General features: G+C 33.2%; 18 protein-coding genes across 45 annotated transcripts in view; 8 read left to right on the top strand and 10 right to left on the bottom strand.

Moving 5' to 3' along the window:
• The window catches only part of LOC107414286 (acid beta-fructofuranosidase 1, vacuolar), a 4,824-nt gene extending 2,162 nt beyond the window's left edge, over nt 1–2,662 (bottom strand). The window contains exons 1-3 of one of the 2 annotated variants that reach the window (XM_048469801.2): nt 2,063–2,662; nt 1,789–1,797; nt 1–359 (exon numbers count right to left, since the gene is read on the bottom strand). The exon at nt 1–359 is cut by the window's left edge and continues 498 nt beyond it. In XM_048469801.2, coding sequence (XP_048325758.2) covers nt 1–359; nt 1,789–1,797; nt 2,063–2,453 — 759 coding nt within the window. In that variant the 5' untranslated portion in view covers nt 2,454–2,662. The remainder of the gene's footprint in view (nt 360–1,788; nt 1,798–2,062) is intronic. The other variant, XM_060819956.1, reaches the window with a different exon arrangement.
• Nucleotides 2,663–8,879: 6,217 nt separating this feature from the next.
• Nucleotides 8,880–14,753, bottom strand: LOC112491050 (trehalose-phosphate phosphatase A). Of its 4 annotated transcripts, none has more exons than XM_048469802.2 (14): nt 14,622–14,753; nt 14,150–14,215; nt 11,975–12,021; nt 11,397–11,888; nt 11,152–11,292; nt 10,977–11,048; nt 10,753–10,878; nt 10,609–10,665; nt 10,402–10,503; nt 10,179–10,256; nt 10,017–10,086; nt 9,835–9,905; nt 9,651–9,743; nt 8,880–9,410 (listed from the first exon to the last, which is right to left on the bottom strand). In XM_048469802.2, the coding sequence occupies exons 4-14, from the start codon at nt 11,685–11,687 to the stop codon at nt 9,357–9,359; spliced, it is 1,155 nt and encodes a 384-aa protein (XP_048325759.2). In that variant the 5' UTR covers nt 11,688–11,888; nt 11,975–12,021; nt 14,150–14,215; nt 14,622–14,753; the 3' UTR covers nt 8,880–9,356. The 4 variants fall into 4 exon arrangements, with proteins under 4 accessions (XP_048325759.2, XP_048325760.2, XP_048325762.2 ...); XM_048469803.2 differs by having other exon boundaries at nt 14,150–14,289; nt 14,622–14,737; XM_048469805.2 differs by lacking the exon at nt 14,150–14,215 and having other exon boundaries at nt 14,622–14,730.
• Nucleotides 14,754–30,625: 15,872 nt separating this feature from the next.
• Nucleotides 30,626–33,281, bottom strand: LOC107414344 (BAG family molecular chaperone regulator 7). Its single transcript, XM_016022455.4, has 3 exons — nt 32,445–33,281; nt 31,686–31,976; nt 30,626–31,086 (listed from the first exon to the last, which is right to left on the bottom strand). The coding sequence occupies exons 1-3, from the start codon at nt 33,129–33,131 to the stop codon at nt 30,868–30,870; spliced, it is 1,197 nt and encodes a 398-aa protein (XP_015877941.1). The 5' UTR covers nt 33,132–33,281; the 3' UTR covers nt 30,626–30,867.
• A 3,463-nt stretch (nt 33,282–36,744) lies between these two features.
• LOC107414321 (uncharacterized) lies at nt 36,745–39,025 on the bottom strand. 2 transcript variants are annotated; one of them, XM_016022433.4, is made up of 4 exons: nt 38,597–39,025; nt 38,310–38,508; nt 37,696–37,769; nt 36,745–37,082 (listed from the first exon to the last, which is right to left on the bottom strand). In XM_016022433.4, the coding sequence occupies exons 1-4, from the start codon at nt 38,720–38,722 to the stop codon at nt 36,969–36,971; spliced, it is 513 nt and encodes a 170-aa protein (XP_015877919.2). In that variant the 5' UTR covers nt 38,723–39,025; the 3' UTR covers nt 36,745–36,968. The 2 variants fall into 2 exon arrangements, with proteins under 2 accessions (XP_015877919.2, XP_015877920.2); XM_016022434.4 differs by having other exon boundaries at nt 37,696–37,754; nt 38,597–39,021.
• A 2,064-nt stretch (nt 39,026–41,089) lies between these two features.
• Nucleotides 41,090–47,427, bottom strand: LOC107414340 (E3 ubiquitin protein ligase RIN2). Of its 2 annotated transcripts, none has more exons than XM_016022449.4 (13): nt 47,272–47,427; nt 46,374–46,810; nt 46,100–46,177; nt 44,927–45,013; nt 44,706–44,827; nt 44,279–44,375; nt 44,047–44,152; nt 43,774–43,934; nt 43,534–43,671; nt 43,391–43,458; nt 43,084–43,314; nt 41,815–42,196; nt 41,090–41,595 (listed from the first exon to the last, which is right to left on the bottom strand). In XM_016022449.4, the coding sequence occupies exons 2-13, from the start codon at nt 46,611–46,613 to the stop codon at nt 41,539–41,541; spliced, it is 1,767 nt and encodes a 588-aa protein (XP_015877935.2). In that variant the 5' UTR covers nt 46,614–46,810; nt 47,272–47,427; the 3' UTR covers nt 41,090–41,538. The 2 variants fall into 2 exon arrangements, with proteins under 2 accessions (XP_015877935.2, XP_015877936.2); XM_016022450.4 differs by having other exon boundaries at nt 43,774–43,931.
• A 1,247-nt stretch (nt 47,428–48,674) lies between these two features.
• Nucleotides 48,675–49,969, top strand: LOC107414318 (uncharacterized). Its single transcript, XM_048469466.2, has 2 exons — nt 48,675–49,089; nt 49,690–49,969. The coding sequence occupies exon 1, from the start codon at nt 48,881–48,883 to the stop codon at nt 49,052–49,054; it is 174 nt and encodes a 57-aa protein (XP_048325423.1). The 5' UTR covers nt 48,675–48,880; the 3' UTR covers nt 49,055–49,089; nt 49,690–49,969.
• Nucleotides 49,970–54,203: 4,234 nt separating this feature from the next.
• Nucleotides 54,204–57,889, bottom strand: LOC107414338 (putative glycerol-3-phosphate transporter 1). Its single transcript, XM_016022448.4, has 3 exons — nt 57,675–57,889; nt 55,588–56,636; nt 54,204–55,108 (listed from the first exon to the last, which is right to left on the bottom strand). Exons 2-3 carry the CDS (start codon nt 56,585–56,587, stop codon nt 54,558–54,560), a joined length of 1,551 nt encoding a protein of 516 aa, XP_015877934.1. The 5' UTR covers nt 56,588–56,636; nt 57,675–57,889; the 3' UTR covers nt 54,204–54,557.
• A 6,880-nt stretch (nt 57,890–64,769) lies between these two features.
• Nucleotides 64,770–73,959, top strand: LOC107414325 (uncharacterized). 7 transcript variants are annotated; one of them, XM_025071545.3, is made up of 6 exons: nt 64,770–64,912; nt 65,183–65,239; nt 65,472–65,532; nt 72,732–72,865; nt 73,188–73,350; nt 73,472–73,959. In XM_025071545.3, the coding sequence occupies exons 3-6, from the start codon at nt 65,521–65,523 to the stop codon at nt 73,862–73,864; spliced, it is 702 nt and encodes a 233-aa protein (XP_024927313.1). In that variant the 5' UTR covers nt 64,770–64,912; nt 65,183–65,239; nt 65,472–65,520; the 3' UTR covers nt 73,865–73,959. The 7 variants fall into 7 exon arrangements, with proteins under 7 accessions (XP_024927313.1, XP_024927314.1, XP_048325515.1 ...); XM_025071546.3 differs by having other exon boundaries at nt 65,419–65,532; XM_048469558.2 differs by having other exon boundaries at nt 65,183–65,295.
• A 5,468-nt stretch (nt 73,960–79,427) lies between these two features.
• Nucleotides 79,428–80,735, bottom strand: LOC107414306 (heat shock 22 kDa protein, mitochondrial). Of its 2 annotated transcripts, none has more exons than XM_016022419.4 (2): nt 80,347–80,735; nt 79,428–80,062 (listed from the first exon to the last, which is right to left on the bottom strand). In XM_016022419.4, exons 1-2 carry the CDS (start codon nt 80,585–80,587, stop codon nt 79,644–79,646), a joined length of 660 nt encoding a protein of 219 aa, XP_015877905.1. In that variant the 5' UTR covers nt 80,588–80,735; the 3' UTR covers nt 79,428–79,643. The 2 variants fall into 2 exon arrangements, with proteins under 2 accessions (XP_015877905.1, XP_015877906.1); XM_016022420.4 differs by having other exon boundaries at nt 80,350–80,723.
• Nucleotides 80,736–81,309: 574 nt separating this feature from the next.
• LOC107414342 (conserved oligomeric Golgi complex subunit 7) lies at nt 81,310–87,186 on the bottom strand. The gene is made up of 10 exons (XM_016022453.4): nt 86,739–87,186; nt 86,422–86,511; nt 86,182–86,301; nt 85,924–86,025; nt 85,544–85,824; nt 84,978–85,123; nt 83,843–84,041; nt 83,019–83,700; nt 82,351–82,683; nt 81,310–81,779 (listed from the first exon to the last, which is right to left on the bottom strand). The coding sequence occupies exons 1-10, from the start codon at nt 87,021–87,023 to the stop codon at nt 81,501–81,503; spliced, it is 2,517 nt and encodes an 838-aa protein (XP_015877939.1). The 5' UTR covers nt 87,024–87,186; the 3' UTR covers nt 81,310–81,500.
• Nucleotides 87,187–89,201: 2,015 nt separating this feature from the next.
• Nucleotides 89,202–94,478, bottom strand: LOC107414229 (uncharacterized). 11 transcript variants are annotated; one of them, XR_007239571.2, is made up of 10 exons: nt 94,189–94,478; nt 93,743–93,871; nt 93,377–93,416; nt 91,653–91,728; nt 91,369–91,569; nt 90,936–91,148; nt 90,451–90,855; nt 90,293–90,353; nt 89,690–89,753; nt 89,202–89,590 (listed from the first exon to the last, which is right to left on the bottom strand). XR_007239571.2 is itself a non-coding variant. In XM_016022337.4 (8 exons), the coding sequence occupies exons 1-7, from the start codon at nt 94,229–94,231 to the stop codon at nt 90,493–90,495; spliced, it is 1,065 nt and encodes a 354-aa protein (XP_015877823.1). In that variant the 5' UTR covers nt 94,232–94,478; the 3' UTR covers nt 90,229–90,353; nt 90,451–90,492. The 11 variants fall into 11 exon arrangements, 4 of the variants coding, with proteins under 4 accessions (XP_015877823.1, XP_015877822.1, XP_015877824.1 ...); XR_007239566.2 differs by having other exon boundaries at nt 89,685–89,753; nt 90,293–90,855; XR_007239567.2 differs by having other exon boundaries at nt 90,293–90,855.
• An 8,906-nt stretch (nt 94,479–103,384) lies between these two features.
• On the top strand, nt 103,385–104,407 carry LOC107414324 (peroxisomal membrane protein 11B). The gene has a single exon (XM_016022437.3). It carries the CDS (start codon nt 103,492–103,494, stop codon nt 104,188–104,190), a length of 699 nt encoding a protein of 232 aa, XP_015877923.2. The 5' UTR covers nt 103,385–103,491; the 3' UTR covers nt 104,191–104,407.
• Nucleotides 104,408–105,788: 1,381 nt separating this feature from the next.
• Nucleotides 105,789–109,532, top strand: LOC107414303 (cell number regulator 6). Of its 3 annotated transcripts, none has more exons than XM_048470668.2 (6): nt 105,789–106,120; nt 106,423–106,551; nt 108,041–108,155; nt 108,281–108,546; nt 108,809–108,832; nt 109,031–109,532. In XM_048470668.2, exons 2-6 carry the CDS (start codon nt 106,444–106,446, stop codon nt 109,259–109,261), a joined length of 744 nt encoding a protein of 247 aa, XP_048326625.1. In that variant the 5' UTR covers nt 105,789–106,120; nt 106,423–106,443; the 3' UTR covers nt 109,262–109,532. The 3 variants fall into 3 exon arrangements, with proteins under 3 accessions (XP_048326625.1, XP_048326624.1, XP_048326626.1); XM_048470667.2 differs by having other exon boundaries at nt 105,790–106,120; nt 106,426–106,551; XM_048470669.2 differs by lacking the exon at nt 108,809–108,832 and having other exon boundaries at nt 105,795–106,120; nt 106,426–106,551.
• An 883-nt stretch (nt 109,533–110,415) lies between these two features.
• Nucleotides 110,416–111,324, top strand: LOC107414313 (dynein light chain 1, cytoplasmic). Its single transcript, XM_016022427.4, has 2 exons — nt 110,416–110,800; nt 110,911–111,324. Exons 1-2 carry the CDS (start codon nt 110,495–110,497, stop codon nt 111,097–111,099), a joined length of 495 nt encoding a protein of 164 aa, XP_015877913.2. The 5' UTR covers nt 110,416–110,494; the 3' UTR covers nt 111,100–111,324.
• A 4,436-nt stretch (nt 111,325–115,760) lies between these two features.
• Nucleotides 115,761–118,362, bottom strand: LOC107414305 (GDP-mannose transporter GONST3). Its single transcript, XM_048470567.2, has 2 exons — nt 118,202–118,362; nt 115,761–117,510 (listed from the first exon to the last, which is right to left on the bottom strand). The coding sequence occupies exon 2, from the start codon at nt 117,508–117,510 to the stop codon at nt 116,383–116,385; it is 1,128 nt and encodes a 375-aa protein (XP_048326524.1). The 5' UTR covers nt 118,202–118,362; the 3' UTR covers nt 115,761–116,382.
• Nucleotides 118,363–118,713: 351 nt separating this feature from the next.
• LOC107414222 (probable aquaporin TIP5-1) lies at nt 118,714–120,257 on the top strand. The gene is made up of 3 exons (XM_016022328.4): nt 118,714–119,122; nt 119,433–119,683; nt 119,781–120,257. The coding sequence occupies exons 1-3, from the start codon at nt 118,975–118,977 to the stop codon at nt 120,162–120,164; spliced, it is 783 nt and encodes a 260-aa protein (XP_015877814.3). The 5' UTR covers nt 118,714–118,974; the 3' UTR covers nt 120,165–120,257.
• A 3,758-nt stretch (nt 120,258–124,015) lies between these two features.
• On the top strand, nt 124,016–128,826 carry LOC107408397 (NO-associated protein 1, chloroplastic/mitochondrial). 3 transcript variants are annotated; one of them, XM_048470575.2, is made up of 13 exons: nt 124,016–124,626; nt 125,006–125,188; nt 125,323–125,409; nt 125,489–125,568; nt 125,796–125,877; nt 126,097–126,117; nt 126,562–126,607; nt 127,057–127,175; nt 127,434–127,547; nt 127,617–127,724; nt 127,825–127,914; nt 128,128–128,237; nt 128,373–128,826. In XM_048470575.2, the coding sequence occupies exons 1-13, from the start codon at nt 124,201–124,203 to the stop codon at nt 128,620–128,622; spliced, it is 1,716 nt and encodes a 571-aa protein (XP_048326532.1). In that variant the 5' UTR covers nt 124,016–124,200; the 3' UTR covers nt 128,623–128,826. The 3 variants fall into 3 exon arrangements, with proteins under 3 accessions (XP_048326532.1, XP_015871269.2, XP_015871268.2); XM_016015783.4 differs by having other exon boundaries at nt 125,003–125,188; nt 127,626–127,724; XM_016015782.4 differs by having other exon boundaries at nt 124,018–124,626; nt 125,003–125,188.
• A 753-nt stretch (nt 128,827–129,579) lies between these two features.
• Nucleotides 129,580–137,755, top strand: LOC107414207 (structural maintenance of chromosomes protein 2-2). The gene is made up of 21 exons (XM_016022308.4): nt 129,580–130,156; nt 130,805–131,485; nt 131,628–131,771; nt 131,879–132,169; nt 132,257–132,442; nt 132,528–132,692; nt 132,784–132,843; nt 133,009–133,071; nt 133,364–133,455; nt 133,619–133,715; nt 134,103–134,219; nt 134,320–134,538; nt 134,735–134,875; nt 134,945–135,112; nt 135,185–135,369; nt 135,474–135,567; nt 135,644–135,732; nt 135,851–136,076; nt 136,402–136,476; nt 136,742–136,893; nt 137,528–137,755. Exons 1-20 carry the CDS (start codon nt 129,839–129,841, stop codon nt 136,856–136,858), a joined length of 3,528 nt encoding a protein of 1,175 aa, XP_015877794.3. The 5' UTR covers nt 129,580–129,838; the 3' UTR covers nt 136,859–136,893; nt 137,528–137,755.
• The last annotated feature ends 781 nt before the right edge of the window (nt 137,756–138,536 follow it).

Raw genomic sequence — 138,536 nt, 5'->3', positions numbered from 1 at the left:
GAAGTCTTTATAGCCAATACCGGGTGGGGGAACCAGGACCGGGTTACCGGAGTATTTGACCCAATCAAGGAGGAGGGGATCAGATAGGTTGGCAGGGTAGGCAAGGTTTTGAACCTGCACAGTTGTATTGGTGGATCCAGTATAGAGCATTACAATTTGGCCATCAGGGAGGATGGTGGCTGAGCCGGTCCATACGCCGTTGATATCATACCACCGATCAGGAACCATGGCGATCGGGAGGTAGAGCCAGTGGATCAGGTCCGTTGATACAGCGTGGCCCCATGTTATGTTGCCCCACACGGCTGAATCCGGATTGTACTGGTAGAACAGGTGATACCATCCCTTGTAAAACAATGGACCTAAAAAAGAAAAAAACCATGCAATATTTTGCCCCAATCAACAATCATTTTGTCACATTATAAAGAAAAATCAATGATTTTATAGGTCATTTTTTTTGGTAATGATCATTTTATTCTTTTTTTTTTTTTTTTTGGGTAAATAGATCATTTTATTCTATTAGTAGTATGCAGATTGGTATATTTGATTTTGGACATTAAAAAGATAGGTATTTCGGCAGGAATGCCAAACTAATATTTCACCTACTAGTCAGAGTCTCTCTTCTCTTATGCTTTCATTTAGCTAAAATAAAAGCAAAAGATATAAGATTTCAAAAGAATAAAGATTAAACATGCATTTTGATATGTTCATAAAATTATGCCAAAAAAGAAAAAAACGATTTTAAACCATACTAGAATTACTCCAAGAAAAGGCACTAAGTAAGGAAAAAAAAAATTCTAAATAAATAATTTTTCAATAGAAACTTTTTTTTTGGGGGGGGGGGGTAAAATTTTCAATGGGAACATACTAACCATAAACAGGAAAATTTTCTTATTCATGTGGACTTTTTTTTTTTTTTTTATTATGAAATCTCCACATTAAATTTATATCCCACTATAATACGATGAAACAAACCAACAATTAAATCATAAATTTAAGTAGATAGGAGAACTTTCTTTTGAATCACTCTTAGAGCCCCTTCCAGACTTCTACCTAATTGCACCATGTTTGGTTAGGTGGATCCAGGCGCTAGTAGATGGCAGTGTGCGTAGATGACTATATTTGTATAAAATGCCACATGGCTAAGTTTTATTGGCTATTATCTCTCAGGTCAAGGGTATAGGTGGGCCCTTTTGCTTCTGAGGCAGTTTCCTTCTCTGATTGGTCGACAACTCAGAAAGCAAAAAGCCATTCTACAAAGACCAATCGATTATGCACTAAATTATTGACACAAACAGAAAATTTTAGCGAACCAATTATTTGCAATCTTTTGGCACAAAGTCGCACAGACCCATGTCTTGTTATCTAGTCCAATTTTTCCGTCTTCCTAGCTATCCAAATTTATTTATTTTTTATTTTTTCAAAAAAGGGAAAAAATAAATATATAAACAAATAAATAAAACAAGGTATGTTATATATTAACATCCTAATACATAATTTACCCAAAAAAAATAAATTTTCCTAATGCATTGGTATATCTTCTTTCTTTTTAGACATAAAAGATAAACGAAAGAATATACTACATTGGAGAAACGGTACGAAACAAAAACATAACAAATTGGAGGAACTGTACTAAACTATTAACTTCGTAGTTAGTATTCACTTTTTGTATTATATATGTGAATTTTGTGTTTAATTAAGCATGCATCTTTTTAATTTTGTCTGAACAGATTCTGCTAATAAAAAAAGTTACCAAAAAAAAAAAGAAGGGATTTCGTAAGAATCACTTACCATCAGGATCTGAAGCAGAGCCAATCGGAATTCCCCCACCAGAGAAAAAAAGAAGTATGACAATGAAGTATGATTAAGCACCATTGAAACAAAAATAACAAACACAACAAGTTCTCAATATTTTGAAAGCAATAAAAGATTGATGTGGAATTCAGAAAGTACTCAATCATAAAGCAAAATCTTACCTACCATTAAAAGCAAAAAAAGAAAGAAAATAAAATTTAAGAGGCAGAAAACAGAGTTTTTTTTTTTTTTTTGGAGGGGTTAGACCTACCATTCATCCAATTCTTCTCTGGTTGAAAGTGGTAAGATGTTCTTTGCCAAGAAAACATAGCATTTGTCCAATTGTAAGAAAGTTCATCGGAAAGAGATGGGTTCGATTTCGCTGAGACACCTTGTGCAACCCCTCTAGGCTCTGAAAACGACGTAGTATTTGTAACCAATGGTACTGAACCGTCTTTTTCAACCGGTTTCTGGGAAAGTTCTTGGCTTTGGCTAAGAATCAATGCCACCAAAGACATGAGAAAAACGACCGAAGCAATTACCAAAGCACAACCCTTTAGGGTTCGCCTACGGGTCACCGGAGGTCCGGCGACGGAAGGGTATTCCGGCAAGAGAGTGTAATGTGCTTGTTGAGTATCACGGAGGGATTTTTGGGCATCCATATTTTAATGAGTGTGTATATGAGGAGTGAGTTGAAAAAAATAAAAAAAACAATGGTGGGTTTATAAAGAGAGAAAAATAGAGGAAGAAATCGGAGACCCCATTAGCTGCTTTCTGGGTTGTGGTTAGGGTGGGGGTGTTTTTGTTTTTATGGAGTTTTTTTTCACTGATTTGAGAATGGAATATTAGCGAGGATTGGTTGTTGTCCAATTTAACCGGAGAGAAATAGAAGGAAAGAGGGCAACTCATGTGGGTACACTGTATAGTGAATACGACAGGACACATGAAGCCTAAAGGAAAATAGCATGGCATTTGGGTTTTTTTTACACAAATTGATGTTTATTAGTTCAATTAGGAAATCAGTACGATTTCGGTTAAGATGTTGTAAGTATGCTTTTGGTCCTCTTGGGGTTAACCTTTACTATTTACTATTTAATTTTGGTTAGAAACTCTTTGCACGTCTCAAAAACTATTTAAATATTCTTAATTCAAGGGTTTTACTCTTCATGTATCTTTATGTATTATCACGTTCTTAGTATTTAGTACTTATCGCATAAGCATCTATAGAATTTATCGTATAAGCATTCATCTTAATTAATAAAATTAGGGATTTGTTCATTAGAAATTTTTCGTATATATATATATATATATTTTTTTTTTTGAAAAACAGTGGAGGGTTTAAATTACTTGTATGATGGCAAGAATTTGGTGTCTAATGCAGAACAGTCTTCGATAATCTTGACTGTTAAAAAGTCGACCGACCACTCAACTTTTTATGAAGTTGCTGTTGTGGTTAATTCATGGAATTTCAATTAAGAAAATTGAAAATTCCTTGGAAAGATTTGTACACTTAGAATTAATTTTCATTCACGTGTTTTTTTCCACCTATACTTCTTGAGATTTCCTAATCTTCTAGTCAACCTATTAAACTAATCCCTGTCACTAACAAATCAGATATGATGTGTGTTGAGAATATAATTCACTAGAGAAAAAAATTAATATGTATATAAATATATATATATATTTTGGAAGGAAACAAATTTCTATATTTTAAAAGACAACTTTTATTTGGTAATTTTTTTTTCAAACTTATCGTTGAAAAATAGAAAAAAAATTATGACAACTAATGTATTCTGAATATTAAGGTGGTTACCAAAAATTACGGTGAAGGACGTGAAATTTTCAAATTAATTATTCTACCATAAAAAGTGCTGGTCGATCTTTATATGGTAGCTCCTTTAAAAAAAAAAATCAATAAAAAAAAAAAATGATGGTAGCTTGGGTCAGTTTTCTAAATTTTTTTCCCCCTAATTTGGTAGGTATTTTTATCATATCAATTTATAATTATATCAATAATTATTTAATATAAATATTTTTACAAATTAGAGAATAAAATTTATAATTCAATACCGAAGATATTGGAACCTTTTTTTTTTTTTTTTTCTTTTTTGAACGAAAGATATTACGACTGAGTATTACTCTTTTGGTTTTGTAAATTTAACAAATACCTACTAGGAATTTTCCGGAAGCAGATCATACACAATGATTCTATGCAAAGCAAAATACCTGATTTCTGTGGGCATGGGATCATTGCTTATTAAACTTTCTTAACAATTTGTTAAATTTATAGGTTTGTTATGCCAATTGATTCTATAATAATTTTGAATTGGAATTCTCACATGATTAAAACGTTAAATAATAATATAATAATTACTTCTATGTGTTTTTTTTTTTTTTTTTTTGGGGTGAAAACATACTTTCTAATTCTTTTCTTTTTTTTTTTTTTTAAATAACAATATACCTTCTAGTAAAGCACTGAACATGCACAAACCTTTTTTATTCATTAATTCCAATAAGTTGGATCTTCCACTCGTCATCAAGATCATGTGATCACCATCCTACCATACCCCATGATCATCACGTGATGAAAATGAAAACTAAAGAGGGCCCCACATGCAAAGACGTGGCAGTCTTAGGATCACTGAATTTTTGGATAGGTCATCAATTGCTTTATTGTTGTTATTTTTTAATCATCGTCGTCAATTAAGTTGGGTGGTTGTATACTTGCCAAAGCCAATACAAAGAAATTTATCAAAATAATAATAATAACAATAATTATGAAAAAGAAAAACAATACAAAGAGAATATCACCAAAAAATAAAAACAAAAAGAGCCAATACAAAGAAAATGATGAATATTGAAAATGCAAATACCATATCATATAAATATTTTAATTATGTGGTGATTAAATTCGAAGCTGTAGCAGTCAAAGTTTGTGTTGCTATAATATAATATTCCAATATAAAGCCATAAATATGATGTTATCATTTTTGTCGCTTAATAATTATAATGGTAAGAGTATCTCTGCAGCCATCCCCTTTGTGGGGTCTAATTGTGATAGGAGTCATAAAAAATAGGTCTTGTTATTAGGAAATATATAAAGTTGCCTATCTTAGGGATTATTTTTCCGAAGTCCAATTATGCCACCACTGAGAGCAGATTATTTCTGATTTTTGTAAACTCAGTCAAAACAAAATATAATATTACTTACTTGGAATAGAATTATTTTTTATTTTTTTTTAAATTACAGATTGAATGAGTTAATAACCATGTCCAAACTTATACATTGAATTACTAATTTCTACGCCCAGATTTCTTCTATGATGTTGTAAATGTCGAAAATCTTTTTATAAAACTATTAATGACCCAACATATAACAATATTTTTATGCAGATTCCATATATTTTATTTTGTTGTTATTTGAAATTATACATAATTATAAATTATTAAATTTATATTACAAATAATAATTAAAAATGATACTACGCTATCTTCTCCACTTCTCCTATACGTAATATCTTAACCATGGTTTTGCTGTGTTCCACTCCATTTATGCACGAACGATGAGAAAAATATAATCGAAAATGATAGCATTTATTATGAGTTACGCTTCAATTAACTAATTTAAATATACAAATATATATATATATATACATTTTTTTTTGTTTAAAAAATATTTGTAATCTCTCGTGGAAATTATCCAAAAGGAAAGGAAAATGGATCACACCTCATTTCCATCAATCAAGTTTGAAAAAATAATATCGATGAAAATATCAAAAATTTCAAATATACAAATTTTTATGAAAATATCAAAAAATATAGAATATTAATAAAACATTATAAAAAATAATAAAAATTTATTTTATTTTAATCCTTTTAAAAACATAGAAATTTTTAAAAAATATCAAAAAATTTTGGAATATTTTAAACCATGTCATCAATTGCTACCAGTTTTCTAACTTTTTGGTCGTTTATAATTAGATTGGAAATTCACAAGATGGGGTAGATTCACTGTTTCAGAGGTTTTTTTTTTTTCCTTGAAAATATAATGTTTGAGTTAGTTACCATGCATATATGTGTCAAACAACATTAACTAAGGACACTCATAGTCCATGGTGCCCCGAAAAAAAAAAAAAAAAAACAATCATGGTGAAAGATCTATATATGTGTATAGTTCGAGTACAATTTTAAATCATATCAAATTTTTAGAATTAATAATAAGAAAAAGAGAGTGAGCTAATCAACACTGTATATACATCATGTCGATTAATGGTGTCTTAGACAATATGGATGGCTAAGCGTGACAGAGTGTTTTCGTGAAAAGATGGAATTTTGTCTTGTGAGTTGGCTTGGATATCCATTTTTTCCCTACAATAGATTCATCGAACATATACAATGCGAGCTAAAAAGAACCTGCAAGAGCTCTCACCATTTGCAAGTTGCCAACTATGCCTGAACATTGTTTTCTGTCAAATCAGCCATCCACATAGAAGACAAATAGTTTGCTAATTTAATTTATGTATATAATAAAATAGACATTAAAAAAAAAAGAAAAAGCATGTATAGGATAAATTAACGAAAATAGTGCCGAATCTAAGTTGTTGTTTGTTAACGTATTTAATTTTAATTTTTTATTTTGCTTTTTCTTTTAAATTTAATGTGTAATTTATTTATTTAAAGGGTTTGTTGATGACAATTAGATATTTTTATTAATTGTAAATGTAAATCTAAAAAGAAAAAAACATAAACAAAAAATGAAATACAACTTAAATTGTTTTTTACTTTTTTTAGTATTTATAATTAATTGATATATTTAATGAACTTTATCTATCTCTAATTAATATTAATAAATAATTAAAATAAACAAACTTAATACAATTTAAAAAATAATAAAATAATAAAAAATTGAACATATTAATAAACGGTACCTAATATTGTGCCTGTTATTAATTAATGAAGTAATTAATTACACTACATATTAAGCAATTGAATTTTATCATGTGGTTTACGTGTATCACTTTGGCCATTAAAGTGGGTTATAAATCTTGTTAATCAGCATGTTAACTGAAAGAAAATAGTTTTTCCTTTTTTTTTTTTTTTTTTTTTGGGTGAAAGGAAAGTTAATTTTTTGCTGAAGAGAAAATAGTTAAATAGTTAAGTTGTATTAATTAATAGACTCCAATATATAAACGAAGTATAATTAATATCGACCAATGCAAAATGGTGGGCCAGGGCCATAATAGGTTAGCTTCAAGCCTTCAACTTCTTTTAACTTTTTATTATAATTTTACCAAAAAAATAAATCTTTTTTATTATAATTTTTTATTTACATATTATGGCCGGGTATATGGGGTTGCCAATTGGGTACTGTGTGCAAGAAAAACACTCCGGCTATGTTGATAGTTTTTATTTTTTTATTATTCCTTTTGTTTGGTTGGTAATTAGCTTTGTTGATAGGTTATCGCCTAGGGAGGATTAGAAACATAAGAAAGTACAAATATTAACTTTCTATTGGATCTTAAACAGTTATTTTTATTTTATTTTATTTTATTTTCTGAAACTTAAATAATTTATTATTAGGCGGTAAAGATACACCGACACCATCTCATTAACGAAATTGAAGAAAATACAAATTCCAGCAGGTATAAATAATTATTTTGATACAATTCTGGAACGCCAGCTTACACCCCATAATTTAAATGAACCAAAAATGGCCAGAAAAGAGAACATGTGCATATGTCTGGCTTTAATTGGAAAATGGAAAGTGCATTATTATTAGTGTTCGTAAAGTTGTTAAATTCATATTTTATTTTTCGATTGGTAAGCTTTTGACCACAAACTGATTCAAAATGAGGCTAGTATAAGGAAATGGTAATAAACTTTGCCTTCACAAATGTCCACAGGGGAAAATAGAGTTTATTTTCATTATTTATCCAAGAAAAAGGGGGGAAAGATAGATTTGTTTGAATCTACCATCCACCAACAAACATTCACACTCAATTTAACTTTCTCTTTTTCCATCTTCACATTCTCAATTTCAATCCTATTGCAAGAGAATGGTTGGTGTATAATCCTCCCACATATTGGCAGTTAGATACCACCATCCGTTCCATCGTTTGAGAAAAAAAAAAAAAAAAATTATGCTTTCATACATTTACTATTTTCATATAGAAATGGATATGGATTGGATTGGTTTGGTTTTGGATCAAAATATAATCTAATCTATACTGTTCGGTTTACATAATATAAAATCCAATCAAATTATTTATGACCGGTTTAATTTATATTAGTTAATTGATTTGAAACTTATGAGTCTACAAATTTAGTGTAGATCGTATGGTGATGTCAAGTCTTGAAGAATAGAGAATGAACTTGGTGGTGGACCTGATGGTGGCAGCGACAAGCATGTTTAGGGCTTCATATTTTCATTTAGGAATTGGAAATATGTCACAAAAATATTAAAAATTAATATATAAAAATAAAAAAATATATAAGTTTTTAATTACATAATATATGATTTGGATATAATTGGATTTATATCCTCAATCTTAAACCAATCCAATTCAATCCAATTATATAAAAATTAAATCCAAACCACTAAAAATAAATTGAATTAAACGAGTTGATTGGATTTTGTCCATCTCTACTTTCTATACTTTCTCTATACTTTCTAGAAAGATCAAGCGAGATAAAATAAAACCATTATAAATGTACTTACCAATCAGAAGATGACCAAAAGTGCACCAAATAATGTAATACCTTTCTTGTGGTTTAAATAATTCATGATCGGACAGATCTATATCCATAACCTTTCCCTGCATGCTTCTCAAAAGGCCCTAAATAAAACTGCATTATAATAAAACAATCTCGTGCTTCATGCTATTCAATCTTTAATCATTATGACAAAAGACAGACAGCAATTATTTATATATAATTCTATAATATATATATATATATATTATTTATATAAAGATACTTGATGACAATGAATAGTTTCCCCATTGGTACTTTAACTATCTCTGTCATCCAAACAGAAAGAAATAATAAGAAAAACAGGGTGAATATAACTTACAGAACTAAAAGAAACATGTAAAAACGTGATCTTCTATACTTAAAAATAAATAGAAAAAATAAACAAATAATTTTCTCTGTAGGGCACCCCCAAATGGAGAAATACTAACCAAAATTATGAGAACGGAAAGAAATTAATGAATGATTAATACACTGGGCCAAGGAAAACCTGACTCAAAAAGTTATAAAAAAAAAAAAAAAAAAAAAAAAAAAAAAAAGAAGAAGAAGAAGAAGAAGAAGAAGAAGAAGATAATACATGTGGGAGGGCGTTCCTTGGGCCCAATATAGAAGTTAATTTGAAGCAAAAGGATTTACAATTAAGACAAGAAGCTTTTAGCGGAAACAACTGGGGACCAACTCCCTCCGTCTCTAACAAAAGGTCGTCAATGCAACTCTGCTTCCAAAGCTCCTTGGTATAGGTCTATAGAAAAAAACCAAAACAAGTAGTCTATTTTTGGCGTATGTGTATTTTCTCTTCTTTATCTTTTATGTATTTATAGAGCACTTGAATTCTTCCAGAACACCAATGACTTGAGAAACTCCATAACCTACATAAATCACAAACATAAAAAGGCCTTGCTTAAATTCATAAGAGTGCTAAACATGAAGTCTTCACTGGAATTATCACCATGAAAATATTCTAGGCAGTTTAAAATTTGAACTACTTTTTTACACAAATATGTATATATTGAGCTTTAAACATTATGGTGCATGACTTAAATTAATCAACATCCAGATCCCCCTTGTAGAAACAATGAAAGGGAGCCAAGAGTAGAGTAAAATTGTACCTCCGCTGGGTCCTTTAGAGAGTAGAATGCATTGCTTTCCTTGGGCACATTAGAGACTAAAATGCCATAACCTCGGTTTCCCTCTCTTAGAACCTATTTATGAGTTTGTCAAATTGACTTATAAGGTAAAAACAAAACGCAGAAGTCATCGAAATGCTTCATCATTGAAAAAGTAAGATCTTACCTTGAATGCATCTTCATCTGTCCGGTCATCTCCAACGTAGATAGGGAGAACATCATCACAATCATTGAGCCCTATGCATATAATTAAATGGATAATGTATATCAATTAATATGAAAAAATACTCAAAAAAAAAAAAAAAAAAGACAAACATTTTCAGAATTTATTTGGGGAAAGACATTTACCAAGTGATTCAAGCAAAAATGTGACAGCCTTCCCCTTATCCCAGTTTATCACAGGTCGGACCTCTAAAACCTAAATATGAGGTAATTAAAACATAAACAAGAAGAACAGAAATCAACATAGTGTGACAAGAAGATAGATACTGAGTTTTAGAAAATTAATACCTTCCGCCCATGAGTCAATCGCAAGCGTGGATAATCTTTAAGAATGTCATCCACACATTGTGCAACCATAGCCCAACTCTGACAATCAGAAAAAGGATCCCAAGAAGAAGTGTTTTTAGGTAATTATATTAAAAAAGTTTCACATATTAAGAGATGAAGAAGGATCACAAGCAGCTGAAAACTAGTTCAACTTTATATCTTACAAAAAGGAAAAGGAAAGTACCTTCTCATCTACATTACGGTAATGTACAGAAACACAGAACTTGTTATTCTCGACGTTAGCTCCTTCAATTGCTTTCGTACTTTCAACAAGAGATCTATAAACCTGTTCAATCATAGGCACAAAGCTATATTGTCACAGAGAACAAAATATTGGAAATCTTCCATTGTTCATGATACAATACATGATAGCAGATAAACATTTCCTAACCTTGTCAATCATAGGTAAAAACTCAGCTGCAGGCTGGAAAAGATTAACATCCTTGCCCTGTATTAACCTCCACAAATTAGAATAACCAAAAGAAACTCATATGTTTATGTATGAGAGTGAGAATCTAATATTGTTGCAAATTACCTCCTTGTCAGTAGAACTAAAACCATTTGCATGGTATTCTGAAATAGATTGTTTAACAGGGCCCATGATGTCCATCCCATGACTACCCGCATAATATAATTCTGTCAGTCCTACAAATTCATACACCTGAACAAACAGCCAACGGTCAAAAATAAAAATTGATAACCACCAAGAAACATGGTTATTATATAAACGACAGAGTCACAGTTGAATCCTTCAATTACCTTGTCACGGCTCCTTCCACTAATTATTGCAGTTGGGAAATATTTTGCCACTTTTTTCACGGTAGCACGCATCTGAAACAGTTAGAAAGTCTTGATGAACAAATCATGGAGAAAAAAGGGGAAAAAAAAATAATAATAATAATAAATGTCATATATTAGACAGGTAATGACATACAGCATCAGACATAAAGGCACAGTCAGGGTTATCTACAATTGGAGAAAGAGTTCCATCATAATCCAAAAACAATGCTATCCTCTTGCCTTTTGCAAAATTGGTTATTTGCTCAAAAGACTTAAGTGCTGATGGGAACTTAACCTGCAAAAATTGGAAAATGAAGACATACACAACATAAATAACTCATACAAATTGTCGATACAAAAAACTCTAAGGAAAATCATGTAGGGAGAAATAAATAATACCATCCAGATGCGATAAGCAACGTCAGCATCAGATGATGCATTCTCATTGTTAACATCCTTTGCTATCTTCCTGTGAGGAGGTGATGAAGATTTCATGGCATCCAGCCAAGAGCAAGCACGAACATCGTCAAGAATTCCACTCTTCTTCCTAGGGATTGTTAGGAACAGACCTGGAGAAAATACTGCTCCTGGAGGTGAGTATGTCAACAAACTGGTTACTCGAAGCCTTGACTGACTTGAGGGAGGAGGATCAGTGAGAACAGGAGAGGTATGATTTGATTTCAGGTCCATTGGATCCAGATTTGTAGCGCAATTAAAGATGTAGAAATAAGCAAACTTCGGTAACTGAACAGTCCAAATCAACGGTAAACAGTGTAGGAATAACAGATATCTTCTTCACCCAACCCTTTTATCGATAAAAAACCACCTCTTTAATGTTTTCTTGTCACAACTATTTGGAAAACAGTCCATTAAGCAGACAAATCCTGAAAACTAAGGATCAAAAAAATGTATAAGTAAAGAAGAACCAATGAAAATTGAACACCAGAATTTATGACGAGCTGAGTGAGAATTCATACTAATTATGGCCCCTCATCTCTCTATCAACCATGTAAATTAGAGTTATCTGCAACAATGAATTTCAGGAAAAAGGAAAAATGCTTTAGCTTTTCTAATTTTGGAGATAAACATCATAATATTGTGGTACCAAGAGAAAAGAACTGAAAGACAATGTAAAAATGCATCAATTGATACATTAATCAAACAGTGAAAAGAGAAAAAATAAGGATATGGTAATGATAAGAAAGTATGCATGAGCAAGATTTATCCCCTTCACAATAACTTTAAAAAATGTCTTACTTTAAAACCTGTTAAATTAAACAACAAACACCATCTTGGTTATTATCCAAAGTAGAACAATCTCTCCAGAATATAGATAAAATAGCTAATGAACCAAGGCGTCCGTTACCCTTAGTAATTAAAATTTTAAGAGTCAAAAAGAAAAAATTGGCAGTACCCTGCACTCATGAACTCTTTCTACTAATTTACCATATTAAAAAGTTAAATGTAATAAATAATCACTTTTTAGAAAAGGATTTTTATCATCGTTAGTTTATATATTATTGTAAAACTGAAAGTAGGTCTTCGAAAAGGGGAAATACAGATTGAAAGTTCCTATTTATGCAGCAAGGAATTTGCAAAAGAGATGTAAGAATCTTGAAGAAGCAAACAAGTTTCCAAAGGCTTAAAAATGACAATGATATAGATTAGTAATCCTGTAGGAGTAACTGAGTAGACAAGTAATACATATGTTAGATTAATGACCAGATATTTGCACTAAAACATCAGAGCAAAACTACATACAGAAGAACATGCATAATGGGTTACTAGCAAAATTGCTTTTTATGGTTTCCTTACAACTCCAAAGGAAAACTGGATTTGATGGCTATATTAAAGAAATAAAACACTATACCAGTAGTAAAAAGCAGAACTAAGCAAACCCAAAGCAGAAAAAAGTGTTGGAAACACTAAACTATACTATCATCTACATCTATAAAAATACAAATACAAAAGAAATTATAAATTCTATGATGGAGTGGCTAAGCTACTTGTGGAAGCATAGTTAGTTGGTATAGAGTAATAAAAAGCCTGACACACTACAAAGAGAAACAGTAACACATATTCAGCCATATAATAAAGGCCGATATTGAAGCGTAGGAATCTTTAAACCTATGGACCCAACGCATAAAGGATTGAGATATGCAACAAACTACACGGATGTGACATGAATTATTATTATTATGGTTTGGTCAATAGAAAGATAATAAAAATTCTGCAACCATCATACTACCGTAGTTACGTCAGCCAGGATAGCATATAAAAGATTACATTGTATTTCTTTCTTTTTCAAGCATATAAAATATGTTCGCACGGTACATACAGTTAATTTCTTGTTGTGACTGAAAACACCCAAAATTCCAACCCAACAGTAGAATCCATAGTTTCAAAGGTCAACAATACGCCTTAGAGAGAAAAGTTCTACAATATGACTTTTTTTTTTTTTCTTTTTTATCTTTTACTTTTTGTGATTTAGAATAGTTTACACGATTACGACACGACACGATGAGACATTGACCAATTATTTTGAGCTTTTAACGAATATAATTATACACATAATCACCAAGAAAAATAAAATAAAATTCAAAGATGCAAACAAAGATCAATATCACGTCAGCTTAATCACAAAACAGCTTTAAGGCAGACAATTCAGAATCAATGTCGAAACCATCCTCATGCGGTTGGAGAAAACTGAAAAAACTAAATTAACAAACCATACAACTATCGGTCAAAGAAAGAAAATACATATTAACAAGAAAATGAAACAAAAACCTAAACAAACCAAAAAATAATAATAATAATAATAATTTTTAAAAAAAAAGAAAGAAAAAAAGAAAAGACACAATCTAATTCAAACCAAAGAGAACCCAATTAATTAATATATACTTAATTATTAAAGCTATCTTAATTAAATTTTGTTAACGTAAAAGGCTTTCTTATTATTAATTAATTAAAACTCGGTAAACGCAATAGAAGTCTTTTTGCCAGTCATTTAATTCGTACCAAACACCACCGCCTTTTTGAAATTGAGTTTCTAAGCAGCATTTCGTGCCAGAATTAAACCATTTGAACGGGATATAACTCTATAAAATATAAAAATAGAGAAAGAGAGAGAGAGAGAGAGAGCGACGACATACTGAAGGGGAAGCCTCAATCCGAAACTCTGAGCAATCTTTAAAAATGCAAGCACAGAAATCCAAAACCTTCAAAAGTAAATCGAAATAAGCAAGCCGAAAACAATGGCGACGTGAAAGAAGAACTAGAATGCTCTGTTTGGCTGCCAAGGTAACAGAGGAAAATTAAAGGCAACGACGGAAAAGCCTAAAAAGCTAGTCAACCTCAGCTTCAGAAAAAAAAGCTTTTTCTTTCTCGGCGGCCAAACAGAGAGAAAGAAAATAAAAAATAAAAAGCAAAGAGACTCACACCCTCCCTCCCAAAGATAGTAATAATAATAATGACAATTAATCAAAAAAAACACCCAAACAGAAAAGATTAAAAATATCAAAGAAATAGAAGCCTGAAAAATTGCAGAGAACGAGAACGAGAACGAGAATCAAGCACCAAAATTATTTAAAAAAAAAAAAAAAAAAAACCAAACTGCCATATTACCGAATCGATGAAAAAGCCAATGAGCGAATGGAAGAAAGAGAGAGAAAATAAAGAAAGTCCTCAAAGATAGCGTTGTTGTATTTATAGAGTTTCGGGTTCTCAAAGAGAAGAACGTGATTTCTAAACAGCTAAAATCCCCAAACCCTATAAAAAGCAAACTATCATTGGCGCGTGTCAACTACGTCCTCATGAACGTGCGAGTGAGATCTTAGAGAGAGAAACGTGAGCGTAGGTTTCACCGGGTTTTTTTCGTGTTTACATTTTTTAATATTTTTTCCTTTTTTATTATTATTTTTAAATAGCAAATCTGTTTTGTTTATTTAACGGAAGCATCAAAAAGTATTTCTTTTTGCCCTTTTTCTTTTTCTATTTTTATTTTTTCTTATTAGTTAGGTGGATTAATTTTTAATAATAATTAAAAAAAAAGGGAAAATCAGGGGAAGTTAGAAGTGGGGCCAGCCGGGATATTGAGGACACGTGGCGGCATGACTTTGCGGGCAAAGCGCGTGAAGACACCTGTTATTAATGGTGCTGACGTGGCCACGTTCTGGAGCGGGGCCCTCAACGCAAGTGCTGGACTTGTGCGAACGTGTCGTCGCTTTCCTTAACAAGTGGGTGGTCGTCGGTGACGGTTGGTATGTCATCGTCTGAATGATACAGAAAACGAAGGAACACCACGTGGCATGAGATGGAAACATGTGGGCCCACTTTTAAGAAGTGGTGGCCACAGGATGGGAATACCTGGACGACAGTGGGGTCCTCTATAGGCCCCAAACGTGAACATCCCGTGAATAAGAGGCAGTGCGACGTTACACGTGGCGTAAGGATAGTGCTTTATCACTCACTTCAGGGGATTGGAAAATCACGACTACTAAGTTACAAACTATACAGAAAATCAAATTAATTAAATGGAATTATTTTTATGACATCAGCAATATAATAAAAAAAAATCCTCAGAAAAAATCAGCTGAAAATATCAAATGCAGTAAAAATTCAATGTCCGATACAAATTTTAAACATGATGCAACAATTAATTCAAGAAAAATGTATTAATTGCTAGGTTAGTGAGTTGTTATCTGAAAAACTACAAATTATCCGAAAATTAACATATATATATATTTTTTTATTATGGGATTTATAACATAGTTTGTCTATTTCAGTTTGGTTTGACATTGTTCTCATTCATTGGTTAGGCATTGCAATTTATTGAAGTTAATTGCTAAAAATTAATGATTGGTGTACATTATATTTTCATGTGAACGGGGGAGAATTAGGCAGTGGAATAATATATATATATTATATATATAATTAATATAGGCACCAATTTCCTCCGACAAGGAGACGTATGCTTGGAGTTGGGGCGCACGTGTGGGATTTGGTGGGACCGAGTCCGAGCTGGCGACACAGGTTTGTTTTTCCTTTTTTTACAAGGTCAAAGATGATGACAACTGAGAGATGTACAGAGCGAAGTAACCGGGAAGTTTGACCAAATAAATAAATAAATAAAAAGAAGGAAATTACCAGGAAGCTAATTACTTCAAAAAAATATAAAAAAGAAAAGAAAAATAATAATAAAAAAAGATAGATATTGAAAAAAGTGAGTTTTGGTGTTTCCGAGGGGAGGGGGGGAGAGAGAGAGAGTTATAAAATAATTAAAAAATAATAATGGAAAAGGCAAGAAGGTGGGGCCCACAAGCGATGGCGGTTGGGTAACCCCTTGGAAGTTGGAAACCACTCTGGGAATCTTCCGTTGCAATGCCGTGAGATGTGGTGGTAAAAGAGCATGACCCGGCTACATTTATTATTCCCATTTCATTATATTTCCGATGTTTGACATTTTGACTATACAACATTTGAGAAGTTTCTAACCGCTACCATATAGTTTTTTTCTGTACAAGGTCTCATGACAAGTCATCCCTTTTTTAGGCACAATAATTTTTGAATTCGTATTTGATTAATAAAAATAATATTTTAGAGTTCGTATCGTCGTATTGTCAATGATTAAAAAATAAAAAATAAAAAAAACAATGCTAATGCACGATGGGTTTTTAATGATTTTCTACCCCTCATATATATATATATATATATATATTGTTGCTCCTGGTAAATAATGTTTTTGTTTTGTTTTTAACTTTAAAAAACTCTTTTTTTTTTATATATATATCAAAAATTGTTTCTGAAAATATTCATTTCGAATGATTATTGGATTGGTTTAGCTTGATTAATATCAGTGGGCAGCACTTAATTCTTTTCTTTTTCCCCCCTTTTTTTTTGGTTAATCTTGCTAGATTTCTTGAAAGCATTCAATTATTCTTTTGTTTATTTTCATTTTCCAATGAGCGAGATCTTGGTATTTTGGGAGGATACGTATTTTACCATGGACTTTTCGTCAATTATTCGTTCGTTGTCACTCACGCGTCATACCTTTTATTTTTTATTTTTATTTTTATTTTTTAATAAGAAAATGAACTTGTCCATGCAATGTTAATATTAAAAGTGAATAGCTCGTATGAACACTACATGAGAGAGCTCAACTCAATAGTGTATTTTTCTTTGTTTTGTGGACAAAAAGAACGTTAAAAGGATTTTTTTTATCTCTCTAATTTGATGGAAGTGAAAAGGATATGTTGAAGTTTTGGTATTCCTAATTATTTGAAATGCTATAATGAGCTCATTTTTTTTTCCCTCTTAATAATGAGGTCATTTTTTTTTTCTTTGGCAATTGTTAATAATGAGCTCATGGTAGTGTACAAGTCCTAATATGGTAATGGGGCAAAATTATATATGCAAATGTATAAATGTAGGTTTTGTATTAAACTAATAAAATGTTACTTTCTTCAAGAATGTGCGTCAAAAGCTCCGCATGCACGCTAAAAGTTGATGCGATAAAATAACACCTATTACATACAGTACAGTTAAATACATACATAAAATTTCAACAAAATATTATTATTCTGAATGATTATTTACTTGAAAAAATAAATTATATGGTTTTTGTAAAAATTACTGATTTTAATATTTTAAATTTTAAATTATCTGGTTGTAATTAATGAAATATAACAAATTTTAAAATTTAAATTAACCAATTCTAATTAATGAAATATAACAATTCAGGGTTTCAGCTTGTAAATTTTGATGGAGACCTCATTGATGTCAAATATAGAATATTATATTTTTTATCACATGCCAATTACTTAACAGAGAAATCCATAAATTAATTGAATATGTTTCAATCATTTTCGGTAATGGGTAGTGAGCGTCTATGGATTAAAAATATGAATTTAATTGATCGTCATAGAACCCCTTTCACGTTTATTATTATTGTTATTATTTATTTATTTATTTTGGGGGTCCAAGACTACATTTTCCCTTTTTTTATTTTTTTTGGGCTTAAAGTCTTAAAGGCTACCTACCATAAAAAATTAGGTGATGAAAATGCATACCCAAATATCGAAAAAATGCATACCCAATTCGTCTACTGTCTCATGAAACTCCGATTTTCAAAACTGACCGCTGTATTATTCCTTCATCATTTATAGCCTCTTTAATTTCAGTCACTTTACAGCTAAACATGCCAGGTTTTAGAACGTATCTAACTTAAAAAAGGAAAAAATAAAAAAATAAAAAATAAAAACAAATTAAAAAAATAGTATTTCTTAGTACTTAAGCAATGGGGCCAGATTGACTAGGACATAGCTGTTTTATAGAATCTGAATTTTCCACATTGACGTTTAAAAATATATATTCAACGTTGGCAGTGACACAGCCTTTTTTTTTTTTTCCTGAAACAACGTTGGCAGTGACACAGCTTATGAAGTTACACTGGACCCAACTTAATTTAATAATATATATCTATTAAAAAAAGTTTTTAAGTATTTTGGTTTTGTCAAATAAAATTAAATAATTACTCTCCAAAAGAAATGAAATAGAATCATGGAACTTGTAAAGTTTCAGTATATATAGGAAAGGGGCATTCAAAGTTTGAACACAGTTTGCCTAACTTAGACCGAAATATTAATGGTACTATATTAAAAGAAAGATTCATACATTGAAAAAAAGAAAAAAGAAAAAAAAAACATTAAAGTTGAAAAGACAATGCTGGTAGGTTTTTGTGTAGTACTGTCTGAGAATCATTTAATATTCATAGAAGTGCTCAATCACCTAATGATCAACTACAAATGGAGTATTCAAGGAAAAAAAAAAAAAAAAAACAAAACAACTGTAGTAAAGGTTACACAACACAGTGCAAACCTACTCAGCATTTTTGTCTTTCTTCTTGTTGTTTTTCTACACTTTTACCTTTTGAAACGTTGATGTATCATTTCCAGATGGTTTTTTAGTGTTGAATCATCAATTATGGAGGTAGTTTCCTTTTCATATCGGTGTGTGTAAATCTTGGACTTTAAACAGTAAGTCAAGACATTGACTTTTATTACTTGGAGTGCACAAGGAGGCAAATTAAATAAATCAATAAATAACATGGTTATATTTTTCCTTTCAAATCTGTATAAATAAATAACATAGTTGTATCTTCCTTTCAAATCTGTATAGTGTTTTTATTTTATATTGGAGGGTATTCGAATTCTATTCTAGACCTTTCCCCAGATAAAATAGCAGTTTTTGCGGTTTTATTTATGTATTTTTTGTATTACATATAATATAGTTAAACACTATTAAGATGTTAAAATGGTACACGTCAAAATTTGGCTGTTCATACGTCTTCGCGGCTCACAAGTAATCTTTATTAATATTCTGGACGGCAGTCTTTGATAGTACGTGGACATTATACTTTGGAGTAAACTCAACCATAATTCATAAACTTAGGTTCTCTTTGGAAAGCATTAAAATTTTGAAGAAAACTAATTCTCAATGATCATTTTTTATAAATTAGTTTCTTAAGAATTTATTTTGTTTAGTGTTTGATTAGTAGTGAAAATTTTAACAGATACAAATAATTAAATTTATTTGTGTTAAAAAATGAGGATACATTTGTCTATATATATAAAGCAAGTTTTTCAAGAAATGTGAGTCTTAGTTTGATCATGTTTAGATTCTAAAAAAGTAAACGGTAGCTATGCTGAACAAAGAATTAGGTTTTGTTGTGCTAAAGAAAGAGTTAATAAAGTATTTGATAATTTATATTAACAAAAATATTGTAAGGTATAAAAGTTACAAATATGTGTTTGGTAACTTATTAAATAAAATTGCTATAAATTTTACAATTATCAAGATGGACATATTATATATTCATTTGGATATTAAATTAAATTGTAATATAATATATGTTATATTTATTTGGATATTAAAATGGTTGATTTATATTAGAGTTTTTATTTGAGTTTATATTTAGAAGAAAATTTTGATTTTAATATGCTTGTTTAATTGGATAAAAGATAAATATAATGTCCTATTTAATTGATTAATTAAGGGTACTTTAGTGATTTAAATTTATTTATCTTGATTGTAAAAGAATTATATTTTTAATATATTAATATTATCCCCACTACAAAATATGTTAACTGCACCACAATTTATACACATATTTTAAAATTTACTTTCGCGTGCTACATTAACAATTTATATCTATTTTATATTTAATGACTTAAAAATAAAAATACATGTATTATAATCCGTAATGTCCCTTTAGACATTTAAGCTTTATTTGGATGTTAGAAAGATAAAAGGAAAAAATAAATTAGAGGAAAAATGAGGGGAAAAAATATGAAAGGAAAAAAAATTATAATTTTTCTTATGTTTGTCTCAACAATTTGCAAGAGATGGAAAAAAAATAAAATAAAAATTTACATACAATATTTCACGGGCATGAGGGAGAGCGGAGGGAGAGAGTTATGGGGAGAGAAAGAGAAGAGAGAGAGAGGAAAGTTAAAGAGGAAAGAAAGAAGAGAGAAAAAAGAGTGAAAAGAGAGAGTAAATGAAAGCTATAGACAGATGAAGGAGAGAGAGAGATAAAACAGAGAGAGGAGAGGAAAACAATAGAGAGAAGAAAGGAGAGAACATTAGAAGAGAGATCCACAAGGGGAGAAATAAGGGACAAGTTAGAGAAGTAGGGGACAAGTTAGATAGTCGGTACTATCTAATAATTTTTTCTTAATACTTACGGCTATTTAAAATATTTTATTTGTGGGTATTGCTTAAATATTAAAAAATCATTAAAATTGTAGTGCAGCCAGTATAATATAATATGGATTAAATTGTCCATTTTAAAATTATAATTTTTTTATTTTAACAATTATTGTATCAATAACTGTTAAACTTCTCAAATAAGCAACTTTATTTTATTTTTATTAAATACGTCAAGCATCTCCAATAGTGAATATCATTTTGGCATTGCAATTTTTATGATTTAGCATTGGATGAGCTTCAATGGTAAATGTTAATGGCAATGCCAGATTTTCAATTTATACTCTAATAACAAATACTCAAAAATAGAAATGTCAAATTTTAAATTTTATTAAATAACAATAGGATCCACTTTTAACTATTTTTTACCAAATAAAAACAAAAATAATATTAATTAATTTATTAATACATGATATCCACATACTTTAAAAAAGTGGATCTAATGGCAAATTTTACCAATCGCAAATTTGGTGCTAAACTTGCCACAAAAAATGGTATTGGCAAAATTTGCCACTTGCCGTTGGAGAAGCAAAATGGCAAAATAACATCCTATTAAAGATGCTATTAGATGATCCAAAATTCTTTTATAATTAATTCTCAAGCTCTTAAATTTTTCCGTGATAATTTTATTTCCATAAAATCATATTTTTCCATTTTTAAAAACTTCCAAAATAATAGAAAGATTTATTTTTCCAAATAATCTCAAAATCCTACTAATTTTGATACAAACCAAAAGGGCATTAAAAGGAAAACAAATTTGTTAAAATATAAGAAAATTAAGAAGTCAAAGTCAAATTCCCATCCCCAACGTCAAGCATAAAGTGAAAATGAAAGAACGAAAAGGAGTCCTTTTCAATTTCCACTCCCACCTTGTTTTAAATGAAAAATTACTAAAATAACCTTGGCACTTTACCACACATCCAGCTGCATTCGCCAAATTCTCTCCCTCACTGCTCTACCAACCATGAGTCCTCTACTTTTTATCAAAAAAAAAAAAAAAACCATGAGTCCTCTCCTATTCAAATTTCCCAAAAAAAATAAAATAAAAAAGAAGAAGAAAATCCTAGAAATTTTATCAATGTTATTATCTTGAAGAGATTGGATTATTTCAACACTGGGGCTAAAATATTTGCACTCTATTTCTCTAGCACAACAGCTAAATAATCTATCACGAACCACTCCTACCACCTCAATTCTGTATGTCTTTTGTTGGGTAGCTCTCCATTTTCTTATTCATGTTCTTCTTGCCTTAACTGCACCCAATAATTACATATATATATATATATGTAATTGCCATTATTCATTTATAGAGAGAGGTTGTACGTACGAGCTGCCGGTTGTCTTCTTGTTGGCGAAGGCGGTTGGAGGTTTGTAAGTGATGAAACCAATAGAAAATAAAAATCCAAGGTTATTTTAGAACTTTTAACCACACATCTTCAACAGAAGCTGATAAGCCCATTGACCATTTAACAGGCCCATGTGTCATTGAATTTGGGTTTGTGGATCACCAATACCTGGCCTGTTACATATTTCATCTGGAGTTCAGCCCAGCTTGGCGATTTGTACCCTCCGGACTTAAGGCTTTGTTTGAGGTATTTGGCCCAATACCCACCAAAATTAGATGTTAAGGATATTTATCCTTCTTTCTCAGTTTTTTTTTATCTATCCTCTATTTCCTAAACTAATAAACTAAAAAATTCCTTTATTTTCCTTTCCTCCTTCTCGAAAGCCATGCCTGCACCTCTGTTTTTCCTTTTTTTCCTTCTTTCTTCCAGAAAATCCACACACAATCCTTTGAAAAGAAAAAATCCCTGCTCCACCTCTGCTTTCCTTTCCTCCGTGAAAAAGCATCCCATAACTCTCCATGAAAAAGCATTGAAAAAGCATTGCAAATCCTATCAAATTTCCACATAATTGAATTTTTATAGGAAAAATAAAAATACAACCATAGAAATCTAACAAACAAACAAACAAGAAAAAAAAACTAAAAAAAAAAAAAAGGAAAGAAAGGAAAAAAAAATAGTCTTCTAAGCTCACTTGGGGCCTGACGCTGCCATTGGCGAAAGGTCGTCGGACGTGGTGGTGCTGGCGGTAGGAGAGCTGAAAGGGTTGTCGGACGTGGTATTGAATTAAATTAATATTTGTGGATTTGGCATAATCAATTACTCACTTACAGGGCCTATTTATGCCATTAATGGGACTGGCTTATTTTATTATTTTGTAGTAGGGCCCTTGGTCACACACTCTCTATAAGACTCCAGTTGGCCTATTGGACTGGAGGACCAACTCTCTTTATAAGCCCATTGACTTATCCATATTTTTTCTAGTATAATTATATTATCAAATTATTATTATTTTATGTGTGTCAAAATTAATGGATAAGTATGACTTGCAAAGACTATTTAAAGGGTCTAGGGCAAGCAAACATGGGATATACCATACAGTATTTGGAAATTAGGGTTTTCAGAAATCTGAGAGTAGTTTGAGAGTAGTGTGTCCATAGGCACTACTTTACGTTGTTTCTATTTTGCAGGATTAAAGATTTAATTTATCAATGGCTGCGTTTGGAGGTTAGTAATTTATGATCTATGAAATTTATTATGTATATTTAAATCCATAAAATCTAACACGTGGTGGTGATGGCGGCAGGAGAGCTAAATAGTGATTTCGGTAGACTTTTTTTTCCAATTAATTTAGAAATCTGCCTTTAATCGGAGGGTAAAAATTTGGAAAATCTTTGTGCTCCGTTCAAGTTAGGGGAAAAATAGCAAACCCTTTCATTAATTTTTTTTTCTTTTTCTTTTGATATTTCATAAGGATAATTTGGGAATATTAGAAAATAAAATGGCAAAATAAAAAAAAAATTTAAAACGGGAGGGGTGAATATGCTTGGAACCCTTGAAAACAAGGGTATTGGACCAAATTCCCCGGCTTTGTTTTGATTTGGCGGAAGAGCGGAAAAAGAAAAAGAAAGGGAAGATGAAGAATGGAAAGTAGGAGGGTTACCTTCTCCATCCAAAATAATTCCTTCGTAAATGGAATATTAGTGGAAAAATAAACTATGCTAATGAATTAAATATTTACAATTATTTTTTTACCCTCTACTTATTGAAACTATTATTATTATCTTTTATTTTAATTTTAATTTTTCTATTTTTTTTTTCCAAGTTTGATGGGCTAATGTCCAAACATTATATTATGTGTTAACTTACAGTTAGTTTTTTTTTTTTTTTTAATAATACATGGAAGTTCTCTTTTTTTCTTATTAATATTGCTAAAAATGTTTTTCTAGTGTCTTTTAGCAAGTTAACACATGAAAATTTATGAAAATTACTAAAAAAAGATTTCCAAGTAAAAAAAAAAAAAAAAAGGGCAGGAATAAAAAAATTATAAAAATAATGTAAATAAAAAGACATTAGTGATTTTTTTTTCCCTTTAAATTCATCTTCTTGCAATTCTTTCTATAACTTGCTCAAGTTCTGTTTGATCTTTTTTAACTGATCAAGCAGTAAGTTATAAAAATCAAGCTTATAATGCCCAAAATAAAATAAAATATATACATATATAGATAAAGGAAAAAAAAGAAAATATTTATTTTATTTGGTTATTTTCATATTAATAATATTACTTAAAATGATATAACATTCATACATTACATTAAACAAAAAAACAAAAAAGAACTGGTTACAAATGAACCCTTAATTTTTCATTCTCGATCAGAACAAGATCAATGCTCTATATATATATATATATATATATGGAGAGATTCTATGGTCAGGTCCGACCTGACAAAAAATGGTGTAGTCAAAAAATGTAAAAAAATGATCAGCCATTAGATTTTAACTTATTTAATGAACGGCTCAAATACTTTCTTAACACACGTAAGAAAATTGTAACTTCAAAAAAATTTCCTTACACCTTCGTGCTTCCAAATATCATTTCCTTCCCGCTTACACTATTATTTCACACAAACTTTATAATTTCAAAATTCCCAAATAAAATCCACCATCTCTCACCGTTTTAAAATTCTCCAATAAAATCCACCATCTTCATCCTTCCAACCCCAGATATCCTTTTATTACTTTCATTGCCCGGGTCGTCTCCTTGATAATCCAAAATCCATTTAGAGTTTGGGTTAAAAGTTATTATTTTTGAGCCATTGGTTTTTTTTTTTTTTGAGAGCCTTTTTTTTTTTTTAATAAAATAAGTGTGAACAAAAAACCAAAAAAAAAAATGACACCGATAACCTGCAAAACGCCACCGGCTTATGTACCAAATAAGTGGGCATTTTCTTTTAGATTAAAAGCTGCTCTTTCTCAGTGGTCTAAAGTAGTCTCGACGTGGCCTAGAGCGAAGTTTCGGTGGTGACTGCATCACTGTCCTAAGTAGAAAGGGCGTTTATGGCCTTGATAATCGAGTCTCGTTTGGCGGGATTCTGTTGAGTCTTAAGGCCCCGATCTTGATCGAATATGAGGTTGAGGAGTTCCTTCTTGGAGAGTTTTGATTAAGCTGTGAGGGATGAGTAGGCGATCATAGAGGAGTTAGAGTGGTGGGGTTTCAGAGAACAAGAATTGAAATGGTGGTGTTGTGGGTTGAATTGAATCTTGGAAAGAAGGAGGTTTGAGAACGTCGAGTTCTGGAAATTTTGTTTTTTTTTTTTATATTTTTTCAAGTATCATTCAAAATAATAAAATTCAAACTTAACAAAAAAAATTTGAGAACAATTGAAAATTACAAAATTGAAAAGATAATAAAAAAAAAATATTGGGGGACCAAAGCCAATGCTATTACATCCCAGTAGCGTTGGCTTTGGTCTCTTAATTTTTTATTTTATTTTTTATTTCTTTTTTTAATTCCTTTATAATTTTTTTTATATTTTTGGAAGTATCATTCAAAATAACAAAATTCAAACTTAACAAAAAAATTGAGGACCAATTGAAAAGATAATAATAAAAAAAAAATTGGGGGACCAAATCCAACGCTATTACATCCCAGCAGCGTTGGCTTTGGTTCCCTAATTTTTAAAAATTTATTATTATTATTATTTTTTAATTCCTTTGTAATTTTTTTTTAATACTTTTACAAGTATCATTCAAAATAATAAAATTTAAACTTAACAAAAAAATTGAAGACTAATTGAAAATTATAAAATTGAAAAGATAATAAAAAAAAAAAAAATTGGGAGATCAATGCCAACGCTATTACATCCCAGTTGCGGCTTTGGTCCCCCAATTTCTTAAAATTTATTATTATTATTATTATTTTAATTCCATTCTATTTTTTTTATATTTTTGCAAGTATTATTCAAAATAATAAAATTCTAACTTAACAAAAAAAAATTTAGAATCAATTGAAAATTACAAAATTGAAAAAATAATAAAAAAAATTGGGGGACCAAAGCCAACACTATTACATCCCAGCAGTGTTGGCTTTGATCCCTTAATTTTTAAATTTTTTATATTATTTTTTTAAAATTTCTTTTGTAATTTTTTTATATTTTTGCAAGTATCATTCAAAATAATAAAATTCAAACATAATAAAAAAAATCGAGGACCAATTGGTAATTACAAAATTGAAAAGATAATTAAAAAAAAAATTTGGAGGACCAAAGCTAACGGTATTACATCCCAACAGCATTGGCTTTGGTCTCTCAATTTTTAAAATTTTTTTATTATTTTCTTTTTTTAATTACCTTATAATTTTTTTTATATTTTTGCAAGTATCATTCAAAATAATAAAATTTAAAGTTTACAAAAAAAAATTGAGAACCAATTTGAAAATTACAAAATTGAAAAGATAACAAGAAAATGTTGGGGAAAAATTAAAAGCATTGGCTTCTTAACAAAAAAATGTTGGGGAAAAAATTAAAAGCATTGGCTTTGGTCCTCCAGTTTTTAAAATTTTTTTATTATATTTTTAGTTCCTTTGTAAATTTTTTTATATTTTTACAAGTATCATTCAAAATAATAAAATTCAAACTTAACAAAAAAATTGAGAACCAATTGATAATTACAAAATCGAAAAGACAATAAAAAAATATTAGGGGACCAAAGCCAATGCTATTACATCCCAGCGGCGTTAGCTTTGGTCTCTCAATTTTTAAAATTTTTTTATTATTATTATTTTTTTAATTCCTTTGCAATTTCTTTTATATTTTTGCAAGCATCATTCAAAATAATAAAATTCAAACTTAACAAGAAAATTTGAGGACCAATTCAAAATTACAAAATTAAAAAAATAAGAAAAATAAAATTGAGAGACGCTTTGGTCTTCCAATTTTTTAAATTTTTTATTATTTTCTTTATTTTAATTTCTTTGATAAAAATATGATAATGAACAAAAAAAAAAAAAAAGAGGTTTGTGTTTAAAATTGGACAAAAATAAGAGAAAAAAAACTTTTGATGAAAATATGATATTGAACAAAAAAAAAAAAAAAAAAAAGAGGGTTTGTCCTCAAAATTGGACAAAAAAAAAAAGAGCAAATTTTTTTTTTTTGATAAAAATATGATAATGAAAAAAAGGGGGGGTTTGTGTTTAAAATTGGACTAGAAAAGAAGAAAAAATGGGAGAAAAAAAAACTGTCACAAATTGGAGCAAAGTCGACACTATTTTCTTAACAAGCGTCGGTTTTGTACAAAATTTAGCTATACTATTTTAAAATTGCGTCACTAAAAACTAAGTATATACTTGATTATTAAAATTTATATACATGGTTTTTAGTGACGCAATTTTAAAATAGAGTCGTTAAAATCTGTACAAAGCCGACGCTTATTAAGAAAATAGTATCGGCTTTGCTCCCTTTTGTGACAGTTTTTTTTTTGTCCATTTTTTCTTCATTTCTAGTCCAATTTTAAACACAAACTCTTTTTTTTTTTTTTTCATTATCATATTTTCATAAATAAAAAATTTTCTCTTTTTTTTGGTCCAATTTTAAAAAGAAGCCCTCTTTTTTTTTTTTGGGTTCATTATCCTATTTTATCAAAGTGTTTTCCTCTTTTTTTTGTCCACTTTTCATCAAAAGAATTAAAAAAAGAAATAAAAAATAAAAAAATAAAAAATTTTAAAAAATTGGAGGACCAAAGTCAAGGCTTTTAGGATGTAAAAGCATTGACTTTGGTTCCTAATTTTTTTTTTGTTATCTTTTCAATTTTGTAATTTTCAATTGATCCTCAATTTTTTTTGTTAATTTTGAATTTTATTATTTTGAATGATATTTATAAAAATATAAAAAAAAATTATAAAGGAATTAAAAAATAAATAATAAAATAATAAAAATTTTAAAAAATTGGGGAATCAAAGCCAATGCTGCTGGGATGTTATAACGTTGGCTTTGATCCCCCACTTTTGGTCCTCAATTTTTTTTGTTAAATTTGAATTTTATTATTTTGAATGATATTTGTAAAAATATAAAAAAATTACAAAGGAATTAAAAAAATAAAAATAAAAAAAATAGTAAAAACTTGGGAGACCCATCCTAGCAGCGTTGGCTTTGGTCCTTCAATTTTTTATTATTATCTTTTCAATTTTGTAATTTTCAATTGGTCTTCTATTTTTTTTGTTAAGTTTGAATTTTATTATTTTGAATGATACTTACAAAAATATAAAAGAATTAAAAAAAATAAAAAAATTTTAAAAATTAAGGGACCAAAGCCAACGCTGTTAGAATGTAATAGCGTTGGCGTTGATCCCCCAATTTGTTTATTTTATTTTATTATCTTTTCAATTTAGTAATTTTCAATTAGTCCTCAAAATTTTTTTTTGTTAAGTTTGAATTTTATTATTTTGAATGGTGCTTACAAAAATATAAAAAAATTATAAAGGAATTTTAAAAAAATAATAAAAAAATTTAAAAATTTAGGGACCAAAGCTAATGCTACGGGAATGTAATAGCGTTGGCTTTGGTCCCCCAAAATATTTTTTATTATATTTTCAATTTAGTAATTTTCAATTAGTTTTCAATTTTTTTTTGTTAAGTTTGAATTTTATTATTTTGAATGATACTTGCAAAAATATAAAAAAATTATAAAGGAACTAAAAAAAAAAATTCCAGAACTTTACGTTCTCAAATATCCTTCTTTCTAGTATTCAATTCAACTCACAACACCACCATTTTAGTTCTTGTTCTCTAAAACCCCACCATTCTAACTCCTCTATAATTGCCTGCTCATCTCTCACAGCTCAATCGAAACTTTCTAAGTAGGAACTCCTCGGCTTCATATCCAATCAAGATCGGGGCCTCAAGACTTAAGAGAACCCAATCAAACGAGACTCAATTATCAAGGCCATAGGTACCCTTTCTGCTTTAGGCAGCGATACAGTCACCACCGGAACTTTGCTCTCGGCCACGTCAAAACTACTCTGGACCACCAAGAAAGAGCAGCCCTTAATCTGGAGTAAAATGCCCACTTGTTTGGTACCTAAGCTGGTGATGTTTTGTAGGTCATCAATGTCATTGTTTTTTTTTTTTTTTTTTTTTTTTTTTGATTTTTTGTTCACACTTAAAAAACAAAAAAAAAAAAAAAAAACAATGGCTCACAAATACTAACCTTTAACCGAAACTCTAAATGGATTTTGGATTGTCGAGAAGAAGGTCTGGGCAGTGAAAGCAATAAAAAAATATCTAGGGCTGGAACAGTGAATTTTATTTGAGAATTTTGAAAGGTGAGAGATGGAGGATTTTATTTTGGAATTTTAAAATGGTAAAGTCTGTGTGAAACAGTGGTGCTAGCAGAAAAAAAAATAATATTTTGAAGCGGGAATGTTGAAGGAAATTTTTTTTAAGTTGCAATATTTTCACGTGTGACAAAGAAATATCTAAACCGTTCACTGGATAAGTTGAAATCTAATGGTTGGTCATTTTTTTTCACGTTTTTGGACTGCACTATTTTCGTCAGGTTGGTCCTGACCATAAAGTAAATAGTAAATATATATTACTGATACCTTTTTTTCTTTTTTGGGTTTAAATCAAGATTTTTCTTTGGTTTTTTTTTTTTTTGGGTGGATTTTGCATGAACTTTAAATAAATATTTATTGTCAATCAGACAGTATAGTATATGCCACTTGTGTCCTCTATCAATAAAAAAGAAAAAAAATATAGCTAAAAAAGAAAAAGGAAACGTAAGTCTAGGAAAAAAAATAAAAAATAAAAAGACATTGAGTACGAATATATATATTTTGCAAATCAACACATTTATATATAACAGAAAAAAAAAAGGAAATAATTTTTTATTTGGTTGTTTTTATATTAATAATATTGTTTTAAATAATATAAAATTATAATGTAATTACATAATAAAAGTTAAAATGGTCATTTGATATCTAAAATGTTTTATTTTCTTCTATTTTTCCTTTCTCTATAAAACAAAGAATGGAGATATACATTCTATCTTTCTTGTAATACCATCCTTCCTATTTTCCATCCCTTCTACCAAACGGAGGCTAAGGGATGTTGTTATATTGGGGCTACTAGAAAACTTGGCTTGGTCGAGTCTGCTTTATATTTTTTACCCACTTTTATAGCCCCGAAATTGGAATTAGAGAAGTTATTTTGCCTCTTTTTCTATTTGCAAATGAGATGTTAGTGCGTATTCATCGTTGGAGCTTTTTCTTTGATCGGTGTTAAGGTTCCTTTGGACTATTTAGCGGGCATGCCAAGAGTTTGTTGCCATCCAATAATCAAAAGGGCCTAGATTCTTTCATATACCCCATTTCATTTGAACCTAGCATTTGAAGGGGCACATGAAGATTCTAGGATCCAAAAGGTGGTATATACAGCTTATTGATCTTCCAGAAAGATTTCTTTTGGGGCCAAAAGCAAAGATGATGATTTATCTATGTTCTTGCAAATAGCTGAGATACAAAGATTTCTAGGCTTGAGAAAACTGATAAATAACAAACAACTGAAATGTCATACATATGCTCCATAAGCACAATGAGCAGTGCAACCGATTTATCGCAAGAAAACCAAACAGTTTTAAAAACCTATTGCCGATAGAAAACAAGTCCTGCAGATCTCAATTACATCTTTCTACCAACAAACTACAACACGAAAGAGCAACCCCAAATAGAGGCAATTTGTTACATTCCCAGTGCAATTCTCTCATGATCATGCACCAAAGTTCTCCTCGTTATTAAGCATTTGGACAACCTCCGCAACACCTGCAGCAATTTCCTCCTGAATGATACCATCAGGCATATCAAACGTTCTCCTTCTAAAGGAAAGTGATTTCCCAGGACCAGCAGGCTGGGGATCCACCACATCAAGCATTGCTTCCAGCTCATCCACTATCGACTTCTTTGCAGATCTCACCATTAGATCAGCTCCCTGATACATTGATATGAACCAAAATCCATATTGGACATTCAATATAAAGATATTCTCCATTGTTTAGCATTTATTCGGGAACAAAACCCAGAATGAAAAACCTGTTACTTCTCTACGTTGCTTAGCAATTGCTAATACATATGATAAGGTGATTTTTTTCAAGTGAAAGGAATCACAGATAGTACTTTCCTTGCTTATAAAATATACACTGACATAATCCAAAATGAAATTCTTTATCTAAAAGCAATTAACTCCAAATTAGTTGTCAATTTTTTTTTGTGTTTTGAACAGTTTGAACTCCTTTCATAGTAGACTAAAAAGCAAGCAACCTCTATGGAGTTGAAGCCATTTGCTAGAGAAGCAAAGTCCCAGAACTTAAAAAGATAAATACATCCTCCGACATACACAATATCCTTAAAAGTCAGTAGTACAATGATTGATCAGGCACATGTCAATCATGACACTAAGTAACCATCCAAACTATGAAATTTTTTATACATGATATCTTCTAAACGCAAGAGCTACGCATCAAACGGTTAAAATTCAATGATGGAAGCTACAAATGTTCACAATTGACAATCACTTAGAATAGATGTTACCTCAATAGCATCAACGGTGAGAAGCAGGACAATGATTTTCTCAGAGAACCTTTGACGCTCCTCCGCATCGTGGGCTACACGACGGCGGTAAGAAAAATTATTAAAAAATGCCCTTATCTCCTTTAACTTGGACTTAGCAACTGCCAAGTCTCTAAGGGCACGAAGAGCTTTTGATCTTCGAATTAGATAAGCTCTGAAACTCAACTGGATCATCAATGCTGCATCTTGAGGTGACAATTCCTTCTTCTTACCCTTGCCACTTCCACTAGCTCCAAATCTTTTTGCAAAAGCCTTCATGCACAGCAAAAATATAATACAAAGACCAGGGATATTAATTTGCAATTGAGTAAGCGAAGCAACACCAAATCATTTGTGATAAATTATAAGGAAAATTAATTTGGTACCCTTTTCACTCTAAATCCCATTAAACAGACTTTCTTTAAGACACATAATTTCCGAATTCCTAGTTCAATTCAGTAAAAATTTCACTTTTTTTTTTTTTTTTTTTTTTAAAGATATGTTGTGGACCCAAACTAGCTCCATTGGTTCTTTAAGTTCCGAGTATAACAAGAAAAGGATTTGCAATTGACAAAAACGTCGTTGTCACCTTAAAGAGAACAACAAAATCAAACCCCAAATATCATCAGAATAACAGATAAACGGCACAAGATGCAGGATCATAATAGGCTAAAGAAACCCAACAACACAGGATCAAACAAAACACTCAATCCCAGTGGTTAAAATGCAATTATCTCTTACCTGTCGCAGAACCACAGTGCCCTCATTATTCCCATTCTCTTCAATTTCCACCAAACGCACGCCCTTCTCGTCCTTATCCTTCTTCTTGTTCTTATCCTTCTTATGCTTATCTTTCTTCGACAATTCGGTACTCTCACCCGCATCACCACTCGATGCTTTGAATGTGTACGTTCGCGAAATCGGACCATCTTCTCCTTTCCCTTCAATCTCAGCCGTCCATTTGTACGTCTTCTTAATCCCTTCCTCCTTCTTCTTTTCCTCTTTGATCTCCGTTATCCACTGGTACTTCCTATCAACACCGTGCTTCGCAGGGCTCTTGATTTCAGCTGTCCATGTATACTTCCGATCGCGACCGCCATTGATCTTCAGCAGCCGATCAAAGCGGGACTCCAACTCACACACTCTGTCACTCAGGCTCTGAAATATGGCACTACCTCCGAGTCTCTCAAGTCGCTGAATTCGCCTGTAAGTCGAAATCGACGGCTTCTTTTCAATGCGGATCAGATCGGTGACGCTGTCGAAGAGCTCGAATGGGCTAGGGCTACAACGCACCAGGTCGAGTCCGAAGCCGAGGTCATACTCGTACTCGTACTCTTCCACTTGATCAACAACAAAAGAAGGAAAAGCTATAGTTCTGGGAGTGAAAATGGAGGGCTCGATGAGCTCGATTCTTCTGAGCAGACTCATGGTGAAACTGAGCGAGTAGGATAAAAGCTGACTGAGTCGAAATGGACGAGTTAGGGTTTTTCTCCTTCTTTTTTTTTTTTTTTTTTTGGGGTTTTTCACAGTAGGCAAGCCTGATTGTGATCCTTTTAGATGTTGAAAAGGCACTTTAAAACGAGCTAAAAGGAAGAGAAAGGAGACAAATTTGTGAGAGGAACGAGGAAAGGAAAGGTTGAAAAAATATAAAACCGAAAGGTAGAAGATTAGGGTAAAATTGGAATCCTATGTGTGAAATTGTTACTACATTTGGAATTTGCATTCTCGGATTGGAATTTGGATTGAAAGCAAAGATTCGCCGCATATCGAAGGATAATTACTAGACGGAAATGGCCTTATAAATGTGTGTGAATTTAAATTACAAGGACATGAGAATCTTTTAACTTTCAAGTGCGATTACAGCAAATTGCAGTGCATGTGAATATCTGTGATTTGTGACCCCACCTGACTCGTTTTGGAGCCTTTACAAAACAAAATAAAATAAAATAAAATAAAATAAAATAAATAAATGACACGTTTAGAGTACACCATATCCGGACTCGTTATCCTGGCCTGGCCTTTCTAAGATTCAGTTTGGGCCCAGCCCGACATTGTGGACCCACTGACTTTGTAATAAATGGGCCACGTTGAAGCTGTTAATCACTATCCAGTATAGTATGGAATCATCGCCAGTGGACAATCGGTTGGGATACAAATTAAAGTGAGCACTATTAGAGTTGATGCGCGATCAATTTATTGTATTTTCACCAACTATGAATTTGAAGATGGTAATCATATAACCCACAATGACTGCAAAACAAATGGTGAAAAATGTTCTTAATTTTATACGATAATCTGTACATCTGACTGAGTTTTTGGGTTTGGGCCAGAAAATAGAAAAAACTAAAAATTAAAAAAAGAAATAAATGAATAAATGAATAAAAATTAAAAAAATAAATAAATGAATAAATGAACACATAAAATGCTCGAAAACGTCGTTAGATATATGTGTGAAAAGTGAAACCTCCCAAACGCTACAACCGTCACCCCTCTATGAACACAATTCTCCAACTCACGTTTTAAGATGGAAAGAGTAACTGCAAAGTGCAAACCAACCACTGCCAAAAAACACAAAAGAAGAAGAAGAAGAAGAAGAAGAAGATGACAAAGAGGTATTCAATTCTGCAGAAGAAACTGAAAGAACTAGAATCCCAACTGGACAATATATGTTCTCTACCAGCAGACCCTCCAATATTCCATCAGCTTCTATCCGATGATTTCCACCAAAGATTGGCGTTTCTCAAAAGTCTCTTATCAGCGGAGATTGCTTCTCATCCCACAAAGCCACACTATTTGAACCACATTGCCCATAGACTTGACTACATTGACTCCACCTTCCGTGAATGGGACACTTCATCCTTACCCTCACCCTCGTCGGCGCTTCACCACGTGGATAGCGCCTCAACTTGTTCTTGCACCGACTCGTGCCTCAACGACGACGGCGAAGTCTCCGGTGATTACGAAGAAGACCCAGAAAGAGTTTCGGAAGGAGACAGCGGTGCGATGGTTGAGTACAGAGAAGGTTTGGTTGAAAGGAAGATAGCAGAAGTGCCAGTGCTGGAGTACTCCAACTGTTTGTTTGAAGAAGAAGACAAGGGAGAGGAAGAGAGAGTTGAAGAAGAGAAAGGACAGGATGAAGGGGATAGATTAATGGTTGTAATTGATGGGAAAGTTGCAAGAAAAGATAAAGCAGCAGGGGGTTTTTGGGTTGGCAGGTTGTGTGGGGCTGTTGCTTTTGGGGTAGTGCTTGGAATGGTTGCGATGGGTGGTTTTGGCATTGTAATGTTATATGGTGGTGGTTTTCTATTTGGGGTAGATGAAACTTCTCTTATTCCTACTTAGAACAGCATGGTTATAATGTACTTTCATCATATGGTTCAATATATATATGTTTTGTTATTTGTTGGCCTTATACATACATAAATATATATATACATATATATATGTATTAATATTCTTAAGTTTTTGAATTCCAAAATGATTTGCATATATATAATTATGTAAGAGGAATTAGGTACTTACCATGAATATAAGACAAATGTCTTTGCTTATGCAAATTGAATTGTAAGCTTAATTGGATCAAGTTGTATTTCCTTTACTTTCTGTTTTCCCAAAAAACTTCTCTTTTTTATCTACCAAAAATATTTGCGAGACGTCTCCTTTTATTATTCATATCGTATATCATATGTTAAGCTTGTCTGCTCTGCAGCAGTTACTTCCACATTCCAATCAAAAAACGAAGCTTTTCAAAGTAAAAAGCTCTACTTGGCCAAGTCAACAAACTTTATAATCATATGTGCATTAATTTTCAGAAGTAAATAAGAAAGTTAAAATTGTGCAGAGAGAAGTTGTAATTCGATCACAAACAATTTGATTCCATGTTTTTTTTTTTTTTTTTGAAATACAATTTGATTCCATATCTAGAAATGGTTAGTTACCATGCCTTTTCTGATAACTTTTCCAAAGAAATAACTTTCTATAATCTTTATCTTATCACTTGTATTGTGTATGCCTTTATGAAATTATAACAGAGTTTTGTATTCCGGAAGTTGTGAAGGTATGCATAGGGAAGATTGAGGGGATTTTATCTTTGAGATCACCTAAAATTTCATACATATAACGATTCCTACAACACCTCATGCTAGCTACAGGTTTATAACAAAAATGGTATTCACGATGTAGATAGGAACATATTTATCAAGTTTAACCTTGGGTGGACATTCTTCAAATTAATAAACTCCTTTTGTACATTTGAACGGAAAAAAAAATCGTTTGTCTTTTTTTCGTTTCAACACTTCATAATTCCAAGCCCTTAATTGTAATTGAAAATAACTAGAATTATCGTGATGAAGCTCAGATAAGAAATCCTAGTTATCGCTCCAATTTTATCAAAGGAAATCAAGCTATAAGCATTCTCAGAGAGATTAAAGTTTAAATGGTGAAAGTTACGGCTGAGGTTTAAGGAAGAAGACAAAGACTGAGGTCTAAGATGGTGCAAGGTCAATTTGAGTGTTTACAAGTAAAACGACGTAGCTTCGGTGAGTACTTAAGACACGTGGGCAACTCACACGCTTGTTACGTTAAAACACATACTAATGTGTAAAAGTCAATAGAAATTCAAACATGATGCCCAACATTCATGAAGTCAAAATGACAAAAAATAGTAATATCTTTTAACCTTGCTTCGTCAATAATTATTTAGAATTTAGAAAACCAAAATTCAAATAATAATAATTCTTAGTTAGGTACTGTTAGAGGACTGCCTCTATGCTATTGTTACCCAATAAGACCAGTTATTTTGATATTCTTATATCGTCCAAAGCAAGCGTAATAAAATTTGTCATACCACCAATTTAGCCGATGCTCGATATTTAAAATTAATTTGCAGCTTTTGGATCACAGACTATGATCGATAAGAGCTTTCCAAATGTCAATAATCTATTTGGTTTCGGATTATATATACATATATATAGATATATTTGTTGGATACTTAATTAAAAAATATTTGGCAAATGCTTGCATTAAGGGGAACATAACCCCATTAGCAAAATATATTAATGTTAAGTTCTAATTAATTAAAAGCATTCATACTAATACAGAAAATTAATTGCTGAGCAGTGCACTCTCATAGTCTAAATTCGCAGTTAATAAGAGCCCAAACCATCAAATTTTCACCAAAATCACTCTGCTAAAGTCCGTCGATCTCCAAAAGATAGCTAGATAGCTATTATTTTAACCATATATATATAAATATAAAGATCCATTTTAATTCTGTTTATTGTGAATGGGCGGTGTCTGATGTGGTGGATCATAATCATCATCTTGTACATTCTTAGTCTTGAAATCTACATCTTCTTTAAGCCCTCTCCTTCCCGGGTCCTACATACAACACAGGGAGAACTGTATTAATCCTCTCATCACCATACTTATTTCCCTTCCTCCAACACCCATGATTGATTAATTTACAAACAGATCAGGAGAATAATCAAAAAAGAGCATTTTCCAAAGGTCGGTGAAAATGATTGACAAATATTCTTCATAAGTTGAAAAAAAAAAAATATATATATATATATATATATACACGGAGCTTTCAAATATGAAATTTCTAATGTACTTCACAACGAGGGACAGAACCACGTGAAAATGACGAAATTCAAAATGCTTTTGAATGGTTTCTTAGTGCATGTCTCCCATGCATATATATCATATATATATATATATATATATACATAGCATACACCACATGTGTAGATATACATATATATATATATATATATTATAATGATGCAGTGGAAACGACTATAGATAATCTATACTGACTGATTTGTACCATATTGTGCCTTTATAAAAACAAAACATCACATATATAAATCCCAGACAGAATCTCCTGAATGAGAGAAAACATATATATGCATAGATATACAATTTCACTCATGCATGCATGTCTAACCGAATCAATGGAAAAAAGTAGAAAACAATTCTATAATTTTACCTTCATACGTGTTGCCTTAAGCAAACCCACATGACAAAAAGACTCAAAAATCTCACTTCCTGCATTGTTCCATCCTTATCAATAAACAATGATGATCAGGATGATGATAAAAACAGTAACAACAATAATTGAAGAAGAAATCATAATGACAATACAATTAATGACAGTAATATTACCAAGCTTCGTAATATATATAGATGGATCAGAAAGTGTTAAGTTGATAAATTGTTGGCATACAAAACTGGGTGAAAGAGAGCCAGGAATTATTTTACTGGAGTACTAATAAATTTACAGAGTCCTAAAATTCCTAGGCTCTCTTTTAATCATTTATAATTAGGTTCTTATATATAGAAGCTTGAGGAGCTAGGGAATGATAGACAGAGGTTGTAAATAGATCAAAATTTGTGACATATAGCCAAGTTGAAAATGAGAGTACTGAAGGAGAAGAGAGAGAGAGAGAAATCTAAATTAATTATGAGATGGAGGACGAGTTCTAGGTCGAGAATAATCAGAGAAAAGGCCAGGATGTTGATTGTGATGGTTGTTGTCATGGCTCTTGCTTGGTACACGCCAAGAAACATTACTAACAAGAGGCTTTTTTATCGAAACAACACCTGAAAATCCTCCTCCTCCTCCTCCATTTCTATATTTATTGTGCTCCGTTATAGAAATCCTCGAGTGGTCCTTCCTGTTTTCAGTACTCTTAGCAACAGCCTTAGCATTATCAGCATTAATGCTATCTGATATTCCCTTTGTTTTTTCTCCAATTGAATCTATTTCAAGTTTGACCTTTACCATACCCGGAAACAGACCCTGAACCAATTGGATAGCCAAATAAATATATAGTTGATGGGAAAAGAAATACAAAAATAAAAACTTAAAAAAAAAAGATATAATCAACCTTGTGAGGGTAATGGAATAGAGAAGCAAAACCATTGTTGCCAACTGCGAGATGACGAGCCTTGCAATATTCATGCATAGAGAAAAACAATAAGAGAGTGAAAAGGAAAGATATGAAAGACGACATTAATGATGATAAGAAGAGCTGGATATAAGTTTTTCAAGGAGAGTATTGGATTTGTTAAGGGAATAGAAGAAGAAGAAGAGTAATGAATGTGTCCAAGAGAACGTGCAAACGAATGTGTGATTAGACTGATGGAAAAGGAAAAAAAGTGAGTTGGGGTACGGTGGCCTTCTCTCTCTTGTCTTAAGTAAATAGGGGGACCAGAAATTTGACACACTGTCACCCTTAACTTGGCCTTGCAAAACTAAGGGATTGGGAGAGGAGAGAAATAATTTGAGAGCTTGTTCCAAATTTATATGCTTTTTAATCAACTTTAGAGACGAACAAAAACATATATTTATATATATATATATATATATAGAAAGAGAAAGAGAGAGGAATTTTTTATTTATATATACAGGATACATGATTCCTTTGGTTGCGGAAGAAAATTTTGACTTTTTTTTTTTTTTTAATCTACTTGTTCTGATCTTGAATTTACACAACATATATAGTGATTTGTGCCGAAACATGTTAAACATATAATTAGTTAACTACAACATTAATCCGACTTCTTGGACTTGATTTCTGGGGTTAAACCGTGACGATAATCAAAGATCAGAAGCATTTTTCTCGATGGGATACATTAAAGAAGTAACTTTAAGGGGGCATTTGGAAACACAAGGAGGTATGTAGTCAAAAAAAGGCTCTTAGGAAATGGGTTGAGAAAGAGAAAAAATATGTGTGCACTAAAAATTGAAATGTAGAAAATAGAAAAAAAAATAAATAAATAAAAGAATGTAAGATTACGAAGCTAGAGCTTTTGCCTACTTGTTTGTTTCTAACGAAAATTATTCAAATCTTGCTGTTGGATTACATGCTTGTGGCTCCGTGTTTGTTGCTCTTTACCACCTTCTCATCTCGACAAGAATTTACCAAACCCCATTATACTAATCAATCTTAACTAATACATTGATTAACAAAAACCGGTTTGCTCTTTATGCAAATATGAACAAATATAAATATATGTACATTATTCCCTCATCACTGATCTCAATGATCTCACAAGGGGTGATGATGCTGCAGGATATCAGTTTGTCATGCGTCCAGCACAACATTTCACAACAGTTTTGAGAAAAAAAGGACAGATTTTGAGCGTATTCATCACATAAAGAAGGGTACGCAACGATTCTAAATTTCTTAACCCAAATTTAAAAAAAAAAAAAAAAACAAAATCTTAATTTACTGCCTATAGATTTATAATTTTTTTAAAAAAAATAAATAATTATTTAAGTAAATAATCTGCTGCATGTCAACTTATTTTGGACCATTTTCTCTTTTTTTACCGGTGCAAAAATAATAGGTTTTTATTCATTCCAGTATGTAAAAGATCCATCATTTTGACATTAATGTTACTTGCACATCAAATTTATCTAACATTCTTTGAAACCAATTTAATAGAAATTAAAAAAGTAAGAAACATTCAATAAAATCAGAAAGTATATATTAACACATAGGACTTTAAAAAATTACGTAAAAATAAATTCCATATCGACCATGACGAATTACAATTCTCCAAGAAAATTAATTAATTACTTAATTAAAATATAATAAGAACCAAAAGAAAAGTCGGTCAGTGGGAAACAGATATTAGCTCAAAACCAGTAAAAAATTGACGCGTCCAAGGCCGTTAACTCTTACCGTGTGCCATCTATGATTTTCTAATTGCCTCGTCGACGGCTTCGAAAAGACGGCGCGACAAAAAAGCTTCGGAGCTCGTGCTTCACTATGAAACCGAGCTTCTGTCTCTTAACGCCCCGCACCGTTTGGTCGGCTACACGCCGTTGTCTTTTTTAACTTCAGCGTTTCCGGGTTTTGACCGGTTCAACCCGTTATCTTATTCTGTAACTCTTTTACTAAATTCCCATTTTCACACCAAATCACATAACCTTACACCTCTCTTACTTTAATAAGTTGGGTTTTGGTCAAACATATTTTTGATGACCAAAATATATATATCATATGTATATATATTATTTAAATTGTATAGCTCCATTCAACATATTACCAAGAAGAAAATATCATGCTCAATGAAATAATTTTCCAAAGCAAAAACAATTCGATCTAAATTCTAAAGTTTCGAATAAAATAGCTTCCTCTTGTAACTACATAAATCCATAGGATTATCCCAAAAAATTAAAAATAATAAAGTAAATGATCCTGATACCCTTAATTGGTATTATCCTCATACTAGTAATACATGGAAGAAATGTAACACTAAAGAAAGCAACAAACCTGCATTGTTATTTCGCTATGCAGGTGAACCATCCTGTCTATTTGCCATCCAATGCCAAACCCAACGGAATTTATATACATAATGGAAACAATCAATTAAATGAGAGAACCATAGGTAAGCTGCTGATATGGAAAATCAAACAAGGTGGCCAATCAGAACCCCATCGCAGAATTACAAACCTATACATGTGTAAATCATACATGGCAGATTTATTTTTGACATTGCTGGGGAAAGGGGAAGAGACACAGAAGAACTATGACTCTGCTTCTTCCCTTCTTCCGTTTAGTACAAGTTGTGCAAAACATGACTGTGCTTCTTTCCTTCTTCCGTTTAGTACAAGTTATTCAATGTGTTGCGTCTATATACAGTAACGACGCTTATGAATGTGAGGAGGTCAAACAGAAGAAGAGTCAAAAAAAAAAAAAAAAAAAAACAAAAAGGGAGATAATTGGAAGAGACAAGAGGCCTGCGATAATTAAACAACCTAAAGTAGTATTTGCCAACTTCTAAAACACATTACTAGCAGAAGAAAACAGATGCCTGATCACATTTGGAGAAGATTATTCACAGTAACTGTAACGGAATTTGTTCGCTGCAAATCCTGCAAAAATAAGATATATTGTGAATTTTATTTCCTTTTTTTCTTTTTTTCTTTTTTTCTTTTTTTCTTTTTTTCTTTTTTTCTTTTTTCCCCTCTTTAGTAAGAAAAAAAAGAAGAAAAAAGATGGCATATGAAACTAGTTAAGCAGTGGCAAAATGACTAAAGATCAAACCAGAAAATCCCTAAGACAAAAACATTGTGCTCTAATTTAAACAATACCTCAAAAATTAATTCATCTGGGACGTGAGGTAAAACCTCACGCACCGTTTCTGCCATGGCAAGTATGTTTGCCATGTTGTCATTTGCAGGGCGTGAGACAGTCCTCATATGTAAACCACCTGTTCCTCCAGGGTATCTTCCACCAGGAGCAGGAGGAATAGGTAGACCAGCCGTAGCATCCTGAGCGGCATTCATAGGCCATAGGCTCCAGGCAGTATCTTCAAGAGCAGTCTGAGCATACGTTTCACCTACAGATGCAAGATGCCTCATCATCATCTGAACTCTCCCCAGTCCAACTGATCTCATAGCTGTAGATGGACCAGCTCCATCAACTCCTTGGCTTGGCCAAGTATGCAACCAACTTGAATCTAATCCTGCACTCCTATGGGGCAAAAAATAGTGAAGGAAAAACATTAAAGAAAAAAGTAAGGAAAAAGAAACAAGAGATTCAATGTCTTGCATAAATACTCAGAGATTGCATTTTCTAATAGCAAGCAAGCAGCTTTTGAAACACCACTCCAGGTAAAAGTTGTTTGCCATTGACTTTGCAAATGAAAGTGTATTTGGAAGGTTTATATGACCAAAATGATAAAGATTTTAAGTATTACACCGCAGTTTACATAGGGATCATTATCCACTAAGCATTTCAGACACAACGCAAGGCCTTTTCTATGGATGCATTTTAAGTTGATGTGAATACTCCACACAACTAATTTTCACATGCCCATTAAAAACACCTGAAAAGAATGCTTCCTAACACTGGAATCCAGTGGAGAATGTCAGCTAATTTGATAGAATAGAGAAAAGGTTGATGCCATTCGTATACATCAACTCTTCCTAGGGTTTACAACACTTATTTAGCCTTACTAACAAGGCAATCTAAAGACGAGAAGAAAATTTTGAGGATCTTAAGCATATACCAAGTAAAATTTCAAGATGTTTTAACCATAAGCAGAAAAATTGTCACATTTAAAGGCAGGCAAGCAAAACAATACAGAGTAACAAAGTGAACCTCCAAGGACTGCCGTTTGTAGAAAGCTGTGTTTGGTTAGTTTGATGGAAAAGAGAAAAGGTCGATGCCTTACTTATATTCCCAGCATTTACAACACTTATTTAGCCTTACTAACAGGGCAATCTAAAGAAAAGAAAAGAAATTTTGATGATCTTAAGCATACACCAATTAAAATTTCAAAAATTTTCAACTATAAGCAGGAAGATTATCACATTTCAAGGCACGCAAGCAAAACTATACAGAGTAAGGAAGTAAACCTCCAAGGACTGCCCTCTGTAGATTGCTGTGTTTGGTTAGGGAATACTCCTGCAGGCAGGGTGTTTCCGAAAGTATTCTGCCGATCAAGTCCTGCACTTATTTGACGAGCAACTTGCTCATCACTCAAAACTTCTCCATCAGGTGGATTTGCCTCATTTTCAGTTCTACTTACAAAAAGTGGCTTTCGACAAGTTGGGCATGAATAAATCTCGTTTAAACCCTGATCCAACCTGCCATCGTTAAGTAATTTTCAGTATCACATGCAAAAATGTGATGGCTAATAAAAAGAAAGAACATGAATAGTACCAAGATCTCAAGCATGAAAGATGAAAAAGGTGGTTGCAATTGAGCCTCTTTGCTTTTGCCATAGGTTCCTATCATTTGCTCAATTCATTACTTTTAGGAATCAAGTGAAAAACAGAAGGAAAGCAACAAAATACCAAGCATACCCTACAAATGGCACATTCATCATCGTATGCTCTTAACTCTTCAGATGTTGCATCTGGAAGTGCTGCATGAAGAGCACCTAAAGCTTTTCTCAACTTCATATATCCTTTTACACGCTTAAATATTGCACTTAGTAAGGCCTGCACAATTGCATGAATCAACAAGATATCACATAACTAAAATACTGGATTCTGAAATATTCACAACAGAAAATAGAATAAAATATTTGCAGAAATAATTACACGTATGTTCAGGAAAAGGACAGCATCCACCAGATTGAATGCCATGCCATGTAGCCGCCATATGTGCACATAATGACCAAGTGCCATCAACATCGTTGCCATATCCAGGAAAAAACCCACATTCCTTGTAAGAATGCCTTTCCATTCCAACAATGAACCTGCTGTATCACACACATGAACCATATATTACCAAATTGAGAATTCTATCAATAATGAAATCAAACTCCATCAGTAAATTCATAACAAATTAAACCATAATAATATACTATAAACCTGCTGCTGATACATCAAAAAGTTTAAATCTTCCACAATTTGAGCTGCTCCATGCTGAATGATGGAACCAAATATCAAGCAACTGAAATCCATGCACCAAAATAGCCTACAATCACATTTAACACACCAGAAAAACCCTGTCAACTTAAGTTTGAAATCCAATAGAAACATGTTGTCAAGGGACAGACTAAATCAATCAATAATGAGAACTGCCAGGATGTGTTCCAATTACCTGGAGTGTCTCAAACATAATACTGAAAGGTTCATACAACAACAAAAGGAAGACAGGTACGCTCACCGCTTGGTATATTACCAGACACAACTGTATCCTGTAAGCACCCAAAAATACATAAGAGCCAGTCCCCAATTTTGCATGCTAGTTAGAAAGATAAACACAAAGAAACACTTCTATATGCAAGACAGAAAAAGAAAAAAACCCATCATTGCATCATGTGTAAAAAGGAAAATCCATTGATTATCTCATTATTGGTAGTAGCACTTTTTAAATTGATTAATGAACTACAAATTAAGTCATATCATCCAGCAATAGACATACTTACGTGCAATTAGCTTCTAAGTATATATTAAAACAGATATAACATACCAAAAAGCAATTTCTACAGTATTCCACCACAAAGATACCAAAATTAAGGCAATACCAGAGTATATCAACAAAGAAGACCAACAGCAATACTGAATAGACACGAAAATATGTCCATGGTGTAGCAGAAGGAGATGCATTAAGTCGTTCAAGTCGGTCTCTAGCCAAAGCTTGAAACATCTGTACAATATACGCAGGAATGCTAGAATAAGCTTCATGTTCCATTCAATATTAAAATACAGAACCAAAATGCCCTTCTTAGAATATCACATCACATACCTTTAAACAACAAAGAACAGTCAACCAAATTGACCACAGGCCTGCATGATATATTGTGGGTGGAACAACTAGTGGCAAAAATGTTCCCTGTAAAATATTCATTAAATTACAAACATAAGAAACCAGTAAAAATTAAAAATTTTATCAAGATTAGTGGAATCAAATAGTTGCAATAGAATATACAACACAAAATAGAAAAGTTATCATGGTTACTGGAATCAAATACATGAAATAAAATCTATAAAGCACCTCCTAAACTCAACCTACATCCAGAGATATTATATAGTCATGTCATTCACAATCCAATTGCCACTACACAAACTATACTTCTCCATCCACACTGTAACAATTATTAGATTGAAAAAAAAAAAAAAAAAAACAAAGAAGTTAAAGAGAAAGAAATTTCCGGGTAAAGCCCTTCTTTTTAGCACCACGGCTCAGAAACCAGAAGTTCCAGTATAAGCCAACAAGTTCCCAACAAATTACACAAAAAAGGGCAACTTTTTCCTTCTTAATGGCCATCTTTCCCATTCATTTAACTCAAGAACTCAAACCTTTTATTTTCAGGATTTTAAACCAATCTGCATCCTTTTTTATTTAATACATATAAACAACCGAAACCCTTACACCTTCATCCAAAATATAAAACTTTTAGATGGTTCCTCTCATAACCAAACCTCTTCTAAACATTTCCCAGCACATCCATTGTTGAAACCTCCAAGTTCTTCACCCTCACAGTACATCTACCTCAGAAAGCAATTATATGTTCAATTTTCCAAACTGTAACAAACTACTCTTTATAAGCCCTCTTTATTTAATGGCATTTCCGTTTAGCTCATATCCTAAAATGGACCATAAGTTTCCTCGAGGATTAACCATCTTGCATAAGCATAACCACTTAAATAGGCTCAAATTAAAATTAAAATTAAAAATTAAAATAGCATCTATAATGGTTTTGTAGCTTGCAAGAACTGCCAAAATGCTAAAAGACCCATTTAAAACACCAAGAATTACATTTCTTCATGGTCAATACATCCTTGACAAAACCAAATCTCAACCACAAGTGTATAAAATTGATTGATAGATATACACAAATACAAACCCAAATTTTTTTTTTCCCCTTTTTAGATTTAATTTTTTTTTAAGCAATCAATTGTTTGTGAAAAATTTTACCTTATATATAACATAATTGATAAGACGTTCCACCAACTTCCGAGTTTCAGAAGGATACAACTCCACAAAGAATATAGTCTGCAAGGTAAACAAAAAGTTGTAACAATTGAAACCAACATTAACGGATATGATCACATCAATATGATGATGGTTTGATAAACTTTTTATCAAACTAGAATAGTAACCAACCACAAGAGTAGACAGATAACAGCAATTTAGAAATGAGCCTCAGAAATCACACCTGCATATAATTCGGTCGCAATAACAAGCTTACCTTAAGAAAGAGAACGAGTAAAATGAATACATTGAGCACAAAATTTGCAATTAGTGCAACAGTCCCATAAGATCCCAGAAGCAAATCCACAACATGTCCAACATTCCCGGCATCGATAACAGCCTCACGAATTAATCCATCTGATTTTAGTTTAACTAACGAGGATTCTGTCCACAACTGGAGTCCTACGAAGCTTAATACCGTCCATACTGACGAGATTGCTATATACTTCAAACCCATTATCAACTGGTTCAACCTCTTAAGTCTAACCCAACTCCAAAGTGTTCATCAGAACTGAATTAGCATGACCCTTTTCCCATTACTCATAACCCAGGCATTGAACAACGTCAGAGAAGCACAGACTTCGACGTAGTTGAAGACCCACCAAATTTACAAATTCATTGGTAATGTTAGCTCAACAAAGTTGAAATCAAAGCCTGCCAAAATAATACATGATCAAAATTCACATCATCTTAAACCATACACAAAATAAAGAGTAAAAGAAAATGATAATGGCAATAAAGCGCCGTTTGGCTGCCAATAAAATGTTTAATGTAAAGAAAAAAAATTAAAAAAATAAGAAAGCCTTCATTTCTAATTCGATAACAAGATAAAAAGAAAAACACAGAATATTTCAAGAAAAGCATGATAAAAATGGAACTACCTGATAGGATCATAAAAAAAATAATTCGATCGGAAGCCGAACCAATTCTTTTAATTGTTGAAACTAACCAAATCATAAAATTAGAAATCCCTAAAAACTTGAAGTAAAAACGAATGGAGAATGGAAGATGAAGCAGATGATAAACGTAATTAAAGAACGAATCAGCGAAATCAGATAATAGTATTAGGGTAATCAAACAAATTAATACAAAGAACAAGTAAGCAAATCGCGAACCTGACTCGATCTTCAGACAATTCTGTGGTTTGCGTCGGTGGGGGTTTCTGCATTTGTCAGAAGCGTCTCACGTATGTGTACAAGACAGAGAGAGAGAGAGAGTATTTTTTTTCTTTTTTAATGAAACAAAATATTAAAATCAATTAAAATATTTTATTTTAGCCGGGTCAATATTTACGGGAAAAATAAAATTGCAAAAGCATTAAAGTAAGTCAAGAAAGGTAGTAGATACCAAATTTCTTCGTCCCAAAAATATTTAAAAAAATAATGCTTTTATTTTTCAATAAGTAAAATAATAAAGACAAATAATAACATATTTTCGGGTCTCTTTCCTGTTGTTGAAGTTTGAACAACACAGTATTCATATCGGGTTTGGTAAGCAGCAAATATTCCGCAGGTAAAAGGTTTGGTAAATTTACATCATAAATACTTATATATAAAGAAAATAATAAAAATAGGAGATAAAACATAAGGGAAAGGTAGTGAAAATTAAATTTGAAATAAAAAAACAAGTAAAAAATGAGAATGGACCTATAACAGCTTCTTTTTTTCTTTTTTCTTTTTTTTTTTCCTTGATAGAATATTCTTTTGGTTTTAGAACAAAAATACATCGCTTACATGACTTTTTTTTCACAACTAACAAGTAAGAAAATTGATGAAAAGAAACGAATCAAAGATACATATGAAAAGCATTCTAAAATAAGTTTGAAATTTTGGCGGTTTGTGATGTTCTCATGTTTGTTTGCCAAGATAACTTTAAGATAACTTTAAAATATATTTAAAGAGAAAAGGTGAGTTTAAAATATGAAGAACATGAATTTATATTTTTGCAATGTAAAATATGGTCTTTTATATTCAATTTAAAATATAGCTAGAATGGGGAGGTAAAGATAATTTGTTAGTCTTCTTCAGATATATATATATATATATTTTTTTAAAAAGGTAAATGGGTCTTCTTCAGTTATAAACATGCGTTTATCTTTATTCACCAAAAACACATATGTTTATGCTTTTGTGAATTTTCATTTGCAACTAAATAAAAAAATAATAATGTTATGAAAAAAGTTGTTAAAAGTTCATAAAATTAAAACAACAAAACTAAAAGATTTTTTTACGGCGAGAAATATTTGAAACAAGTACAATTATGATTTGAAAAATATTAATAAAATCAATTTTAAGTAAAAAAAAAAAAATGTTCATTAGTTTACCCCTTAAAAAATGTTGAGATATATTTAAAATTTCATTTGACAAATTGAATAAAAATGTAATAAAACTTTTTTGTTGAAATAAAATAAAACTAGATATTAATTTTTTATTTTGAAGAACTAGATATTATAACTTCTATCAATATTGTTCAAAATAATTCAACATTTGGAATTAAAATTGGAGCAGGAAATGTTATAATTCGCCACATGAATAAAAAACCGATCCCAGCCAAACAACCCAAAAAATGAAAAACCACACCGCCAAAGTTCAGAAGACGACCTAAGTGGGCAGTTGTTTGAAACCCTGAAGAAACTCTAAAAATCCAGATCCTTCCACAGAAAACCCAAAATCCACATCTTCAATTCCCAAAAGAGTCAGTGTTTAGAGGTCGTGGAGGATTTTGATGGGGATAATAAGGAGTTGTTTCTCCTTCATTGCTGGAACGGCTTGTGGGGTTTACATCGCGCAGAACTACAACGTTCCCAACATCAAGAAACTTGCGGACACTGCCCTTTTCATGGCCAAGCACGTCGAGGAGAAGTACCGCAAGCCCAAGAAGAGGGATGACGACGATTGATTTGTCCGATCGGAACGACGCCGTTTCAAACCCAGGTTCTGATTTTGGAATTTTCTCTGTGTTTGCCATTTTGATACGACAAGAACAAAGGAAAGGGAAAAATAATTGTAAACACATTATTAGTGGTAACACATTATTAGTGGTTTTGGGATCTCTTTCTCTTTTTTGCTCCTAATTGAAAAGTTTAGATTTTTTAATGTTAATAGAAGATAGTGAAAGATGAAGTTTTTAGATTTTAGTTGGAAAATTTTTGTCAAATTTGAAATCCTTAATGGGTCATTATGATTTTTTCTTTGCCGCATTCCGTTTTAGTTTAAACTGATTTTGAATGAAACTTAGCATGCTTGCATATAGATTTATGCGATAAAAGGGTTTAATTATTTGTACGTAGGCATTGCTCTTTTGTGTTCAATCAGATCCTTGGTGAAATTAAGTTGCTTGACTTGCTTTTTGAGGTTTTGTTTGAATCTCAAAGAAGCATAAGAGATGTGGGCTTGCAGTGTCCTGCAATTTAATCAAGTGCTAGAAACAAGAGTCAATTGTGAGCAACCCACATTCATAGTTCCTGCATGAACAGGACTTTAATAATAACCACCGATGAGGACCCTAAATTGTTGACTTATCTCTATTGGTAGGTTCACTAGAATGGTCAGGAGAATTCATCACCAGGGGCAAGTGCTGGTTCTAGCACACTCCTCGATAAGGTCTCTATGCTACTGTATCTAATAGATTTCCTTCTATCTTGAAACTTCCATTTCGTTTTCTTTAGTGATATTTACCATTGGCAAGGGGATTATATGCACATTGAAGTCTGCTTGTATACATTTTTCAATCACTTTAAATAGTGTGTCAGTGTCATATTAAAAGCCTGGGGGAACTTTGCAATCTGATTGCTATAGTTTTGATATAGCAACAGTTTTAGCAGCAATTTTTGGGGCATAACAAAATATTATGAGTTTTGACGTTCAACTTATGTTTGTGTCGTATATTCTCGTTTAACATGTTATCTTTATATAGAGTATGATAAGGATAAAATTAATGTGAGTCTGGTGTGGTGGTGCTGTGTGTGTATCGTGATGGAAGCACACTGTAAATTGTTTGATATGATGTCTGTCAAGTTTTATCCATGATAATTTTGATTGAGAGGGTGGATCTCTTTGTAGAAGAAGATAACTTTTCCTTGAAAATGAGTATGATACGCTTTGTTTCTTTCTAAACAAATATTTGCAAACCAACATATTTGTTGTTTTTCTTTTAAACAAAAGCTAATTGTTGATTTAAATGTGTGTATTTCTGCTAGCTGAATCATGGATAGATGAATTTCTAATGGGCAATCTTTGGGGCTTTATGTTATCTGAAAGAAGCTTGAGCTGTGGTTTAATTTTAAATTTTTTGGTGTGGAGTTTAGAACCGTGTGTTGTAATTAGATGTCTTTTGGCAGTCTCAATGATAGGAGAAGGCAACCTGATTATTTAGAATTTAGAATTAGTGATAGTCAATTAAGAAAAAGTGAGGATGAAGCTCCAACACCTGAATACATGAAAACCTCTGAAATTTGTCACCACCTTCTCTTTAAAACTTTCATGGACATGCCAAATGAAAGAACAAGTAGATGTTAACCATATTGATAAACATTTGGTCAGGAAACTTTGTTGCACAAGCACAAAATAACTTTTAAGTTGCTTGTTTTTCTTGGATAGCTCTAGCCTTTGCTTCTGCAAGATAATTTTGCACCTTGGCAAAAATATTATCGTTCCATTTTTGGAGCTTATCAAGTTTCAAAGGTGGACAATTCCTCGGTATAGCTTAGTGGCATGAGTCAGCTATTTCCTCGAATTCTCAAGGTCTACTTGAAGTCTTGGGTGCAGCAAAACCGAATATGGTGGTTGTTTGTGTTGGTTTTTATTTTTGTTTTATTTATCTACTTAATTATGTATAATTTGGTTATTTAAATGTTTCTTAGCAACATTAATGATAATTAAAATTTGTTAGGCATCTGTTTTAACTACAGAATTAAAGGGGGGAAAACGTAAATATATATATATATATATATAAACATCAAATTAGACACATTATGATGGTTATGGGTTTTTTTTTTTTTTTTCAAAATATATAATTATTTGAGATATCTAATAAATTTTAACTACTATTAACAACTTTTAAATAAAACAAATTATACATAGTTAGAAAGAGAAAATAAAAATTCTAAAACAAAATGTCAATATGTTACCACTTTAATTTTAATTTTAATTTTAATTTTTAATTTTTATTTTTTTAAATCAAGGCAATTTGTTCAAATTGGGCTTCAGGCTTTAGCGATTTAGAAGGCAAAAATATAAAAATTAAAAAAACAAAAGAGGAGGTTTTGGGTTGGGTTAGGTTGGATTGGATTGGGTTGTGTTTGCTTTTGTTGGTCAGGAGTCATACGATCGTTTTGAAGTCGTGTCACAAAAGTCAGTGTGCCCAAAACCTCTGTTTCCGCCAGTGGTTTCAAATTTTTTTATCAAATGGGTAATTTTCTAGACTAAATTAATAAAAGCAAAGGAGTGATTAAGCGCTGATAGATGGATATGGTGAAGGTGTACCTGTGCTCCTATTATTATACATAATTAATACAATCAGAATTGCAGGAATGTCAATGGAGGTCGGTAAACTTAATGTTTAAATAGATCAATATTTTATCATTTGGATAGTTAAACAATTTAGTGGTTCACACCCCAGTAAGCGTCTAATCTGTGGTGTGCAAAACAGAAAAGTATCTAATTTGTGGTACATATTAAAAGTAGTATCAAATTCTTGCTTTTGTTTATTACTCACTCATTTTTCATGCATCTTTTATCCAATTATTTAACGTTGCCATCCTACAATGCATCATTACGTCGACCGCGGGGCCACCATTAACAATTTTAAAATGTTGCGGTTTTGTCATATTTAATAGCTGGCCATATGATACATTGTTTTTTTTTTTTTTTTTTAATTTAAAACGTTACATGTCAGAATTTCAATATATAATTATGATCCAATTTCCAAATTATTTTTCAAATTTATTAATAAAAAATTCAAAAATTGAGAATATTAATAAATTTCCTCATTAATTAGTTAATCAATGTTTTTTTATTTTTTTTTTATAAATTGAGAAAAGTAACTAATTTTTTTAATTTTTAATCTTTCTGTTGATCAATTTAAAAACAGATTAATGTAAAATAATTTAAATCTTTTTAAATTCAAAGGTTTAATGTGTGCAATCTCATTAAAGTATAGGAAACTAAGAAATGCAATTAATAATTTTCTTTGTCCTTTTTAAGAATTGTCTTTCATGTTTACTAACTAATTATTATTATTTTGTGTTGTATTAATTGATAATTATTATTCTTTTTAAAGAGTTGAACAGAGCCTAGGAGTATTAACGCCTTCATACTCACATGCCATTAAAACATCCATGTTTACTGTTGTCAACATGCACTTGTTCATTTTCAAAATAAAATAGATTATTTGTTGCCAAAAGCAAACTCATGAAATGGCAATTGCCTCTTTTCGACATGAGATAAAAATAAAATTATATAAAATAAAATAAAAACGAAGAGATGTTTTTCGTTTTGGTTTGCATTTGGTCTGGTTTATTTTGATATGGAATTTTGTTTTATGTCAATTAGTTGCGACTCTGACTCATGAGTTTTCATGGTCGAGGTGGACCACTTTCATTTATTACACAACATAATGCATATAGAAGTGGATAGAGGGGCATATTTTTTCTTTGATAGGTTATTCGAATTCAAATTATTATTCCAAGAAAGCAATAGTTTTCACTAAATTTTTTTTTTCTTTTTTTTTTTTTCTGCAAAGTGGGGGCAAAGCCATGAGGTAAGAACATTTTTTTATTTTTATTTTATGATATAATCAACAAAATGTGGGGCCAAATGCAAAATGTCTATGCGCGTGGATCATACATATATTCTTTTCACTCAATTAGGGTCACATTGTTTTTTTTTTTTTTTTTTTTTTTGTGTTTTGGGGGGGGGGGGGTTGAATAATTAATGTCAAGACTGTTTGTAATAAATTTGACATATCATATATACAAGCAGATATAATCGAACTAATTAAAGCTCCACATTTTTTCTGAAAGATCACATTGAGTTTAGTTTCTTAGTCTTAAATAAAAATCTTAAAATAAACACCATATTAAGATATGCAAACGAAGAGGAGCAATAGATCAAATAGGAATGGTAAAACCAAGCAAAATATTTAATTCCTAAAACACCACTGGTATAATAGTAACATGCTTCTGGGATTTTTGATGTCGTTGGTCCAAAAAGAGCAATAGTTCCTAGTTTAGGACACCACCTTTTTCGGCCTTTTGTCTGACCCACTTAATTTAAATATCTTTCCATTCGCATGACGCTGATATGGCCCACTGTCTACCGACTCTACCATGCCTTTTTTCTTTTTTTTTACCGGCAACATTCCTCAAAATCATGATGCTCAGTAAACTACGAGCCAACTTATTTATTTATTTTAAATAAAGAATTATATAATATATTCTAAATTGAAAAAAATAAATAGATGTATTCTCAGTTTTTACTGAGTGAAACCCATCAACACCGATTCTATTATTCTGGTGGAGATCACTTGGCACCTTTTTATATTAATTTTCATTACCGTGCCCCCCAACAGTCATAATAGCTATTTTGTGGTCCATGCGGATGTTGCAAAAGAAAAGAAGTTTTTTCATGTATATGCAGCAAATGTTCCACGAGTCTCCCTCTCGGAATGCTCTCAAAACTTTTTCTTTTTTTTTTCTTTTTTTTTTTTTTTTAACCTTTTTCAGGGGCAAATTTGCCACTTCCATTCGGCTAAATATGATTCTTTGTCTTTACGTATGAGGACGCTTTTGCAAAAGAAACTTGGCTTTCGTGCAAGAAGTTTCGCAGATAGTGGACATTGTCCCACCAAGAACCATCGAAGCCATCCCAATTTAATTTAAGCACATTATTCCAAATGTGGCCCACTGATTTTGCTTAATGGTCTAACCCTTCTCTGCAATTTGCAATTGTTCTTGTCCATTATTCGATATGAAAGGACAAAGCATGAGAAAAAGGAATAAATTCGATTGCGGAATCCAACGGTTAAGCCTTAGGCTTGGAGAAAAAAGTAGTACAAAAATGAATAAGGTTTGAATTGATCTTTTCTTCCTTATCCTAGCTCTTTTTTTAATTAGATACAGCAGCCAAAAATGTACAAAAAGGCAACCCACCACAAAGACACCATTACATCCACCACATTCACTTTCTTTTAGTCCGAGCTTTTTCCCACCACTATGAAAGTAAAATCGCGGAGAAGGCTAAAAAACATCCTTCTATCCTTTCTTTATACTAACATCACCTTTTTTTCTTTTTTCTTTTTTTCTTTTTTTTCTTTTTTTCTTTTTTCTTTTTTTATTTTTATTTTTTAAACAATCAGCGGCTTTGAAGCAGACAATAGAGGATTCCCCATAATCCCATATGTCTCACACAAGAAGTTCTGCAGCTGAAGATCTTGAAGACCTTGATTCCTCAATTTTTTCACTCACCTCGGACACGATAAGCCTAGTCAATAGCAGCCCTGCAATTAGAGCTGCTCCCATAAGCATGGTGAAAACTGCACTCCAGCTCTTGGCGGAAATGTAACCTGTTAACAATGGTCCAACTGCAGCCCCAACAGAGCCCGTTCCGTCGATGATTGCTGTTACAGTTGCCAATGCCCGTGAGTTACCTCGCAATGAGCTATGAGTTCCCAGGTCGGTAGAGACAGCTGTTGTTATAAGAGCATATGGCCCATTCACAAACATGCCGGTTATGAACATAAGGGCTATGTTCAATATTAAGGAAACATGTCCATAGCTGCGGTAGAAGAAGAGAGCAGGAATGGCACAATACATGAAACTTGCTGCTGTTATTGCCCTTGCATTTAGGCGATCAGAAATGTGACCGGCTAGAATTCCTCCAAGTACCCCTCCAACATCAAACAATGTAGAAAAGTTCCCAGCTGTCTCACTGGATAAATACTTGCCATCTATAGCTGCAAAATATCACCACCTAACGTTAGTCGAGAACGATCTTTCCAAAATATGAAGAAGACATATATGCAAGAAGTTTTTTAAGTTGAAATATGAAGAGAGATATCTCATATCCCCATCCAAGAAAATTCCACACAAAAGACTAACATTTTTTCAATGATATAAAACTAACAAGTACATTGAATAAGGTTTTCACAAAACACATATCTATCTTTTTGCACATTTCTAGCTAACCATGTTTAAAAAAGGTTGGAGGATTTGCATAAATTGGCAGTCACAAATACTTCATGTAGAAAAGAAAAACAACAAAATGCCCTGTAATCTAAATCTAATTTTACTAGTCATTTATCAAAGATCCAGATATGTTTATCCATAAGTTGTTCAGTCGGGCAAGACAATAAGCCAACAGATACAGAGAGGCACAAAGACACTTTTAGAAACGGATGATTGAACACTCTATTGTTAAAGCAGGGTAAATTACCTGTGTGGCTAATGTAGAAGGGAAGCCAGTAGAGAAATGTATAAGCAACCAATTTGGCAAAGAAGAGGCAGAGTGCAAAAGATGCAACACCAGGAATTTTCCATGCTTCAATGAACCCTACCGGTGTATCCTTAATCTCCTTCTCTGATTCCACCAGGGGTTCTGTTAGTCCCTCTCCACTTTTCTTTGGCGAATGCAATTCATCTTCTTCGCCATCAGCCCCGACATATTCAGGACTGACAGGCAAAAAAAGAAAAACGACTATACCAACAAAAGCGATAATGATACCGGGCACAACAAAGGACCAGCCCCATCCATACGTCAATAGTGCTGAAGCAACCAAAGAACCTGTAATGTTCCCGACAGAAGTGTGAGCATTCCATATACCCATAATTAGTCCTCTCTTCTTCTTCCCGAACCAGTTTCCGACCACTGCAACAACCGAAGGCCATCCGGTCGATTGGAACAGACCAGCAATCATTTGAACAATGAGGAAGTAGTAAAAACTATGAACATTTCCCCAATATCCAACACCAAAAAGTGAAGTGAACACACCAGTACCCACCATTCCCACTGTCAAGAGGATCCTCAAGTCCATCCTATCACCCAAATGTCCAGAAAAATACATTCCAAATGCATATACTGCGAGGAAAGCCACGTCGAGCTCACCGAGAAGGGATGTCCCATCTGATGAATTAAATGGGGCCCAACCATTTCCAAGCACCGGTGGAAGCTTTCTGCTTTCAGGTGGTTCAAGATGGTAAGTTATCCTCCATGGCAAATGCTTCAACCCCAACTCAGAGGATTGAGGATCAAGGGTACTTTTAACAATACTTGTGGTTTTCCTAGTAGCATGGTAGCTAGCATATGCAACGAAAGTTAAAATAAGAACAATAGCTTGGTGGGTTTTGAAGGAAACTGGGGATTTCTTTATGTGCTCCACAAAGCGCACTCCAGGAGGCTTGCTGGAATTTACCTCAGGTTCCGATAATGAACCCATGTATTGAAAAAGAGCTTCTATTCCCTCTTATAGATCCCAAATCTTCAAGCTGAAAAGGAAAAACAAGCACGACAATAAGGTTAAAAGAAGTTTTTCACCAATTCATAAACCATTGTTGTAAAGTGATATGGTTGAATTTTAACATAGATTAAAATTAATAATCTGAGATTTCCATAAACTTTGCAGGTAACATGTTCCAAAATATTGACCACTTTAAGGATATTAAAAAAAAAAAGTCGAAACTTTCTAGAAAATACAAGCGCCGACAATCCCCTGATTCCCAACATCCAAACATGTATGCAAGAAATGATCGATGGCTAAATTAGTTTCAGGGAAAGTCAGTGGCTACAAGATCTTCGAGACCATAAGAGAAATTGAAGAATTCACAAGGAAAATTCCCTCCGCTTTTCCTGGAATAGTTTTTCCCTGTGTCAACTTTACTTTTTGCCAACTACTGTACGCATTAAACGTACTTCAATCATCCCAAAAAAATAGATATTTAATTATACATCAACAAGAATAAAAAAAGACTGTAACCGGCCAGAAAAGAAAAAGTTATAATCTCAATCAGATAACATTCAGAAATTCTATAATACCAAGTAAAATCAATCTCTGAGATCATATTTATCAAAATGTAAAAGAAAGAGAAAATTTTAAAAAAGACAACTTTAACTGGGAAAAGAACAGGAACTTTGCAGCAATCAAAATCAAATGGGAATTCTATCACCAACGGAACCAAAATAAAAACGAAAACATATCTGAAAAGAACCCATTAATCAGACTTTGCTTTTTCCATAGATCATCCTTAATGAAATTAATCAACCCTCTCGCACGACTAGACCGGAAATAAAATGAAAAACTTTAAAGGAAAAAAAAAAAAAAAGAAAATCAGAAATGTAACGGACCAAAGAAAAAAAAAACTTCAGAAATCAAATTTCCTTTTCAGATAAAGGAGAATACTCAAACATAAAAGAAAAAGAAATCAAAGAGAAAAAACATGGCGGTTGAAAAATATTGAAAACAGAAAAACCGAACTCTGCAATTATATATATATATATATATATATACACGGGTAAAAAATATATACCTGTAGCTTTAGCTGAGAAGCAGTGTATATATTCTCTCTCTTAGGCTTTGTCTCTCTCTAAAATCTAAGACTGTGTTTGTTTCTCTGGAAATCTGTATTTCAGTTTTGAGTAACGAATAAGAAAAAACAAGCACACGCAGCGAAACTCTTATTCAAGCTTTTTTTCGCAAGCGAAAGTCTGAACCCAAAGCAAGGAACGTGAGGATTCTTAAGCTCGACGGTAATAATATTTTAAAGTCTGAAATTCCACAAATGCCCCATCGAACATTTTTGATTCCCGCTGAGTTCTTAAAGTCTTTTAACCTATTGCGAATGAACGAGCTGACGATAATGCCCTTGGTGAGACAATTGTTCGGTGTGGAGCTCTCTATTTGGGGAACACCGTAGGGGTCGACGAGTCCCAATTGAAAAACAGCAGAAGTAAAATAATAATAATAATAAAAAAAAAATGAAAATACTTGTATGTAATCCGCTTATATCAAATACTTGGTAATGCTAGTCAGTTAGAATATGTTACTAATTAAGTAGAAAAAATTAATGTGTTACCAAACTATACCTTATTATTATATTTTGCAAATAGGGGGAAAAAAAAAAAAAAAAAACTTGCAAAAGATGCTAACAACGTTAACAATATGAATTTGCTGTATATTTTGTGTTTACTAAACGTGTATATATGTTAATCTCCAAGTTGAAAACAATTTACAAATTAATTTCTCTCTTCCTTTATAGAAAAATGGGAAATACGTAAAGATAATGCAAATACTTATTCAATGTATTGGGAAATTCTTGTTATCTTAGAGAATTATCAAAAAAAAAATTTCCCTTGTTATTTTCACTGAAGTTCAGATCTAGCTACTAATAATTTTGCAAATGATATTGCGCAAACGTAAGAAATAGATATAGATATATATATATATATATATACATGTTAATTTTTTTTATTGGTTAACTTTTCATCCCTAATATTTATAATTTGTCTATTGAAGGGATATTTCAAGGTTTTAGTATTCTGTCTTTTGAAAGGATATCATAATTCTCTCTTGTTACTTTAGTAAAAAAAGGTACATTTTGATTAAAATACACATTTGTTTTGTTTAACAAGTTTAACCAAGTGTTTAACTCCTTGTAGTACTAATGTGTAGCTCACTCCTTGGCTGCTTTGCTCTGAATTGTAATCAGTTGTGTATTTGGTTAGAAGAGGCCAAATTGGCTTATGAATCAAATAAAAATAAAACTATATGTTTCGTTCACCACCTAAATAATGAATAAGTTAAACGTGAAAATAAATATAATTTAACATGGAACAGCTTTAAACTCCGTCTATGAAGGGTGGAAAAATAAAAAATAAAAATAAAAAAATGCGAATGCTGGCTTGATCCATGACTTTAAAATCATCTGCAGCCATAAAAAATAAATAAAATAAAATGAAATCATCTACTGCAACTGCTAACGTAAGGCAATATTATTTTTCCACCGCATGCATGCCACGTGGTGCACTCACCTTTCAATGGTCTTGTGTGCGAAAAGCCTTTTTATGTGTGCTGGTGTAAAAGGGGTCTAGAGCCTTTTTTTTTTTCTTTTTTTTTTTTTTCGGGAGGCACACTATTTAAAAATATTGACTAATAAATAAAATAGATTAAGTGGAAAAATAAAATAAAATTATTACCTACATTTTAAAATGAAGTGAAAATTTTCATTAATCCAATAGAGATGAAAACAGAAAATCCTCATATATTTATATATATATATATATAAATGTATATGTAACTACAAAATAATATATATAAATGCATTGAAATTACATCGCATTTCATACCGCCTTAGATGACATTCCACCTTAAAATAATATTTTCAATTGCCCTCGTCTGAGCAGAGAAATTTAGGGAGTGATTTAATAGCTGTTGTCTAAGCGACTACGACCTTCTTGATTACTTGACTTAGATAACATCCTTCTCTTCATACCTCAAAATAATTTATTACTGGTATACTTTCTGCAATTTAATAAAGTTAAGATATTTTATTTGATCAAATTTATTATATATAATATGTGATTTTATTTTATTAGGCCATATGAATAATTATTCAAATAAAATACCTATGAACCACATGTAATAAAAGATCATCTACTAAATAATTTAAGATCTTTAATATCATCCAATAAAATATTATTGTACATTATATATATATAAAACTTGTTTCAAATAAGATATATATATATATATATATATATATATATATAAATAGATTTAGATAACTTGCAGTTTACGTTCTTAATGTGATAAAATCTAGTTAATATAATTATTGAATTCTATAAAATTTTAAGATCTAACCCAATTATATAGAACTTAATAACCATGATAGATGGACTTTTTTAGAATTTAACTTATATATATATATATATATATATATATATGAGTTTGGTATAACGATTGATTTACAGAAAGGATTGCATAGACCACAAACACACTCCCTTATAAATCGTTCTCCAGAAGTTCCTAGTTGTATCAGAATTGTATATATATATACCCACCATCAAATATTTTTATATCTAATTATATATTTACATGTTAAGGATTAAGATGGAAGCATTGTTGTCTTCATCTACCTGAAGAGCTATCTCAACCTCTTCCTCCTTTTTCTTATCCTCTGTTCTCTCTTGTTCTTTTCTCTTCTCTTCCCTTCTCGTTTTCCATCCTCAATCATTATTTCTTTTGTATTTTACTCTTTTTTATTTTTGATTCTTTTGACCTTTTTTTTTTTTTAATTTTTGGTTCCAATCAAGAAAACGCATATTGTTTTTGAAGAGAAAATTGGACCAAATGCATATTTAATATAGCATGACGACAAAAATTCTTTGAGAATTACAAGAAAAAAAAAAATTTGAAAACTTAATGTCAGCCACACACATATATCATATATAGCTCAATATTATTTTCGGATTGTTGTATATATGTAATGCAAATCGCAGAGCAAGGAAAACAGCTGAAAAATGTTAGACCCATATAATTTGTTGGAGAAAACAAACTATCTTCCTCGTATCTGTGAAGGGATACCCTGAAAGAATTGGTAAAAATTGAAAAGGATGTTTAGTTAACTGTACACCCCTAATATTGTAAAAGGTATTGGAGTTAATTAATTGATGCATATCGCCGTCATTGATTACAACTGAGAACTGCATTCCCTCCTAGCAAAATGCTTTATTTATTTATTTATTTTTTTATCTCCAATAAATATAATTTTGAAATTTATTGCTACCAAGTGAAAATGAATGCCTATATACAAGTTATTACTCATGCATTAATAGCTTTCTGTTTTTTAGCTACGAAACAATACAATTTATTGGCAAAAACCAAAACGTCTCTCTGTTTTCTTTGTTATATATCCATGTCTCTCTTTGACGGCCCTTAAACAATTGCATAAGATTTGCATTTTGCGGTGAGCATTTTTGGGGCTGTCCAATTATACAACACAAACAAATATCGTGTATTTTTATGTAAAAATATTGTAAAATAGTATTGGTAATAGAGACTTTGGAAGGGCCTTTAGGTATGCATAATTGCAACATTCGTTTTCTCTTGTGTGCGTGTAAAAAACGCATCGACTAAAAATTGCGGTGGGCAAAAATATGAGAATATTAATATTGTAACACTTATATATATATATATATATATAATAATGATCGTTATAATCCATTTTATTTTGAAAATAAAACAAGAAAAAAGGAGAAAAAGATTTTGTTAGAAGAGTAAAGGAAGAAAGTAAAAGGGATAGACTTGAAGAAAAAGGACGAATATATGATAATGTTCTTTTGTAGCTTAGGATCTCTTCCATTTCCATTTTCTAAATCGGATAAAATGGTTGTTCAACGTTGCAAATGATAGAGACCCATATGAATTTTACCCAAAACAAACAAAAATTCAGCTTCAATTCGATTCCCCTATGAATCAACTATGAAATCTCCACCTCGAAATCCATCATAGATATATATATATATATATATATATATATATCCAACCGCATCGTTTAGTCAAGCTCAAGCCCAACTTGCTAAAGCGGCCGGGTTATAACTGGCAGTTTGGTTAAAAATAAATGCTTATGCACCAAATTCCAAAAGCGTTCTAAAACCGTAGTTTCAACAATCATGCAGGGGTATAAACGCCTTTCCACAGGCCAGCTCAAATAATTAATAAGGCGCCGGAGGCTCAGCATCTATTAGAATATTCGAATATCCGAACGGAATAATCCCATTCATGCAGCGGATATCCTTCCAAGTTCCACCGCATAGGACCCACAATGCCACGCGGGCCGACTTTGTTGATGACGTGGGATTATTAACGGATGATGTTTAGGACCCTAATCAAGCAATAAGCGTACGACACGTGTCGCTGGCAAGCTTGGCTCCCTATCGAATGCTTGTCCAAATCAGGACAATTAAAAAACAACGAGTATGAAAATGCGAAGGCACGCAGAAATTTCTCGTTGTTCCCGTTGTTTCGGACTCTTATTAATTCAGGGGGCTTAATAAGCATCATTGTATCATTGCATTTTATTGATAAGCCGTACCCCACTATTAGTGTTTTGGCAATTTGTATGTTATTATTGTTTTCCTCTTTTTTATTATTCTTTTTTTATTTTTGTGTTTTGGCAATTTGTATGTTGTATTTTATTTTAAAATTTTATTTTTATCTAATTTTAAATCTAAAAATATTTAATTTTTTTGAAATTTTAATTTAAATAAAATATAATTAAATACAATATTTTAAATAATAAAACCATAAACATAAAACAGAAAAATAAAAACTTTATTTTTTTATTTTTTAAAATTAGTAAAAACAAATTATGATATTAGTATAATGTCGTATTAACGTAGTTGGCGTTATCAAATCCAGATGAGATTAGAGTCATAGCCTATGCGAACCTTACCAGAGCTTTTGTACATTTTCAGTTTACCTATGAGAGATCCAGTTTCAAAAGCTTATTTGATAGACTTTTTCGGTATAATCACCTAAAAAAGAGCTTAAAGAAAGGCTTGGACCACTTAATTTAAGAAAATTAGCCGGTAGACCGGAGAGGTGTCGCTTAAGGGCACAGAGAGACTTCGAATGCTAGGTATTTTTAAGCTTTATTATCGAGACTTGTAACTGGATCCTAGTGCCTCTCTCATTAAGAGAACTTTATTTGATGGTAAAATTAATATGTTAGTGAATTAAACTAAAATTTTAAAACTTCAAAGTTTAATTCAAACAATTTCAAATTTAATATTTTATATTATTAATCAGCAATTAATCTCTTTTTTTTTTTTTTTCTTTTTTGCTAACAATCTGCTGAACACTATTATTATCTCTTTATTCTTCCCATAAATTTAAATTCCACGTGCTTTTGCAATTGTGGGCAATTGAGTTTTTTTATGGCTATTTTGATTACAAACAATCGAATTTTTAAATTATTGATATCTTTTAATCATGAGTATGATTAAATATCAAATTTAATAAAAACTAATTTCATATGCAATCATACATTTCTTATTAATATAGCTGTTACATTTCTTTGATAAGCACGTGTAATTTATTTATTTTTTTTGGATCCCGTTTATTCGTAGTGTTATTGATTTCTCGTTGCCGTATTTTATCCACTTTTAATCCATTTAAAACAGTTTAATTGACAATAAACTATAGTGATAGGTAATTTGCAGATCTAATAATAAAATATTTTCTTGAATTCATTTAAAAAAAAAAAACTTATTCACTCTTAAAATTTTGAGAATTTTTAAGAGGATTAATTAGTAAATTTCCTAGTAAGTTTTTTTTTTTTTTTTTCTAATTTAAAACAAATCTGATTAGTCAGGTTTAAAAATTAATGTTGAAAACGGATGCTTAACGCGGATGCTGAAAGCTGTCGAGATAATTAGTTGAACAAATTGCGTGCTTTTTTTCTTTTTGGCTGAAACTGGGAACAAATTGCGTGTTGATGGAAGGTCGGTTATGTGGAATTATTTGCACACAGCCAATTCCCCGCATCAACAATTTGGACCTTCATTGATTAAAAATAAAATAAAATTGTTGGTCCTTGGATGCGGTGAAGCGCCAGATGGGCTTGGTTTTCCATTGACGAAACAACAAAAATATGAGATATGTCACATCATCCTTTGAAGTGACTATATAAATATTTTTATTTTTTATTTTTTTACTTTTTAAATGGATTTTTGAAGTCATATATCAATATTTTATTAATTATTTATCAAATTTTCTCTCGCCTAATAATAGAATGATGTACATATTTATTAAAATTGTTCTACATGTATCATTGGACAGATAACAACTAAGAGATTCTAAGAAGATTGAGATTGGGAAATTAAAAACCATAGCCCTCATTGGTATATTATATATTCTTATTCTTCTGCTCTGTTTTGCTTTGCATTTTTCGGTTTTATTTTTTCATTTTTTTAATCAAAAAAAATATTGTGTTAGTTCAGTTAAAACTTATTTGCTACAGTCAAAGCCAAAATAGACTTTTTCTTGCTACAGGCAAGCCAAAACAGACTTTTTCTTTTTTTTCTTTCCATTTTTTTTAAAAAAATAATGAGCCAACAAAGACTTTTGCTTTTTAAGCAAGCCAATACAAACTTGAATGCTACGAAAATGTTTAATTATTGTTAATTTGATGACAGACCTATTGCAAATAAAAATATTATTTGGTAACATAGGCCTAATGAATGGAGTTTGCTTGGCTGATTGGACTGGGTCAGAACATAAATGCTTTGTCAATTTTTGCAGGCCCAATATGGCCATCAAACATTTTTTTCTGCTTCTTTTTATCTCTCATCCATTTGGTTCGTTTTCCTACTCACTCACCCAAAAAAAAAATAATAATAATAATTAATTTTCCCACAATCACGCTTAATTGCAATTTTTGATCTTTCTTTTTCTTCCGTTTTCACGGTGATATATAAGAATTGAATAAATTTTTAGCACTAGTTTGTATCATTGTTACTAATGGTGATAGCTATTTTTCAATTTTATTCTGTATTTTTTAAAAAAAAAAATCGGTTTCAAAGATAGAACTCTCAATGTATAAATAATTAGGAAATTATGTAACTAAAAATATACATTACGACTTTCATAGGGTTGTGGCAACAATTTGTTCTATGGAAATCTTTGGTGTTCTGAAATTGCTGGTAGGAGAATGCATTTCAGCCTCTGGGTAGGCATGCAATAGCGGTGTCTATATTTGGAGCAAAAGTATGATGTTCCCAAACATTTTTCTTTAACATGAAAATTAAGAAAAGAAAATCAAATTTGACATTTTGTATTATTACTTAGTTCCAGATCAGTTTCATTATTTGAAGAAAATCAGAGTTCCTCTTTTAGCTGTGTGAATGTTGTTCTTTCTTTCTTTTTATTTATTTATTTATAATTTGTTCATTCTTTCTTTTTATTTATTTATTTATAATTTTCCTTTTATTTTATTATTTTTTTATGAATTTATAATTCTCCTCTTGGATGTTCAAGTCTCCAGGCTTCTTTTGTCGCCTACCTCATCGATCATTTCTTCAATACCAAGTTAAGGTACAAGCAAGGGCCAACATCTACTATCAACCTTACGTTTGGCCTCAAAGTCCATTGTAATAATATTGTATACATAATATAACATCTATGTTAATAGAAATGTTATAGTGTGCTACCTCATCCATTTTAGAAAAATTATCTATGTTAATGCTTGTTCATTACTTTTTTGTGGTTTATAGAGATTAACGAATTTGAAGCTAATGTTATGTTGGTTTGGTTAATATTGGGTTAGCCGGTGGAAGATAAACAAGGAAACATCTTTCTTCTCGTATAACAAGTGCATGGAAGAAGCGGTAAGTTTATCTTGCTACCTCAACCTTAGTTTCTTTTCCATAAATATAAAAACCATATTATATATTAACTAATCTAACAAAACAACTCAACTACTTATTAAGATATTAACTAATCTAACAAAACAACTCAACTACTTATTAAGGTTTTTTTTTTTTTTTTTTTTTTTTTTTTTTTTTTTTTCTTTTTAAGTTGATTGTACTTTATCATCCTATATTTTGGTCCTATATTTTGGTGTGATTGCACATTAAAAGCTTAGAGTTAAACCATTCTATATTAGACTTTAGTTTACAATATTTTTTTTTCCGATTTTTTGCATTAGTCCAGTTCATTAATTGGTTAACAAAAATATTAAAAATTAAAAAAAAAATTAACTATTTTTCTCAATTTGCAAGCAAAATTAGAAAAAAAATTTGATTAATTAATTAATGACAAAACTAATCAATTTTTATATTTGATGTTAGTCAATTTGAAATTTAATTTAGAAACTAGATTAATATAAAACAAATTACGAATTAAAAGGCCCAGTGTCAAACATTTTAGATTCGAGATTTCATTTTACAATCTAGCCAAATATAGTTACTAAAATCTAATTATCCTTTATTTTTTTTGAAAAAAAATAATTTGTTTTCTGTTTGATATATATTTTATATGCGCATACACAGATTGGGCTATTCCCTAATGTTGGTCAGCCTAATCAGGCCCCTTTCCAGTATAACTAATGTCTGATCCAGTAAATGAACTAGTTATTATAGTCTAGTTTAATTTCGGAATTTGGTACTCTAAGAATTGAACAAAGTTTCTATTTTTCAATAAATGCATTAAATTATAAACCCGTCATAACGAAAATAAGCAGGCAAAATATATAATGTGGGTCTGGAGGGTTCTATCTGGTTACTGTTGTGGTTCTCTGACCACTTTAGAGAAGAAATATGAGAAGAAAATAAAAGAATTCTATTAATCTCTTAAAAATAGAATACAAAAATAAAAACTTCTCTCATGGAGGATTCTCTCTTGGAACCTCTCTCTGCACTCTCCAATTCTCTCTGGAATTGCTCACTCTTCTCTCAAGTTCTCTCTGGAACTTAAACAACTCTCTCTCTTGGAGTTTTCTCTTGCTCTCTTGGCTTGATTTTCATGGAACGGGAAGGAGCCTATTTATAGGCAAGCATGGCCACAATCTTCAACAACTTAGCCCACAATTGTTGATCGGTGCAGCATGTCAACAATGGTGGCTGTGGTTGGTGCGGTTGGTGTGGTTGGTGAGGTTGTGGGTTGGTGCGGCTGGACTTCACAATTCTCCCCCTCCAGCCGCATTTAAAACTGATGGTCATCTGCCATCTATTCCAGCTATGTCTCTGCATAGCTTCAGCTTCTCTTGAGCAACAACTTTTGTTAGCATATCTGCTGGATTCTCTTTTGTGTGGATCTTCATCAGTTTCAGCAACTGTTGATCTATTACTTCGCGTATCCAATGATAGCGGATGTCAATGTGCTTTGTACGGGAATGATACATTGAGTTTTTGCTCAAATCCATGGCACTTTGGTTATCACAATGTATCTTGTAGTCTTCTTGCTTGATGCCCAATTCTGTGAGAAAACGCTTTAACCACAACATTTCCTTACCCGCTTCCGCTGCGGCAATGTACTCTGCTTCAGTAGTGGATAAAGCAACACACTTCTGCAATCTTGACTGCCATGACACAGCTCCCCCTGCAAAAGTGTAGAGATAACCTGATGTAGACTTTCTATTATCAGGGTCTCCGGCCATATCTGCATCTGTATAGCCTTCTAAGATTGGATCACCTCCCCCGTAGCACAAGCACAGCTTCGATGTACCTTTAAGATACCTGAGAATCCATTTGACTGCTTCCCAGTGTTTCTTTCCAGGATTTGAAAGAAATCTGCTCACAACACCTACTGCATGAGCAATGTCTGGTCTGGTACATACCATTGCATACATCAGACTTCCTACCGCTGAAGAATATGGTACTGAAACCATCTCCTCTATCTCTTCTTTGGATGAGGGGCACATTCTCTTACTCAACTTAAAATGATTTGCAAGTGGAATGCTGACCGGTTTGGCTTTATCCATGTTGAATCTCTTTATCACCCGTTCAACATACTTCTCTTGAGATAGCCATAACCTTCTATTCTTCCTGTCTCGGATTATTTGCATTCCCAAAATTTGTTGAGCTGGTCCTAAGTCTTTCATATCAAAAGACTTAGACAATTCTTTCTTCAGCTGACTAATCTTCATTGCATCTTGTCCAACGATCAACATGTCGTCCACATATAGCAAAAGTGCAATGAAGTTTCCACCTGAAAATTTTTTAATATAAACACACTGGTCTGCTGCAGTCCTTTTATAGCCTTGACTCACCATAAACGAGTCAAACTTCTTGTACCATTGTCTTGGTGCTTGCTTGAGGCCATACAAGCTCTTCTTTAGCTTGCATACGAGGTTTTCTTTCCCTGAAACCTCAAATCCTTCTGGCTGCTCCATGTAGATTTCTTCATGTAAATCACCGTGAAGAAATGCTGTCTTCACATCCATCTGCTCAAGCTCTAGGTTTAGACTTGCTACTAAACCAAAAATGACTCGAATTGAAGTCATTTTTACCACTGGTGAAAAAATCTCATCAAAGTCAATTCCTTTCTTCTGAAGAAATCCTTTGACCACCAATCGGGCTTTGTGTTTCACCACCCTTCCGCTGCCATCTTTCTTGAGCTTGAACACCCATTTATTCTTTAGTGCCTTCTTTCCTGTTGGAAGCTCAACCAACTCATAAGTATGATTTTTCTGCAAGGATTCCATCTCATCTTGCATTGCTTGCAGCCACTTTTCCTTCTCTTGATGAGAAACAGCTTCCTGGAAACTCTCTGGCTCCCCTTCTTCAGTAAGCAGAATATACTCAGATTCTGAAAATCTCTTTGATGGAATTCGGCCTCGCTCAGATCTCCGAACTTGTAAACCACTGGTTTCAGGAGGTGTACCATCATCTGACCGCTGTGATGGCCCTGCAGCTGCTTGAGAGGATTGAGTCTCCCCCTGCTCATTATCCCCTTCTTCCTCCTGGTCTGCTTCTGGTATATCTTCATGCACCTCATTATCCTCTGTGGCTATTTGTGCTGGTGCTGGATTAGGACAAGAATTCTCGGCACTAGAACTATAATTAGGAGACATTCTGGGCTTTTCAATGTCTTCCATTTTCTGGTTTTCTTGGAATACTACATCCCTGCTTCTAATAACCTTCTTGGTTTTCGGGTCCCAAAACCTGTATCCGAATTCTTCGTCTCCATATCCTATAAAGATGCATGGAGTAGATCTTGCATCGAGCTTCTGTCTGAGCTCCTTGGATACATGTACATAAGCTATACAACCAAATACTCTTAAATGAGAGTAGGAGGGAATCTTACCCGACCACATTTTCTCCGGAATATCAAAATTCAACGGTACTGACGGTGATCTGTTGATTAAGTAGCAGGCGGCACGAACAGCTTCTCCCCAGAATGGCTTTGGCAGCTTAGCCATACTGAGCATACTTCTGACCTTTTCCATAATGGTTCGGTTCATTCTTTCGGCTATTCCATTATGTTGTGGGGTGCGAGGGACCGTCTTCTCATGTCGAATGCCGTGTCTTCTGCAGTAGGCATCGAACTCCTTGGAAGTATACTCGCCTCCATTATCTGAGCGGAGACATTTCAGCTTCTTTCCTGTTTCACGCTCTACCATGGTATGAAACAGTTTGAAGTAATCCAATACCTGGTCCTTTGTCTTCAAGAAATATATCCACACCTTCCGTGAAGCATCATCAATGAAGGTCAGGAAATACTTGTTGCCACCTAATGATTCCACCTCCATGGGACCACAAACATCAGAGTGCACCAGACTAAGCAACTCTGATCTTCTTAATGCAGAGGAACTGAAAGAGACTCTATGTTGCTTACCAAACAAGCAGTGATTACAAGGATCTAGCACAGCATCCTTGCAAACAGTGATAAGCTTCTTCCTTGCCAAAGTGGACAATCCTTTTTCACTCATGTGACCGAGTCTCTGGTGCCACAGATTTTGAGACGCCTCTCCTTCTGCAATATTGAGGCTGTCTGCACATATCTTCACATGAGTCTTGTACAACGTTCCACAAATATGTCCTCGGGCGACAACTATGGCACCTTTCGTCATTTTCCATGTGCCTTTGCTGAAGTAGTTGTCATAGCCTTGCTTGTCTAAGGCTGCTCCCGAAAGTAGATTAAGCCGAAGGTTTGGAACATGACGGACATCCTTCAAAGTGATTGTACAACCAATATTCGTTTTTATCTGAATATCACCAGTTCCCATAATCTTTGCGAAACTGGAATTTCCCATCTTTACCGTACCAAAGTCTCCTGCTTTGTACGTTTTAAAGAAATCTCTGTGTGGAGTGACATGGTAGGATGCTGCAGTATCGACTACCCACTCAACATCTTGGGTTGATATATGAAGGCATGTCTCTTCTTCGGTGGAGCAGAGCGCCACTTCTCCTGTACAAGTGACTAGTGTCTCTCCATCCTTCTTCGGCTGATTACCTTGGAGTCTCTGCTCTCTCAACAACTTTCTGCAGTTCTTCTTCATGTGACCCTCCAGGCCACAATGATAGCACTTATACGATGATTTTCTGCCGTCTGTAGATCTGCCTCTGCTCTTGCTCCTGCCTCTCCCCCTATCTCGACCACCTCTTTGCTGTCTTCCTCTCTCTGTGACGAGGGCATGTGACTGATCCATGCCAATGTCCTTTCTCCTGGCCTCTTCATTAAATAGGGCATCCTTAACCATAGACAGAGTAAGTTTGCCATTCGGGGCCGAATTGCTGAGAGAGACTACCAATATCTCCCAACTGTCTGGAAGAGAGCTTAGAAGTAGGAGGGCCTGATCCTCATCCCCTAGTTGGTAATCCACAGCAGATAGTTGATTTACCAAGCTCTGGAACTCACTGGTATGCTCGGCTACAGAAGTTCCACTCTGTAATGTTAGATGTACCAATCGCTTAAGCAACAGGGCTTTGTTCCGAGCAGTCTTGGCCTGGTACATGTCCTCCAATTTTGTCCAGAGGGCATATGCATCCGTTTCCTTCGCTACATGATGGAAGACACTGTGGTCGATCCATTGCCTGATCTGACCGATCGTTTTCTTGTTTAATTTCTTCCATTCTGCTACTTTGCTGGGATCGGGGTTTACGCCTTTAGCTTCTATAGGATCAAACAGATCCTTACAATTGAGGAGATCTTCCATCCGAGGTCTCCAAAGTGTATAATTTGTGGCAGTGAGCTTAACCATAGCTCCCGAAGATGATTCTTCCATTGACATTATGGCTTGACCAAAATTGGAGCTGAATTTGGCAAAACGGAGTTAACCGTTGCGTCCGGAACGGCCGAAAATGGTGGACTTGACTCTTCCGGGGTCAAAATATAATTACCAGAAATTTTAGGGCAAAACTGTAATTTCACAAAATTTCTGGGTCAACCTGCAAATACAGAAACTTCAGGGGTCAATCTGTAATTTCCAATAGTTCAGGGGCTTCACCGTAATTTCAGAAAACTACAGGGGTCACTCTGTAATTTCCAATAATTCAGGGCTGTTCCGTAATTTCCGAAACTTCAGGGGCTGTTCCGTAATTTCAGAAAATATTGCTGACGTGGCAGATGGTGCTGACGTGGCACCACGTGGCAGATGACGTGGCGACACGTGGCAGATGACGTGTCGGCTGGCGTGGCAGATGACGTGGCAGGTGTGCTGACGTGGCTGCTGACGTGGTCGTCTTCAACCTCCAGACGGCGCGTGCGGCGCGTGGGCGCGTGAACAGTTGCAGAAAAATTTCAGTCGGCGCGTGCGGGCGCGTGAGACGTCCGTTTTCTTTCCGGCGAGCTTCGTTGTTCTCCTCTCGTCGGGTACTTTCACCTGGAATTGTCAAATTAATTATTTGAGCAACTTTCCGAAACACCAACTTGAAGAACAGTAGCTTTGTTTCTTCAAATTTTGGACCCAAGCTCTCGACCTGGAGCTCTGATACCACTTGTTGTGGTTCTCTGACCACTTTAGAGAAGAAATATGAGAAGAAAATAAAAGAATTCTATTAATCTCTTAAAAATAGAATACAAAAATAAAAACTTCTCTCATGGAGGATTCTCTCTTGGAACCTCTCTCTGCACTCTCCAATTCTCTCTGGAATTGCTCACTCTTCTCTCAAGTTCTCTCTGGAACTTAAACAACTCTCTCTCTTGGAGTTTTCTCTTGCTCTCTCGGCTTGATTTTCATGGAACGGGAAGGAGCCTATTTATAGGCAAGCATGGCCACAATCTTCAACAACTTAGCCCACAATTGTTGATCGGTGCAGCATGTCAACAATGGTGGCTGTCAACAATGATGGCTGTGGTTGGTGCGGTTGGTGTGGTTGGTGAGGTTGTGGGTTGGTGCGGCTGGACTTCACAGTTACCGGGTTTGATTTTGAAGTACAGCTGTTAGTATATATTATTCCTGTTCTATGTCTAGGTAACGCATGCGATACATGTGTCTATGTGAAGCATACTATATATGATTCTCAATTTTAAGTAGTAATTCTTAAGCTTATTTAGATGTCAGAAACCGAAAGGGCCAAAAAAAAAAGAGGGAGAGAAGAGAAATATATGTGTATATATATATATATATATATATGAAACTCTCTTTTGTGTCTCCTTGTAATTTTTTTTTTTCCATCCGAATTTTTCTTTTAGCCAAACACTACTAGAAATTATTCTTTTTTCTAGTTTCCTCACTAAAATCCCACCTCCAAACATATAGAATAAATCATTATGTACCAAATTAGAAAAATGCAGAATCGGTGGCTACCAGGAGGCGATCTTTTTTTTTTTTTTTCCTTTTTTTTTTTTTTTTTTTTGTTTGTTTTTGTGGGTAAATTCCAATTCCACTTGTTGTGATAGTACAAAATTATTATAAAACCGCCATGTGTAAACTCGTCAAGTTTATCACTTTATTCCTTTTAGCATTCCATTTATTATAATTTGAAGGTTTCCTATTCTCTTTTAGATGAGTTTCCTTTTTTCTTTTCCTAATCAATTTCAATTTTCACTTTTTCTTTGTCACGTATTATTTTGATCTATCTTTTACTTGGGCATGCGTTCTTCTATTGCTTCTCCATTCATCAACTCGATCACAATGATTAAGAGAAAACGTACATATGAAGAGGCTATGGAATTGGAACCTCCAGCTTTCTCACACCTTCCAAACGAGTTGACCACTGAAATCTTGGCTCGGGTTGCTTCCTCTTCTCAAATTGATTACTTCAATACCAAAATATGGTACGCAAGAATTAATTTTAATTAATTTGTCTACGTTGCTCTCTATCTTGTCTTTATTAACGTGTGTTTATTAAATTATATACAAGAAAAACCAACAATTTTTTTTAATGTTTTCAAAAAAAAAAAAAAAAATCTCCAAGAAAGTATTGACAACTAATAACCTAAGTAATTTTAGTATTTGATTTAAGGTACCGAAAGTAAACAGCTCTTGATTAGTTAAGTTTTGTGATAAAAGGACTGCGTGTGTATTTGCATCGTTTTTGGTTTTAATCTACCATTTTTCATTTTTCATTTTTTTTTTTTTTTTTTTGGTTTTTTGCAGCTGTAAATTTTTTAATAAGGTTGGTGAAGATGACTATGTTTATCGGCATATGTCGCTAGGCAAATTGAAGCATATTGCATGGGAGAGACGGAATGAAGCAAAAATCTTTTATAACACCTGCAAGAAAAGTGGACATCCAGAAGTATTGTATGAAGAAGGAGTGGTATGTATATCATAACTTGATAATTTTGTCAAATTTTTTTTTTAACATATATATATATATATATATATATAAAATTGAAATTTTAATATTTATTTTCTAATATTAAGTATAAAATTTTCAGATGGAATATTTCAATGTTAAGTCAAAAACAGCAAATTCAGGACTAGATCTTCTAAAAAGAGCTGCAAATTTAGGACACCAAGGAGCTTCTTACATATTGGGGATCATCCTTATTTGCAGTGGAGAAGAACGCAAGGGAATAAAATTGCTTTCCAGTATTAAAACAAAAAGTGAATTGAAAGAATGCCGAAGCAAATTATGTGAAGTATTAAGTACAATGTGGATTCACAAACGACGTAGATTTGTTCTACAACCTGTCCTACTTTATTGTCCGATCCAACATATAACAAAGAAAAATACAGGATGGACAAGTGAATGGTGCGAAGAAGATGAACATGAAAGTTGTAACAGATGCATATGGAATCAAGAAATCATTTACGTATGCAATCTGTAATGTTTTGTCTTGCTATATTAAAGCAATAGTAAGTTAGAAAGACTCCTAATATTTAGTATATTTTTATAAAATGTCAAATATTATTTTTATATTTATACAGAGTTATGTATGTTATTTGTCCTTTCACGCACGGGTTTTGCCTGTAACATGTGCCTTGTTCTTTAATATGAAAAGTTTTAAAAATAAAATAAAATAACAGATCAAATTTTAATTAGGTTTGGGTATGAAGAAAACTAGAGTTCCTCTTTTAGCTGTCTGATTTTTGCTCTTTCTTTTCTTTTTCTTATTTATTTAATTATTTATGGTTCTCCTTTTTTTTTGGGATACATGAATTTATAATTCTGCTATTGGATGCTCAAGTCTCTAGCTTTTTTTGCTGCCTCTTCATCGATTTATCATTTCTTCAATGCCAAGTTAAAGTACAAGCCACGGCCGACGTCTACTAGTGCCTGTAGCATGACTATGCATTTATTTATGTAAAGTTTGTGTTAATACTTATTCATCTCAATTTATCTGGTAGTAATTAACGAATGATGCATAGGATTGACTAAATTTTGGATCAGCACACGGGATATAAAACGTGCATGGAAGAGGTGGTAATTTTATCTTGCCATCTCAATCTTACGTTCCTTTTTCCATGTATGTATATATATATATATATATAAACCATGACTATATGTTAATTAATGTAAAAAAACAACTCCATTAATTTCAAAAAGTTCCCTTAGAAAATTTCAATTGGTGATAATCCAAATCCGAGTTTAAGATCTGTTGCATAATTTCCCCTCCTCAATTTATCAATAAATAAAACTTATTTTAAAAAAATACTTACTAAATTTTTCTCTCACATATATGTATTTATATTGGATGAGACTACGGTGCGAACTGTTCGTATACGGATTGCTTTAAAATCGACATATGTTAAAAAAAAACATCAATTTTGCTGTTACATATACAGAATAAAATCGATATATATATTTTTTAAAACATTCATTTTAATGCAGATTCACATATTTTAATGCAGATTCACATACGGACAGAGCACACTATAGAACTATCATATATATATATATATATATATATATATATATGTTTTTGCCATGCGTGTGTGTAGATTTATTTGTGGGGTATATAACTACTCTGAGTCTCCATATTGGGCTATTGCATAGCTTTGGTTGGCTTAATCAGGCCATTTTTAAAACAACTAATGTTTGATCCAGCATATTAACTAGCTGTTATGGTTGCTTAATTTCCTTTGGCTATTTGTGTGTGTGTGTGTGTATATATATATATATTAAGCAATTTTTATATTTATTTGTACATACAAATAAAATAAAAATCTTTTTTTTTTAAAAAAAAATTCATTAATTATAAGCCATCAAAATATAAACAAGGAAAATTTGTATACTACGTAATTCTTAATTTTAAGTATAACTGTAAAGCTTACAAAAGTGCATTCAATCAATATTTTAATATATTTTTGTGGCATTAAAAAGTCAAGCAAAATTATAAGATATTTAATCTGAAATTTTACCCTTTTTAAAAGTCACACATGTGCAATTTAGATTTTAAAAAAAATTTAAAAAGTCAAAAAAAATCATAAAATATTCAATCTGTTTAAATTTTTTAACAAGATTTATAGAAGTATTTAAAATATCAAATGACTCTTATAAGACTTCTTTAAAGTCAAGGATTTTAGTTGGCAAATAAAAATCTAAATATTTGCTTAGAGATTGTCTTCTAATCTACCCCAAAAAGCCTATGATAAAGTGAATTGGTTTGTGTTACTTCAAATTCTGCAAAAATCTGGGTTCTCAAAAACAGTGGCGTTCCTTGTTCAGCACTGTGTATCCTCTGTTTCTATGAGTTTACCGTTGAATGGGAGCATTTTTGGTGATATTCCCATGGAAAGAGGAATCAAACAGGGGATCCCTTGTCTCCCTTTCTGCTTGTCCTCTTTGCAGAACTTTTATCTAGAATGTTATATAAGATGAAAACCGAGAGAAGCATTAATAGGGATAAGATTGGCAGGGGAGGACCTGTTTTGCAGGGCCAACAGTGCATAAGTGAACAAGGTTGTTAAACAGTATTTGTAGATGGACAGATCAAATCTTTTAAGACTTCCAAATCTGGTTGTTTCTTCTTCAAAAATGTGCAACCAGCTCGAAGAGCTGAGATAAAGGGGGATATTTAGCACGAAGAAGCTCAGCAAAGATTCAAAGTATCTTGGGAACAATCTTTTCGTAGGAAGTTACAAGGTTGCTGGTTGCTGCCTTCGATGATTTAAATAAGAAAATTGAAAGAAGATTGCAAGGGTGGAAGTCCAAACTTCTCTCTCAAGCTGGAAAGGTGACTCTGGTTAATCATTCTGTGTCTTTAATCCCAATTTATGCGATGTCTTTTCTTTAGAATGGGATTCAGGACGGCAGGGAGAGATAAAGTTTGTCTCCCGAAAAAAAAGTGGTGGGCTCAGGTTTAGAAAAAATTTTGAAATGAATAAGGCGATGCTTTGCAAATTGCAATGGTTTCTGGCGTTGGACACAGATAACTTTTGGGTAAGAACCTTGAAAGCCAAAGTATTTCCCCTTTTTTCTCCTTCTTGAATTGCGGGAAAATGACAAATTGTTCCTGGCTTTGATCTGGTCTCTTGAGTATTAGATGTTAGCTCTCTAAGGGGCTCTGCTTTAAAGTTGGAAGAGGCAACAACATCAACATTTGTGAAGACCCTTGAAACGCAGACAATCCAAATTTTAAACCTGTCGCTAATCCCATTTGTGATAATCTTTTGTTTGGAATGGTTTGAGTCTTTGCTGCGTGAGGATGGTAGCTGGAATTTTCATCTGTTGGAACATCTTTTTTGACCAGCAGACAATCCACAACATTAATGTTTTAGGTCAAGTTGAAAGGGGAGGATAAATTGATCTGGGTTGGAAACAAGTCTGGGTACTTAATTCTATGTTAAATCCTGGTATTGGCTTAATAATTGGAAGAATGTGGAGATTTCTAAATGGTGGAGGTTCATGTGGTAAAGTAATAACATATGCAAGAACTAAATTCTTTATCTGGAAGTTGGCCAATTCGGATCTGCGAACTTGCTGCAACCTAGCAAAGAGAGAGGAGTTTCTGTGGAGAACATGGATTACCAAAACAGTGATGTCCACTTGTTTTTTGAATGCCACATTGCTAAGCTGCTTTGGTTTGCATCGCCGTAGAACATTAGATGGAGTGGGGTGCAAGGCAACAATGTGATGTCCTATCTTAGCATCATCGTTGATTCGGGAAATACTCTTCCGGTTTTGAAAGATGATGAAACGATTATTTTTCTCTTCAGCGTTCTCATTCTTGAGCATATTTGGTTTCTTCGAAACAAGATTGTTCATATGGAGCAGATTAATAAGGATGTAGAGTTTATTCAAAGCTTAACAAACCATAGGTCTTACTCTTTGCATTGGTCAGCGGAGGACCTTTGCATGCTATAAGAGTTGTGTAATTATTTTCTTTGCATTTCTTTTTCGTGGTGTCCCCAAAAACTCGAATAGGCTTGTCCATATCCTTGGTTAAATGGGCAAACCAGCCAAGCCGTAACGGGATCGTTTTGACTATACCTGACAATTCGGGTTAATGGGTCGTGTTCGTGTCAACCCGTTTAATAATCGTGTCAAAAATGCCTAACCCGAACACGACCCATTTATTAATCGTGTCAGGTACTTAAAACACTAACCCGACCTGTTTATAAACAGGTCAACACGACACGACCCGTTTAACACGATTATTTTAACGGATCGTGTTGACCTATTAACCCGTTAACCTGAAATTGACCTATTAACCCGAAAACTAACCTATTAACCCGTTAACCCGAAAATTAACCTATTAACCCGAAAATTTTTTTATTTTTTTTTTATTTTTATGTTTTTGTTTTATTAAAGATGTATTTTTTGTTTTTAAAAAATTAGTAATAGAAAATTATTTTTATAAAATTTTTAATTTATAATATTTTTTAGTTATTAAATATTATATTAGTGATAAAATATTAATTTAAAATTAAATTTAAATGGGTTGTAATAGGTATATAATCGTGTCGGGTTGAAACTGACACGTTTAATAAATGGGTCGTAACGGGTCAATTTCGAGTTAAACAGGTCAACCCGAAAATGACACGATTAATAATCGTGTTAAACGGGTTGACCCGATTATGACCCAAACCCATTTATAATAAACCCAAACCTATTTATTCCGTGTCGTTTTCGAGTCATGTCGCCGTGTCATGATCCAAATTGCCAGGTCTAGTTTTGACCCTTATCATATTTTCAGGGACTAGTTTTTGTATGAATCAGTAGAAGGTCATTGAGCCTATTTCCTGACTCTCGGCGTTTCTTTTGCTTGCCCCCTTTGGTTTTAATGAACTCCTGATTTCATTAAAAATAAATAAATAAAATGTCACACATTATACATATAAGTGTGCTATATTTCTTTTTCAATTTTTAATTTTTGCTTTAATAAAACCTGATCATGCAAATTAAAAAGTATTTTTTGTCATTTCAATAATAAAAATAATATATGTAGAATATTAATAATAAATAAATATGGTTAATTTGTGACAATTATTTTTAAGCATTGTTTTATATCCTCTTTATTTTATACCTTTTAATTTCAATATAATTCTATTTATTAGTACGAAAGAAGAATAAACAGAAACTTTTATTTTTGTTTTTCCTATAAGAGAGTAACGTGAATTTTATTGATCATAACAAATGCTTATTCCTTTTTTATAATAATTAGAAGATCTATTTCAATCCACCATTTTTCTTTTGTATATTCATGGGCCTATTTGAAAAATATTTTTTTTTCATGGAAGTCTAAAAATTATACAAATTACAGATTTAAAAGTCTTTAGAAAAACAAAGAAAATCATCAAGTCTATAAAAATCCATCAGAAGTAAACCATTCAAAAAGTCAATAACAAAATCCATATTAGAAGAATTGCTTTTGAGTATTAAAACAAATACGAAATTAGAAGAATATCAAAACATATTAGACAAAAAATCGAGAAATCATTTATGCATGCAACATACAATGCACGATTCCATTATACCTAGAAAAAAACTCCCAAAAATATTTTTCATACTGCTTTTGTAGTTGAATTTTCTTTCACAAATTCATCTTCCCTTTGTAAACCTTCTTAAGGTGATTTTTTATAATGACAAACTACCATTAATATAGAGTTAAAAAAAAAAAATCAATGAAATTTTTATAATTGTAAATTAAATTAAGATATACGAATAAACAAATTCAGAAATTACTTTGTCAAAAGTTTGCACTTCATTTTACAAATATATTTACTTATAAAATAACTCATAAGAATAATGTTTAATATAAATTGAGGCAAGTTGGTCTAATTCATCTTCTATCATATTTATACAGAATTACTATACGACACAACTTCTGTAATAATTTATCATATATATATGGCTGTTGTCCTTCCGGATGTTCTGTTTCTGTCCATGTCATTACTACGCATATATATATATATATATATATATATAATCCAAATTTAATCCCATACTTAAAACAAACCCACTCTGATTAATGTATTATTATGAAACTAAACATAGAGTTAACACTTATCTTTGTTAGCAAACTCGGACCGAATGAAAAACCGACCAACAGAATTTAAAAGCTTTACATTAAGTCCAAAAACCATTCAGATAATCCACGTACTATTTTGCTAGAAAGACACTGCAAAAAGGTTAAACCAAAAATAGACACATTACAGCCAATTTTACTCAACATTAATGTGGAGCACATCGGACCTTTCGTCTTCCTTGACCTTAGGCACCAGAACCTTCAGCACACCGTTCTTCATCTCAGCTTTGATCTGATCGGTCCTGTACAGCTTCTCTGGCAAATCAATCCTGCTTGTGTACCTTCTTCCACTTTCTTCCTCACCTTCTTCTTTTCCACCTTCGCCTTTGATGATCAGAGTGTTCTGCTCCACTGATACCCTCACATCCTCTTTTCCAAGTCCAGGCATGTCGACTCGGAGATGCAGAGCATCATCTGTCTCCTTCGCATCCCAGCCGCGGCGTAGTCCTCCACCGACGCCGCGAGAAGCAGAGACGAAAGGATTTTCCATGAATTGGTCCATTAGATTCAGGACCTGGCTCAGACTCCTTGTCGGTGAGAATGGATCAAAAACATCTGCTCAATTGATAAAACAAGAAATTCAGATCACAATTTACTGAACATAATTCACCACTGAAAAATCCAGTACATAATACATAAAATCGAAATCAAAATCTTTCCCTTCAAAGAATCGATTCGAGAAAACAAATATTAACATAACTAGCTAAGTAAATATTAACAGAACTAGCTACGAAACAGAGTATAAAGGGAACAGAATTGTGCAGAATTTCGAAATTTTCTTATTAGGGAAACAAAAACCAAAAAAGCTTGGAAGAGATGGCATCGAACGAGAAGACGACTACCTGAGAGGAAATCGTCGCGACTGCCACGACCGCTATAAGGAGAACGACCGGGGCTGCGATCGACGTCGATGCGACGCTCGACATCAACAGCGTCATCGTCGTAGTTGCGCACAGCATTGGTGTTGAAGTATCTGGAAGCATCCGATCGGATTGAAGCAATAGGGCGGATCGGAGCGAAAAGAGATTTAGGGAGGAGATTGGAGGAGACGAGGCGCTTGAGAGCAAGTGAGGACGCCATTGAAAATGATCTTAGTAGCTTGACGCGCACGCAAAAAGAAGATTGGGAACAGTAGAGATTGAGATTTCTTGATTTTTTCTGTAATCTGCCGCCTTACGCCGAATATAGAGAAGGGTTTAGGGTGCTTTTATAGTGCAGAGTGGTGACTGGAAGGGTGTGGAAGATCCGAGAGAGAAACATTGAGGGAAGATTCTAGAAGTCGAAATTCGTTATGGATAATTCTCGATTGACACTTCAGCAAATCCAAGAGATATTTTGACAAAAAAAATAACATTACTTTTTCCTTTATTTTTTTCATTATGAAACTAATACTTTTGATTTTTTGGGGACCCACTGTCGTGGTTGGTACTCTCCGTGTTTGATTTTATGGGACATGCCTATTTCTGGGTGAACCACGAGACATGCGTACTGTTAATTTCTGTAGGTTGCCGTATAAATATATAAATTTATAACACCTTCTAGTAATTAATTAAATATTTTTAACAGTATACAAATTTATTTTATATATATATATATATGCTAAGCTAAGCAGCTTCTTTTTTTCTTTTTTCTTTTTCTGGGGTAAATATACGCTGAGCAGCTTAGGAAAGAGCAATATTTTAGATATTAGTTTATTTTTGACATCTCTAACGCCGTTCATTTTTCATGTTTAAACTGCATATCAAGAATATGACGTCGACAAAAGATACTACCGAGTCCATACAACCATGATAGCATCAGAATGAATCAACACATTTCAAGCTGCCCTTTTCATTGTATATTATTATTATTATTTATCTGGGCATATAAAAATAATATGTTATCCGCAAAAAGAATGTCACGTAAACTAGCATCAGTTTTTTTACCGCATAGTCTATCTAGCAATTGTGAATTTGGTTTGAAACATAGGCTATATATTCACTGAAGAGGATCATTAATCTAGATTCACACGACGCATTTTACAGACAAGGTTTGCAGTCGGGAAATCAAGCTGATTTCCTGATTCTGACCTCAAAAGATCTTTCAGCTGATCTCTTGGGGTGGAAAGGCAAGTGTGGAATGTGGCAAGTACTGGAGGTATCGGCATTGATAGAGCAGAGAGCACATTACTCAGATACTCGATATCGACCGACAGCTGTTGTGCTCCACGATCCGTTATGTACTGTATCCCCCTCAACTGCTCCATGTAAAGAGCAGTGGCTCCCTCTGCAACCTGCATTTCATAGAAACGGGATTGAAACCAAAGTTCTCTTTTCTCTTTTAACCTAAAGACATGATGCAAGAATTTATAGCAGTAGAACTTTCTAAGGACCATCTAGATTCTAGGCATGTTAAACATCGGAGTAAAAACACTTGGACTGTCAAAAAGCCGATCATCACAAACATGTTATGAATTGAATAACCACTTTGCAAAGCTCATTAAGAGAATCAGGCTGAGCAACCAAAAGGCAATTCAGATCTAATATTTGCGAGAAACCTATAAACTTGACAACAGTAGTTGCTAAATGCCAAGCAATTTGATGCCTAACCACCAGATATAAACGGAAGTCCGACTTTAACAAATGGAGGGCCAGGATTATTAAAAGACTGTAAAAATCCTTGGCCAACAAAAGTTATTTTAATAAATTGTACGCTTAAATTCCTGAAATTTTCTTTTTTCTAGTTATTTCAGACCCACAAGGCTCCTAATTACCATCAATAGTACAAACTCTTATGTGACAGACATAAAGAGAACAAAACACAACCTAGTCTTCCAGATTAAGGATTATATTATAGGTTGGTACCTTGAACATCCATTCCGTTGCAAAGAACTGGGCTTCATCATTGTTGGCATCATTGTTAGAAATACCCTCAGCAAGGGGATCCAACTGTTGGGGTAAAGTAAGAAGATATTCACCAACACTGGAGATATAGCTCTGAGGATACGCACTGAAGCTTGGTAGAGGAAAAGCACTATGTTCCTCAACTGCAGACCATATTGGCAAGCGAGAAACATCACTGAGGCGTTGTCGTACTTTAGAAATGAGGACATCATATACAAGTTCATTTACTGTGTCAGAAAATGCAGCAACTCTCTGAGATGCAAGTGGAAGCGCATGAAACCGGGGATCTTTAGACTGCAAAATCAGAAAAGTAGAACATTATACTATGGCATAAGAATCAAAAGAAAGAGTTTATTACATACATATAATAATATATCATAGAAAAATCACAGCTAATGTTGAGACATGGATCACAACAACAATCCAAGTTGCACCTCTTAATTATTCAGGCCATTGGTTTGGAATTAGAAACTCTGACATTATTGCTTTTACTAGTTCTCAAAAGCTTATGGGGTAAAATTTCAAAAATAGAAATGATTAATACAAGCATAAAAATTTTGTAAGCACCATGCCAAAATCTTGACCCCATGTTCTCACCAGGGGATGGTAAACCTATTAGTTTCCTCTACCTGATTTAAAAGATTAAAGAGTTTTCGAGCCTTCTCACGAACATCAAGAAGCCGCACTGTTGCCATATCCAAGGCAGCCCTTCCACCCAATGATAGTTCCTCATTTCCATCTTCACCAGCAACATGTGACTGCTTTTGGTCCACGCTCGAACCAAATACTGAAACAGACAGATTTGTGCTTAATCTAGCAAGAGTAGCTCGCAAGGAAGCTTCAAAAACAGAGGACCTGCTAGTTAAACAATCTGAAACTGTAAGTATCTGCAAAGCGCCTTGGACAATGGACCATTCCTCCTCATTTGAAATCAAGTCAACTTTTCGAGCGGTGCTTCCATCTTTTTTGTCTGATCCAATTTCCTTCTTTAGACCAACAGAATCACTAGCATGATCCACTCCACAGACAGTTCTTAATGACTTCAAGGTCTCTTGCAAGGTAGAAATATATTGTAACATTACGTCATCAAGTGCAAGAACTAACTCATCTGCCTCAGAACCACCAGTAAAGCTGATGCATCTCTCAACAGCTGCTTCAAGAAGTACAATAACTTGGGGGATGGACTCCTCCATTCTGCGAACAGTTTCACTGAGTTCAATTCCCTGGGCTCCCACACCGCGAGTAACAGCTCCCCTTAGATCCACCCCAGCAATCTCAGAGAAAAGAATAGCACGCTCCATTTGTCCATACCTAAAACACAATGCTCAATCATTAGTCAACAAATGAAAACAGGATACAAAATCCAGCATGAAACCATGAAAGAATCACCTAGAATAGATTCCTTATAAAATTCTTCAAGAACTCGAAAGTTAATAAGTTTACAATTTCTTACCTTTGTTTATATGATTCATAGGGAAAATACACTGCCTTCAACGTATCCATTAAAACCCGGAGATCAGAATCTGAAAATAAGTGCTGAATATTTCTTGCAAAGGTCTGAGTCAAATTGTGTAATTCAATCAAGGCTTCCACATGTTTGCTCTGAATCTTGATTCCCTTTGGCATATCACCAGACAAAATATCTAGTATACCTGAAAAGTTATGAGGAATAAATAGACAAGATAATAAGGAGCTGCTTCTAAGATGAAATCATATAGCTGAAATTTTTAATTTGTGCAATAAACTAAAATAACCAAAAACACAAAAATAAACACATCAGGCTCTTAAAAGACTCAAAAGAAAAGCATCTCCTCTTTCTTGTTGTATAATGCACAACTATTCTCAGATTAGTTAAGAGGCAAACTTAAAATTTCTAGAGCCATCAGTATGAATGGTCATGTGCCGGCACCTTGGGATATTGGACTTGACTCAAAACTCATTTTCACAACCTAGACTATTCTCTTCCTCCTAAAAACCTAAACTTGCCATTACTTTTCCTGCTTCAGAAAAGTAAGTTAACATCATCATAAACTATTTTAGTACAAGTCTCGTCATTTTTCAGCAACTATTTATTATTTGGGGAGCAAACGTAGCTGACTGCTAGCATATAGAGGAGAAAATCCAGTGGTTATGCTTTGTTGACAAGACTCTACAGTGGTGGGCAGGGGCATATTTGGCCATAATACTGCAACATGATAGTAGAATAGATGTTTCAAATGGTCCAAATTAGTATGAGATATAAGAAAACCAAACATGTTAATGGGAAGAACAAGACTGACATTTCAGTTCCGAATTTCCAATTCCCATAAACATCAAGATTAACTACAACTTGAGGACAAAAATAATTTACCATCTCATGCTTCATAGCCTGGCAACATTTTTTAGAAGCCATGTATTTTTAGTACAAAAAGGTTTTTGTTTTCAAGAACTATATCAAAAGTCACTTAAAAAGCCAAATCATGAAGTAATGGCACATACATATATCTATAATATATAAAGAGCAGAACTCTCTGTTATCAGGTCATGGATTTAACACTATCAGAAAATATATTACTTCTACAGAGTAGCCATAAAGAAGCCAACACAACCTTTTGCCAATGCTTTTGTTTCAGGAACAGCATCTCCAGTTGCAAGGTTGATACGTGAAACAAAACTCGCTCCAATAGCTGCCATTGTCTCAATCAGCAGCTTCGGTACAAGAGTTTTATAATCCTCTGGGAAAGCAGCCATGCACCTGCAAGCAACAGTTTTAGCTAAATCTCTTAATTCCACAAATGAAAACAATTACATATACTAGCAACAATAATGCATGCACTCTCAATGCCATTCCCTTTCATGTAACAGTAATATAAGAGTAAAATATGTTATTGTGAACACGATGAGTAAACATTATCAAGAACATAAAACAGACTGAGAGATTAACATATTTACTTCTTAAATAAATAAACCATTAGAATCACTGACCTAACTTATTAATATAATTATACCATTGTAAACCCGCACATTCTCAGCATGGTTGGTTTAGATTTTACTGCAGCCTAAGTCATAAGTAAAAGGCATGAAATTTTGAACTCAGGGACCTATAATCAAAGGTTCAAACATCTATATGAATAATGTGAAAAACTTTTATGGAATCAAAAAGTATGAAGAGTACCATTTCCATTCTTGTTCAAGATAAAGTAGCAGCTCATCATAGAAGCTTGGCAACCAACTGGTGAATGATATTGTTGAAGAAGTTGATTGAAAATCATTACTACTTGAATGTCTTTCAAATTCACTCCTATCATTTGCGTGCCTATTAGTGCGCTGTTTCAATTCAAAATCTTCCCAAAGCTGCTTTATGGGCTTTAGGTGAACTTTTGTATAATGTAGCTCTAGTGACTTGAATCTTCCAATTCGAATGAGAATTCCCCTCAAATTTTGAGCAACATCAATCTGCACAAAAGACACTAAAACTACTAAGCAATCTATAAAAATGTTTACTGAAACAAGGAGCTGAGGATCAATAAGCCAAATTCATGAGAACTTCCAGACCTTGCGACTAGCTAATGCATCTGTTAAACGTGGCTGCACCATTCCATCTAGCCTATCCTCTAGCACCTCAAGTTGCTTCCTCACATTGGCGAATTCAGCAACCTGAAATGCAAACGGTTGGAAATTAGATGATAGAGATAGAAATAAGTAAAAACATATGGGGAAAAAAAAAAAAAAAAAAGAACCAAACAAATAAATCAAACCATAAAACCTAAAAATCTGAAGCATAATGTGAAGGTGACCAAGGAAAAACATTACCTCTCCAACGGCAGACAAGCAATGTCTCATGTTGGCCAAGGTTTCTGCAGCTCGCGGAAGATCACCGCTGGCGAAGACATCTTCCACAGTAGAACTTAATTGAGTTAACCCAGCAGCATCCTGTTGTGAAATTTAAACACAACCATATCAAAAGGAATACAAACTCTTTTCTAAAATTAATTGATATGAGCTCCACGATCCACATATAAAAGAAACTAGAATAACCATTAATCTCTCTACCTGCAATGTCTCATATGCAGCTTCCATTCTCTGCTTGACCGTATCAACTTTAGCAAGCGCAGCAATTGATTCTGCTGATGATCCTTCCGCCTACAGATTGGAACAAAAAAAAGCATCACATAAAACGTTGATAGCCATATAAACAACCTCAAAATGCCGAAATTCTTGTTTCTTTCAAATCTCGAATATTTGGTAATTCAACAATCTCAATTGCTCCAAGTACTTTAAATCCAACACTGCCAACCTAAAATTTTCTTCAATTTCCAAGCACATTCAGCAATTAAGTCCATAGCAAGACGGAGACACATAAGGCGTACCTTCTTGAGCTGCTGGAGGATGCCGGAGACGGCGGAGCGGAGTGAAACGGCGTCGTCGCGGAGTCGGATGACATCACGGGTGGCGCGTGGGACTCGGAGGAGAGCTGCGGCGCTCTGCTCCTCGAGGGAGGCGGAGATCTCCTCCGAGACCATCTGGAGTTTCAATTCCAGATCGACCAGGTGGTTGTCCACCGAGTCCTGAGGATGCCGAGCCTGACACACCGAGTTCACCCACTTCTTCGGGTCGAAGTTCTCGCCCGAGAATGGGCCTAGATCCAGCATCATTGCTGGCTGGGAAACTGAGTCACCCTTCGAATCGGCTTGACTGAGGAATCTCAGAGAAATTAATGGCAGGGAGGGAGGGAGTTTTCAGTTTTGTTATTTTCTTTGCAGTTGAGAATTGAAGTTTTTACAAGTTGCTGTGAATGAAAGGGGCCGAAATGTGATATCTGAAAGATTTGGGGTGGAATTGTAAAAACGGAATGTGGTCTGCTTGGCTATAAGGAATTTTTTTTTTTTTTTCCCCTCACTGTTTTTATGATTATTGGAAAGACCGGCAAGAGTTTGAGGGCCAGATGCCTACAAAAATAACATTTGTAGATCTGGCAATTTGGGTCATGATACGGCGGTACGATTTAAAAACGATACAGAATAAATGGATTTGGATTTATTATAAATATGTTCGGATCATAATCGAATCAACCCGTTTAACAGGAATATTAATCGTGTCATGACCTGTTTAATTCGAAATTGATCTATTACGACCCATTTATTAAACGTGTCAGTTTCAATCCGACACGATTATACACCTATTACAACCCATTTAAATTTAATTTTAAATTAATATTTTGTCACTAATATAATATTTAATAACTAAAAAATATTATAAATTAAAAATTTTATAAAAATAATTTTCTATTACTAATTTTTTAAAAACAAAAAATACATCTTTAATAAAACAAAAACATAAAAATAAAAAAAATAAAAAATTTGGGTTAATAGATTAATTTTTGGGTTAACAGGTTAATAGATTAGTTTTCAGGTTAATAGGTCAATTTCAGGTTAACAGGTTAATAGGTCAACACGATCCGTTAAAATAATCATGTTAAACAGATTGTGTCGTGTTGACTTGTTTATAAACAGGTCGGGTTAGTGTTTTAGGTACCTGACACGATTAATAAATGGATCATGTTCGGATTAGATATTTTTGACACGATTATTAAACGGATTGACACGAACACGACCCACGAACACGAATTGACAATTCTATTGTAAGCCCAATTCTCAACTTGTCAGGTGTGGTGTGGTGTCGTATCATTTTGGTTTTTGGTTTTTAGTTTTTAATTTTTTTCTGTTTAAATATTTACTAATACTAATTAAGATTAACTAAACATATCAAATAACTATAAACATTGAGTATATAAATAAAAATTTCAAAAAAAAAAAAAAAACAGTAGCATTTATTTTCTTCCTCCTTTAATTTTATAATTAATTGATATACCTCATAAACTTTAATTACTACTCACAAATATTTTTAAAAATAAAGAAAAATAAATATCCAACAGTCGTTACTAAACCATTTGGCAAACACATGGATTTTTACTTTTTGGTTTTGGATTTTTTTTCTAATTATGTATAATTTGCTTATCTTAATTTTTTTTTTTTGGTGAAATACTTAAAAATTTTGTTAGTATTTAATTAATTAATAGTTAAAATTTGTTAAACATTTTAAATAACTATAAACATAAAAAATAAAATAATATATTTATTATTATTTTTTTTTTTGTGATTCTGAAGATAATTGAGACATGTAATAAACTTTGATTAAGCTTAATTAATTGAAGTAAGCAAGTTACATAGGATTAGATACTAAAGAACACAAAATTATCCAAATACAACCCAATCAACTGCCGCCAGCCATATCAATTTTGTTCAAACATCAAAAAGACAATTGGGATCTCAACTTGCAAACACTGAAGAATAATCGTCCAAGCTATAAATATTTAACTCAGCATCATCTCCAAAGCATTAAATATCTAACAACACCTCTAATAGCTTCTTCTGTTGCCACTGTCACAGCCACATGAGAGAAAACTGGTAACAAAAACAGCTTTTTAAGGACCATCCTCCTACCATAGACAATGAATTTGCAGAAAATGTTGGAATCCTATTCATCCTCCATTTGTTTTTTTATTACCCTTTATTTAGACAGCTGAACTTTCATCCATCGTATGTAAACTCAACATGAGCCGTACATTGCTTAGCTACAAGTCATATTTAGCAAACACAACAAAATCGGGTGAAAGAACACACAAAAACAAGACGGTCGTCAATTTGAATTAACTTCGCAATATGGTAAATCAGGGTCAATTGAAGCAGTTTTACAAACCCCAAAAAAGAGAGCATTGGAAGTCATTTACCAAAGACTACTTTCATAAATAAAATTAAAAAAAATAACAAATGTTGAAAACATAAAAAGGCAAGGCCGACAATAATATTATAATTGTCAATCATACAAAGTTTTCTGCAATGAATACAAAATTGTCTCCAGTCAATTTCAATTGCATTTGGTTTCTCATTTTCCATATGGTTCAGCAAAGTGGAAAGGTAAAAATTAGTTCCCCTGCACAAACAAGCCCTTATTGAGAGACTCTCGTTTGTCAACTACTCATAAAGACGGACCATCAAGTTTTTGCAAAGTTACCTGCCATTCAAAATTAAGAGAAGTACTCTTCTACTTAGCAGATTCTAACCTTCAGTTACTTCCTGTCACCCACAACTGCATATCTAACACATGCAATAAGGAATGACCTCAAATTCCAGAAAATTCCATGCAGAATCCGACGTAATTTCTGCCAGAAAGTCATTCCAATACGACAAAGACCAAATAATTACCAATAACTTCCTGAGCCATCCTGATTTTGAAATTGCTACTTAAGAATTTACCTTACTTTCGAATGACATGATTCCACTGGTCTATCATCCCAGTTCTCATGTTCATTGGCCTTCCTATTACTGCTTAAATCACAAAACATTAAAACAAGTATGAAATTCTATACCAACTACTTATAAGCTTTCGTGGAGAACATCCATTGACCATCCAAATTCTCTAATCGGCATCTCCTGGTTCCTCCAGGGCTAAACATTTGCCAAATAACCAGGCACTGTACAGAATGGTTTATACTGAAAACCGTATCTTCCGTTATTATTGTTAATATTATTTTTTGAGCATAGATGAGGTTATAATCCATGGTAAGAAAAAATGATCAAGGAGGTTACGACAGGATAAATGAGATTTGCATGTTACCTCATTAAATGAAAAAATCAATATCTCTCCAGCATCTGTCTCGGGTATTCATATAATTTGAAGTCTGATTTGTAAAATATGTGAGGACAAAAAACAAAGAGCCAAACGATTCCCCAAATAAGGGATACGAGACTCTGAAAATCAATGTTTCAGAGAAAATGCATAACATAGCCCGTAAATAGATTATTTTGATAAAAGCCTGTAAATAGATTATGAAAGAGAGTTACAACAATAAAATTATACCTACCTCCAACCCTTTTCTCCATTAACAATATTGATGAAAGGGAGATGATATAGTCTCAACAAAGCTGTGATAAGGACAAAAAAGTTTCACCCATGATGACAAGTTAACTCAAGGCTCCAAAAGCACATGTTCATAAAACTTTTGAGATGTAAAAGATCTACCTCATTAAATTTCAAAGCTCAGACAACTATCTACAAATTTCACTAATACGGGCGAACTGGACTTCTAGATGACCTCCTGCGACCATGCCTAACAGGGGAGCGTGACCTGCTCCTGTCACGGTTCCTATCCCTGCCTCCTTCTCTTCCATTCCTAGACTTCCAATCCCCGCCTCTTCCTCCATCCCGACTACCTCTACCATTCCACTCTCTAGATCTTTCACGATCATAATCTCGTTCTCGATATCTGTCCCGTTCCCTATCTCGATCTCTGTCATGATGCCTGTCCCTTTCACCCGAATCACCCCTTCTCCTACTCTCATATTCCTTCTCCCTCCGCTTCCTCCGCTCTTCTGCTTCTTTTTCCCTAGCTAATCTTTCTTCCTCTCTTGCTTTCTCCTTGGCCGCCTGAAAAATAAACATCTTATTTCTTATTCTTGAGAAAAGAACAAATTTTATTAGTAATTTACTCATTAAAGTAGAATCACCTTGAACTCACTGATGAAATCCCGAACCATGCCATAACCAATATGCTGCTTTCCTGTAACATGAGATTGTGTCCTCTCTACAGCATCATTGGCTACAAGAAAGGAACCACAGATCTCACAGAGGGCCATCTTCTTCTCCTGTGCCAGCATCAACACTTTATCATTCTGGGGCAGTTGAGTCAAAGCTGTCTTCTCAGCATTAAGAACATCCACCTGTAATAGTCAAAATTTCAAATTAATATTTAACATGAATTGATTTCATCATCTTAATAGAGATTGCCATGGTTAATCACTCAATCTTTCATCATTGGTAACCCAATGAAGTTAACCAGACAGAAGCATATTCTGGAAAAATGCGAGTATTTTGGAACCAAACAAGTAGACACATACACAAATGAACCGCAAAACAAAAATTAGGCAGCATTTCTCGAACCTTTCTCATGAGTGCTTCAGCTTCATCCACTTTTCCAGCTTCACCAAGAGTTTCCACTTGTTCCAGCAAGTTCTTTATCTTTTCCTCCAGCACCGATAATTGTTCAGACTTTTCAGCTGTCAAGGGAGTTGCTGGTGCCGGTTCTACTTCTTGAGCAAGGCGTTCCCGACCACGCCTCACCCTTCTGTCCAAGTCCATCACCTGAAAGTGGACATAAATATTGTAAAGAAATAGTACTGATAAGTTACAAATTTCAGATGTTGAAGAAAAGATTTGAAACCCACCAATTTCTCACAGAACTGAGCTAGGTCAGCTTCAAATTTGGGCACATAGGCATCATGCCTAGGGGACTTCTCAAAACTAGAATCACAAGCATATCAAAGAGATGTTAAAACTGGAATAAAATTTATTGGTATCATATCAAGAGAAAATAAAAATAAAAATTTGGTGCAGGTTTTGAGCTGGAGACTCATCAAAGAAGTTCCACAAAACAACGATAAATGAATTATAGTGTAAGATATTCAAAATGTAGTACTTTTTGAACTACAATTTTAATTTACATTTATCAAACTACAAAAGCACACAATTGACAATGGTATGCAAGGCTTTTAACAGATTTGATTTTTGGGACAGTGAAAAACTTTAACTTTCTAGTGATTATACAGAAGCCGTATCAGCAGCAAGATACTCAACGATAAGAAAAACATACAGAGCAATATAATCAGCAATCAGGTTACTTAAAACTTGCCAATGACATTCCTTAACAGCATCAAAGTCAATATGAAACAGTAAAAGGAATTTGTTCTACCAACAGAACAATTAGATATAACCCAACCTAAGTTCAGTACGAGTGTCCCTCTTAACACATTTGTTTTAGAATATGAAACATTAAAACCCAAATTGTAACCCACAACAATAACAACAAAGCAATGATATAGCTTTAAATGTTACAGTTTGCATACATATATCAAATAGATTCCCATACCATACATGCATGAATGGGAGTTGAAGGACATAAAACGGGAATGAAACATAAATTATAGAACCCTGCTCTGAAATTCAATTCAAAGATGGCAAGATATTTACTTCAATTCATTTACCAGTTTAAAGTTACCTTGCTTTTCCTAAATATGAGTAAGACCAAATATATTTCCATATTTGTTGCAAGCTGCCTTATAAGCGCTTTCTACTTTATTACCAATTATAGCAACAAAACAAAGCTTATAAAGAGTTCGATAGCCACAAGGAGCAGGGATATAAACCTATATGAAAGAAACAGGCCAGTAAATCATGACGCTAAACCAATTACTTTAAGCCAGTCACTTACCATACAAGTGTGTGAAAAACTATTTTCAAAATAAATTAAGCCAACAGCTGTTAGCTTCCTTATGCTCAAATGGGTTTCTCCACCGAAATAACAGTTGTCATGAAATTGAAGTCTCAAGTAATTTAAATATTGGAAAACATGATCGAAATATGGCGCCACATAATTTTTTCATGGACCATTCATGCAGCAAAGAGATATTTATTCGTCATATTACAACACAACCAAGTAATCATCCCACTGAACAATTTTCTGAATAATAAAGGATAAATTCTTCTTCACTTCTCACAAGGATCCGACCAAAATGCTTAGATCAGTTACCTCAAAAAGAAAAACCAGCAACAGCTAAGCACACCACGTGTGTAAGGCATATTAAAGTTCCATCCTACACCACACATATGAAGCAGCTAACTTATATACATATAAATAAGAAAATTTACATTTTCAGAACAGAAAGAGAGCACCCAAATAAAAGCTTGTGAATCTCAAGAAGTGCTTTACCATCATAGAACGAATTGAAGCATTACATATCATGTTAAAAACAATTGACAAACATAAAAACATCATTACTCTTGAATTGCATGCAAGCCAGGTGCATACCCAAAAAAAAAAAAAAAAAAAAAAAAAAAAAAAATCATAATCCTGTATCAAAATCTTATACAGCGGGTGCAGTTATTTAATCACCTTTCTTTCAACTTCTGATCATGAATCCTAGGGCATGGTCCTGGGGCATTAGAAAAAGTTAACTGTTAGCGAAACCATAACCATACACTCTTTGAAACACTAAAATTAATGCTACGTTTGATTGCAAAGAAAATGCAGGAAATATAATAAACAAGGCTTTCAATTTCCAAAACCAAAAATAACAAAAGCCACATGTTTATAAGAAAACTGACAATCCTCCTCATTCCCCATGTATTATGATAAACTTTCTCGTCATGAGCGGTAACTCAATAATTGGATTATTTTTCTTTCCTTGGTTTTCTTGGAAAACCGCATAGAATGTTGAACAAAGTACAAAATGGATAAGAATTCTACCACAAAACTCACCTAAATCACTCCGCGTATTGACAAAAAGATCGTGCGGACAAAAACGAACCATGTAGGCACCACAAACCTCCTTATCATCCCACGTAACTTCCCTGTACCCCTTTCTCTCTTCCTCAGTCAGATCACGAGCTGGAATTCGCAAAATCAAACAGACAAAAACAAAACATTGCACTAACATCAAAACCAAACAGAGCCCCCAAAAAAAAAAAAAGTAATTCAAACAGATACTAAATGATGGAAACCATTAGACCCATTATCTAACACCCAACAGATAATCAAATCGAACTGATGAAAACAATAACCATACTTCAAATTTTTCAAAATATCATACCCAATTGCAAGTTGAACAAACGCACAAAACCAAAGCAAAATTGTATAATACATGGATGTGCTTGTTTGTGCGGATTAGTGAGACAAACAATGAATTGGAATTCGACGGGAAATACCTGCACCCATGAGTTCGTCTAGCAGAGCTCTCTGAGCGTCCATGGCTACGGTGAGGATTCAAAATTGGCAGAGAAAATAAAAAGAAGCTTATTAATTTGGTGAGGGAGCGAAAATCGGGAATGGGTTTAGAGTGAGAGTGGTGAATTGCAGAGCAGTTGGAACAATTTGGCGATTGAGGATTAGGCCCTCTAGGGTTTGGTCCGAATTAGCAAACTTAGCTCGAGACAGGAGATAACCAGCGAAGGAAGCAAGTGCTCGCTAACTTGGAAGCGGAGGTGCGGTGAAATTACGAAAAGCAACATATAAATTTATATATAGAATATCTTTAACAAAATATATAATTAAATATATATATATATATATATATATAATATTTCTTTTTTCATTTTTACATGATAAAAGATATGCTAGTACAGTTACATATCAAATTATTTATGATTATGTGGGTAAAATTAAGAGCAGTTATACTAATATAAGCTACATGAATTCAATTAAAAAATGCTGGTGCAATTATTGAATTTAAAAATTCTCCTGCTTATAATACATTAGAATATTAATGTGAAATCCTATAATTTTAATATTTTAAGAAAGTTATGAATAATAGGATTTTTTATTTTATTTTTTTTTGGCTGAGGGATTTGCATTTCAAATTATAGTTAGAAAACAATAATTTTGTTATTAAATTGTCTATGGATTGACAATTATGCTATAATATTTGAAGTTACAAATTTGGGATAAATAGTAATTTAAATAATGAAATTGGTATTAAGGTAATGGCTTAGAGACGCTCAACTTCCCACTTGAGTATAACAAAGCCACTTTGTCATGGTTTGTTAAATTTTGAAAGATATACTTTAACCACATTTTTAACAATATATGACTTTGTCATTAAAAAAGAAAAAAAAAAAGGAAAAAAATACAATATATGATTTTTGTATATTGTGCCCCCATTGTAGCTGGCGTGTTGGTAATCAATCAACCTATGAACAGTTTTAGGATATCAATGCGCATCATCACATGGCCTATTGGTGAAAATAGGATAAATTGCCCATCATGACGTGACTTATTATTGAAATGCAATATGGTTCGTCGGATTTATAGTACAATTTATTACAATTTAGGTTTTGTTTATATGGTTTATTACATTTACCATTCATATTTCAATTCGAGACAAAACTAATGTTTGTCTTACGTATGAATATATTATTGTTTTGATATATTGGCAATTTAATTCTCACTTTTCAATGGATACTTGGTAATGTGGTAAGCTTTAAAAATAATTGTTAGGCTTAATAGGATTTTAATTAATTCATCAATTGAGACGACACATTAAGTATTTAAAATGTTAACAAGTTCCCCTTTTATATTAGAAATATATACTTAATAAATTATCACTCAGTATTTAGAGATATGTATATATATATATATATATATATATATAAGTTTGTATTTTAATTAAACTAGTTAATATATTATACATCACTTGCAATACATTTATATATAAGCCTGTTGTGATGGGCATGCATTCACATCTATACCATAGTGGGCATCTATATCCTAAGGTTGCCAATGGTTTGACAAATTATATGTAGTGCTAAATTGGAAACGGCATTTCATATCTTTAAGGAAGGCCATTTTACGAGAAGGCTTGCATTTGCAAGTAATTGAGAATGTTTAATTGATAATTAGACAGTGTCGAATATTGAAGAGCTTATGGACTTTTGCATCAACGTGAAACTTGAATTTTGCATTGATAACCTGAAAACCAAAGAGTTTACTATCTTTATTTTGTTTGGAAGTGTAGAAATGAAATATTTTTTTAGGGAACCGATCATCCACGTGAAGAGATTGCTCACTTCAATCGTTTGGTGGAAGATTTTATAGAGGAATCTAAAGACGCAAAAGATGCTATTTCTTTCTCTAAGGACTATTGGAAACCTCCCTTGAAGGACACTGGTGGAAGATTAACTCTGATGCTACTTACTCCAATGGCAAAGTTGACCTCGCTTTTGCTGTTAGGGACTGGAGAGGAAACCTTCTGCACACCTTGCTTCTAAATGCAGGTCTTGTTCATCCCCTCTAGAAGCGGAGCTCAAAGTGATTTTGTGGGTGGCCAGAGAAGCAACCGATCGGAATTAGGACAATCTTGAATGGTCAACTGATTCTGCTCTAATGGTTGAAAATTTTTCCAGCTTAGAAGATCCTTCTGGTTAGGATACTAGATATGATTTCTTGTTTCTGCGATCTTTGTTTTCTAAGTTTAACTGGGTTTTAAGTTGGGATTCCAGGACTACTAATAATTTGGCAGATCGCACAACCAAATTAGCTTTTAGTGATGAGCTTTTCAAAATGCTGTTCAGGCGGCTCTTCTCTTTTATTTTTTTAAAATTCCTTTGATAAGGTTGCTCGTCAGGATAGCAGCTCAGTTGCTACTACCTGACATGAAGTCTTCTGTTGTATTCATGCCTCTTTTTTGGTTAATATAACATCCTTTTTAGCTAAAAAAAAAAAAAAAAAGATGAGCTTTTTTTTTTTTTAGGTGGACACCCTTCGTTTTGACTCCCTTCCTAGGAGAATTATTGATGTTTTCACCTTTGATTTGTTTAGTGACATGTGCTCTGCTCCAAATATGGTAAAACAGAGTAGAATAGAGGAGAGAAAGGAAGAAATAAAGAAAGAAAGGGAAAGGAAAAGAACGTAGATTTCTCATTCATAATCCCTATATTTACATTTTTGGAACTCATATATGCTTTGCTAACATCTACAACAACTGCTCCTAACTTGCTATGATTATTGTTCACTTCAATTGCTAAGGACACATCAAAACCTATGCAGGTTGCATGGGTCATGCATGGAAATGTGGGAACGTGTCTGGGGAAGAGAAGAAGGTGCATGGAAATAGGACCCGATCCTATCATTCCCTCCCCCTGAGTGTATCCTTGTCCGCAAGGATAAAATTTGGATAAAGTTTCGCAAACCTCCGGGCATTTTCCCAAGTAGCATCCGCAACTATAGTACCCTACCACTGAACTAAAATCTCTGTTTTTGGACTATATTTTCCCTGTTGAGTAACTCGGCTGTCCAATATAGCTTGAGGTTGAGGTAAAATTGTTGCTTCATCAGTTGTCGATGGTAGTAAAGGAGATGAGTTTGGCAATTGTCCAACTTGTTTTTTTAGCAAGCTAACGTGAAAAACATCATTAATAGTAGCTATTGGGGATAGCTCTAAACGATAGGCCACTGGTCCAATGCGTTCCAATATCCAGTAAGACCGAAAAAATCTTGGTGATAGTTTGAGAGATCGACAAAACACAACTGACCTCTATCGATACGATTGTAATTTCAAATAGACATAATTGCCAATGTCAAAAATTACCTCCCTATGATTTTTATTTGCTTTTGTTTTCAACCAGTCCCGAGCAATTATTAAATTCTGGTGCAACTCCTTCAAAATTTGCACTCTATCTTGAAGTATTTCATCCACAGCATGTACTTTAGTGGTGCCTGGCACATAAAAGAGTAGTGTTGGGGGTGCAACACCATCTACTGCTTCAAAAGGAGAAATCTTAGTTGTTGTATGGGTAGAGGTATTATAACTGTATTCAGCCCATGGAAGCCAATCAATCCACTTCATGGCTATTCTCCAACAAAGCAACGAAGATATTGCTCTAAAGTGTGATTCACAACTTCGTTCTGTCCGTCTGTCTGGGGATGGTAACTGGAACTCATTTGAAGAGTTGTCCCCTGCAACTGGAACTATGTCTTCTAAAAGAGGCTCATGAAGACCCTGTCTCTGTCACTAACAATAGAAGAAGGAATACCATGCAGTTTCACAATATTTTCAATAAACGCTTTTGCTATTGTCGTGGCTATGTAGGGGTGTTTCAAGGGAACAAAATGAGCACACTTTGTTAAGCGGTCAACCACCACCATTACCATAGAATAGCCTCGAGATAAAGGCAATCCTTAATAAAATCCATAGAGACTTCGGTCCAAATCTTGGCTGGAATAGGAAGTGGTTGCAAAAGATCAGCAGCTTTAACACATTCGACTTTACATTGTTGACAAATTGGACATTCCTTAATGTATTCTTTGATCATGGCTCGCATCTTTGGCCAAATAAAGTCATTTTTGACTGTGTTGAGAGTTTTGTGATACCCGAAATGGCCACCTATAGAAGTAAAATGGGCTTTTGTCAAGATTTTAGGTATTAAATGCGAAGTTTGACTCAAACAGACCCTATCTTTATGGACTCAAACTCCATCTCGAAATAGATAAGGTTGAGTTGGAGTAGAATTGTGAAGCTCTTTGTATTACGGGTCTTGTTGGACTTCTTGCTGAAGGTCTTTTCACCAATCAGGATTCAGCAAGAAGATGGCTTGACAACAAATTTGTCCTATACGTGACAATGCATCGGCCCCTTGATTTTCTTGCCCTTGTTTGTATTTGATAAATAGTCGTAACCCATGATTTTAGGCAACCATCATGTTTATGCTGGAGTAGTGATACATTGTTCCATCAAATACTTTAGACTTCGTTGATCTGTCCGTACCGCAAAGGGCTTCCCCAACAAATATGGCCGCCACTTCCGGATTGCTTTCACGATTGCAAACATTTCTTTCTCATATGTGGATAGAGACAAGGCAGATCCCTTAAGTGCTTCACTGAAAAAGGCTATTGACTAATTATTTTTTGTCAATATTGCTCCAAGTCCAACTCCAGATGCATCACTCTCTACCACAAAAGATTGAGAGAAATCTGGAAGCTATAACACCGGTGCAGTGGTAAGAGCTTCTTTTAATTTCTCAAATGATTCTGCCGCTTCATCCGTCCAATGGAATCCTTCTTTTGTAAGGAGTTTTGTTAATGGTGCGGCTATACCTCCAAAATCCTTTACAAACTTTTGATAATAACCAGCCACAAAAATCCTCGCACATCTCTAGCAGTGGTGGGAGTCGACCACTTCTTGATGACTTTTGTCTTTGACGGGTCCACACTAACTCCTTGAGTAATTATATGTCCCAAATATTCTGCCCGTGGGACTCCAAATTGACAATTGGATGCCTTGGCATATAGGTGGTTGTTAGATAAAATTCCTAGTACACATCGTAAGTGTTCAAAATGCTCCTTCCAACTTCTGCTATAGACCAAGATGTCATCAAAAAATACCAAAATAAAATGACGCAAGTAGGGATGGAATATATAATTCATCAAACTTTGGAATGTGACAGGGGCATTTGTCAACCCGAACGGCATCACCACGAATTCATAGTGGCCTTCATGAGTCTTAAAAGCAGTCTTGTGGACATCCTCCTCTCGCACCCGTATTTGATGATATCCTGATCGCAAGTCCAATTTTGAGAAACATTGTGCACCATTAAGTTCATCCAACAACTCATCTATCACTGGTATCGAATACTTATCTTTGATAGTAATATCATTGAGAACCCGATAATCAACATAGAATCTCCAACTTTTGTCCGCCTTCTTCACAAGCAGTACCGGCGATGAATATGGACTACAACTGGGCCTAATGATTCCGGAGTCAAGAAATTCTTTAACTTGGCGTTCAATCTCTGATTTGTGGTAGTACGGGTAACGGTATGGCCTTACACTGACGGGTGGTTTATCTGGAAGCAATGGAATTCCATGGTCATGACTATGCTGTGGTGGTAGTCCACAGGGTGTTGAAAACACCTGTGAGAATTCTTCTAGTAAGGATTGTAGATCCTTCGGGTGTTTAGGATCAGGAGTTCCTTCTTTCACGAGCAGAATTTGCAAAAGAAATCCAATGCCATCCAAAAGGTGTAACCCCTTTGCACTCAATTCTTTAAGTCCTTCGGGTTTGTTGCCTTGGAACTGGTAGACCGTTCCATCTTTTGTAAGTTTAATAGTAAGTGCTTTATAATCCATTTCCACTGGTCCCAAAGTAACTAGCCATTGTACTCCAAGCACAGCATGGCAAGCAGCAACTGGTAGGACATAAAAGTCTGCCTGTACTAGGTATCCTTGTATATTAAGTTTAAGATATTTTCACCTTCCTGAACAATTCACTTTCTTACCATTTGCAACCATGACATGCAAGTCTCAGCCCTTTTCCACTGGTAGTCCCAACCTTGTAACAATGCTTGAATCAATAAAATTGTGGGTACTGGCTCCATCTATCAACACAGAGATGCCATGATTTTGTAATTTCCTGGGTACTCGAACGGTTTGAGGTTGGGCAACTCCTGTGATAGCATATAAAGAAATTTCTAGCAAAGGCATAGTCTCTTGATCTTGTCGTACAAGTTCCCATTCTTCCTCCAAAACAATTTCTGGGTCATCGATCATAAAAAGTTGAGGTTGGATGCAACAGTGTCCGGGTAAAAATTTCTCATCACAGTAATAGTAGAGGCCCTTCGCACGACGTTCCCGTGCCTTCTGTCCCGTAATTTTTTCAAAAGGAGCTTGAAGTTGGGTATTTGGTTTCACCATGGAGGGGGGTGGCCCAAGAACTCCCACAGTTGTCTCTATCACCAGGCGGGTGAAACTCTGTCATGAATTTTCGGGACTCTTTTTCTGCAAATGATTACGCTCCTCAATTAATCATGCAACCCCAATGGCTTCCGACGGTGAACGCGGTTGCTTGATTTTTACCTCCAAGCGGACCTCGTCCCTCAATCCAGCAACTAAGCAACCAACAGGTTAGTTTTAGGCAGTCCATCAATGCATTGAGACAACCGTTCATACTCCGACTGGTATTGGGAAACAGATGTGGTTTGTTTCAGTCGAGTGAGAGCTTTAGACGGATCTTCATACTCAATGGGTCCAAATCGTTGAAGTATTGCTCATATAAACTCCTTCCAAGTGAGTGGTCCTTTAAACTTATTCATCCAACGAAACCACTGAAGCGCCATTCCTTCTAAATGGAAGGAAGCCAGTTGAACTTCTTGTTGCGGCTCTATTCCTAGAAACTCAAAATATTGTTCACACCTAAAGATCCATCCGTTTGGATCTTCTCCATCAAACTTTGGAAAGTACAACTTGAGGGAGGTTTGATGGACTTCCATTTGTCCAGAAGACCGGGTACCCCCAAATTGGGTAGTAGATTGGTTCCATGAGGATTCCCCTAGAGCAAATGGGTTTGTCTCCTTTTCCACCAAATTTTGTCCCTGTTGAAGTCAGAAAGCCTACAATTCTGTCAACACTGTTTGCATGGTGGCGTTCAATTGGTCAAAATTTGCTCCATACCTTTGAAGGGTCTCTTGGACCTCATTTCGGAACTCTGCATTTGTCTTCCCACGAGTGTCCATGGATGAAGTGTGCTTTGATACCAAAAATGATATGTGCTCTACTCCAAGTATGGTAAAACAGAGTAGAACAGAGGAGAGAAAGGAAGAAATAAAGAAAGAAAGGGAAAAGAAAAGAACGTAGATTTCTCATTCATAATCCCCATATTTACATTTTTGGAACTCATATATGCTTTGCTAACATCTACAACAACTTCTCCAAACTTGCTACGGTTATCATTCACTTCAACTGCTAAGGACACGTCAAAACCCATGCAGGTTGTATGGGTCATGCATGGAAACGTGGGAACATGTATGGGGAAGAAAAGAAGGTGCATGGAAATAGGACCCGATCCTATCATTTAGCCTCAGTTTAAGTTTGTAATCCCCTCTCTGAAGGTGTGCTTTTTGTGTTTTTCTTTGGAATGAATTGTCTTTTATCAAGAAAAAAAATAATTATATGTAATATAATGGGAATGCCCACTACAATGTAGGCAATGAATGCAAAAATTATATTTATATATGTATAGTTTTAATTTGTTAGGAATAACAATTGCTAGGTGTTACATTTTTCTAATTTAATTTTAATATTTAAATAATTAATTGATGCAACATTTTTAATATTTAACATGTCAATATATTCATATTTTAAATGATAATATGTTTTCAATAAACCAATATGTTTCTGCATTGTATTGAAAACATGTTTTCAATAAATCATTATTATACATATGCATATATAAAATTTTGGTGTCATGAGTGTCGACACTCACATTATATATGATACTGGTTATTCATTGAAAAAAAAAAAAAAAAAAAGAGAATGGTAGGCATCAAATTATATTTAATTTATGAAATAAATACTTAAAGTCCTGTATAAATTATATAAATTACATGTAAACGAATGGTAACTATACAGTAACATAATCATCAATGCCAATGGAAATAGGACTATATATATAATTTTTTTTTTTTTTTTTGGTGAAGATATACTTTAGTATATACACTTTGAAACGAGAAATGAGAGATGTGCAATATTTATGTTCTGGCTTAAAAAAGTAATAACTACGTTTTCACACTTGTATGCTGAACCCAATAATAAAGAAAATGTCTTATCTTTTTTTTCTTTTTCTTTTTTTTTTTGAAAAAAGAAAGTGTCTTTTAAAATTTTAATAATAAAAAATATAGTGAAAATAAAAAATAAATGAAATTGTTTTTATTTGGCTTGGCTAAGTATAAAGTTAATTAGAATTCAATTTCATATGAAATGTATAAATTGTTGTTCATTGTCAAATTGTAAGCCACATCACCAACGATGCAATCATGTAATTTTATTACCCACGTGATTGTGATTTTTTAGTATTTTAGATTAAAAGTTTTATAAAGTTTTTAGAATAAATAGGATTCAATAATTTTAATATTGTATAAAAAAAAATAATATATAACTAATAATAAAAATAAATACCATTTAATATGTATAATCTAAAAAGTTACAGATGTATGAATCACATTGGAAATAATGATACTTCATCCTTATAGGTCTCGTCAATCAACACATTTGGTTATTGGACAGCTTCTTGTCACCCACTACCCATCAAGCCAAAGTGTGCAACATGGGTTCTTTTTGTTTTCATTATTTGCCAAATGCAGAAAATAAAAACACTACTAAAATTACAACTTCCCTTTATATATTAAAGTTTCTTGCAGATAGTATGTGGCAGTGGGTGCTAGAATCCGCAAAAGACAAACAAAGCATACCGTTGAGACTAGATAAAAAAAAAAAATATACACCTATATAAGCAAATAAAATTAATAGAACAAACCAATTTAAAAAAAAAAAAAAAAAACTAATGGTAGTGAGTGAGTGGCATAATGATGTCCAACCACATAAGCAAAACAGTATACATATTATTATCCTAAAAAACGAGCTTTTGTGGCTCTCCTTCACCTTTTGCTTCTAATAATGTCTACCCAAATTCTCTGAACAAGCATAGAGAGTTTTCTCCAATCCTTTTATCCTCAAGTTCAACCATGAACGACACCGTAGACAAACTCGTCGTCTTCCTAGCGAAGAGAGACGGCATAGACAAGTTGGTGAAGACCTTCCAATACGTCTCCAAGCTCGTGAACTGGCACGTCGAAGCCACCAATCCAGACATAGCCCAGAGATTCAAGCAATGGGAGGTTGCTTCGGGGCTCAGTCGAAAAGCCTTCCGTACCGGTCGGTTTCTCACCGGCTTCAACGCCTTGAGACGAAATCCCGGTTCGTCTCCGACATTCAAGTTCTTGGCTGTTCTTGCAAATGCTGGAGAGATGGTCTACTTCTTCTTTGACCACATTCTTTGGCTCTCAAGAATTGGAACCTTGGACGCCAAGTTAGCCAGGAGGATGAGCTTCGTATCGGCTTTCGGTGAGTCATTTGGGTACATTTTCTTCATCATATCTGATTTCATTGCATTGAAAGATGGGATTCAAGCGCAGAGGAAATTGGTGGGTAGTTTGGAAGGCGGGAAATCTAATAATAGTAATAATAAAGATGTGAGTGAGAGTATAAGGAAGATTAAAGTGGATAGAGTTATGAGATTAATGGCTGTGGCGGCTAATATTGCTGACTTGATTATAGCTTTGGCAGATATCGAACCAAATCCATTTTGCAACCATGCTGTTACACTTGGTATCAGTGGATTGGTCTCTGCATGGGCTGGTTGGTATAGAAACTGGCCATCGTAAAGAAAGTTCAAGAAAAATGAGAACAAAACTGTATTGAAAAATAAAAGTTAGTATTATTTGCTCATATAGCTATGAGATTTGTATTGGTGGAAATGGAAATTTAACTTCTTTTTTTCAGCGTTACATATAATTGCTCTGAAGCTTGTTTCAGAATGGCATTACTGAAAATGTTTTAGTTTAGATATATAAAATTCAATATGTTACATATTAATTTTCACTTTCTTAGGCAATTTACATTCAGTTTGGTCTACGGTTTGAAAGTCAAAACCCATCATGTACATCGATCAATTTTAGTGCAAGAATTGTCCCCCCACAAAAAAAAAATATATATATATATATATATATATATGTTTGCACTAATTAAAAATAAGAGAGAAGAAAATCAATAACGATTAAGAGGAAAGATAAGAGCTGCTTCTTAATATTGCACACATATATCTTGGTTTTTCATGGGGAAAAAAATAAAAATTAAGTGCTTGTAGATTGGTAGTTTGGTATTCTTGCACCTGTGCTATTAGTTTGTGGTTGAATTTATTCAACAAAAAAAAAAAAAGAAGAAGAAGAAATTTTGGGTTGAGTTTTCTGTTTTTACCAAACGTTATGGAAAAACAAAAATTTGACTTCGGCCTTGTCTAATTCTTTAAACCAATTGATTGTGGAGCGGTTTGTCAATGTAGAACGGTGGATTAGATAGCAGCGCACATTGGTTGTGTTTTCTACTTTTATTTGGAAGAAAGACACAAACGACATATTCACCAAAAAACAAAAGACACAAACGACATGTTGTGTGACATCGTTTGGTGTTTATATGGTCGGGGAAACCAAAGAAGGGAGCATACGAAAACTTTGTGACCACTTGCGGCGTTTTCTATTTGTCCACCGGAGGAAACTCAAATTTAGAGTGGGGGAAAGAAAAAAAAAAAAAATTCCATGGACTGCAAATTCTGCTATTGATAATGTGCCATTTAATAATTTAATGTTAGATGGCAAAAATTAATTTGATATCAATCAAAAATGTCAAGATTTTTTTTTTTTTAAAACAAGTCTTAAGGGTTTTTGCTGATCCATAATTATTTTGAATGATAGATTCTTAACAATAAATATATGCAAAATGGTAATGTACCAATTGAAATTTTGCCAGTGACTCTATATTCACCAAAATAAACTTAATAAAAGAGAGATATAAATTTTTATTATTTTTCTCTTTATTTGTTATTCCTATGGAAATATATATATTTAAATAGCATGTAAGCATGATATAATTTTGTTTATTTTTATAAGAAACACTATTGGCAGTGTGAAATGATAAAAAATTTTGTTTAAAAAGGTGCAACGACTGATAAAAATAAATAAATAAATAAAAGGGAAGGTGCAATGATAATATTAAGGGACTCTATTCGTTTCATTTTCTTATAACAATATACAATCATCTCAATAATTACTTTTTTTTTTAATCTCAATATATACTAAAATCATTAAATTTGTGACGTGCAACTAAATGAAGGGTAATTTTACCCCTCTTTCATTTTTTATATTTTATATTTTATATTTTATATTTTTTGTTTCTCTAGTTTTTATTTGGTACCTTATGAAAAGATTTATTTTTACACGCAAAAAAAATAAAAAATTCGCATTCGTCGGCTAAAATCATAGTCCATGGTCCGAAAGTCCCAGAGACCGGAGTAAGTGGTCCGTACTCAACCTCCTCTACAAATCCATTAACCATGAGATCTGGGGACTCGCAATAGACGCTGTTTGACCCCCACGCTTATCTCACCCTCCATTTTCCTCCTAATATTCGTCAACTGAAAATTTGTGTCTGACCCTCTACAAGATTTACCGGAGCTTTCCTCAGATTTGGTCCACCTTTTGCATTGACTGTCCGAAAACCAGCACAGATTTTAACCTCTGGTTCCGTGGGAGTTCAGAGGTTAGACTTTCTTCCTTTTACTGTTTTCAAAACACCAGTTTTGAGATTTTCCTGAGGTTTGTTAAGAATCAAGAAATTAAAAAAAAAAAAAAAAAGGGAATTCAGAGTTCTTGATGTGTTGGGTTTTTTTGGTATTGGGTGTGTGTAATTGGGTTGTCAATAAATGGCTTGTCTTCTTTTTCATTTTTTTTAGTATATATATATATAAACAAAATTAATTGGATCTTAATTGGGTTCACGAAATGTAGTATTATAATTTTGATTTTTGATTTTCTTGCTGATATTTACCTGCAATTTTTTAGCAGTCGAACGACTCAGATCAGATGGCGGATGGGACTGGTAATTCGCATTACGTTAAGCTGACCAAAGATCAAGCGCCTGTGGAAGATATTAGGCCTGGAGAGCTTAATCAGCCCATTGAAGTCCCTCAGGTTCTTCCTACTCTTTCACACTCCAGTAATACAGCCCATTATTTATTCATTATTTTTATATGAATAATGGATTGGAGTTATGCATGGAACCATTTACCTTTTGTTAATGAATGACATGGAAGTTGGTTTGGATTGTTGAATTCTGGTTTTCATATTTACTTGTGGGTGGGGTTTCTAGGGTTAATGGAGGATGTTGATGGGTTTCACACCAAGTAAGTTTTACATCGTGGAGAACTTATCAGTGTACATCTTTTAATTTGTCTTTGTGATGCATTAGGCTTATGATGTTATCCCTATTTCCACAAGGAAAGAGAAAGCAATTCCACATATATAACATTAACATGGAAGTTGGTTTGGATTGTTGAATTCTGGTTTTCATATGTACTTGTGGGTAGGGTTTCTAGGGTTAATGGAGGATGTTGATGGGTTTCACATCAAGTAAGTATTACATCGTGGAAAACTTATCAGTGGACATCTTTTAATTTGTCTTTGTGATGCATTAGGCTTATGATGTTATCCCTATTTCCACAAGGAAAGAGAAAGCAATTCCACATATATATATATATATATATATATTTTTTTTTCCTCTCTCTCTGGCTCTCACTAGAATAGTGAATTTTCTCAGCATTGGTGATTGTTTGTTAACTCTTCAGCTGTAGAATGACAAAGCTTTGCACAACATATGGAGATGGAATTCTGACCATAATTATCAATGCTAATAAATGCCCTTCAACAGAACATTATATTAGGGGATTTTCTTGGTACAGAACATTATATTAGGGAACTTTCTTGATCTGTTTTGATTATGTTTTAGTATGCTTAGATTGTTTTCATGATCCGTGCATCCTTAAATATAATAGGGTCCATATCTCTTCTCTAGAAACATTCTGAAGTGATTCTACCATGAGAAACTTTGGAATTTTCAGGCTGCAGCCATCCGATATGCTGCTATTGTTATTGTTGGCATCTTTCTGTCTGGTAAAATTAACATATTGGACTCCTCTTCAATTTAAGGTACCATTTTTTGTATGCCATGCTATATATAGGAATTAAATATGGATATGGGCCAAAGCCTTGGACATTCCAAATGAATGTATCCTGTGGGAAGTGTACTCAAATCCTGATTATCCTCTGCAATTGATTTGTTCTACGTCACAAGGATGATTGATACGTCTAGGAAACTCCCTTTTTAAGAAGCTGGATTACTTCAAACAGTCAATAGAAGTATAGAAATTATAGATGATTTTGATTATGGATTTGAGCATGGTTAGTTGGTGGTTCATACTTCATAGATATGTGTGAATTCCAGAATAGTTTGTGATTTATTGATAAATTGGATGTACTACTTCCAACCCATAATGTGTTATTGTAATTATGAAATGTTATATGGCATTGTAAGTGTTTGTTTAGGATAGGAGATTTTAACTTTTTTAGCCATTGCATAAGAATTATTTTGCAGCAGTAACTAATACGGTGTATTACTTAACAGTTGAATGTGCGCAAGTGCAATGAATGTGGGCAGCCTCTCCCTGAAAGCTTTGAACCTCCTGCTGATGAACCTTGGACAACTGGGATCTTTGGCTGTTCTGAAGATAGAGATAGTTGTAAGTTGACATGAAACCCAGCATAACATTTATAACATGGTGATATGACACGATCTACATGTTTAGCTTGTTATATAAAAGTGAGAAATCCAATCCCATTGTTTCTTATGGTCTTACCCTTACAGGCTTGACAGGACTATTCTGTCCATGTGTTTTATTTGGCCGTAATGTTGAAAGCTTAAGAGAAGATACCCCTTGGACTACACCTTGCATGTGCCATGCAGTTTGCATTGAAGGTGGCATGGCTGTGGCAGCAGCAACTGCGATCATCCATGGTGTTGACCCGAGGACTTCATTTCTCATCTGTGAGGGACTATTGTTTGCTTGGTGGATGTGTGGCATTTACACAGGTCTTGTTCGGCAGTCATTGCAAAAGAAATATCATCTGAAGGTAACTTGAGATTTCTGTATATGAAAAGTAATGAAGTGGTAATAAATTTCTACCCTTCTTTTCTCTCCGTTTGATGATTTATTGTTGTTGAGTAAAGGTCAGTCGCAAAGTTTAATGGCAATTTTGGGTTGCAATGATAACAGAACTTCATTTGTTATTTGGATTTACTTTTAAGGATTTTGAAAGAAACTACCATACTGGAAATTTTCTTTTTGTTCTTGTTCATATATGTGCATGGAAAACAAAATGACTCTTGTACAAGCCTTCTGTCAGTTACTGGACGTGGGTAAATATCAACTTTCATGTCTTAAGTGCTGGGAAACACTAATTTCTAGTAGAACTTTTATTTAGTTTTTTGTTTTTTTATCAAAGAAGAAGATTTTGAAGTACCCTTTGTTATTAGTTTCCACATATAAGATATTCTCTTCAATGATAAGTCTCTCACAAATGAGCTTTCCTGATGGTGTATAGTTGTTGAGTGCAGAACTCGCCGTGTGATCCATGCTTGGTGCACTGCTGCTTGCACTGGTGTGCTCTGTGTCAGGAGCACAGGGAGATGAAGGGGCGGCTCGCAGAAAATGTTGTGATGCCGATGACGATCGTGAACCCTCCCCCTGCTCAAGAGATGAAGTCCGGTGATGACCACCAGCCTTCTGCGCCATCCTCTGCTAACAACAACAGCGAGCATACAGATTTGGAAATGCAGCCATTGTAGTGGCCTTCTATTCCATGTGTTAGCGTAGGTTTACTCATTATTGTAAAAAGTATTGGAACCACATACTCGAGCTATTATAGATTATTATATCTATACCTTGTCACTCTAGAGAGATAGACAGCGAGATACAAAGAATTTAAACCGTCGACTTTCTGAACCATACATGTTGAAAAGCTTCTCGCTTTTGGTGGTTGTTGATTTGGCATTGCGTTTGGTGGTTATTGATTTGGCATTTAGTTTATTTGAATCATTATGAAACGTGCTTTTATAATCTTCTTTATTTATTTATTATTATTATTATTATTATTATTTATTTTCATTGTCTAGTATCATGCATTCTTATGATGAGTTCCTTAATGTGTTTGGAGTTTGGATTATACTGAATATAAAGAGAAAAATATTTTCTCATATGTTTCCATGATAATATGAACATCTACATATGGTTACCTTTCATTCACATTTTCAAATAATTTTTTTTTTGCCTTCTCATAACTTTACATAAATAAGATTAAATTCCACTCAAAACTCAATAATGACAATTAAAATAGTTTGAATACGTGTATATATATATATATATTTCTTATTCGTACAAGTTTCTGACTAACGCATTTCATAACTGAAAAGACGATTGGGGTGGTGAATTTCAATGTAATTGCAGCCAAATTCTCTGAAGAGCACTTGAAAATAATAAAATAGTCAGAAAACTATGATATTAATATTATCGATTTTTGGATTTATCATCAACATCAAACAAACAAAACAATAAGGTAGTAGTACATAAGAAAAAGGAATAACTATATTTTTGGTGGCTCTGTTTTGTCTCTAGTTTCAAGTTAGTGCACATGTTTTTATTTTATTTCGATTGAAACGCCCTTAATTTTTAGTTTTGGTTTTGATGTAGGCTATGATAAATAATGTAGTTTACTATTATTATTAAAAAATAATAATAATAATATTTTTATTATCAACTGGCCCACATTGACGTGGAAACCAGGCACGATGCCATTCCTTTTGATGGATTGATTGATGCCACAAGCCAAGTCCTTGCAGTTCGTGCAATCGAATCGACCGCAGAAGATAACAGCACCCCACCCTCTCCCCCACCCACAGTTGTTGTCGATTTTTTCTAAGTGCCACAGTCAAACGGTCAAAGTTTCAAACATTTCAAAAGTTTCTGCTCTCTCTCTCTCTCCCTCTCTCTCTCTCTCTGTGATCAGTGATCTCTCTCTTACTATGGAGAGGGCGGAGGCAGAGAATGAAAGAAGAAGTAGAAGAGCAGCAGCAAAGCAGAGGCAAGTGATTCTGAGGCATCATGCTCACCTTGCTTTACCACCTCCTCCGATAACGACAATCGTAAGAGCTCCGTCGAGCGAGGCGAAGCTAGCCGCCATAGCTATCGATTTGAACGTACGCCTCAGGGCGGCCGATATGCCCGCCTCCCTGCAAGAGCGCGCCTTCCGATTCGCCAGAGCGCTTCTCGACGCAAATCCTCAGGAGAAGCGTCCCAATCCCACCCACTTGGCCATGTCCCTCAAGAAGGTAATCATCTACCTTTTTTTGATTTAAAAAAAAAAAAGAAAGCATTTTATTGATGAAGAAAAAGATCGATTTTTTAATTTTTTAATTTTTTAATTTTTTTTTGGGTTCAGGAATTCGATTCGGTGTACGGTCCGGCATGGCATTGCATTGTTGGGAAGAGCTTTGGATCGTTTGTGACTCATTCCAGTGGAGGATTTGTGTATTTTTCGGTGGAGAAACTGAGTTTTCTTGTGTTCAAGACCCAAGTTCGGCCGGTCGTTCAGAGTCGTCGTCAAATCAACTTTGTTACCAAAACTTAGAATGACCAATAGTATTTCATTTTAATACCTGCAAAACTTGGTTTTTTCCGATTTTGCTTAGTGAAGCATATTTATACTACTAGTCAAGAGGAACCTTCCGAAGAATCTTGGTAGCTAAGAGTTTCTTTGAGCAATTATCAATCCTTTTTGGGCCACCGCGAGATGGTTTGTTATTGTTGTTCTTCTTGCTATTAATATGAATTTTACAGAAGCTACAACTTCATATTTGGATTTGTTAATTTAATGCACAAAGATATCAGTGTATAACATATACTAGTTTGAGGAATCAATCAAGTAGTGGTTTCCAATTTGATTTTTAAATTGTTTTTTGGGTAATAATTTCCAATTTGATTTTCTTCGTATATACATTTATATAGCGTGTACTATTTCTCATGAAGAAGATGATTCTTTTCAACACAGAGAGCGAGATGAAATTAGTTGGCAATCTTTCTTCCTTTGAGTTTCAGAGGCAACTCTTATTACTTTTTTATGAACAGCCAATAATTTACTAATAAATTAGTTGTTTTTCAAACTTTAAGATTCTGATTTTGTTTACAAAATTGTTTGCATCTGTGTTTTCACGTTTAAAGCATTCTTAATTTGTTTATTAAACCTCGATATTCGTTCCAAGGAAATTTTTTTTTTTTTAATTTTTTCTTTTCTTGGTTGAGAACACAACAAATAACAGGAAACAAACATAAGAAAGAAACAGCTAGGGGCCCCAAGGAGTTAAAAAGGAGGGGTCTACTTTCCTGAACGGCCGTTTGAAGCGGCTCAGCAACAAAATTTTTGGGCAATTTCATTGCCATTTTCTCTGAATCCAAACAAAACAGCATCTGTCTGTGCAACGTGTGTGTGTGTGTGTGTGTGTGTGAGAGAGAGAGAGAGAGAGAGAGAGAGAGAACGTGTGTGTCAGTGATGGTATTCTCCTGAGTCCAAGAAAACAGTATTATGAAGCTGGGAGCGAGCCCTAAGATGTTCCAGTAGATGTTTGAAATTTGTAACTAATGAACCAAAAAAAAAAAAAAAAGATTTTAGCTTATATATATATATATATATATATATATGTATATAACTCGAAATAAAAATTTGTGTTTGGGAAATTGACATTGTTGTACCATAAATTTTATTAGGGTTGGTGAAAATCCTTTTTTTTTTTTTTATAATTTAAACATTGAACTTATAATATCTTTACACCCTTGATTCTTCTATCAAATACTTAATAAAAATGAAGATGCGAAGTAAATTTTCAATGTAATTAAGATATAAGTTCCAAAAATTTTCAAATAAAAAATAATGAAAAAAATAAAAAAATAAAAAAGAGGATTATTTTTTTTTAATGAGCTAGTAAAAAACTTCAAAAAAAAAAAACTGCAAATGTGATTTTTCAAAAATAAAACTATTTACATACAATAAATATTCTAAAAAAATAAAAAATGACAACCAACAAAAAAAAAAATTTGAATATGTATAAAAAAATTGCATAGATTATTATAAAAATGCAAATGTAATTTTTCAAAAAATGAAAATAATACTTTTGTGCATATGTTAGAGATTAGAAAAAAATAAAAAATAAAAGCCTATAAAAGAAATTGATCAAGTATTTCTAAAATCTAACCAAAAAAAACTCTGAAAATTTATTTTTATAAAATATAATTTTCAAATTTTTCTTTTTATTTTAGAAATACTTAATCATTTTTATAGGCCTTCATTTTTGTTTTTAAATCTCTCAAATAGTCACAAATTTTTATTTTTATTTTTTAAACAATTAAATTTTCAATTATATAATAATCTATACAATTTTTCTATACATTGTCAAAATTTTTATTGGTTTTTAATTTCTTAGAACATTTTGTATATGTAAAGATATTTATTTTTATTTTAAAAAATATACATTTGCAATTTTTAAAGTTTTTTTACTAATTAAAATTTTTTACAATTTTTTTGCATCTTAAATTATATAAAATTACACTTTACATTTTTATTTTCGTTATATATTTGACAGAAAGATTAATGATGCAAAAATATTGTAATTTCAAGGTGTAAAATGGTAAAAAATTCTTTAAGATGCAATGTATCAAGTCGATAAAATTCAGAGTATAATAATGTCAATTTCCTTTTAGTGAATTTGTTCAAATATTTCAACTCTTTTATTATATTATATTTTGGAAATAAGTTAAATCTTTATTTCTTAATTTTTGGATTCAAAATTCAAAGCACAGAACTAATTTTTATTCTTTTTCAAGAAACCAAAAAATACACAAGCAGCCTAATCTCGATTAGATGGAAAATTTGTTGGTTTCATAACCTCACATTGCGTTCGGGTGCTTCAATAGTTCTTTCTTTTCGTTTCTTTCATAGAATTGTTTTATTTATTTGTTCATTATTTCTTCTTGTTATATAATTTGTTATTTGACAGTGACGGTATTGAAAAAATATGGCTAATCCTTTCCTTTATTGGTTTTGCCAACTGGAAAGTTTTTGTTGATAAACAAAATTAATCCATCTTTAATATATCAAGTCATAGTTGAATTGACTCAATTATTATTATGTGCTTCCGATTTAACTAAAAGAGATTTATACAATTTAGAGTTTGATGAATTTAAAATAAGTTATAAATTTTAAAAGATTTGATAGATTGTTATGAAATTTTATAGACTCCATAAAGATTTTATAATAATCCAACGAAATCTTTAGATTTAAGACTGAATTTCATATTAACAATTTTTTTCACAATTTTACTGTTAAAATCCTTTTAAATCTGTTAAAATCTATTATTTTTTAAAATCCTTTAAAATCAATAACTTTTGAATACCATCATATTTTAAAAGAATTGTATAATGTCATAATTGAATACACCTAAATTTTAATAAACTTTTATAAAACTCATCAAAAATTGAATTAAATATCATTATATTTATATGAACTCTTTTAAAACCTAAATCGAATACTTCTAAATTTTTAAAAATTTTTAAAATTTTTAAAATTTTAAATTAAATACATTCTTAAATTATCCTAAAAATTAGAATAAACAAAGACGAACCACCTCCCTAAATTATCCTAAAAAATAGAGTAAACAAAGACGAACCACCTCATATAACTATATATATATATATATATATACACATATAAAGAGCTACCTCATATACTAAAATAGTTATCATTGTATAACAAACAAACAACATCCCTTACGAATGAAGACCAAAAGTTATTACCAAAAAAAACAAAAATGAAGCCCAAAAAGTGAAAAATAATAAATAAAAAGAAAAAAAGAAAAAAGACAACAAACTTCTTGTTGGGTCTTTTATTGGTAACATGGTTGGAGCTTTTATAACCTTATATTCAGCTAGTGGAGTAGGCACTAACCCACCTGGTGGTAAGCAGACCCATAGAGCACATCGGCATAACACATGGGAAGTCCAATGGTTTTTTTTTTTTTTTTTAGTCTTACCCCCTTTATTTATTTATTTTTCCCTCTTTCTCGGTTAAATTATAATAAATCAAGGAAATTAAAATTTTCAATAATGGTAAAGTAGATAAGATTTCAATTACTACTTTCTCGGATAGGACTTCTTTTTTGAAGTTCCCAAATTACAAAATACAAACAAGATCAAAATTTACCAACTAACGAATATTCTTTCACTTGCGTACATATATATTAAGGATGCTAATATTAACCTTTCACTTTTTTTAGGCGCTTTCCTTTTCTCTCTTATCAAAAATCAAAGCTCTCCGTTTCTTCTTCTTTTTTTCTTTTTTTTTTTTTTTTTTTTGGTCAATTCAATGGCCGTGGGGGTTTCTCAGTATGGTGTTTCTGTAAAGCAACACATAAACGATGAAACTCCATCTTCTCTTTGGCTTCCTGCGAATGTTCCTTCACTATGTCTTTTGCGAAGTTCTTATTGCTTCAACAGCGACCGATCAGAAACTGGTTTTGTAAAGTCCAAAAAGAAGACAGCTTTAATGGAGAAAGAGTTGGGAGATGTATTTTTCGGAGCCGACGATGTGAATTGTATGAAAGATTTGGCTTGCAAAGAAGACGTTATTGATTGCATGAAAAGGGAAGCTGCAATGAAGTCTTCTAGAAGAAGTCGGAACGACAAAAGGGCCTCAATCGCCGGGTGCTTTGAGTTCTTGAAACTTTTTTGTTGTCTTCGATTTTGAATGCAATTTTCATCGTTAATTAGACTTACCTTTTTGTTTAATTTGTAGGAATTAGTACTGTTTCATATGTTGTATTAGGCTCAGTCGGTGCAAACAAATCGAAGTTATTTGTAGTAAATATTTGGTTTGGCTTCTTTTGAAATTTTGTTTCCTAGTTTTGTGTTTCTGTTTCTTGATTAAATCAAACTCGCAAGAAATCTAAGATACAAATGGGTTTCAAAAATATCAGTTTTCTGATACATGTGAATTGAAATTCTTGAAAATTATTAACCAATTAAGATGACCAGAGAATAGAAGCTAAAAGCATGTTTGTTTATGGTGTAGAATGATGAATACAACTTCATAATGTAGAATGATGAAAGTTGTGTTTGTCACGAGAGTTGAGAGTCTCAGAGGAAGAAACTAGAAACTTCAAAACCTATGAAAGTGAAGCAGGTAAGTGCACAGTACAATAATTAGACTATCAAAAGGAACATAATTCATCAGGAAAAAAATAATTATAATAATAATCCAAAGGAATATCAGATTTGATTATGAAAAATAAAATTTTGATAATATTTATTACAGAATTCTAATATAAAAAAAAAATGTTTACCAAAAGAGAAAGACACTATATTTATTTCAAATTTGAAATAGTTGCAACTTTTTCTAGGATCATCTTAGACACAGAAAATTCTGATAAAATCCAACAAAGTCCTGCCACATATCCCACATCTCTATCACCATAGAAGACATTTCTAATATACTCTACGAATCAATTATATGTTTCAATAAGACTACCAAAAAAAAAAAAAAAAAAAAAAAAAGAGCACTATGCAATATTCTGTCTAAGTGGTTTTCCAGGTTCAATAGGCTCTGCAGAGCAGGTCGTCAAAATAGATCAATTAACGACCTTTCGACAAAAAAGAGTTTGTTATAAAAGAGCATCCAACTATCCATCTGAACTTGCATATCTAACATTGATATCTATTCGATCAAAGATTGTTGAAGTCATCCGAATGAGAAGTGGACAGCGAGCACCCCAATACTGTTCACTTTATCCATCACTGGAGTTGGAATCCTTTGATATTACCCAAAACAATAAAGAATTAAGCAATATTCCTATTGAAAAAATCCTACTCACTTTCCCCCTTGTAATTCAGTGGCTAGCTTCTCAGTTCTGTTGCTTTCTGAGATGTTCTGCATTTCAAGTAGCTTCTGTTGTTCTTCCTCAGTCTCTTGTGCTTTTACTTCTTGCACAGGCTTAGGCTTGTTGCTTGTTGATTGCTGATACATAACACCACCTAACATGCATATCAAAAGCCCCACTGTTCCAACAATCGTTGAATGCTTGTCCCAAATAACCAAATTAATCACAACTGTCAATAGCTTGTTCACTATACCAAGAACAGTAAAACCAGTTGCAGAAATTGCCCTCCGGCAAGAAAACCCAAAGAAAGAGATTGCTAAGCCAAACAAACACGAAAGTCCAACTGGAAGAACCACATCAAAAGAGTACCAATCTGACTCATCTGAGATATCATGTTTTATCTTTTTCAATTCACCCATAATAAGTAGTTCCAAGGGAAACAAAAGAAGGGCCTCAAGGTTGTTATACAGTACCAGACCCCATGTATTTAAACCAATGGTCATAACCACATGCTTTATGTAGACAAAATCGATGGACATACTAACCAGGTAAGCTAAAGCCCAGCTATAAGCCATGAATGTGAACTGGTAATCTGTTAACACATAAAGCACACTTCCTCCAAAGATGGTGGCAAGTGAGGCCCATGTCCTGACTGACGGCCAGGGTTGGTGTAAAAAGAGAGTTTCTCCTATTGCAACAAAGATTGGAACAGCTGACCGGAAGACAATAAAAGTGTCAACATTAGCATGGAGGAGGAGCTCACTGTTGGTGAAAAGGGAAAGATAGAATATAATTGCAGCAGGTAGGAAACGCCACATTGTAAGGAGGTCAAGTCGGTCGTGCTCTACAAACTTGAGCCAGCCACAAATGACAACCCCAGCAGCACTGGTGAAGTACTGCAAAGCAGTTAATGCCCCCGGATAAGGGAATTTCATGACTGCCCATTTGTTGATGATGGATAGCAAAGAAGCTGATATGCAGTATCCAGCTGCTATGCCGTAGACAGAGGCTTGGTGGAGCAAGATACTGTGCCAGTTTGATTGAGTTTCAGTGGCAGATTTCGAAATTATATGGGGTTCACCCGCTTTAGGATTCTCCACGTCATTATTTCCGGACATCTAAGAACATGAAACCAAGAAACCTAAAGTTAGTTGGTCAAACAGCACCAACCCACTAATCTATTAATTTAAGACTTCCCAAGTACTTCAAATCATTACTGAATGAGTAAATTCTATTATTTTCACAGTATTCAGAGCTACACATAATGTTCATCCAATGCCAAAAAGAAGAACAAAAAATAAAAGAATATTCCAAGGACAGCCTCAGTTCTTATTATGTAGTGAAAATGGGTAATTCCAAGAACAGGAAACTATGAAGATTCATAATAAACTCAAGAGCTTGCAGCTTGAATTCAAAGATAGATATTATTGTTCTATACATAACTATATATATATATATATATGTGTGTGCATTTTAATTTCATTAAATATCAAGAAATGGTTACAAACACAAAACGCATTATTTTTAACGCCTTCTCAGCTCTAAACGATTGAACAAGAAGCAAGATTGATTCAGATTCACAAGAAGCAGACAGAAACAACCCAATTCCAAGGTTTCGATAAAAACTAAGTAGGAATGGTTCTAATTAGCTTGAGAAAATCGTTTAGAGGTCAAAAAAAAAAAAAAAAAAAAAAGGAGGGATATATTCCGGAAAAAGTGCCGACACTGATAGATCTGGCGAGGAAAGTAGAATAACAGTAAGAAAAAGAAAAAAATGAAAAGGGGCACATTGAGATTGAGATTACTGACCGACGCAACGGAGGGGTTTCAGGTGCTGGATTCTGTTGTTTGTCTACACACTGCACCCAGCGAAATCCCAGGATTCTTCTTCCTTCGTCCCCCTCGATGAACCTTCACTTCTTCCGCCTTTCTAAATTTTCCTCTTTTTTTTTTTTTTTTTTTTTTAAAAATTCTCTTTCTTCTACTGGGCTCTGTGGGCTTGCCACTTCTTGGTTTTTGATTTAAAGCCCAACACCCTATCTATCAAATGGCCCACTTCCCATTGTCTGGCAAATTAACAAGAAGAATATAAAAGTGTCTGCTTTAAGTTTTATATTTATTTTCTTTTCTTTTCTTTTCTAGGTATTAAAAAAAACAAGAAAAAAAAAAAGGGGAAAAACAGTTCAAGCATACGTATATTTCAAACCAATTTATTATTATTTTTTGAACAACAATGTAATAGAACTATTATTAATAGAAGTTTGGGGAGCAAAACAAGAATGAAAGATCTCAAAGGGGGCTGTTATAGAAATATTAAAAAAAAAGATGACACAACTGAATAAACCGCAATGAATCATGTCCTTCCAATCAAGAGGGGATATGTGGCTTAGCAGTTTTTAATCTTTCGAAAGTGTGGAGCCTTAACCAAAAACGTCGCAACCCATTCAAAAGGCAACCGCCGCATATATATATCGACTCCTTTTGTGTTCTCTGAATACTTATACATACATTTGCTTCTTTTTAAGATTTCTGTGTTTCTCCTCCAAAAATACACTGAAGTCCATTTGTAATTTGTGCTTTTCATGTGTATTTTCGGCAACATGGCTCGGAACTCGCTTAGTGCTCGCTTCGAACAATCAGTCACTCTCGACGCTCTCCGATCATACATTGCAGAGTTCCTCTCAACTTTCTTCTACGTGTTTGCTGTCTTGGGTTCTATGATGTCGTCGAGTGAGTAGCACTCCCTGTTATAGTTTTTTTTCCCAATAAAACATTAAATCATACAACCAAAAATTAATAAAAAAAAATTTTGCATTTTGTTTGCTTTCCCATTTCGAAACTGATTTATAGCTTATAGGCTTACTATGATTTGGCCCTGACTTCTCATTTTAGTTTTTTTCTCTGCATAAAAATTCGTTCATGACCCTTTTATCAAACTTTGTTAGAATCGTCAATTGGTCAATTTTAATTCTTTTGTACTTTTTTTATTTATTTAATCTTGCTTTGTCTCTTGAACTATAATGTTGTAATATTATAACAGGGAAGTTGATGCCAGATGCTGCATCAGACCCTTCGAGTTTGGTGGTGGTCGCTGTAGCCAATGCCTTCGCATTGGCCTCAGCCGTGTTTATTGCCGCCAATATCTCCGGCGGACACGTGAATCCTGCGGTTACCTTCGGAATGGCGGTTGGGGGACACATTAGTGTCCCAACGGCTCTCTTCTACTGGATTTCTCAGTTGCTGGCCTCTGTCATTGCTTGTCTTGTCCTAAGAGTGACTATTGTTGAGCAGGTATATCTATAATCAAATCTAAAAAAAACCATAAATATTTATTTATTTTGGTCTTTTTTACTCATTACTAAACATTTGGATGTGTGTGTTTTTGAAGCACGTTCCAACGTATACAATAGCAGAGGAAATGACCGGGTTTGGAGCATCCATTTTGGAAGGTGTTCTAACATTTGGATTGGTGTACACTATTTATGCCGCTGGTGATCCAAGACGTGGGCCTTTGGGTGCCATGGGACCACTGGCAATTGGGTTCATTGCCGGAGCCAATGTGCTTGCAACTGGGCCGTTCTCTGGTGGATCCATGAACCCGGCTTGTGCTTTCGCGTCCAGTGTGATTGCTGGCAGTTTCAAGAACCAAGCGGTTTATTGGGTCGGACCTTTGATGGGTGCTGCCGTTGCTGGGCTTCTTTATGACAATGTGGTTTTCCCAACCCAAAGTGTAGATCCTGTTAGGGGGGTTTCCGAGGGAGTTGGGGTTTAATTGTAGATGCTTAAATTGTTGTGCATTTGACTTGTGGTTTATGGATTTACTTTATATTCGGCTAAAATTAGATTGTTGTTGGAAAAACTTGGAATAGACGTGTGGAATTTTTCCTTTGCTATTCAGTTTTCTGTGACACTAATATGAACCTAATCAAGGAATAGAATTCTAGATTTGTTTTTCCCCCATTCACAAAATTTCGTCTTACCGTAGAAAAAAAAAAAAAATTACAAAATATCCTTTCAACTTACCTTTTTTTTTTTTTTTTTTAAAGCAATTTATCCCCTAAAACTTATATAGATTATCTATGTCTAAATTATAACTTGTTTTGATTTAAATTGAAAAAAAAGAGTGCAAATTTCATTTAAATGGTTTTAATTTTGTCATAAGTATATTTAAACATCTATATTTTTGGAAAATCATTATTTATAATTTTTTTAGTTTATCACTTATCCTAATAAAATTGTAATCATAATAAAATTGAAAAAGTTTAAACGAAATTTTTTTTTTTAAATATAATAGAACCATTTATATTGATTCACAACTTTTATTAAAATAAACAACCTAACTAATTTTTTTTTTAATAAATTATCTAAATATAAACTATCAATTTCCTTTATTTACTTTTCGTATAATTCGAACTCGTATTTTCATGAAAACAAATAAAAATGCTTTACCATTGGAATTAACCCATTTCGTCAACTTAACTAATTTTTTTTTAAAAAAAAAAAAAAAGCAACCTAACTAATAAATTAGGTAAAAACAAAAAATAAAATAATAAAATAAACTTAGATAAAACTAAAACGCAAATATATTTTGTACTAAATTAAATTTCACCCAAATTCTTAATTTTGTGAAAAGCTGTGAGAACCTTATATTCCAAGCCTCCATCTCCTTAACAAAAGCCTTAAGCAAAGCAGCATCTTCATCAGACCTTATATGATAGAGATCATCTTGTAAACAGCATTTTAATCGAATCCTATAAGATAGAGATCATCTTCTAAACACCAAAGTAGTTAGAGTTCCTCTATTCAAGCAATGAAACCGTGCTAAGCAACTCTCTCTTTATATTATCAAAGGGCAACCCATCCTACCCATTTCATGCAATCTTATAAATAAAAAGTAAAATCTACTGGAAAAATATATTATGTAATGCATAAAAGGAATTAAAAAGTTTTAAAAGGGTATGAATAATGCGGTATGGATACCTGCCAATTCTTTGTTTTTATTCTTCATACGTATGGAGAAGCTTCGCGATCAAATCCTTTGCATACGTATGGAGAACCTCCACGGTCAAATCTTAGAGCCAAACATTATACTTTTTTGTGAGCACCAGACAATGACTGAGCCTCCCATCCTTTCATTGATGGATTTATTATATAGTAAGAATTTACATCAGAGTCGCAGCAAAGGAGAAGACCATTCAAATAACTAATTATTGAAATTTTATGCCAATGGGCACGAGGAGGAAGTGACACTCACAGTACTTGGTATTTCGGATGAGAGTCCATGGTTGGGCTCTGCAGAACAGGTACTATGAACTTTCAAATGTCAAGTACTCGTGGCCTAAATGCTCTGTTGATTATATGCTGCATGGGACTACCAATTTTAGAACCAATTCCAGGGAAATAATATATTATATGGATTTGATATTAAATGCTGTTAAAATTATATTTTTTCCAAAAGTTTTGAAACACGTAATTTCAAAAATGGCTGGATCCATATTTAAGAAGGAATGTTATGATGATTTTATAGTAATATAATATAATGACGATTCGCTTAACAATGGCTGAATCCATATTTGAGAAGGAATGTTATGATAATGTTATAGTAATATAAATATAATGATAATTCGCTTGACAGTTTTGAATAACATTTTTAAAATTTAATTGATATATCTTAAATTCTATGAAAATTATAATGGAAATTTTAAAATATTAATGAATATTATGGAAAATTTTCACAAAATCATCAAGGAGTTAACATAAACGTATACTAATATAAATTCTTATGAAAATATAGGAAATATTGACTGAAATGATTAAAATTTTACTCCTTTTTTTTTATAACCTATATAGGATATTGATTAGTGTGGTGGATTGTGCAGCTGATACATGAATAGCTTTCAAAAAAAAAATTTATGTTTTCAGAAAAGAAAACAAAAATTGATAATTGTCAACCGTCAAGCAAAGAAAAAAAAAAATTATATGGCAACTTTGTGAAGTATTAAATCTAAAATTAGATGAGAACTTTGTAATGAATCGACCTGCAGCAACAAATTATTTTATATGGCAACTATTGAAGTATTTAATTTAAAGTTAGATGAACTTATGCAGCTAAACATGGATATATCAATAATATCCACCTAGCTAAAAGATTTTAAACCAGTACAATTTAATTTGAAAAAAAAAACAGAAACGATGAAAGCACATATAATAGAGATGGTAATTTGCCCCACATGGTTCGATATCTGCGGTGCACCGCCTCTAACGGACGGTTTTTCCTTGAAAATCTGGAGATGCGGGGTGGGCTCGGGGCAAATACCTAAAAACTGAATCGGGACGGGCCAGGGACGGGGAATAATAACCCCCCCAACCCGCCCCGATATATATATATATATATATATATTTATTTATTATTTTTTTTTTACAAAATTTCATTTATGTAAAATCATTTTTTTTTCATTTATTTTTTTAAATATGTATTTTATTATAATTGTAAATTTGTTCCTTAATGTATTTTATTATATTTTTATTGCATTGTAGTCATTTTTTAAATATTTTAATCATAAATAACTTTTTTTATATAAATTTCTAAAAAAAATATCAATTAAAAAACAAAATGGGAAAAACCATCCCGTCCCATCCCCGCTCAGCAAAATCTCCGATCCCGTCCCGCACCTAAAGAAACGGGAAAAATCATGAGGATGGGATGTAAAATTCCCCGCGAGGATGGAAAAGAAATTTTAAAAACCGATCCCGCCCCATTCCGTTGACATCCCTAACATATAATGAGAAATCATATATATTTCCTATAAACGGTTTTCTGTACATGTTCAACCATTTTAACCATATATGACCGACTAACATTCATTTGGTTTTTGAAGGATAAAGTAGATATAGATAAAATACAATATATTTGAAGAGATGTTTTTTTCATAAATTTAAAAATAAATCTATATAGTATTATTTTTTATCATTACTATTTAAATATATAAAAAATATAAAAAAATTTATATAATATTTTTAATATTTAAAATATTCATTGTTTATAAAATCTTAATTAAGTGAAAAAAAACACATTTTTTTCTTTTTCACAAATCACTTATAAATTAAACATTACTTCATAAAAATTCTTTACAAAGCTTTTGAATGAAACTGATTATTATGAAAATTTCATAATTTTTGTTTGTTAGAATATTTTTTTTTAGGTAATAAAAATAAAAAATTTATTCATTAGAATTTAATCTCAGTAAATATTTAATAGTATATTTTTAAAATACATTTAAAATATTCACTTATATATGTAAATATATTTAAAATATTTATATTTTAAAAAATTCAATAATATACTTTTAAATGTATTTAAAATATTAAATAACATATTCTTAAATGCATTCGAAATATTTATATTTAAAAATATTAAATTTTATATTTTTAAATATATTTAAAATATTTAATTACATATTTATGAATTTATTTAAATTATTTAATTTTATATTTATGAGCCACAATGTATTTAATTAATAAATATTTTTAATAATAAATTTTAAATAAAAATAAAAATAAAAATTTATAACGAGCTTTTTCACAATGCATATCAGCACATTGCTTATTCTACCGATAAAAAAAAAAAAAAAAAAGTACATTGCTTAAAAAATCTAAATCGTGTGAAGTAGTTCAAATATGGTTCACAGAGGCACTCATTCAATATATTAACAAGATTTAGTCATATTCCCAGCAAAAATGTACCCTCAGCCTATATCCTTTCGTTTTTTGGTTTTTATTTGGTAAAACCTTCACGACAACGGTCATCAATGGCGCTCAAAACCCTCTCAACCTTTCTTTCTCCTCTAACTTTACCGCATAGCTCCATATTCAACCCCAGAATTCCTAATTCTTCCTATACAAAACCCACTATCATACTCTGCAGATTACCGCAATCACAGCAGACACATAATAATAAAACACCACTCGCAGCAGAGAACCAGTTACCGGAACCCAGACCCGCGACGGTGGGAACGGGGGCAGCCGCTCCGACCCCTGGGGACCGGTTCCTCGAACATCACCGTTCCGTTGAGGTTGCGAAGCTCATTGTCAAGGAGAATAAGAAGAATAAAAAAAAGAAAGAGAAGCCCTTGAAGGTTTCAACGGCTGTAGCTTGTTGTTATGGATGTGGGGCTCCGCTACAGACTTCGGAGAAAGATGCTCCGGGCTATGTGGATTCAGAGACCTATGCATTGGTATAAATTTTTCGTTATTTTCTGTATGTGTTTGTTTTGTTGGCTTTCAATTTTCTTGTGGAACTGAAGTCAATTATGGTTTTTTTATTTTATTTTATTTTTTTATTATAATTTTTATTTCTGGTTTTGAAGGCAAATAAAGTACTTCGAAATGGGTAAAGGTGAAAACTTGAGTTCAAATTGGGATGCCGGATTAAAATATTTGTGGAAATTTGTCACTCAGTTGGGCAACTAAATGTAAAACCAATAAAAATTGTACTAAGCATCTGTAGATCTTTTATTGGTACTTTAAATGCAGTTTTACTGCTCTGAAATATCAATTTGCACCTGAGAATGTTGATAACATGACGGTAACATATCTTTTGTTGTTGTGAAGAAGAAGAAACACCACCAGCTTAGAAGTGTTCTATGTGGGAGGTGTAAGCTTCTATCTCATGGGCACATGATTACTGCTGTCGGTGGAAATGGAGGGTATTCTGGTGGGAAGCAGTTCGTCATGGCCGAACAGCTTCGGGAGAAGCTGGCTCACTTGCGCTATGAGAAAGCATTGATTGTTAAATTGGTGAGTACTACCTAAGTTTCGCATTTTGTGATGCATTGAATGAGTTGACTCGAGGGATGTCAACCATTTTCTTTTAGGATGTTATCATAAAAAATACCCCCCAAGATTTCTCAATTCATCAGATAATCTTATAGGTTGACATCGTGGACTTCAATGGTAGCTTTTTGGCTCGTGTGCGTGATCTGGTTGGTGCAAATCCTATTATATTAGTAGTTACAAAGGTATTAATCTGTGTATTGGTCTTTCTTTGTGTTCTTACCCTGAAATGGTTCTGTTAAGCAACTATACTTTCTGTGTCAGGTAGATTTGCTTCCAAAAGGAACTGATTTCAACTGTGTTGGTGATTGGGTTGTAGAAGCCACTACAAAGAAGAATCTTAAGTAAGTTTATGGAAATCATTTAGAATTTGTTTATGTGCTTAGTTTTGAAAGAGTTTGTTGGAATTCAATGAAAAGGATTTGTATTAAATGGCCTGATGTATACATGTTAACGCTTTATTGTGGTTCAGTTTTCTGAAGCAGTCTTGACAAATAGAGATGTATTTGTTATTTTGACCTGAGCTGGAAAGTTTGTATACCTGTTTCTAAGGCCATACTATTCATTGCAGTGTTTTGAGTGTTCATCTAACAAGTTCAAAATCTTTGGTTGGAATAACTGGAGTTGCATCAGAGATCCAAAAGGAGAAAAAGGTTTGTTTTCTGCATTGGTATGTTTCTGTCTTTCTGAATGGATGCTCCATTCATGTTTGCTTATGTGTGTAAAGCCAATGAAAAATTTTACTCCAACTTCAGGTAAATTATGTTATATTGCTGTACAGGGATTTTATTTGTTGCTATCATACAAATTATTATTTTTCTACCCCTTATTTAATCCTTAAGTGAAGTTCTTGGTTTACTCTTTTGGTGCAGGGACGGGATGTTTACATTCTGGTTAGTTTCTGAACTGGAAACTTATTTAATGCATGTAGTGTGAATATGTGGTTTCGACTTGTGATTCAACACTTCTTCTAAAATTAAATTGCAAACTTCTTTTAAAATTAAATTGTTATTTACATTCTGAGTACTGGTTCTTTAATAGTCACATTATATGTTTGGCTTTCTGGGCTTATCTTCTCGTCATTGTGATGTCCACGTCCATCAATAAACAATTTACTGATGCCATCTAAATATGTTTTTAGTGTTCAATTTCAAAATATCATGTTGTCTTTCCTTCTTAAGATGTGTACTTAAGATATGTACATAGTCTGTCCATCCACAATTTGTCTGACATGCTACTTATCTGTTGTTCGGCTTTGATTTTAACAACTTTCAGCTTTACTAAGTTGATTTCTTTTTTTTCTCCATATCTGAGAGTTGATAATTTCTTTTCTCTAGGGCTCAGCTAATGTTGGAAAATCAGCATTCATCACAGCTTTACTGAGTAAGTCAATCTTATTCCTTTGGGTATGTTGCCATCATTTACTGTAAGCTAATTAATTGTCCATAGTTTGATAACAATTGAATTGAACAAAGATAATTGATTATATGAATCATTTCAGGCATAACACTATTAATATTTGGCATTTTAATTTCACTTTCTTTTTCATATTTTTAATTCATATGTCTCTCTTCCAATATGAGAAATCCGTAGTATCAACTATCAAAGGACCTTTCTGCACAGTATGTTAACCAAAATGAGGGTTACCATGAATCCCAGAAGCTTAAGCTTTTAGGAAATGGACCCAACAATAAATATTGAGCTAAGACTCATTTCATTTAACAAGATTATTATCTAGGTTGAACTTTCCGTATGCAGTTTCTTATCCTTTATTAGACTTGTTATAATTCTTTTTGACCAAGACTGACTACTTTGAAATATGTTGATGCCAGAATTGATGGCACAAAAGGATCCAGTTGCTGCAGCAGCTCAAAGATACAAACCAATACAATCTGCTGTTCCTGGAACTACCTTAGGGCCCATTCAAATCAATGCTTTCTTAGGAGGAGGGGTATGCCTTTGTCATTACTAAATTATGTTCGATAATCCTTCTCTTCTTCATGATTTTGGCAATTTCTTTACAGTTCAATTTCTGACTATATGCTTTAACAGGTTGCTATCATATTTAGTTTTACCAGCTGGGATCTAGAAACTGAAAATTTAGAAAAGCTTTTTTTTGAGTAAAAAGTAATAATAGAAACGATATCCTTTTCTATTTGATGAATGTTCTTTTTTCAAAATCTAAAATTTATCCTTCTTTACCGTGCAGAAATTATATGACACACCAGGAGTTCATCTCCATCATAGACAAGCAGCAGTGGTTCATTCAGAAGATCTCCCTGCACTTGCTCCTCAAAGTCGGCTAAGGGGTCAACCTTTCCCTGTATGTATAATTTTTTTGTTGTGTTATTAAAGCTAGACTTCATTTGTGACTTTTGGTTGTTCTTGTCAGAATGTGCAGGTTCCCTCAGAAAATGTGGCAGCAAGCAAGTATAGATCCAGTGATTTGAATGGTTGTTCATTATTTTGGGGAGGTCTTGTCAGAATAGATGTCTTGAAGGTTTTGATCTTGTAGTTTCTTGTATATTTTTATCTAAAACTGGTTTCTTGGCGGTGCACATTTTTCTTGCTTCAGCATATTGTTATTTTGATGTCTTCAGGTTCTTCCAGAAACACGCTTGACATTCTATGGGCCAAAAAGTCTTAAGATTTATATGGTACCCACTGATAAGGCCGATGAATTTTACCAGGTAATGAAAGCAATTTCTAAGATTGTTATATATTGTAACGTTAATATTCGTTTTCGTTTGCATTTGACCCAAGCCTAGAACATGAAACATTTATATTATGTTTGGTTATTCATATAAGACAAATATTAGTGAATAGTATGTGTGAGACATTTACTCTGCATTTTGCAAACTGATTGTTTCCTCTCAACTAAAAGTAGATCTATCATGTTGCAGAAAGAAGTTGGAGTTCTATTGACGCCTCCAACTGGAAAAGAAAAGGCAGATGACTGGCAAGGACTAGAAACAGTACGTCAATTGCAAATCAAATTTGAAAATGTGGAAAGGTGTGATTTGAATTATGCATATAATATCATTCTCTATCAACATTGGTTTTCCATTCTTGTCAAGGTTGCTGGATTTCGTTATAATTAGTTGATCAAAATCAATAAAAATCCTCTTTTTCTATATTTGTTTGGCAGACCTGCTTGTGATGTGGCTATATCAGGGTTAGGATGGATAAGTGTAGAACCCATGAACAGATTGGTTAAGGGTTCTGAGTCAAATTCAGAACAAGCTGCTGGGGAACTGCATTTAGCTGTTCATGTCCCTAAGCCTGTTGAAATTTTTGTTAGGCCACCAATGCCAGTGGGCAAGTCTGGAGCGCAGTGGTACCAGTATAGGGAGTTAACTGAGAAGGAAGACGAAGTTCGACCAAAATGGTATTTTTGATGATTGTGATTCATAATCTTTATATTTGTAACAAGTTTTCTTCTTCTTCTTTTTTTCTGTAAAGAAAAATAACAAAATCCCAAATAGGAAGTGAAAATGGAAGAACAAAAAAATGTGTTGTATTGATGTAAAATGATTGTGATTCATGATTTACATTTTGCTATTGCTGCAAAATGTTGATTATAAACGTCCGCCTTGGAAGAATGAATGCTAATTTCTTTCAGCTAGCAAAAGGGAAATAAAATTGTTATTATAAATAAATTTAAACCCAAAAAAAATTATATACACTAACAAACGACACATGAAAATTTATATGCACCTCCTAGTGGAGAGTGGTTTTTTATTTTATTTTATTTTTAATTTTTGTTTAAATTGTTAATGTTATTATAAATAAATTTAAACCCAAAAAAAATTATATACACTAACAAACGACACCATGAAAATTTATATGCACCTCCTAGTGGAGAGTGGTTTTTTATTTTATTTTATTTTTAATTTTTGTTTAAATTGTTAATGTTTTATATATATATATTTATATACTTAAAAAATGTTATATATATATATATATATATACAATTTTCTGAAACTTATTTCTCTTTACATTATATAATCATTGGTTGGTAGATGACTAATCGGAAAGAGAAACCACCAGCTGCTGATACACAGTCTGTATTGGCCTCTGCCAAGTAATTCATGGATTCTGGATATATAAAATAAGGTCTTTTGGAAAAAAAAAAAAATTGTAAAACAGAAATTTGAAATATGAAAATTTAAAAATAAAATAAAAAATTAAGATATTTTTAATGAGATAAAAAGGTACGGGTCCCAACCCATTTTATTTGGCCCAAAAAGTACATCCTGTTCAACAGCCGAGGGCGGCCCATAGCCCATGAAGTCTCGGTATTTCATTTTCATTACTTATTTTATATACTTTTTAAAAATCCAAGAAATGCTTATTTTCCCGCCGATGGGTTTAATTTCATTTGGGTAGGCCAGAAATTAGCGCTTCTTTTTCACTAACGAAGTCGAACCCTCAGACCAGCATAGCCACAGAGCTTTAGGCTACAGGGGGGTTTTGATCTCCTTCCTGTCCTTGTGCGTTCGTACAGAACAACCCCGTAATTTGCTGTGGGTTTTCATGTTTCCTTAGTTCTTCGTCTTGTTCGGCGTCCGTTCAAATCTCCGACTCTGATTCGTCTGATCGAAGTGATACACTATGTATATAAAGGAAGTATGCTTGGAAGGGTTCAAGTCGTACGCGACGAGGACCGTGGTTCCGGGATTTGACCCTTACTTCAACGCCATAACTGGGCTCAATGGCTCCGGCAAGTCCAACATCCTCGACTCCATTTGCTTCGTCTTGGGCATCACCAATTTGCAGCAGGTTCGTGCTTCCAATCTCCAAGAGCTCGTCTACAAGCAAGGACAGGCGGGTATTACCAAGGCCACCGTCTCCATCGTCTTTGATAATTCCGACCGCAGCCGAAGTCCTCTTGGGTACGAGGATCATTCTGAGATCACGGTCACGCGCCAGGTGCGTGACCCATATTGCCAAATTATGTTTTGGAGTTTTGATTCTTCTAACCAAAGTTTTTGGATTATTGATTATACACTTGAATGCTCTATAGGGTAGGCAATTTGGTTGGAGAGTGAGTTAATTTTAGTAGTATACTCTATGGTTTCCAAATTGGCATTGTCTAATTGTTGCTTTCATGCTCAGAAGTTAATACTCTTTTTTGTCATTATGAGTTAGAAGTTCTAATGTGCTTTGCCATGTGCTTTCTTTCCAGAATTGTAGTGTTTATATACTTTCAAAACTGTTATATTTAATGGTGTTTTTTGACCATTTGAGTTGGAAATATGTTTTGGAGTTTTGATTCTTCTAACCCAAGTTTTTGGATTATTGATTATACACTTGAATGCTCTATAGGGTAGGCAATTTGGTTGGAGAGTGAGTTAATTTTAGTAGTATACTCTATGGTTTCCAAATTGGCATTGTCTAATTGTTGCTTTCATGCTCAGAAGTTAATACTCTTTTTTGTCATTATGAGTTAGAAGTTCTAATGTGCTTTGCCATGTGCTTTCTTTCCAGAATTGTAGTGTTTATATACTTTCAAAACTGTTATATTTAATGGTGTTTTTTGACCATTTGAGTTGGAAATGCTCTGACAATTTTGCACAGATAGTGGTTGGTGGAAGGAACAAGTACTTGATCAATGGGAAACTTGCCCAACCTAGTCAGGTTCAAAATCTTTTTCATTCGGTGCAGCTTAATGTGAATAACCCACATTTTCTCATCATGCAAGGCCGCATTACCAAGGTTTTAAATATGAAACCCCCTGAGATATTATCAATGCTTGAAGAGGCTGCTGGGACAAGAATGTACGAGACAAAGAAAGATGCTGCTTTAAAGACACTTGAGAAGAAGCAAACTAAGGTTGATGAGATTAATAATCTTCTTGACCAGGAGATACTGCCTGCTTTGGAGAAGTTAAGGAAAGAGCGAACACAATACATGCAATGGTCTAATGGCAATGCCGAGTTAGATCGGCTCAAAAGGTTTTGCATTGCTTATGAGTATGTTCAAGCAGAAAAGATTAGGGACAATGCAGTAAGTGAGGTGGAAAAAGTGAAAGCAAGGATTGCTGAGATTGATGACAGTACAGGAAGGATGCAGGCAGAGATACAGGAGAAGGAGATGAAAGTGTCCGAGTTGACTGCAGCCAAGGAAGCCAGCATGGGTGGAGAAGTAAAAGAATTGTCTGAGAAAGTAGATGCACTTTCTCAAGATCTTGTGAGGGAGGTTTCTGTACTGCATAATAAAGAGGATTCCCTCAAGACTGAAAATGAAAACGTTGAAAAGGTGATGGATTAGCTTATAAGTACTGGAAACTTTTTGTACATCTTCAGGCATATATATGAATCCAACAATGTTTATTCTAATTTTGTGTTAATGTTTGCTGTTTTGGTGTTTTGTGAACAATTTTGCATCTTGATGTTGCCAGCTTGTTAGCAATATTGAAGACTTGAAGCGATCTGTGGAGGAGAGGGCATCTGCTGTAAGTAAAGCTGACGAAGGAGCAGCTGATTTGAAAAAGAAGGTAGCAGAACTTTCTGAAAGTTTGGAGAAGTATGAAAAGGAACACCAGGTCAATACTGCCTCTTCATACTTTTTTTTGCATTGGTTGCATTTACATTGTTATTTGGTGTTTATATGTATGGATATAAAATTATTTGCTGTAATCACAATGGTTAGGGTGTACTAGCTGGCAAGGGCAGTGGAAATGAGGAGAAAAGCCTGCAAGACCAACTAAGTGATGCTAAGGTGGCTGTTGGGAGTGCTGAAACAGAATTCAAACAGTTGGAAACCAAAATAAGCCACTGTGAAAAGGAATTGAAAGAGAATACAAATAAGCTAATGTCCAAGCGTGAAGAGGCTGTTGCTGTAGAAACTGAGCTTCATGCTAGAGTAAAAGATGTAGAAAATCTTAGAGTGGCACTGAACTCTCTTCCATATAAGGAAGGACAGATGGAAGCTTTACAAAAGGTAGTAGAAATTCTGTTTGATAATTTCTCTTCAATAATATATGTCTCATTTTGTTTAATTCATCTTTAAATAAAAATCTTTTTGCAGGATCGTGCATCTGAGTTGGAATGGGTGCAGAAGTTGAAGGATGAAATAAGGAACCTTTCAGCACAATTAGCACATGTGGAGTTCAAATATCGTGATCCTGTGAAGGGTTTTGACAGGTCCAAGGTGAAAGGTGTGGTTGCAAGACTTATCAAAGTGAAGGATAGCTCCACGATGACTGCCTTAGAGGTATGCATGCTTTTATACCTTATAAATTTATTTAAAAACTTAACAGATCACATTTTGACTCTTATATTTTTGATTTAATCTGCAGGTTACTGCAGCTGGAAAGTTGTTTAATGTTGTCGTGGATACAGAAGATACTGGAAAGCAACTTCTTCAGAATGGTGATCTTCGCAGAAGAGTGACAATTATACCTTTGAATAAAATTCAGTCCAATCCTGTTCCAGATAGGGTTAGGCATGCTGCTGTTAGATTGGTAGGTTACTCTATCAAGCTCTATTTGCTATCGTTATATCTATCTAATTAGGTGGCTTGTTTTGCTGAAAAGTCAGAATCACCTTTCTCAGGTTGGCAAGGAGAATGCAGAACTGGCACTTTGTTTGGTTGGTTATGATGAGGAATTAAAGGTTTGCTTCAACTTGGCCAATCAATAGCGTTAAGAATGTTAGGTTTCTATTTGCTCACAAATGATAGATGTTTTGATGTGTGCTCTATAGGCAAATGCAATGCTCATCAATCTGCAATTTTTCATAATCCTTCTCTTTCTAATTTAAAGTTAATGTTCATTGCAGAGGGCCATAGAATATGTCTTTGGTTCAACCTTCGTATGCAAAACCATTGATGCTGCAAAGGAGGTAGGTCCTTCTTTTTTACCCCACCATATATGGCATCAGTTATAGTTGCTGTTACTGCTTCAGTGGTTGCCCATTCAGATGTTTACACTGTATTTCTGTTTATGTTAATTTCTTCACACACTTGTTAAATGGTTGGTTCAATGCTCTAGGTATGTAAATTGTTATCAATTCTGGATCAATGTGTATTCCTTCCAGCTTTAGGGTGGCAGTATATATTTTCTACAGAATTTTATCTTCACATTTAATTCAGCTCAAAACATGGACCAACAAAGTCTAATGAATGTTTTTGCAGGTTGCTTTTAACAGGGAGACGCGCACCCCAAGTGTCACTATTGAAGGTGATATATTTCAGCCTAGTGGCCTTTTGACTGGTGGAAGCCGCAGGTAAGTCACCATGGCATGGTTTCCTCTTTAGTTTGTTCTTCTAGAGATAGTTCACTGAAAGCTTTAAAGTTATTGTTTTAATTTTCTCGTCTTAGAAGCTGCTGTCAAGCTTCACTTTCTTCTTCTAGCTAGTCCACCATTTTAAAACAAGTTTGTGTAACAGGGGTGGTGGTGTTCTGTTAAGGCAACTTCATGATCTTGCTGAGGCAGAGTTGAAACTCTCTGCACATCAGAAAAGGTTGAATGAAATTGAACAAAAGGTAGACCTTGAGCACTCCGTTTTTCGTTTCCTGAATAAGAAAGGATACACAAATGGTTCTTGCTTTCATTGTATTTGTTTTCTTTTTATTTTGCTTACTATATATTTTAAATATTCAATTTCCATGTGCATAGGAAGTATTTCTAGATTAAATATCCAACGTATCTTCGACATTATATCAATAGCTATAGATACTTTTATCATAGATGAAATGTCCAACCTGATAGGAAGCATTGCTTAATGAAATTTCCTCCATTCTTTTAATGCATGGAATTTTTGGCTTATAAGTTTTGGTATAGCTACTTTTTTGTAGTTTTCTTGTTTGGAGGTATGGATCTACATGTAGATCTAATAAGATTTTTTTTGTTGTTATTTCCTTAATTTGAAGATTGCGGAGCTTCTGCCTCTTGAGAAAAAGTTCAAAGAGCTTAAATCACAATTGGAGATTAATTCCTATGACCTTTCACTATTCCAGGGCAGGGCTGAGGAGAATGAGCATCATAAGGTCTATGCTCAATTCTTTTATTGTCTACCATGTTCAAACCCTCTTCAGTTTATGTAATCACATACTATATAACTTTATTATTATTTTTTGAACCATGTAGCTTGCTGAAATAGTAAAGAAGTTGGAGCAGGAGCTTGCAGATGCAAAATCTGCAGCAAAAGAGAAACAATTTTTGTATGAGAAATGTGTAAATGAAGTGGCAGTGCTTGAGAAATCAATCAAAGACCATGACAATAATAGGGAGGGTAGGCTCAAAGAATTGGAGAAAAAGATAAAGGCAGTAAAAGCACAAACACAGTCAGCTTTGAGGGATCTCAAGGTGAGTTTACATGTCTCCCAGGTGTCATTATAACGATTATACCCTTGCTATAGTGCGGCCAAATGTTTCAAGAATATTGCTTAATTGTTTAAAAATCAATTAAGTGTCATCATACTTCGTTGCTTGGTATGTTAGTTAATTCTCTGATTGGTTGATGGCTCTTTAATTGTTTCTAATATTGTTTTGCTTATGGAAGGGGCATGAAAATGAAAAAGAGAGGCTTATTATGGAAAAGGAAGCTGTTGTAGAGGAATGTGCATCTTTGGAGACTCAATTATCTTCTTTGAGAACACAAATTAATGTTCTGATATCTGATGTAGAACAACAAACAGTGAAGGTAACAATGATATTTTATTCGGCCAATTTGTAGAGTAAGAAGTTAATAATACATGTTTGTCTATTGCAGGTTGCTTCTACAAAAAGTATTCATGAACAGGCTAAATCTGAGCTTAATTCGATTCGTATGAAGATGAAGGAATGTGATTCTCAAATAAGTGGCATCCTTAAAGAACAGCAAGAACTTCAACATAAACTTAGTGAGACAAACCTTGAAAGGAAAAAAATGGAAAATGAGGTAACCTGTCATTGCCCTACGTGCATTCTTTATAAGATATAATGAATCATCCATTTCTTAATCTTCTTTTAGGTAAGGCGAATGGAGATGGAACAGAAAGATTGCTCTTTGAAGGTAGACAAACTGATTGAGAAGCATGCATGGATTACATCTGAGAAGCAACTATTTGGAAAAACTGGAACCGATTATGATTTTACATCTCGTAATCCTGGTAAAGCAAGGGAAGAATTAGAGAAACTACAGGCCGAACAGTCAGGGTGTGTGACAGAAAAGTTCCATTGGTTTCATTTACTCAAGCTGCTTCTAAGATTTTTATGTTCTTATATTTATATAGCTGACTTTTCCCTTCCCCTTTATGTAGCCTTGAGAAAAGGGTAAACAAGAAAGTTATGGCTATGTTTGAGAAAGCCGAAGATGAGTACAATGACTTAATGTCTAAGAAAAACATCATTGAGGTCAGTACGCTTGCTTTGTCTGGATACTTTGTCTATCTCAGCTTCTATTTACTTATCTAGTTTTTATTTTGCTTAGAATGATAAATCTAAAATCAAGAAGGTGATTGAAGAACTGGATGAGAAAAAGAAGGAAACATTGAAAATTACTTGGGTCAAAGTTAACAAGTGAGTCTTGCTTCATGGATCATCTGATCTGTAGTTTGTTTTATATCACTTTTTCTTCATGCGGATGCTTCTTTACTCCTTAGAACATGATTGTACTTACTCTTCTAGTTTTGTTCAGTGACTTTGGATCTATCTTTTCTACCCTATTACCTGGCACCATGGCAAAGTTAGAACCTCCTGAAGGATGCAGCTTCCTAGATGGTCTTGAGGTTCGTGTTGCATTTGGTGGAGTCTGGAAACAGTCCTTATCAGAACTAAGTGGAGGTCAACGATCTCTGCTTGCACTTTCTCTAATCTTGGCGTTACTTCTTTTTAAACCAGCTCCACTTTACATACTGGATGAGGTATACTTTTCATAATTTGTTTGTTTTGTGATAAGTTGATTGATATCCGAACATTTAGTCTAGAACCTTTATTTCTAAGACGTATATTTGTTAGGATTTGCTAACTGAAAAATATGGTTTTCCAGTATCGATCTTATCAATGGTAGCAGACAACAAATTCTATTATAAGTTTGGTTGATGCAACGTAGTTTGCATGCATACCCAAGTTATTCTCATCTACAAGTTTATTATAAGTTTGGTTGATGCAACGTCGTTTGCATGCATACCCAAGTTATTCTCATCTACAAGTTTTACTTGTTTATTCTTTATCTGTTTTGTTTTACAGGTTGATGCAGCTCTTGATCTAAGCCACACACAGAACATAGGGAGAATGATTAAAACTCATTTCCCACACTCCCAGGTTTACGGTTCTCTCATGTGATTATGTAAAGCATTAATTTTCTGGAGTATCTTTCTTATTTTCTGCATAGAACCTTTGAAGAAAGAAAGGTGAAAAAAGAAGATTTGACCATTGTGATTGCGATAGAATTTTATGTATTCAATAGCTTGAAATATCTAATTAATTCTTATGATGCTTTATTAAAGTGTAATACTGTCTAACCAACTTCCTTAGTTTTTATTTATTTCTCTTGTTTTCACCTTTTTTTATTTTTTTACTACTGCAGTTTATTGTGGTTTCCTTGAAAGAAGGCATGTTCAACAATGCCAATGTTCTTTTCCGGACAAAATTTGTGGATGGTGTTTCGACTGTTCAAAGGACTGTTGCAACTAAAAAGAACTAGTGAATTTCGTTGTCTTGTGGGTCTTGCTAAACATGGTAAATCTCCGCATAGCCTTTTATTCTTGTTCATGTAATTTTCTTCTGTTGATTTGCATATCTAAAGAAACTTTACGCATGCTATCCAGTGCACTGTATGGACCGTTTAATTAATCTTTGACTGTGACACATTATCAATTTCGGCAGAACATTGACGGTTGGATAAATTGTACACTTGAATATTTAGATATTCAAAGGCATAATGCATTAGGATTTATATCTTCCTGGAAAATATTAAGCAACTTGTTTTTCTGCCCAAAATTCTTTCACACTTCTCCAATTGTCTCAATGATTTGTGCTCTGTCGCTCATGATTTTCCAAATAGGCAAATCACTGTTTCGGTAACAAGTGGTCTTGTTGATACTTGATTTGATTGGGTATCAACAACTGTTTAAAAGTACGCTTGATTCTTGCAAACATGGATAGGCTTGGTCCTTTTTTCCAAGTACTGGACCACAAGGGCTTGTATGTATGTGGTCAGCCACAGTGTTTTGGTTATCTATTTGATTCAAGTATGCGGATGACTAGGTCCATGTTATATACAATGAAATGTTTATCTGCCATTCTTCTTGGCTATTAATAATTGTTTACCATATAGTCTTATTCCTTGAACTTTCCAATTTTGATTGTGAAGGTTATATCATCCTGGAAGACAGCTTTGCAGCTACCTCAGTAAACCCTTTTCAGGAAGCTAATTACATGAACATATATCACAAAGAGTATTGCTGTGTAAATTATTTTTATTTTTCATGTATGTTTTTGCTGTAAAAATCCTGAACTGGCTTATACTCTAATATTGGTAGTGGCCACAAAAGTGTGGCTGTTCGTAATGAATTTGTTTTATAATGTTTTTGGACTGTTAGGGTGATGCATATAACAATAATTATTTCTAGTCAACCATTGTTTTCTATCCCAATAATCATCGTGGAAGCTGGTTCTAAGAGTCCCATTTATGCATTGCCATATGAAGGGAAAAAAAAAAATGTATGAAGACCACTAATGTCTCAGGGAAAAATAATTATGTATTGGCTTCTGATTCGAAAGCGTCAAATTCACGCGTTGAGCATTTTGAACAAGTCTAAAAGTTACAAATAATCTAGGTTTTGGCATATATGGAAGACTTTGAAAAAAAAAAAAAAATGCTTTCATTCGAAGAGTTTGATTTTACAACCAGGAAAGTTTTTACATCGCCAAACAGATGGGGTTAAATTGAATTAATTCTTTATTTTTATTTAATCCTTTAACCACATTGAATCAGTTTTAGCTAACAGAGATATCTGGATGCAAATATATGAATACTATTTGTACACCCTTATAATGCTTGAACTCAGCACAAAAAAAAAAAGAAAAAAAAAGAAAAAAAAAAGAAAAAAAAGAAAAAAAAGAAAAAAAGAAAAAAAGAAGAAGTTAAAATAAATAAATAAGTAAATAAGGAGAAAAATCCCTGATGGTGGGAGGGATATCCATTGTCTGTTGTGCAGACCATTATTTAGACAAGTCGTTGGTCGTTTGAGAAATTGACAGAGGTATTCGACCATTAAACATAGCTAGTTTCCAAGTCTAGACAGGCAATGAAAGTGGTAACACCAAGGGTTCCATCTCTTCTTTTTTGCTTTTTATTTTCATTTGTTCATCCTTTTCTT

The sequence above is a fragment of the Ziziphus jujuba genome, chromosome 8 (assembly GCF_031755915.1).
Source record: "Ziziphus jujuba cultivar Dongzao chromosome 8, ASM3175591v1".
Classification (NCBI taxonomy): Eukaryota; Viridiplantae; Streptophyta; class Magnoliopsida; order Rosales; family Rhamnaceae; genus Ziziphus; species Ziziphus jujuba.
Note: the sequence above shows the minus strand (reverse complement) of the source record. Positions and strands in the feature narration are given on the sequence as shown.

Bases quoted from the DNA above. Each gene is read 5' to 3' on its own strand.
- LOC107414342 (XM_016022453.4), bottom strand. From the start codon at position 87,023: ATGATGCTGGATCTAGGCCCATTCTCGGGCGAGAACTTCGACCCGAAG. The intron at 86,302-86,421 runs GTAGAGAGATTA...ATTTCACAACAG, and splicing joins CTGCATATGAGACATTGCAG to GATGCTGCTGGGTTAACTCA. The intron at 83,701-83,842 runs GTAAGAAATTGT...ATTGTGTTTTAG, and splicing joins TATGAATCATATAAACAAAG to GTATGGACAAATGGAGCGTG.
- LOC107414340 (XM_016022449.4), bottom strand. From the start codon at position 46,613: ATGGGTTTGAAGTATATAGCAATCTCGTCAGTATGGACGGTATTAAGC. The intron at 46,178-46,373 runs GTAAGCTTGTTA...TTTACCTTGCAG, and splicing joins TACTCGTTCTCTTTCTTAAG to ACTATATTCTTTGTGGAGTT. The intron at 44,828-44,926 runs GTATGTGATGTG...TATATTGTACAG, and splicing joins CTGTTCTTTGTTGTTTAAAG to ATGTTTCAAGCTTTGGCTAG.
- LOC107414321 (XM_016022433.4), bottom strand. From the start codon at position 38,722: ATGTCGTCTTTCATATCTTTCCTTTTCACTCTCTTATTGTTTTTCTCT. The intron at 37,770-38,309 runs GTGTTGTTTCGA...TTTATTGATAAG, and splicing joins AGGAGGAGGAGGATTTTCAG to GATGGAACAATGCAGGAAGT. The intron at 37,083-37,695 runs GTAAAATTATAG...TGTTGTATGTAG, and splicing joins TTAAGGCAACACGTATGAAG to GACCCGGGAAGGAGAGGGCT.
- LOC107414313 (XM_016022427.4), top strand. From the start codon at position 110,495: ATGGAGAGGGCGGAGGCAGAGAATGAAAGAAGAAGTAGAAGAGCAGCA. The intron at 110,801-110,910 runs GTAATCATCTAC...TTTTGGGTTCAG, and splicing joins TGGCCATGTCCCTCAAGAAG to GAATTCGATTCGGTGTACGG.
- LOC107414222 (XM_016022328.4), top strand. From the start codon at position 118,975: ATGTGTATTTTCGGCAACATGGCTCGGAACTCGCTTAGTGCTCGCTTC. The intron at 119,123-119,432 runs GTGAGTAGCACT...ATATTATAACAG, and splicing joins GGGTTCTATGATGTCGTCGA to GGAAGTTGATGCCAGATGCT. The intron at 119,684-119,780 runs GTATATCTATAA...GTGTTTTTGAAG, and splicing joins GAGTGACTATTGTTGAGCAG to CACGTTCCAACGTATACAAT.
- LOC107414324 (XM_016022437.3), top strand. From the start codon at position 103,492: ATGAACGACACCGTAGACAAACTCGTCGTCTTCCTAGCGAAGAGAGAC.
- LOC107414305 (XM_048470567.2), bottom strand. From the start codon at position 117,510: ATGTCCGGAAATAATGACGTGGAGAATCCTAAAGCGGGTGAACCCCAT.
- LOC107414325 (XM_025071544.3), top strand. From the start codon at position 72,681: ATGCGTTCTTCTATTGCTTCTCCATTCATCAACTCGATCACAATGATT. The intron at 72,866-73,187 runs GTACGCAAGAAT...GGTTTTTTGCAG, and splicing joins TACTTCAATACCAAAATATG to CTGTAAATTTTTTAATAAGG. The intron at 73,351-73,471 runs GTATGTATATCA...TAAAATTTTCAG, and splicing joins TATTGTATGAAGAAGGAGTG to ATGGAATATTTCAATGTTAA.
- LOC107414303 (XM_048470668.2), top strand. From the start codon at position 106,444: ATGGCGGATGGGACTGGTAATTCGCATTACGTTAAGCTGACCAAAGAT. The intron at 106,552-108,040 runs GTTCTTCCTACT...ATTACTTAACAG, and splicing joins AGCCCATTGAAGTCCCTCAG to TTGAATGTGCGCAAGTGCAA. The intron at 108,833-109,030 runs GTAAATATCAAC...TGTTGAGTGCAG, and splicing joins CTGTCAGTTACTGGACGTGG to AACTCGCCGTGTGATCCATG.
- LOC107414306 (XM_016022419.4), bottom strand. From the start codon at position 80,587: ATGGCGTCCTCACTTGCTCTCAAGCGCCTCGTCTCCTCCAATCTCCTC. The intron at 80,063-80,346 runs GTCGTCTTCTCG...TCAATTGAGCAG, and splicing joins CGACGATTTCCTCTCAGGTA to ATGTTTTTGATCCATTCTCA.
- LOC107414229 (XM_016022336.4), bottom strand. From the start codon at position 94,231: ATGGACGCTCAGAGAGCTCTGCTAGACGAACTCATGGGTGCAG. The intron at 93,417-93,742 runs GTGAGTTTTGTG...CTAATGCCCCAG, and splicing joins CAATACGCGGAGTGATTTAG to GACCATGCCCTAGGATTCAT. The intron at 91,149-91,368 runs GTTCGAGAAATG...TGACTATTACAG, and splicing joins CTGAAGCACTCATGAGAAAG to GTGGATGTTCTTAATGCTGA.
- LOC107414207 (XM_016022308.4), top strand. From the start codon at position 129,839: ATGTATATAAAGGAAGTATGCTTGGAAGGGTTCAAGTCGTACGCGACG. The intron at 132,844-133,008 runs GTTTGCTTCAAC...TGTTCATTGCAG, and splicing joins GTTATGATGAGGAATTAAAG to AGGGCCATAGAATATGTCTT. The intron at 135,113-135,184 runs GTAACCTGTCAT...ATCTTCTTTTAG, and splicing joins GGAAAAAAATGGAAAATGAG to GTAAGGCGAATGGAGATGGA.
- LOC107414338 (XM_016022448.4), bottom strand. From the start codon at position 56,587: ATGGGTTCATTATCGGAACCTGAGGTAAATTCCAGCAAGCCTCCTGGA. The intron at 55,109-55,587 runs GTAATTTACCCT...GATATTTTGCAG, and splicing joins CTTCTACATTAGCCACACAG to CTATAGATGGCAAGTATTTA.
- LOC107408397 (XM_016015782.4), top strand. From the start codon at position 124,201: ATGGCGCTCAAAACCCTCTCAACCTTTCTTTCTCCTCTAACTTTACCG. The intron at 127,548-127,616 runs GTATGTATAATT...TGTTCTTGTCAG, and splicing joins TAAGGGGTCAACCTTTCCCT to AATGTGCAGGTTCCCTCAGA. The intron at 128,238-128,372 runs GTGTGATTTGAA...TTTGTTTGGCAG, and splicing joins AAATTTGAAAATGTGGAAAG to ACCTGCTTGTGATGTGGCTA.
- LOC107414344 (XM_016022455.4), bottom strand. From the start codon at position 33,131: ATGAGTCTGCTCAGAAGAATCGAGCTCATCGAGCCCTCCATTTTCACT. The intron at 31,977-32,444 runs GTAAGAGATAAT...CTGTGCATGAAG, and splicing joins GCACTGTGGTTCTGCGACAG to GCTTTTGCAAAAAGATTTGG. The intron at 31,087-31,685 runs GTAACATCTATT...TCAATGTATCAG, and splicing joins TCACCGTTGATGCTATTGAG to GGAGCTGATCTAATGGTGAG.
- LOC107414318 (XM_048469466.2), top strand. From the start codon at position 48,881: ATGGGGATAATAAGGAGTTGTTTCTCCTTCATTGCTGGAACGGCTTGT.
- LOC112491050 (XM_048469802.2), bottom strand. From the start codon at position 11,687: ATGGACCTGAAATCAAATCATACCTCTCCTGTTCTCACTGATCCTCCT. The intron at 10,504-10,608 runs GTTAGGAAATGT...ATGATTGAACAG, and splicing joins TTTTACCTATGATTGACAAG to GTTTATAGATCTCTTGTTGA. The intron at 10,087-10,178 runs GTATTAATTTTC...CCTCATATTTAG, and splicing joins GATTGACTCATGGGCGGAAG to GTTTTAGAGGTCCGACCTGT.